This window comes from Manis pentadactyla, chromosome X (assembly GCF_030020395.1).
Source record: "Manis pentadactyla isolate mManPen7 chromosome X, mManPen7.hap1, whole genome shotgun sequence".
Taxonomy (NCBI): Eukaryota; Metazoa; Chordata; class Mammalia; order Pholidota; family Manidae; genus Manis; species Manis pentadactyla.
This window is the reverse complement of record NC_080038.1, coordinates 45,924,654-46,068,832: the sequence shown is the minus strand read 5'-3', so window position 1 is coordinate 46,068,832 and position 144,179 is coordinate 45,924,654. Positions and strand designations below refer to the sequence as shown.

The 144,179-nt window shown below is 41.2% G+C and overlaps 1 long non-coding RNA gene across 2 annotated transcripts; it reads right to left on the bottom strand.

The window, feature by feature from the left end:
* Window positions 1-50,518: 50,518 nt before the first annotated feature.
* On the bottom strand, window positions 50,519-103,060 carry LOC130682036 (uncharacterized). Of its 2 annotated transcripts, none has more exons than XR_008995342.1 (4): window positions 102,970-103,060; window positions 71,599-71,733; window positions 54,076-54,332; window positions 50,519-50,928 (listed from the first exon to the last, which is right to left on the bottom strand). It is a non-coding gene; the product is annotated as an uncharacterized LOC130682036 (long non-coding RNA). The 2 variants fall into 2 exon arrangements; XR_008995341.1 differs by having other exon boundaries at window positions 54,076-54,328.
* Between the last annotated feature and the right edge of the window lie 41,119 nt (window positions 103,061-144,179).

The following is a 144,179-nucleotide window of genomic DNA, read 5'->3' as shown; positions in this document are numbered from 1 at the left end:
TGGAAACAAATGACAACAACAACACTAAGCCCCAACTTCTGTGGGACACAGCAAAAGCAGTCTTAAGAGGAAAGTATATAGCAATCCAAGCATATTTAAAAAAGGAAGAGCAATCCCAAATGAATGGTCTAATGTCACAATTATCGAAATTGGAAAAAGAAGAACAGATGAGGCCTAAGGTCAGCAGAAGGAGGGACATAATAAAGATCAGAGAAGAAATAAATAAAATTGAGAAGAATAAAACAATAGCAAAAATCAATGAAACCAAGAGCTGGTTCTTCGAGAAAATAAACAAAATAGATAAGCCTCTAGCCAGACTTATTAAGAAGAAAAGAGAGTCAACACAAATCAACAGTATCAGAAACGAGAAAGGAAAAATCACGACGGACCCCACGGAAATGCAAAGAATTATTGGAGAATACTATGAAAACCTATATGCTAACAAGCTGGGAAACCTAGGAGAAATGGACAACTTCCTAGAAAAATATAACCTTCCAAGATTGACCCAGGAAGAAACAGAAAATCTAAACAGACCAATTACCAGCAACGAAATTGAAGAGGTAATCAAAAAACTACCAAAGAACAAAACCCCCGGGCCAGATGGATTTACCTCGGAATTTTATCAGACATACAGAGAAGACATAATACCCATTCTCCTTAAAGTTTTCCAAAAAATAGAGGAGGAGGGGATACTCCCAAACTCATTCTATGAAGCTAACATCACCCTAATACCAAAACCAGGCAAAGACCCCACCAAAAAAGAAAACTACAGACCAATATCCCTGATGAACGTAGATGCAAAAATACTCAACAAAATATTAGCAAACCGAATTCAAAAATACATCAAAAGGATCATACACCATGACCAAGTGGGATTCATCCCAGGGATGCAAGGATGGTACAACATTCGAAAATCCATCAACATCATCCACCACATCAACAAAAAGAAAGACAAAAACCACATGATCATCTCCATAGATGCTGAAAAAGCATTTGACAAAGTTCAACATCCATTCATGTTAAAAACTCTCAGCAAAATGGGAATAGAGGGCAAGTACCTCAACATAATAAAGGCCATCTATGATAAACCCACAGCCAACATTATATTGAACAGCGAGAAGCTGAAAGCATTTCCTCTGAGATCGGGAACTAGACAGGGATGCCCACTCTCTCCACTGTTATTTAACATAGTACTGGAGGTCCTAGCCACGGCAATCAGACAAAATAAAGAAATACAAGGAATCCAGATTGGTAAAGAAGAAGTTAAACTGTCACTATTTGCAGATGACATGATACTGTACATAAAAAACCCTAAAGACTCCACCCCAAAACTACTAGAACTGATATCGGAATACAGCAAAGTTGCAGGATACAAAATCAACACACAGAAATCTGTGGCTTTCCTATATACTAACAATGAACCAACAGAGAGAGAAATCAGGAAAACAACTCCATTCACAATTGCATCAAAAAAAATAAAATACCTAGGAATAAACCTAACCAAAGAAGTGAAAGACTTATACTCTGAAAACTACAAGTCACTCTTAAGAGAAATTAAAGGGGACACTAACAGATGGAAACTCATCCCATGCTCGTGGCTAGGAAGAATTAATATCGTTAAAATGGCCATCCTGCCCAAAGCAATATACAGATTTGATGCAATCCCTATGAAACTACCAGCAACATTCTTCAATGAACTGGAACAAATAATTCAAAAATTCATATGGAAACACCAAAGACCCCGAATAGCCAAAGCAATCCTGAGAAAGAAGAATAAAGTAGGGGGGATCTCACTCCCCAACTTCAAGCTCTACTATAAAGCCATAGTAATCAAGACAATTTGGTACTGGCACAAGAGCAGAGCCACAGACCAATGGAACAGACTAGAGAATCCAGACATTAACCCAGACATATATGGTCAATTAATATTTGATAAAGGAGCCATGGACATACAATGGCGAAATGACAGTCTCTTCAACAGGTGGTGCTGGCAAAACTGGACAGCTACATGTAGGAGAATGAAACTGGACCATTGTCTAACCCCATATACAAAAGTAAACTCAAAATGGATCAAAGACCTGAATGTAAGCCATGAAACCATTAAACTCCTGGAAGAAAACATAGGCGAAAACCTCTTAGACATAAACATGAGTGACCTCTTCTTGAACATATCTCCCCGGGCAAGGAAAACAACAGCAAAAATGAGTAAGTGGGACTATATTAAGCTGAAAAGCTTCTGTACAGCAAAAGACACCATCAATAGAACAAAAAGGATCCCTACAGTATGGGAGAATATATTTGAAAATGACACATCCGATAAAGGCTTGACGTCCAGAATATATAAGGAGCTCTCACGCCTCAACAAACAAAAAACAAATAACCCAATTAAAAAATGGGCAGAGGAACTGAACAGACAGTTCTCCAAAAAAGAAATACAGATGGCCAACAGACACATGAAAAGATGCTCCACATCGCTAATTATCAGAGAAATGCAAATTAAAACTACAATGAGGTATCAACTCACACCAGTAAGGATGGCTGCCATCCAAAAGACAAACAACAACAAATGTTGGCGAGGCTGTGGAGAAAGGGGAACCCTCCTACACTGCTGGTGGGAATGTAAGTTAGTTCAACCATTGTGGAAAGCAGTATGGAGGTACATCAAAATGCTCAAAACAGACTTACCATTTGACCCAGGAATTCCACTCCTAGGAATTTACCCTAAGAATGCAGCAATCAAGTTTGAGAAAGACAGATGCACCCCTATGTTTATTGCAGCACTATTTACAATAGCCAAGAATTGGAAGCAACCTAAATGTCCATCAATAGATGAATGGATAAAGAAGATGTGGTACATATACACAATGGAATACTACTCAGCTATAAGAAAAGGGCAAATCCAAGCATTTGCAGCAACATGGATGGAGCTGGAGGGTATTATGCTCAGTGAAACAAGCCAAGCGGAGAAAGAGAAATACCAAATGATTTCACTTATCTGTGGCATATAAGAACAAAGGAAAAACTGAAGGAACAAAACAGCAGCAGAATCACAGAACTCAAGAATGGACTAACAGGTACCAAAGGGAAAGGGACTGGGGAGGATGGGTGGGTAGGGAGGGATAAGGGGGGGAGAAGTAGGGGGGTATTAAGATTAACATGCATGGGGGGGTAGGAGAAAAGGGAGGGCTGTACAACACAGAGAAGGCAAGTAGTGATTCTACAACATTTTGCTATGCTGATGGACAGTGACTGTAAAGGGGTTTATAGGGGAGACCTGGTATAGGGGAGAGCCTAGTAAACATAATATTTGTCATGTAAGTGTAGATTAGTGATAGCAAAAAAAAAAAAAAAAAAAAAAAAAGGCAGTTCCTGTGTGGTAACCTCCAACGAGTTCTATACAAGGGTATAAAGGGCATATAAAAGTGTAGGCAAAGGGTCTGTTTGTGTTTATACAGAGGATCAAAGCCTAATTGGGCTACCCCGAAAATGAACTAAGATACGATATGAAAAAGAACTTCCAACATCTGCACCCTCTGGAAGACTCATGCCAGAAGATGATCATCAAAAAACCCCAACAAAGATCCACGCACTGCTACAGCTGTAGATGCACTCATCCCACCAGCTCCTGGACTTGCCATGGGAATGAGGAAGGAGATATCTAAGCTGGCCTGTGCAGACAGTAAAACAACAAAATTGGACTGGATCTATACTGTTGGAACTCAACCAAGAATTTGGAGAAGTGCAAATAGTAGCGCTCCAAAGTCTTACAACTACAAACTATTTATTGTTAAAAGAACATATGGCATGTGAACAGTCCCCAGGAATGGGTTGTTTTAATTTGTCTGATTTCTCTCAGACTGTTCAAGTTCATTTGGACAATATCCACCATATCATAGATAAGTTTTCACAAATGCCTAAGGTGCCTAACTGGTTTTCTTGGTTTCACTGCAGAGGGCTGGTAATTACAGATATGCTTTGGTTATGTAACTATACTCCTATTATGTTAATGTGTGTGTGCAATTTAAGTAGTAGCTTAAAACCTATACATGCTGAAGTTACTCTACAAGAAGATATATCAAAGAAATAATCAATCTTCCCATGTTTTCTTCCGCCTGCTACTTCTATAGCTTTTCTTCTTCCTTCCTAATTACAACCCTTAAATAGAATTTGTGCCTCATGTCAAATTTACCGAGTATCATAATTCTTCCAAGTGGTAAAGATACCTCAAGACAAATGCTGGGCATAGAAGCCACAGGGCATAAATATGCAAAGAAGTAAAAAGCTAACTTTTTCAAACAATAAGGCTTCTCTCTCACTTACCAACTTCACATTTCCCTGTATGGCCCCGGAAGATGACTGGTTAGCCAGAGACGGGTAAGATTCCTCAAGGGAGGAACAACCTAAGACAGGCAGTCGCAGGGGGGCCATCAGGTGAGAAATTGGGGATCAACAGAGGTGAGGCTTAGAACCTCACCCCTCCGTTCTGAGAGAAATCTTCTGCATACGTGGATGTTTTATTGCCCTGGTCTAGCTTGGATTAACACATAGTCTACAGGCACACACCTGATCATCTACATGTGCTCTCATACAACACTAAACTATGTTTTCTACCTTTATCTTGTATCTACCTACCACTTCAGCATTTTATTAAAAATAATAATAATAAAGAGAGAAATGTGGTATCCACATATAAATCAAGTATAAAAACCAAATGAGTATTCATATTTGAACTGACTGTTTATAGTTCATAATGCATGAGCAAAACCGAAAGTTTCTGTGATGACTGCCCTTGTACTGTTCACTATGTAACTTATTCATTATGTAAGAATTTGTTCTACATGTAAAAACTTGTTTGTTATGCCTCAGAAGATTGGAGACTGACAAAAGTTAGGCTTGGGGTGGAATAATGATTGTGCATTGAGCATTGACTCCCCTATACAGAATTTTATTGTCGTTAACAACCATTTGATCAATAAATATGAGAGATGCCCTCACAAAAAAAAAAAAAAAAAAAAAAAAAGAAGGACAGACTTCCAATGGTAAAATAAATTAGTAATCCGGATGTAATGTATAGCATAAGGAATATAGTCAAGATATTGTAACAGCCTGGTAGGGTGATAGCTGGAACCTAGAATTATGTATATAAATGTTCTACCACTGTGTTGTACACTTGAAACTCATGTAATGTAATACTGTGTGTCAACTACCCTTCAATAAAAAATAATTATTAAAAAAAAAAAAAAAAAAAAGTGAAGGAGAAATAAGGACTTTCTCAGACAAACAGAAACTGAATGAATTCATCAACAGTAGACCTACCCCGCAAAAAGTATTGAAAGATTTTCTTTAGGAAGAAGGAAAATTATGTATGGGAAGAAACTTGGAACTACATAAAGACAGAAAGAACATTGGAGAAGGAATAAATGAAGCTTCCCTTCAAAGAGGAAATCAAAACTACAATATAAATATTTGGGGATGCTTTAATGCAAAGGAAATTTATGCAATACATTTTTCCATTATTAAACAACTACATACAATTCACAAGAGAAATACCTCAAACACAAACATACATCAAGGATAAAAATAAAAGGATGACAATACTGTAATATTTTGGTATGGTCACACATGGTAACTACACTGATCATCGTTAACATTTTGTAATGTATGTAGTTGTCAAATCACTATGTTGTACACTGAAACCAATATAATATTGCATATTATCTATATTTCAATTAAAGAAGTGAATTGTAATTAAAATAAAAAATGAATAAAAGGATGGAATAAGTTATAGCATACAATAAACAGAAAAGATGTGTTAATATTGAACATACTACTTTAAGGCAAAACACTATTTTAAGTAAAAAGTTCACTGCATAACATAAATAACATACAAATGATCATTTAACAGATATGCAAAATGAAGTAATAAAACCAAAATCACAGCATGAGATTATAATACCCTTTCTAAGTAAATGACCGAATAATCATATGAAATAATGGGTCCTTCTTAAAACGACATACATACTTATACATTGAGGCCCAAACACAAAACTTGGTGCCTCAAAATGAGCATCACAGAATTCCTAAGTCCCTCTTCCATTTTTTCTGGGATGGAGCTAACTTGATTTTATCTCCTTTATTTACATGTGTGTAAGAATTTTAGAAAACATTTTAAAGTATGCCTACTGGATGCTATGTATTTTGATAAATGCTGGGGAGATAATGATGAGCAAGACACATGTATTACCTGCTTTCAAAGACTAATGGAGTTCAGTCTAATGTAAACAAAACTGAGTCCAGTCAGACTTGCACATTTATAAGGAACTATAGAATTTTTGATGCCAATTTGCATCATGATAGCAAGCAAAGTGATATCTCAAGATTATATCAAATGAATCTGGCAATAAGCTTAAATAGGTTTTACTTTCCTTCATACTTCATAATTCCCTTCCAGTGAATTCCTCACATCACATCACCAATTAATAATCTATTAATAAACAGAAGGCTATCAGAAGAGACAAGAGGAGGAAATCTGCCAAGCACAGCCTCCACGCACAGCTTGAGGATGTTTTGTATCTCACTGGATGACCTTATTCTATGGGCTCTCAGTATCTTGTGACTTAGAGGCCAGTGTCATGTGCGCTGGAAAATCCAGAAGCACATCTGAATGTTCTCAGATACCTAGGATATAATTTAGCTCCACATGGGTCCTCAATCTTTAATATCAACATAAAACTTATGAACCACCTAATTTGAGAATCATGAAGCATTAACAAGAACTCCAACAGACGGAGCTGCACTTAGACAAGTCATCACATACTTCAGCTTACGGCATTTTCTGATTTCATTGTATGAAACAAGAATCATCTGAAAAACATTGGGAAAATGGCCCATACCAACTCCTACACCACACACATACACCCACATGTACAATGGTAATTAATATGCTCCATTTGTGACTGTTTATAACATATAATATTATGTCATGACCATTTTGACATAACACTTTCCAGGACATTAAAAAGCCTTTGCAAACTTCTTTATAATAATTATACAATATCTATGATATAAATGTACTTACTTGACTAACAAAGGTGTTGTTTTCATTTATTTTGCTCATTGGATTATCAGTGTGGTGATTTTTTCCCCCACAAACCCCTGTGCATATCTCCAATGATTTCTTTATGGCACATTATTATAATTATCAGGTCAAAGGGGTGTGAACTATTTTAAGGTTGTGTTTCAATAATACCAAAATGCTGTCCAGAAAGATTTTTATCAACTTTAGTGCAGAAGAGTTCTCATATACCCTTGATAGCACTGAGCATTTAAACATCTTTTCCAATTTTATAACAAAATTATAGTTAATTGATTTAAGTTGTATTTCTTTTATGATTAATGAAGGGGAACATACTTTCAGGTCTTTTAGTAATATGCACTTTTACTGTGAGAGTTCTATAAATATTAAGGATATTAATAACCTTATGTCTATCACATTTGCTGCAAATATCTCTTTTTTGCTTATGGCTTACCTGTCAATTTTGTTTATGAATTCTGGATCTGGGAAAAAATTCAAACCACTACTTTCCTTTCCATTGTGATTTCCTCCATTTTAAAAAAATTCTAAGGAAGTCCTCCCCTATTCAAAATCCAAATAAATATTCATTTTTCTTGAATGTAATTAGAAAATGTGTATTCAGGGCCTAAAATTGATTTGTGCTTTCTCAGTAATTTACCTTTAATGACTATATTCTAAGTGGAGAATTATAAAAATCTGAATTTTGATGTTTTCTAATGACAGAAGCATGCGCCAATTGCAGTATTAAGAAAGCACAATACAAATTCAGCAGGATATTGAATGGGACTTTTACAGTGCCCCAGTATTTACTTAAAGCCACATAGCTAACAAAATAAAACAATAGACACCAAGTATCCCCATAAGTTAAAGAGAGCCACCAAGGAATTCAAAACACAATCCTATAGGGCTTATGAAGGGACAGCTGACAAGTCATGCTACTGATAACTATTCTATTATTCCTTCTCAGCCCAAATGTACTTAGAGACTAGAAAGAATTTGAGAAGATGTTATAATGTTGTGGGTTCTTGGCTTGAGAAAGAGTTTTTTCCCTTCCTCAGGAGCATGCAACTCCCCCTGCCAAAGCCAAGAGAATTACTTATAGAACTTGGGATAGCCTGCATGGGATAAGAAGAGAGGGAAGTATTTTATTACATTCTGTATATTCAAGTTTGTCTCCCGATTGAAGTTTCTGATGATTTCAAAGGTTTGATTTGCTCCTAAAGGCTTTTCTACATTGACTGCATTACTATGGCTTCTCTTTACTGTGTTCAACTACACTAAATAATGTTTGAACTCTGAAAGATCATCCATGATCACTACATTCATAGGGTTCACCTCTTCTGACGAATTTTCTGATGTTAACAAGATCTGAAGCCTGGCTAAAGGCTCTTCAATGCTCTTCATACATGTTTTCTTAACCATGATGACCTTCTTGGTGACTTATGATCTCTGACGTTAGACTGAAACTATGATCATGTGACCAACACCATGGGCTGCCTGTCCTATATTCGGTTCATCCTCATGTAGGACAGCATCTGAGACTACAACATAGTTACTAACAGTCTTAGAAGCTCCCTGGCTTAGTGCCAATCCTGTAAGTATCAATCCCAAGTCTTAAACATCTATCATCTGAGTGGAGGTTAATCTGTCTCTTTAACTTGTCTTTAACTCAGAAGTTTCTTAAGTTTGGAGTCATGAAAAGTTACCCTTGGAATATATGGTCCTGTTCCCTGTGATTCAAATTATTCCTCAAATCCCTGATTTTGAAAAAGTTTATTGTTCTTGTTCAGATTCTTTCTCCTCATCTGGTAACAAAAATTTTAAAAATACAACTGTCATTTATACTTGATTCTTGGCAGTAGTAAGGTAACCAACTAGCTCAGAGAAGAAAAGGAAAAGGAAATGGAAAGGATTATCTAACAAGTCTCCAACATATGGCTTCCCAAGAGGCAAGTCTGGGTCTGGATTTACCCTCCAACCTGACAAAAACACTAAAAAGGAGGGAAAGAAACATGAAATAATTGTTTTCAAGGCATTGGACATCAGGCAGTGAGAAAGTGATCTCTGAGAGATGAGGGGAAAAATGAGGTGAGCCTTCACAACTAGTAATAATTTCCAGTTCCTGGTGCAAGGAAGGAGAATGCAGTCAGAGCCCAAAAGAGTCCCTTAGTTGAGGTGACAGAGATGAGAAGACCAGAAAGACCAACGTGGTTAGAGTTCAGAGAACAGAATACCAAAACAGAAAAGGCAGCACTTAGGAAAAATGCTGGATATGTTTAAGTCATTGCCATTAAATATTCAGCAGAGTACTGATCAGTGAATGCATATAAGGGAATTACCTGAGGCTGGGGACAGAACCACCTGAAAAGATTAGAGGAAACAACTGTCAGAAGCTCAAATGGGTCTGGGTTCATGCCTGTTCCCACCATCCAGAGCAGAAAAATTAATAATTCATGAGGCACGGGGTATTCAGACAGGTCTTGTCTCAGTAGTCTGGGATAATTAACTTTATGCAAAACACTTCTGTGGTCTTGCCAAGCAAATCTTAAAAGCAAGACTCGAGGAGTCGGGCGGAAGATGGCGGCGTGAGTAGAGCAGCGGAAATCTCCTCCCAAAACAACATATATCTATGAAAATATAACAAAGACAAGCCTTCCTAGAATAAAGACCAGAGGACACAGGACAATATCCAGACCACATCCGCACCTGAGAGAACCCAGCAACTCGCGAAGCGGGTAAGATACAAGCCCCGGCCCGGCGGGAGCCGAGCGCCCCTCCCCCCAGCTCCCGGCGGGAGAAGAATAGGCAGAGCGGGAGGGAGACGGAGCACAGGGCTGCCGAACACCCAGCCCCAGCCATCCGGGCCAGAGTGCAGGGCCCTCGATACTAGGAAAACAGGGCAGCAAGAACAGTGAGCGGGCACTGGAGGTCGGGTGCCGGAGGACATAAGAAAAGCGCACGACCATTCTCTTTTTCTTTTTTGGCTTTTTTGCTGTTTTGTTTTGGCGAGCGCTTTTTGGAAGTCTTAAAGGGATAGGGACCCCAATACTAGGGAAACAGGGCAGCAAGACCGGTGAGCAGAGGCCCGACGTTGGCACCAGAGAATAAAGACAAATGAGCAACCACCTTTTTTTTTTTTTAATTAAAAAAAAAAAATTTTTTTTTTTTTAAATTTAAAATTTTTTTTCCTTTTTTTTTTTGGTGGTCGTTGTTTTGTTTTGGCGGGTGCTTTTTGGAAGTCTTAAAGGGGCAGGGCGGGACACTTAATCCAGAGGTAGGGAATCCGGGGATCTCTGGGCACCCTAACCCCTGGGCTGCAGGGAGCAGGGAGGACCGTTACAGAGATAAATAGCCTCCCAGCCACTCCTGCTCCAACAAGACTCCACCATTTTGGAGTAGCTGCCCGAGCCAGGCCACGCCCACAGCAACAGTGGAGATTAACTCCATAGCAGCCGGGCAGGAAGCACAAACCCTGTCTGTGCGCAGCTGCGCAGCACAAGCCAGTAGAGGTCGCTGTTCTCCCAGGAGAGGAGGGCCACAAACCAACAAGAAAGGAAGTCCTTCCAGCTGTCACTCATCCCAGCTCTGCAAACTATTCCTATCACCATGAAAAGGCAAAGCTACAGGCAGACAAAGATCACAGAGACAACACCAGAGAAGGAGACAGACCTAACCAGTCTTCCTGACAAAGAATTCAAAATAAGAATCATAAACATGCTGACAGAGATGCAGAGAAATACGCAAGAGAAATGGGATGAAGTCCGGAGGGAGATCACAGATGCCAGAAAGGAGATCGCAGAAATGAAACAAACTCTGGAAGGGTTTATAAGCAGAATGGATAGAATGCAAGAGGCCATTGATGGAATTGAAATCAGAGAACAGGAACGCATAGAAGCTGACAGAGAGAGAGACAAAAGGACCTCCAGGAATTAAACAATATTAAGAGAACTGTGTGACCAATCCAAAAGGAACAATATCCGTATTATAGGGGTCCCAGAAGAAGAAGAGAGAGGAAAAGAGATGGAAAGTATCTTAGAAGAAATAATTGCTGAAAACTTCCCCAAACTGGGGGAGGAAATAATCGAACAGACCACGGAAATACACAGAACCCCCAACAGAAAAGATCCAAGAAGGACAACACCAAGACACATAATAATTAAAATGGCAAAGATCAAGGACAAGGAAAGAGAGTTAAAGGCAGCTAGAGAGAAAAAGATCACCTATAAAGGGAAACCCATCAGGCTAACATCAGATTTCTCAACAGAAACCCTACAGGCCAGAAGAGAATGGCATGATATATTTAATACAATGAAACAGAAGGGCCTTGAACCAAGGATACTGTACCCAGCATGAATATCATTCAAATATGACGGTGGGATTAAACAATTCCCAGACAAACAAAAGCTGAGGGAATTTGCTTTCCACAAACCACCTCTACAGAACATCTTACAGGGACTGCTCTAGATGGGGGCACTCCTAGAAAGAGCACAGCACAAAACACCCAACATATGAAGAATCGAGGAGGAGGAACAAGAAGGGAGAGAAGAAAAGAATCTCCAGACAGTGTATATAACTGCTCAATAAGCGAGCTAAGTTAGGCAGTAAGATACTAAAGAGGCTAACCTTGAACCTTTGGTAACCACGAATTTAAAGCCTGCAATGGCAATAAGTACATATCTTTCAATAGTCACCCTAAATGTTAATGGATTGAATGCACCAATCAAAAGACACAGAGTAACAGAATGGATAAAAAAGCAAGACCCATCTATATGCTGCTTACAAGAAACTCACCACAAACCCAAAGACATGTACAGACTAAAAGTCAAGGGATGGAAAAACATATTTCAAGCAAACAACAGAGAGAAGAAAGCAGGGGTTGCAGTACTAATATCAGAGAAAATAGACTTCAAAACAAAGAAAGTAACAAGAGATAGAGAAGGACACTACATAATGATAAAGGGCTCAGTCAAACAAGAGGATATAACCATTCTAAATATACATGCACCCAACACAGGAGCACCAGCATATGTGAAACAAATACTAACAGAACTAAAGGGGGATATAGACTGCAATGCATTCATTCTAGGAGACATCAACACACCACTCACCCCAAAGGATAGATCCACTGGGCAGAAAATAAGAAAGGACACGGAAGCACTGAACAACACAGTAGAGCAGATGGACCTAATAGACATCTATAGAACTCTACATCCAAAAGCAACAGGATATACATTCTTCTCAAGTGCACATGGAACATTCTCCAGAATAGAACACATACTAGGACACAAAAAGAGCCTCAGAAAATTCCAAAAGATTGAAATCCTACCAACCAACTTTTCAGACCACAAAGGCATAAAACTAGAAATAAACTGTACAAAGAAAGCAAAGAGGCTCACGAACACATGGAGGCTTAACAACACGCTCCTAAATAATCAATGGATCAATGACCAAATCAAAATGGAGATCCAGCAATATATGGAAACAAATGACAACAACAACACTAAACCCCAACTTCTGTGGGAGACAGCAAAAGCAGTCTTAAGAGGAAAGTATATAGCAATCCAAGCATATTTAAAAAAGGAAGAACAATCCCAAATGAATGGTCTAATGTCACAATTATCGAAAGTAGAAAAAGAAGAACAAGTGAGGCCTAAGGTCAGCAGAAGGAGGGACATAATAAAGATCAGAGAAGAAATAAATAAAATTGAGAAGAATAAAACAATAGCAAAAATCAATGAAACCAAGAGCTGGTTCTTCGAGAAAATAAACAAAATAGATAAGCCTCTAGCCAGACTTATTAAGAAGAAAAGAGAGTCAACACAAATCAACAGTATCAGAAACGAGAAAGGAAAAATTACAACGGACCCCACAAAAATAAAAAGAATTATTAGAGAATACTATGAAAACCTATATGCTAACAAGCTGGGAAACCTAGGAGAAATGGACAACTTCCTAGAAAAATACAACCTTCCAAGATTGACCCAGGAAGAAACAGAAAATCTAAACAGACCAATTACCAGCAATGAAATTGAAGCGGTAATCAAAAAACTACCAAAGAACAAAACCCCCGGGCCAGATGGATTCACCTCGGAATTTTATCACACATACAGGGAAGACATAATACCAATTCTCCTTAAAGTTTTCCAAAAAATAGAGGAGGAGGGGATACTCCCAAACTCATTCTACGAAGCTAACATCACCCTAATACCAAAACCAGGCCAAGACCCCACCAAAAAAGAAAACTACAGACCAATATCCCTGATGAAAGTAGATGCAAAAATACTCAACAAAATATTAGCAAACCGAATTCAAATATACATCAAAAGGATCATACACCATGACCAAGTGGGATTCATCCCAGGGATGCAAGGATGGTATAACATTCGAAAGTCCATCAACATCATCCACCACATCAACAAAAAGAAAGACAAAAACCACATGATCATCTCCATAGATGCTGAAAAAGCATTTGACAAAGTTCAACATCCATTCATGATAAAAACTCTCAGCAAAATGGGAATAGAGGGCAAGTACCTCAACATAATAAAGACCATCTATGATAAACCCACAGCCAACATTATATTGAACAGTGAGAAGCTGAAAGCATTTCCTCTGAGATCGGGAACTAGACAGGGATGCCCACTCTCTCCACTGTTATTTAACATAGTACTGGAGGTCCTAGCCACGGCAATCAGACAAAACAAAAAAATACAAGGAATCCAGATTGGTAAAGAAGAAGTGAAACTGTCACTATTTGCAGATGACATGATACTGTACATAAAAAACCCTAAAGACTCCACCCCAGAACTACTAGAACTGATATCGGAATACAGCAAAGTTGCAGGATACAAAATCAACACACAGAAATCTGTGGCTTTCCTACAATGAACCAACAGAAAGAGAAATCAGGAAAAAAACTCCATTCACAATTGCATCAAAAAAAATAAAATACCTAGGAATAAACCTAACCAAAGAAGTGAAAGACTTATACTCTGAAAACTACAAGTCACTCTTAAGAGAAATTAAAGGGGACACTAACAGGTGGAAACTCATCCCATGCTCGTGGCTAGGAAGAATTAATATCATCAAAATGGCCATCCTGCCCAAAGCAATATACAGATTTGATGCAATCCCTATGAAACTACCAGCAACATTCTTCAATGAACTGGAACAAATAATTCAAAAATTCATATGGAAACACCAAAGACCCCGAATAGCCAAAGCAATCCTGAGAAAGAAGAATAAAGTAGGGGGCATCTCACTCCCCAACTTCAAGCTCTACTATAAAGCCATAGTAATCAAGACAATTTGGTACTGGCACAAGAGCAGAGCCACAGACCAATGGAACAGACTAGAGAATCTAGACATTAACCCAGACATATATGGTGAATTAATATTTGATAAAGGAGCCATGGACATACAATGGCAAAATGACAGCCTCTTCAACAGGTGGTGCTGGCAAAACTGGACAGCTGCATGTAGGAGAATGAAACTGGACCATTGTCTAACCCCATATACAAAAGTAAACTCAAAATGGATCAAAGACCTGAATGTAAGCCATGAAACCATTAAACTCCTGGAAGAAAACATAGGCGAAAACCTCTTAGACATAAACATGAGTGACCTCTTCTTGAACATATCTCCCCGGGCAAGGAAAACAACAGCAAAAATGAGTAAGTGGGACTATATTAAGCTGAAAACCTTCTGTACAGCAAAAGACACCATCAATAGAACAAAAAGGATCCCTACAGTATGGGAGAATATATTTGAAAATGACATATCTGATAAAGGCTTGACGTCCAGAATATATAAAGAGCTCACACGCCTCAACAAACAAAAAAGAAATAACCCAATTAAAAAATGGGCAGAGGAACTGAACAGTTCTCCAAAAAAGAAATACAGATGGCCAACAGACACATGAAAAGATGCTCCACATCGCTAATTATCAGAGAAATGCAAATTAAAACTACAATGAGGTATCAACTCACACCAGTAAGGATGGCTGCCATCCAAAAGACAAACAACAACAAATGTTGGCGAGGCTGTGGAGAAAGGGGAACCCTCCTACACTGCTGGTGGGAATGTAAGTTAGTTCAACCATTGTGGAAAGCAGTATGGAGGTACATCAAAATGCTCACAACAGACTTACCATTTGACACAGGAATTGCACTCCTAGGAATTTACCCTAAGAATGCAGCAATCAAGTATGAGAAAGATCAGTGCACCCCTATGTTTATCGCAGCACTATTTACAATAGCCAAGAATTGGAAGCACCCTAAATGTCCATCGATAGATGAATGGATAAAGAAGATGTGGTACATATACACAATGGAATACTACTCAGCCATAAGAAAAGGGCAAATCCAACCATTTGCAGCAACATGGATGGAGCTGGAGGGTATTATGCTCAGTGAAACAAGCCAAGCGGAGAAAGAGAAATACCAAATGATTTCACTCATCTGTGGAGTATAAGAACAAAGGAAAAACTGAAGGAACAAAACAGCAGCAGAATCACAGAACTCAAGAATGGACTAACAGGTACCAAAGGAAAAGGGACTGGGGAGGATGGGTGGGTAGGGAGTGAGAAGGGGGGGTAGAAGTAGGGGGGTATTAAGATTAGCATGCATGGGGGGTAGGAGAAAAGGGAGGGCTGTACAACACAGAGAAGGCAAGTAGTGATTCTACAACATTTTGCTATGCTGATGGACAGTGACTGTAAAGGGGTTTATAGGGGAGACCTGATACAGGGGAGAGCCTAGTAAACATAATATTCGTCATGTAAGTGTAGATTAGTGATACCAAAAACAAAACAAAACAAAACAAACAAACAAAAAAAAGGACAGTTCCTGTGTGGTAACCTCCAATGAGTTCTACACAAGGGTATAAAGGGCATATACAAGTGTAATCAAAGGGTCTGTTTGCGTTTATACAGAAATCAAAGCCTAATTGGGCTACCCTGAAAATGAACTAAGATACGATATGAAAGAGAACTTCCAACATCAGCACTCTCTGGAAGACTCAGGCCAGAAGATAGTCATCAAGAAACCCCAACAAAGATCAACGCACTGCTACAGCTGTAGATGCACTCATCCCACCAGCTCCTGGACTTGCCATGGGAATGAAGGAGATATCTAAGCTGGCCTGTGCATACAGTGAAAAAACAAATTTGACTGGATCTATTCTGTTGGAACTCAACCAAGAATTAGGAGAAGTGCAAATTGTAGCGCTCCAAAATCTTACAACTACAGACTATTTACTGTTAAAAGAACATAAGGGAAGTGAACATTCCCCAGGAATGGGTTGTTTTAATTTGTCTGATTTCTCTCAGACTGTTCAAGTTCAGTTGGACAATATCCACCATATCATAGATAAGTTTTCACAAATGCCTAAGGTGCCTAACTGGTTTTCTTGGTTTCACTGCAGATGGCTGGTAATTACAGATATGCTTTGGTTATGTAACTATACTCCTATTATGTTAATGTGTGTGTGCAATTTAAGTAGTAGCTTAAAACCTATACATGCTGAAGTTACTCTACAAGAAGATATGTCAAAGAAATAATCAATCTTCCCAGGTTTTCTGCCGCCTGCTACTTCTATAGTTTTTCTTCTTCCTTCCTAATTACAACCCTTAAATAGAATTCGTGCCTCATGTCAAATTTACCGAGTATCATAATTCTTCCAAGTGGTAAAGATACCTCAAGACAAATGCTGGGCATAGAAGCTACAGGGCATAAATATGCAAAGAAATAAAAAGCTAACCATTTCAAACAATAAGGCTTCTTTCTCACTTACCAACTTTACATTTCCCTGTATGGCCCCGGAAGATGACTGGTTAGCCAGAGACGGGTAAGATTCCTCAAGGGAGGAACAACCTAAGACAGACACAGTCGCAGAGGAGTCATCAGGTGAGAAATTGGGGATCAAGAGGTGAGGCTTAGAACCTCACCCCCCCATTCTGAGACAAATCTTCTGCATACGTGGATGTTTTATTGCCCTTGTCTAGCTTGGATTAACACATAGTCTACAGGCACACACCTGATCATCTACATTTGCTCTCTTACAACACTAAACTATGTTTTCTACCTTTATCTTGTATCTACCTACCACTTCAGCATTTTATTAAAAATAATAATAATAAAGAGAGAAATGTGGTATCCACATATAAATCAAGTATAAAAACCAAATGAGTATTCATATTTGAACTGACTGTTTATAGTTCATAATGCATGAGCAAAACTGAAAGTTTCTGTGATGACTGCCCTTGAACTGTTCACTATGTAACTTATTCATTATGTAAGTATTTGTTCTACATGTAAGAACTTGTTTGTTATGCCTCAGAAGATTGAAGACTGATGAAAATTAGGCTTGGGGTGGATTAATGACTGTGCATTGAGCATTGACTCCCCTATACAGAATTTTATTGTTGTTAACAACCATTTGATCAATAAATATGAGAGATGCCCTCACAAAAAAAAAAAGGACAGACTTCCAATGGTAAAATAAATAAGTAACCGAGATATAATGTATAGCATAAGGAATATAGTCAAGATATTGTAACAGCTTGGTATGGTGATAGCTGGAACCTAGAATTATGTATATAAATGTTCTACCACTGTGTTGTACACTTGAAACTAATGTAATGTAATACTGTGCGTCAACTACCCTTCAATAAAAAATAATTATCTAAAAAAAAAGCAAGACTCAAAAAAGATTTAACTGGTTCCAAATAATTGCATCTTATAACAAAGCTCAAGATGTATAGTAATACAAAAATATCTAGCACCAAAAGGTTAAGAGTTAGCAAAATTTCACTGAAAGGTAAAGTTCCTAATGACTGGCATCCAACAAAAATTACAAGGCAGGCAAAGAAACAGAAAACTCTTCATGAGAAGAAAACTCAAGTAGAGAAGTGAGATTTATTTACTAAGGTGCAAATCATACATTGAAATGAAAAATATACTGCACAGAATTAACTAGTAAAAAGATTAGTGAATGTGAAGAGAGCAACAGCAAATATTCTAAATGAAATAAAAATAAAATAAATTACAAAAACAGAGCATAAGTGCTTTTGTTCATTCTTTTTCTTCTTCTGGGAACACTTTTCCCTCATCCCAACCATCCATCCATCCTTTAACCAGTTAGTTAATTCTGAATCGGCCCCTCTGGTCTCAGTTCAATCAACACTTCCTCTTTCTTTGACCTCTCTGAGTATGTCAAATCCTCTTTAAACCTATTCACAGAACCATATACTTCCCTTCCACAGTATTTATAACAGTGTCAACGTCACAAATATTTGGGTCTGTGGTTAATGACTATGTTCTTTGCAAGATAGTTCCATGTGAGCAGGAAAAAACATGCCTATTTTTGCTCACCATGTCAAACTGTGTCAGCCACATAATGCCCCTGCACCCCAAATCCTGTCTGATCTGTCACCTCTGGGATTTTGATCTACTAATTATGACTTCTATCCTGTATCTTCAACCCAACATCCCTTCTTACTTACTAAATAAACCTTGGTTTTTATTATAGGCGATAATGTTCCCAGCTGTATATTTACATTTCCCAGGCACTTTTGCCTGGAGTTGTAACCATGGGTTACATGTAACCATGGGAGTTGTAACCATGGGTCACAGTTCTGTCCAATGGATGTAGGTGGCAATTATTGGGTAGGATTCTTTGAAAATCTCTAAATGAAGGAGACTATTTCATGACAAGGTATTTTGCCCTCTCCTCTTCCTCATCTTCCTACTTGGAACATAAAACTGCTGGCTAGAGTTGCAGCAAGCACCAAGCAACCATAAGGCACCTGAAAGGGGGGAGCCACATGCTAAAAAATATGTATGTAAGGGGCCTGAGGCATTGATGAAATCATAGAGGTCCTGGATTTTAGAACACTGGATGTGTTTTAGATAAGGTAAAGATAGCCCCTCATCATTTTAAGCAACTCATTTTTAAATATCTGTTACTCATATCCAAATGCAATTTCAAATGCCCATCACAAAACACGAAATCTCTGTCACATAGGGAATCTCTAAGATACTATGTCATTCATACATGATTCCCTCTATGACTTATACGATAATGACTATGGTTTATGACTTATGATTTCCACATGCTGTCCCAATTCTCCAAACTATCCCACTAACATATATGCTCTCTCTATTACTCCCATTTCAGCATGTACACTTTTCAATCCTGTACTATCATACACACAATGTCCATATGGTCCCATGGCACCTACTATCAAATACAACTAGCTTTAATCAGCCCCCAGTATCATACATACCATCTCCATCACTCACAATCCCACCTGTAATTACTCCCTATCCCTATCACACAGTGTCCAGCCACACCATCATACATGCAGTACATATCCCTGCTATAAAACCTTTACTCTCCTCCAAAACTCCTTTTGCACATGTGCGTGCCTCCTCCATATCACACACACTCACAACCAATATCCACATCATCTCCACTCACTCACACATACTCTTCTCATTCCTGACACTTGGGAACTCTCTGCATTTCCCCATCAAACACTTTATTCAGCCCCACTCAGACACACAATTTCCACTCCTAATTACCATATATTTTTCCATTCCCCATTATCACACATGCTCACTGTACCTATTTGCCCCCACAAATAGATACACCTCTCATTTCCCCCAGCATCACACACATACAAACACACTAACCCTATCACTTCTACCACTTACATATCTTCTACTATCACATTACTTTCCCCATTCCACCTACTGTCTACATCCTTCTATTCTCTCACACAATCACACGCACACACACTCAGTTCTCATCTTCCACAGTATGACCATACACTGTGTCTATAACCAGCATTATCACATACATTGTCCTGTCACTACCATTCACATTGTTCCTGCCTTCGTTTTCAGTGATTTCATGCCATCCTCCACCACTACTCAATGTCCCCACTGGCACCATTATCACATATAGTTTGCTCACACCAACCCAACTATCCCATTGTCACTCAATACTCTGTCCACCTCTACATCAAACACATGGTCCAGATCATCCCCAATTTTACTCATGGTGTCCATCCCTGCAATGTCCTTCTTACTTTCTTTTCTCCCTTTCCTTCTCTTACCCTCTTCCCTTCCCTTCCTTTTCTTCCTGTCTTATCCTCTTCTCTTCTCCCCACCAAATATCTGCACACTTTCCCAATATGTGGATATTACATGAACCCAGATATAATAGAGAAATTTCTTACTAAAAGCCTCATTTCAGAACTCTAGTGAGTGAAGGAATGTATCATACTCAAAAGGTACAATATTTAGTGTTTCCACTTGATAGATAGTTGCCAATGGATTCTTTTTGGTACTTTTGCCTTTAAGAAGCATTACTTCATGTTTTGTTACAGCATTTACGTGAGGTTTTTAAATATTCCAATGATATGTCTTTAACATGACACTATGCAGTTAAGCTATTTGTACTGAAGTCTTCCTAAAATATCCCAACAGCTTTTTTGTTACAGCAAAATTGTGGTATATTTGGTTCTGAAGAGATAGACAGGTTCAAGCAAATGGCAATACTGAATATATCACTGAGTTGTGTTAGAGGGAACACTTAATCTGTCCCTCTCATGTTTCCATGTGGGAGAACTTCAACTAGACTAACACTCCTGCTTTTCTGCTATGGGAGGAGGAATGAGTTACATGACCAGTATGTTTGGAAGAAATAATCTGTGCATGCTCAGCTCAGGCCCTTGCTCTCTGCTTTTCTCTCAGGGGTCTATATGCCTATAAGAGAACATGTATTCTGACTGGTTCCTTGCCATGCAATGAGCGACCTCCTTTTGGTCTGGAGTATCGTGGTTTTTCAGCATTGCTTGCAACTCTCTGGGTAAGTCTGCTTATTCTGGGATCCAGTATTAGGAAGTCTGCACTAAAACCATCTTCTCCAATCAGCTTTATTAGTAGTGAATATGATGTTTTGATCTCTATCTATCTGGTTCCTAACTATATTTTAATGGGTTCTGAACCTAGACAGGGAATACAAGTGTTATTTTTTGATCCCTTACACTTCTCATATGATGTGGACCACTGAAATCATAAACTCTCTTTACTGGCTTTATCCGTGTCTTAACACAGACAAGTTTCTAGGTGTTTATTTTTAATTAGCACTTAAGACAAACACTTGGCAGCAATTAAGACTGGGTCTAAATAGCGAAACTGTATGGCCACCACTCCTGATTCTTGTTTCCCCTGGATTAGGTCTAGATTAGGGAGTCCAATTTCTGAAGGAGTAGTGTTACCATAGTACAGTAGGTGCTACTTAATTAATCAGGATGGTGGATCTATCTTCGTTGGACATACTGATAAGTCCTAGGAGGATATAACCAAAAGAACTCTTTCATGGGATGGGGTGGCAAATCTTTATATGGAATATTAGAAAGGGGTTTAGATATTCATCCAGATGTATTGAAGCTTTATTAAAGAAAGATCATGGAACCATTTCTTAAGGGTTGAAGACCCTTTTAATAAAAAGCAGAATTTAGCCTGATAGGATGTCCTTGTTAACAAGTTATCTGGAAATTTAGACCTAAAAATCATATGAGCTCTCTCTTTCATTTTGCTAGTTTTGTGCTAGCTTTTAAGCCCTTGCATACAAACTTAAATATGTCCTATTCTGCTCTCAGTGAAGGTATACCATTTCAGTACGATTTGTGTCCATGGTAACTAGGCCCAAATATTAGAATATTTGATTTTACTCTAGGACAATCAGTGTTATAAAGAAATGCTAACTGCTCTTTATAAATAAAGCAGTGTAAGGACTGAAATTCACATAGGACCTCTTAAGCATAGGAACACTTTACGTACCTTCCCATAGTTGGTGTTCTAGAAATACTGACCCAAATATACATTTTCCAGTCTTCAACAGGGCTTGCAAAAAGTGATCATTCATAAAAACAAACATACATCTCATCAAACAAAAATAAAACAAAACTGTTGAACAAGAAATGTGAAAACCTGATTAAACAGTAAGAACACCACCAAAGGAAAGTCAAATACAGCACACACACACCAAAAACTTTCTGGAGCTCAAAGCCTAAAAAAAATTGCAATTAAGCAATATTAAAAAATGATGGTCATGGATGAGCCCTGAATTATGGGATTAAAAAATCAAATACAAGATTTATATCAAAGTACTGAAGAAGTACTAATAATAACAATAATGCAATACATTCACTGAGGGACAAGTTAAGATATTTATATAGTTCCGAGGTACCCTTCATGTGAATATAGGTGGATGCGTAGGGGAGTTAAAGGAGAAAACAGAGGGATCAGAGGTAATGATTAAATAAATGATAGAAGAAAATTTCCCCAAACTAAAGAAACTGCCGTCTGAATTCCAGGCTAGATAGATTTATTGACTGATTCATTTATCCATTCACCCATCCATTAATTAATTTATGCTTCTATACATTAATTTAATCAATATATTTAATAAAGATCTATTATGCATCTGGCACTGTTCGAAGCACTTGAGATTTATCAGTAACAAAACAGACAAAAATCCCTGCCTTCACAGAGCTTACATTCTTTTTTTGAGTAACATTATGTTTACTAGACTGCCCCCATCACCACGGCTCCCACAAACCCCATTACAGTCACTGTACATCAGCGTAGTAAGATGCTGTAGAATCACTACTTGTCTTCTCTCTGTTGCACAGCCTTCCCCGTGTGCCCCCCATTACACAAGCTAATCATAATGCCCCCTTTCTTCCCCTCCTCCCATATCTCTCCCTTCCCACCCATCCTCCCCAGTCCCTTTCCCTTTGGTAACTGCTACTCCATTCTTGGGTTCTGTGATTCTGCTAATGTTTTGTTCCTTCAGTTTTTCTTGTGTTCTTAAACTCCACAGATGAGTGAAATCATTTGGTATTTGTCTTTCTCCGCTTGGCTTATTTCACTGAGCATAATACCCTCTAACCCATCCATGTCGTTGCAAACGGTAGGATTTGTTTTCTTCTTATGGCTGAATAATATTCCATTGTATATATGTATCACATCTTCTTTATCCATTCATCTACGGCTGGACACTTGGGCTGCTTCCATTTCTTGGCTATTATAAACAGGGCTGTGATAACAACAGGGGTCCATATGTCTTTTTCAAACTGGGCTGCTGCATTCTTAGATTAAATTCCTAGAAGTGGGATTCCTGGGTCAAATGGTGTTTCTATATTAAGCTTTTGGAGGAACCTCCATACTGTTTTCCACAATGACTGAAATAATTTACATTCCCACCAGCAGTGTAGGAGGGTTCCCCTTTCTCCACAACCTCGCCAACATTTGTTGTTGTTTGTCTTTTGGATGGTAGCCATCCTTCCTGGTGTGAGATGATATCTCATTGTGGTTTTAATTTGCATTTCTCTGATGACAAGCGATGTGGAGCATCTTTTCATGTGTGTGTTGACCATCTGAATTTCTTCTTTAAAGAACTGTCTATTCAGCTCCTCTGCCCATTTTTTAATTGGGTTATTTGCTTTTTGTTTGTTGAGGTGTGTGAGCTCTTTATATATTTTGGATGTCAACCCTTTATCAGATCTGTCATTTACGAATATATTCTCCCATACTGTAGGATACCTTTTTGTTCTATTGATGGTGTCCTTTGCTGTACAGAAGTTTTTCATCTTGATATAGTCCCATTTGGTCATTTTTGCATTTGTTTCCCTTGCCCAGGGAGATATGTTCAAGAAGAGGTCACTCATGTTTATGTCTAAGAGATTTTTGCCTATGTTTTTTTCTAAGAGTTTTATGGTTTCATGACTTACTTTCAAGTCTTTGATCCATTTCGAATATACTTTTGTGTATGGGGTTAGACAGTGATCCAGTTTCATTCTCTTACATGTAGCTGTCCAGTTTTGCCAGACCATCTGTTGAAGAGACTGTCATTTCCCCATTGTATGTCCATTGCTACTTTATCGTATATTAATTGACCATATATGTTTGGGTTAATGTCTGGAGCCTCTGTTCTCTTCCACTGGTCTGTGGCTCTGTTCTTGTGCCAGTACCAAATTGTCTTGATTACTGTGGCTTTGTAGTAGAGCTTGAAGTTGGGGAGTGAGATCCCCCAACACTTTATTCTTTCTTCTCAGGGTTGCTTTGGCTATTCGGTGTCTTTGGTGGTACCATATGAATTTCAGAACTATTTGTTCCAGTTTATTGAAGAATGCTGTTGATATTTTGATAGGGATTGCATTGAATAAGTAGATTGCTTTAGGCAGGATGGCCATTTTGACAATATTAATTCTTCCTAGCAAAGAGCATGGGATGAGTTTCCATTTCTTAGTATCCTCTTCAATTTCTCTTAAGAGTGTCTAGTACTTTTCACGGTATAGTCTTTCACTTCCTTGGTTAGGTTTATTCCTAGGTATTTTATTCTTTATGATGCAATTGTGAATGGTATCGTTTTTCTGATTTCTCTTTCTGCTAGTTCATTTTTAGTGTATAGGAAAGCAACAGATTTCTGTGTATTAATTTTGTATCCTGCAACTTTGCTGAATTCAGATATTAGTTTTAGTAGTTTTGGAGTGGAGTGTTTAGGATTTTTTATGTACAATATCATGTCTTCTGCAAAAAGTGACAGTTTGACTTCTTCTTTACCAGTCTGGGTTCCTTCTATTTCTTTGTTTTGTGTGATTGCTGTGACTAGGACCTCCAGTACTATGTTAAATAACAGTGGGGAGAGTGAGCATCCCTATCTTGTTCCCAATCTTAGAGGAAAAGCTTTCAGCTTCTCGCTGTTAAGTGTGATCATGGCTGTGGGTTTATCATATATGGCCTTTATTATGTTGAGGTACTTGCCCTCTATACCCATTTTGTTGAGAGTTGTTATCATGAATGGATGTTGAATTTGGTCGAATGCTGTTTCAGCATCTATGGAGATGATCATGTGGTTTTTGTCCTTCTTATTGTTGATATGGTGGATGATGTTGATAGATTTTAGAGTGTTGTACCATCCTTGCATCCCTGAGATGAATCCCACTTGGTTATGGTGTATGATCCTCTTGATGTATTTTTGGATTCAGTTGGCTAATATTTTGTTGAGTATTTTTGCATGTATGTTCATCAGGGATATTGTTCTGTAATTTTCTTTTCTTGTGGGGTCTTTGCCTGGTTTTGGTATTAGAGTGATGCTGGCTTCATAGAATGAGTTTGGAAGTATTCCCTCCTCTTCTATTTTTTGGAAAACTTTAAGGAGAATGGGTATTATGCCTTCTCTGTATGTCTGATAAAATTACACTGTAAATCCATCTGCCCCAGGGGTTTTTCTCTTGGGTAGTTTTTTGATTACCGATTCAATTTCATTGCTGGTAATTGGTCTGTTTAGATTTTCTGTTTCTTCCTTGGTCAGTATTGGAAGGCTGTATTTTTCTAGGAAGTTGTCCATTTCTTCTAGGTTTTCCAGCTTGTTAGTATATAGATTCTCATAGTGTTCTCTAATGATTCTTTGTGTTTCTGTGGGGTCCGTCATGATTTTTCCTTTCTTGTTTCTGATTGTTTTGATGTGTGTAGATTCTCTTTTTCTCTTTATAAGTCTGGCTAGGGGCTTATCTGTTTAGTTTATTTTCTCAAAGAACCAGCTCTTCGTTTCATTGATTTTTTTCTATTTTTTTATTCTTCTCAATTTTATTTATTTCTTCTCTGATCTTTATTATGTCCCTCCTTCTGCTGACTTTGGGCCTCATTTGTTCTTTTTCCAATTTCAATAATTGTGACTTTAGACTATTCATTGGGGATTTTTTCTTCCTTACTTAAATAGGCCTGAATTGCTATATACTTTCCTCTTTGAACTGCCTTTGCTGCATCCCACAGAAGTTGGGGCTTTGTGCTGTTGTTTCCATTTGTCTCCATAAATTGCTTCATCTCTATTTTAATTTGGTCATTGATCCATTGGTTATTTAGGAGCATGTTGTTAAGCCTCCATGTGTTTGTGAGACTTTTTGTTTTCTTTGTACAATTTATTTCTAGTTTTATACCTTTGTGATCTGAGAAGTTGGTTGGTAGACTTTCAATCTTTTTCAATTTACTGAGGCTCTTTTTGTGGCCTAGTATGTGGTCTATTCTGGAAAATGTTCCATGTGTACTTGAGAAGAATGTGTATCCTGCTGCTTTTGGGTGTAGAGTTCTGTAGATGTCTATTAGGTCCATCTGTTCTAGTGTTTTGTTCAGTGCCTCTGTGTCCTTAGTTATTTTCTGTCTGGTGGATCTGTCCTTTTGGACTGAGTGGTGTGTTGAAGTCTCCTAAAATGAATGCATTGCATTCTATTTCCTCCTTTAATTCTGTTAGTATTTGTTTCACATACGTTGGTGCTCCTGTATTGGGTACATATATATTTATGAGTGTTATATCCTCTTGTTGGACTGACCCCTTTATCATTATGTAATGTTCTTCTTTATCTCGTTACTTTCTTTGTTTTGAAGTCTATTTTGTCTGATATTAGTACTGCAACTCTTGCTTTTTTCTCCCTATTGTTTGCATGAAATATATTCCATCCCTTGACTTTTAGTCTGTGTATGTCTTTGGGTTTGAGGTGAGTCACTTGTAAGCAGCATATAGGTGCGTCTTGCTTTTTAATCCATTCTGTTACTGTGTCTTTTGATTGGTGCATTCACTCCATTTACATTTATGGTGATTATTGAGAGATATGTACTCATTGACATTGCAGGCTTTAGATTCATGGTTACCAAAGGTTCAAGGGTAGCTTCTTTACTATCTAACTGTCTAACTTAACTTGCTTATTAAGCTATTATAAGCACAATTTGATGAGTCTTTATTTCTCTCCCTTCTTATTCCTCCTCCTCCATTCTTTATATGTTAGGTGTATTATTCTGTGATCTTTTGTGTTTCCTTTGCGTGCTTTTGTGAGTAGTTGATTCTATTTATTGCCTTTAGTTAGTATTTGGTTGGTCTGCTTTCTTTGCTGTGATTTTATTTTCTCTGGTGACATCTATTTAGCCTTAGAAGTGCTTCCATCTAGAGCAGTCCCTTTAAAATATCCTGTAGAGGTGGTTTGTGGGAGGCAAATTCTCTCAACTTTTGCTGGTCTGGGAATTGTTTATTCCCTCCTTCAAATTTAAATGATAACCTTGCTGGATACAGTATTCTTGGTTCAAGGCCCTTCTGTTTCATTGCATTAAATATATCATGCCATTCTGTTCTGGCTTGTAAAGTTTCTGTTGAGAAGTCTGATGATAGCCTGATGGGTTTTCCTTTGTAGGTGACGTTTTTTCTCTCTCTGGCTGCCTTTTATACTCTGTGTCCTTGATCTTTGCCATTTTAATTATTATGTGTCTTGGTATTGTCTTCCTTGGGTCCCTTGTGTTGGAAGTTCTGTGGGCTTCCATGGTCTGAGAGACTATTTCTCCCCCCATTTTGTGTAAGTTTTCAGCAATTATTTCTTCAAATACACTTTATATCCCTTTTTATCTCTCTTCTTCTTCTGTTACCCCTATAATACGAATATTGTTCTGTTTGGATTGGTCACACAGTTCTCTTAATATTCTTTCATTCCTGGAGATCCTTTTATCTCTCTCTGCCTCAGCTTCTCTGTGTTCCTGTTCTCTGATTTCTATTCTATTAATGGCCTCTCGCACCTCATCCAGTCTACTCTTCAGTCCTTCCAGAGTTTGTTTTATTTCTGTATTCTCCCTCCTAACTTGATCCTTTAGCTCTTGCATATTTGTCTGTAGGTCCATCAGCATGGTTATGACCTTTATTTTGAATTCTTTTTGAGGAAGATTGGTTAAATCTATCTCCTCAGTCTCCCTCTCAGGTGTTGTCTGGGTAATTCTGGACTGGATCGAATTCTTCTGCCTTTTCATGTTGATAGAGGTAGTCGTAGACATTTGGCGCATGTGTCAGCTGGGAGATCAACGTCCCTTCTTGCACCTTACCCTTCTCCACTGCCTGTGCCAGTTACCCGTGCACAGGGAGCAGCTTCCAGTTTTATTTCCTGAGCCACCGTGTGTGGGGCAGGCCAGAGCCCTGTAGTGAGAGGCAGGCACGCCGGGTGTGCTCTCCTGCGAGAATGGCAATGTTTCATGCCCTGTCCCGGCTTCCTCTGTCTGGGCTGTGCTCCCACACGCCAGCGGGGCCTCTGAGTCTGGCCCGGGTGGCTGCAGAGGAGGCTCTGGAGGGTTGCTGTGAGTGCAGCCAATCCCAGGCCACTCCCCTGCTATGGTGGGGCCGCGCCAGAGGGGAAATGGATGGGAGGCTGTTTATCACCATGAGGAACTTCAGAGCTGTGCTGTTGGCCAGTGGGTTAGGGCACCTGGAGTTCCCTGGGATTCCCAGCTGCTGGGTTGAGTGTGCCAGGATGCTTCCATCGAGCTCTCAGGCCCCTGTTTCTTTAACTTTCAAATGCACTCACTTTTCTTTTGTCTCAGAGGGCCCGGCTGCAGGGACCTGCTCGCAGATTTGACTATTCCATTTCTCTAATATCTAGCACACCATGCAATGTGTGTCTGTGCTCCCAGTGCGGATGACTAGGGCTGGGTATTTAGCAGTCCTGGACTTCCACACTTTCCCCACTCCAACTCCTCTCCTGCTGGTGAGCTGAGGTGGGGGGAGCACTCAGGTCCCACCGGGCTGCAGCTTGTACCTTACCCTTTTTGTGAGTTACTGAGTTCTCGCAGATGTAGATGTAGCCTGGTTGTTGTACTGTATCTTCTGGTATCTCTTTTAGGATTAGTTGTATTTGTTGTATTTTCAAAAATATATATGGTTTTGGGAGGAGATTTCCGCTACCCTACTCATGCCACCATCTTGGTTCCTCTGAGCTTACATTCTAAGACACATAGGCATACCCTAATCAAATTCCTGAACTCAAAGCATACAGAAAACATAAGCTTACAGATAGAAAGAAAAAATTACCTACAATAGAAAACTTAAATTAGACAGTTCTTCAGTAAATAAATTAGAAATTACTTAAGCAATATCACCAAACTTCATAATCTCATTCACTAATTTTCCCAGAAAAGGCTTTACTAAATTCTTAGGGAAGCTGAAGTCAGTCTTTGACCAGTACCTCTCTTTTCCTGGTAGATTTTAACAGGGGCAATACTACTCTTTTCTCACACAACTAGATTTGTGCTTGCTTTTCAATTTTTTCAAAAGAAAACAAGACATTGTTTAGGAACATTCATATATAGATGGTAAAACTATTCAGAAAACAACAGGAATGTTAACACAGAAGTCAGGGTAGTATTACTTCATGTGGAGGCAGACAGAAGATGTGATCGGAGAAGGGCATGCTTGGTGGGGCACTGAGGTACTGCTAACATTTCCTTTCTTGTCCTGGTTGGTGGGTTTACTGGCATTATTTTATTTACATTATCTTAAATGTAAATAGCAATTAATTGAACAAACAATACATGCCTATCACGTATCAGGCATTATTCTAGGCACAAGGACACAGGAATAAATGAAATAAACAAAAATATCTATCTTTATAGAGCTTTCAAATTATCAAAGAAATAATAAAATTTTCTGAAGCCCAAGTACAAGAACATGCAAATGGAGTCTACCATGTGTCCAGCACAAAACACACACAAATACTCACACATCACCATGAACATCAGTGATAAAGTAGTAATTGTAAAATATTCTAAGAGTTGGGTGTGGAAACAACATAGACTGGAGCAGGACAGAAAGTTCTAGAAAAGGAGTTTTCAGGAAATAAATTTCCTGGGTAATCTGATTTACTTGAGCATTACAAAAAAACAAACAAACCCCAGACAAACAATAGGTCTGATGGAAAAGTTAGTAATATATAAAAATATGCACATAAAAAGCAATTATTAACTCTAGATATGATAAAAATGTGTACAAGAAAAAAATGTAATCACAATTCACTACTTGTCTCTTTAGTGAACAATGCATGCACAATCACAATAATATAATTATCATTAAAATGTATGCAGAAAAGGGAGGTGGGAAAGAAAAAGGAAGAGTTTAATCTTTATCCACCATAATGGGAAATCAACAGCTAATGTCTAAAATAAGTAAATCAAGAAAATATATATATGTAGCCATATTGTTTAGAATTATTGAGATGAAAACCCAAAGAAATAGCTAATATATTTTAAAGATGGCTACTTCATGTATTTGGACCTGGTGGGTGGAAAGAGGTAAAACTAAATACTGTTATTTTTTGTTACTACAGTTGACCTCTGAAGAAGGTGGAAGTTAGTGGTACTGAGCCCCCTGCACAGTTGAAAATCCATGCATAACTTTTGACTCCCCAAAAACTTAGCCCACTGTTGTTGACTGAAAGTCTTACCAATTAACATAAAAGTCAATTAACACATATTTTGCACATTATGTGTATTATACACTGTGTCTTACAATAAATTAAGTTAAAAGGAAATGTTTTTTCAAATTTTTGCAAATCTCAAAAAAATTTTCCAATATATGTATTGAAAAAATCTTCATGTAAGTAGACCCTCGCAGTTCAAACACATGTTGTTCAAGGGTCAGCTGTATTTGGTTTTGAAGCCACTTGCTGGTCTTACTATAATACAGAATATATTACATTATGTGTATACATATATTATACTTATTATAGTAAAAATGTGAACTAAAATATATTTTAATTGTAAAGGGATTTATTTAATTATAAAGGAAAAGGATATGATGAGAACTGGTATTTGCCAAATTTAATATGACCAATAAAACAGATCAAAAGAGCTGAGGAGCACATAAATGTAGAAATTGAAGGGCCCCCATTGTTTGCTATCAATTTTGCAACTTTTTTGAGGGGTGGGGGTTGTTCCAAATTGCTCTTAAATTGTGGCAATAATCAAAGGGGAGTTTTACACTTGGGAAGTGAGCACCATGTAATCCTCAATCTTACAGGTAGAGTGTGATTGGAAATTATGGGTTCAAACAGTCAGGGACAGGGGAGACTGGAGACTGAAGACGGGAGAGGGCAAATTTACTTTGGGGAAGAAACTCAGACTGCCACAAGAGGGCACAATTAGAATGCAGTACTTTCTCTGGTTTTCCTCTTTCCTGTTGCTCATTCTCAGCTTTGTCCTCCCTTAGAATAGCTATGTTTCCGGTTCTGCCCTGAGCCCAGCCCATGCCCCGCCTTTTTTTTTTTTTTTTTTGCCCACTTTCCTGGAGCAATCTCATTCATACCTTAATTAAAAACACCACCTCTAAGTTTGATAATTTCCAAATCATCTGTAACCCTACTTGGTTCACAGCAGAATTCCTGACTGCCTACTGGATAATTCCTCTTGAACATTCCAAAGGTGTTTCAGATTTTACATGTTCAAAGTTGAACTCATCATTTTCCCCCCTCAAACCTGCTCCTCATCCTCAATTCTCCAGCTCATGGAATGGCTCTTATGTTTTTCCAACCATCTAAGGCAGAAAGAAAACTGAGCGTGATCCTAGATTTGTTCTTCTCCATCAGCTGCCCCCATATCTAGTCAGTAGCCAAGTTATGAATTTCTCACATATATAGTATTCTCATTTCATTCCCACTGCCTTAACTCAGGCATCAATGTCTCTCCTCATTTGTACCCAGTTCTGTTTTCTCCAGTCCACTGGATATATCTAAAATACAAGTCTGATCCTGCTAATCCCTTGATTAAAATCCCCAAATATCTCTCCACCATTCTAAGTATAGCATTCAAGGCTCTCCATGATCTGGACACCATCTCCTCATTATATCCTCTCTCTATGTTACAACTATACTAAACTTCTTAAACATACTGTAAACACTGAGTTATTTTATATAATGCTCAACACTGCTACTGCTCAGAATGACTCTCTTTTATCCCTCAGCCCCAACAGTTAACACTGAAAACATCTGCACACCTTTAAAGATGTAACTTCAGCATTATTTTCTTTCAGGACCCTCTCACCCAGCAAAATTAACCATTTCCTCCTTTGTGTCTCTAATATACTCTACACAGACTTATCAAGCATCTATAACATTTTGCTTTATTTGTTTATAGGTCTCTTCTACTAATATCAGCTCCTCTGAGACCAGGAGCATGTCTATTTCTTATCTCTATCCAAAATATCTATCACAGTGCCTGGCATAGAGAAGATGCTTAACAAACATTTCTAAATGAGTAAGAGAGTCATCATGAGCATATAACACATTGAGGCCAGCCTGAGGCCAATCTCCTATTTATGGCAGGCATCAATAATCACCTGTAGTATTGTGCCCTTGTGCCTCAGAATCACTCAGCATACTGTGAAAACTATTTCAAACAGTTGGAATTGGCACAAGATGTATTTCTTGAGTTGATCTAAAAGAATTAACATGGGATTAGGCACAGTATCTCCTAAACACTCTTTGCGACAGTATGACCACAGCAATGGCACATACAACAAGGGAATGTTGAAGCAAAAACTGGCATTGGGAGGTCAATTCTACCATGTGCATCCAGCACTGCCCACAGAAGAGACATCTTGTCACCAGAGAGAATAAAACACCATATATTGTCACTCTGATTTATAGTTCTATTTTGTCTCAACTCATTCAGAAAATACTCATCTCTGACTAAGGATCAGAAATCTGATAACAAGTGTAAAAATAAGACAAAACCAAGTGGGTTTGCACCCCTGTCAAAAAAAAATCCAGCTGTGCCAGAAAACAGGATGGATTCGATGAGTTCTACTGAGGCCCAAACCAAAAGGAGTTAACCAGCCATTCATTGACAGGAGACCACACAGGTATTCTGTGCCCTCAATAAAACCAGTTCCTACTGTGCTTCTGTGAAACAGCTGTGTTCCTAGAAAACAGATCCTGTCCTGTTCCTGCTGCTGCTGCAAAAACAGACCACAGCTACGGAGTTAACCAATCAGCTGCAACTTTCATCAACCAATCAGTACTGAACAAGCTTGCATCCTTCATTTCCACAAATGGACCTGAGCAGGGACTTGGGTGGTAACTTTAACTATAAAGAAACTATCACCTCCTTTTGTGTCTGGAGATTTATAGCCAGAGACTCCATTTTCCAGTTTGCAAACTGTTTTTCTCTTTTTCCTTTCTTTTTGCAATAAAGTTCTCCTCTATCAAATTTCCTATTTTACAGAGGAATTTATTGACACAAGCAAAGTGCTGAATCTGAGGAACCAGTTAACAGGCATATCACATTTGGAGAAACAATAGATCAAATTATCTTCATTCCTTCTGCATCCAGACAACCTGGGAAAGTAGAGAAGAAACTAAAAACTCCTTTCTCAAATGAAGCAACAATCTACTGGAGCATGGTTTCCAAATATTAACACAATAACACACAGATAAAATGATGATATATGTACAGCACATGAGGGTATGCTGGAAAAGACAGTTCATGGCCAGAAGTAACTGGTCTGGAGGTTTCAGGCAAACTGGGCTGCCTATGCCGTGTGCTAGTTTCCTACTGCCACAACAAATTATCACAAACTTAGTGTCTTAAAGCAACATTAATTTTATTCTCTTGTAGTTCTAAAGTCAGAAGTCTAAAACTGGTTCACAAGGCTGCATTCTTTCTGGAAGCTCTAGGAGAGAATCCACTTGTTTTCTCAAGCTTCTAGAAAGGGCCTACATTTATTGGTTCATAGCCCCTTTCTTTATATTAAAGCCAGCAACTTAGCTGTTGCTTTCCTTTCTGACCTCTGCATCTGTCCTCACATATTCTCTCTGTAACTCTGACCTTCTTGCCTCTCCCTTAAGATTACATTGTGATTACACTGGGTTTAGTATAATAATCCAGGATCATTGCCACATCTCAAAATCCTTAATCATATCTGCAAAGTCCCTTTTACCATTTTAGGTAACACATCAGGATTTTATTCAGGTTCTGGGAATTAAGATGCAGATATTTTTGGAGGCCCATTATCCAGGCTACCAAATACAGACTGGCAAGTTGTACACATGATTCTGCAGGATATCAATCACATTATGTATATCATAGATATTTGTATTTATTATGACAATTTTCTGAAAGATAGTAATGAAGTGTTTTGAGGAAGAGGTACCATTTTCCAATTCACACAAATGTACAACATGAGTTAGCAAAACCCCCATGGTCTAAAGTGATTAATATCTCAATACAACTACAAAACACTGGGGTGGGTGGGGGAGCTCGGTATTATAGAGGGTTGGGGCCTTAACAGAACAAAAATAACAGCAAACATTCATTAAGTGCATACTTAATGTGCCAGGCACTATACTAGACTCTTATATCCCTTATAATCCCTTGAATCTTTACAACTTGGTGTGGTATGAATATCATAAATTAAAATGTAAACAACATGAAACTCATAGGGATTTATAATATAACCAAGGTCACACAGCTACAATGTGGTTAAGCTGACAAATAAACCAAGTATAGCTGGTTCTAGAACCTCAATACTTTATGCTGTCTGCCTTCTTAAAGTTAAGGGCACAAAAATCAATTTATTAATACTTCTTATACTCTGAGTTTCTGGAAGTCACACTTTGAGTGCTACAACATTGAATATTCCTGTGGTAATTTCAAGTCATAGTTCCTCTGAACACTAGATAATAGACCAGTAACCTCTATACCCACCCAGGGAGAAAATCATACCATATACCCTAGCTTCTCCACTTATGGACTAGATTCTATTTACTTTGGCTTATCTAGTTATAATTCCTAAAATGATCTGGTTCTGTTCCTGAAGCTCACAGTACATCTGTCTGTCCTCCATTCCTACTCAGTCTTCTTTAGAAGTGGACAACTCTCCCTCAATGTCTTATTATGAAACGGTCATAGCCAATCCCAGAGCCTGTGCTCTCATATTAGATCAAACTGCCTACACCATAAGAAGTGGATAGGGTGAACATTTGAGAATAGAATTTTGTTATTAATGAAATCTTCAAAGGTTGGAGGTAATTGCTATTCAAAGGGAGTAATAGGATGAACTCATAATTACAACACTTCACTTTATGGAGCCTAATGTAGAGTTTCTGGGAGTATCTACCAGATTCCAAAACTGACTGAAGGCACCCAAAACTCACTCCACTGAAGAGCGAATTCTGATTTCTGGAATGGATTACTTAATGATGAGTAGGGCTAACACATCTCTGAAGATTTACACACTGCCACTATAAACCCTGAACAATCAAATTGTCTAGGATTCAAATCCTGCCTCTCCTAGTGATAGCTATGTGACCTTGGAAAATACTTCCATCTCATTCTTCATTTTTTTCACATGTAAAAATAAGGATGAGGAGACCGAGAGATTCAAGATGGCAGCATAACAGGTGAGACAGAGAAATCCTCCCAAAACCACAAATAGTATGAAAATACAGTTAATTAATACAACTAAGCCTAAAAGAGCAACAGGGAAGAAGGCAGCACCAGACTGCATACAGACCTCATGAACAGAGCAGACCTCACAAAACAGGATAACGTACCAAAGCCTTGATCCGGTGGAACCCAAGCCCTACCCCCACCCCACCTCACCAGCAGGAGGAAGACAAATGGAGCAGGGACGGGGTGGAAGCCTGGGACTGCTGAACACCCAGCCCTGGAGATGTGCTTTGTGAGCTGAAGCATAAATTGTGTGGTGCTCTGGATGTTGGGGAGCTCAGACAGGTGGAGTGCCTGATTAAATGAGATTCCAGTCATTTGTGGAGGACAGAATCCACACCTGGATGCTCTGTGACAGTGGAAAGGCAGGCAGGCAGACAGACAGGCTTCTAGCAGTGAGAGGGCTGCTGAAGAGGCGGGGTTTGCATGGAGCTTGCTGCACAAGAAGGAATAAGAGGACAAGGTTCTCCAGTGTGCTCTGTCCAGCTGGTTGGGAACGTTGAGGAGTTTCAGGTGCTCCATCCCCTAGGATCAGTACTCAGCTCTGAGGGCCCCCACTAAGACACACAGCCTGCCTAGCCTTACTCCTGGCCTGACAGCACTGGCTCGCAAACTGGCAATCACTGTGCTGGCATCAGGCCAGCCAGAGGGAGGCCCCGTCTACAACTGCTAGAGACGCCGAGCACAGAGGCTTACACCTGTGTGCTAGGCCCACTGGCTCTGATACTGGAGACAGGCACTGCAGAAGGGAATCAGGAAACAGATCTTTCCTTCTCCCAGGCACCAGCACCACTCCCCAACCAACCCCAACCTCACTCTAGAGGCTGAGCAGCTCCAGACACTGTAGCTTCTGGGCCCTAGAGTGCAACACACAGAAATATGAAATGTCAAAAGAACATAGTTCAGGGCAGAACCAAGATGGTGGCATGAGTAGGAGAGGAAAAATCTCCTCCCAAAATCATGTATATTTTTAAAAACACAACAAATACAACTATTCTTAAAAGAAAGACCAGAAGATTCAGGAAAACAACCAGGCTACATCAACATTTGTGAGAACCCAGTGACTCACAAGATACAAGCTGTGGCACGGTGGGACTCGAGCACCACCACTACCCAAGCACCCTGGTGGGAGGAGAGGAGTCAGAGTGGGAAGGGAAAGAGCCCAGGACTGCTAAATACCCAGCCCTAGTCACCCACACCAGGAGGGTAGACACACAGTGCATGGTGTGCCGGATACTAGGAGAACAGAACAGTAAAACCTGTGAGTGGGTTCCCACAGCTGGTGCACGTGGGACAAAAGAAAAGCAAGTACTTTTGGAAAGTATTAAAGAGACAGGAGCCTCACAGATGGACGGAAGCATCCTGGCACACTCAGCCCAGCAGCTGGGAATCCCGGGGAACTCTGGGTGCCCTAACCCCCTGGGCGACAGTACAGAACTGAGGCCCCTCACGGTGATAAACAGCCACCCACCCATTTCCCATTTGGAATAGCCCTGCCATACCAGAGCAGCAACCTGAGACCAGCCATGCCCACAGAAGCAGTGCAGAGCATCCTCCACAGGGGCCCAGGCAAAAAACAGAGACCCCATCTGCACGCAGCTGCCCAGCACAAGCTGCGAGGGGTAGCCGTTCTCACAGGAGAGGACTGTGAGGAGTAAGCAGGAAGGGATTTTGTTCTCCAGATGACACATGCACGATCTGCCCAACGCCAGGTAAAGGCAGAAAAATTTGATCCAGACCAGAATCACAAAGACATCCTCCCCTGAGAGGGAACCTGGGGAGATAGACTTAACCAATCTTCCAGAAAGAGAATTAAAAATAAAGTTCATAACCATGATGATGAACTTGCAGAGAAATATGCAACAGCTAAGGAGGGAGAAAACAGAAATAAAACAATCTATGGAAGGACTTAAAAGCAGAATGGATGAGGTGCAAGAGGCCGTTAATGGAATAGAAATCAGAGAAGAGGAACACAGAGAAGCTCACACAGAGAGATAAAAGGATCTCCAGGAATGAAAGACTACTAAGAGAACTGTGTGACCAATCCAAACAGAAAAATATTCACACTATAGGGGTACCAGAAGAAGAAGAGAGAGAAAAAGGGATAGAAAATGTACTTGAAATAATAGCTGTAAACTTTCTAAAACTGGGGGAAAATATAGTCGGTCAAACCATGGAAGACCACAGAAATCCCAACACAAGGTACCCAAGGAGGACAACACCAAGACTCATAATAATTAAAATGGCAAAGACCAAGGACAAGGACACAGTATTAAAGGCAGCCAGAGAGATAAAAAAGGTCATCTACAAAGGAAAACCCATCAGGCTATCATCAGACTTCTGAACAGAAACATTACAGGCCAGAAGAAAATGGCATGATATATTTAATGCAATGAAACAGAAGGGCCTTGACCCAAGAATACTTTATCCAGCACGATTATCATTTAAATATGAAGGAGGGATTAAACAATTCCCAGAAAAGCAAAAGTTGAGGGAATTTGCCTCACACAACCCAGTTCTACAGGGTATTTTAGAGGGACTCCTCTAGATAGAAGCACTCCCAAGGCCAAATAGATATCACCAGAAAAAATGAAATCACAGCAAAGAAAGTAGAACACTCAAATATTAATTAAAGGCAAAAAGTAAAATCAACTACTAACAAAAGAAGACAAACAAAACACAAAAGTGTACAAAATTAAACACCTACCTAACATATAAAGAAAGGAGGAGGAGGAATAAGAATGGAGAGAAATAAAGAATCATCAGACTGTGTTTATAATAGGTCAATAAGCAAGTTAAGTTAGACAGTAAGATATTAGGGAAGCTAAACTTAAACATTTGGTAACCATGAACCTAAAGCCTACAATGGCAATAAGTACATATCTTTCAATCAACACCCTAAATGTAAACAGACTGAATGCACCAATCAAAAGAAGCAGAGGAATAGAATAGATAAAAAAGTAAGACCCATCTATATGCTGCTTAGAAGAGACTCACATCAAACCCAAGGACAGGCACAGACGAAAAGTCAAGGGATGGAAAAAGACATTTCATGCAAACAATAAGCAGAAAAAAGCAGGTGTTGCAGTACTAGTAACAGACAAAATAGACTTCAAAATAAAGAAAGTAACAAGAGATAAAGAAGGACATTACCTAATGATAAAGGGGTCAGTCCAACAAGAGGATATAAACCTCATAAATATATATGCACTCAATACAGGAGCACTAAGATATGTGTAACAAATACTAAAAGAATTAAACTAGGAAATAGAAAGCAATGCAATTAGTTTAGTAGACTTCAACACACTACTCACTCCAAAGGACAGATTCCCCAGAGAGAAAATAAGTAAGGACACTGAGGCACTGAAAAACACACTAGGACAGATGGACCTAATAAAACACTATAGAACTCTGCACCCAAAAGCAACAGGATACACATTCTTCTCAAGTGCACATGGAAAGTAATCCAAAATAGATCACACAGTAGGCCACAAAAAGAGCCTCAGTAAATTCAAAAACATTGACATTCCAACAACCAACTTCTCAGACCACAAAGGTATAAAACTACAAATAAATTGTACAAAGAAAGCAAAAAGGCTCACAAACACATTGAGGCTTAACAACATGCTCTTAATAAACAATGGATCAGTGACCAAATCAAAATAAAGATCAAGCAATATATGGAAACAAATGACAACAACAACACAAAGCCCCATCTTCTGTGGGATGCAGCAAAAGCAGTCTTAAGAAAAAATTATATAGCAATTTATGCATATTTGAAGAAGGAAGAAAAAACACTAATGAATAGTCTAAAGTCACAATCATCAAAATTGGAAAAAGAAAAACAAATGAGGCCTAAAGTCAGCAGAAGGAGGGACATAATGAAGATCAGAGAAGAACTAAATAAAATTGAGAAGAATAAAACAGTAGAAAAAAATCAATGAAACCAAGAGATGATTCTTTGAGAAAATAAACAAAATAGATAAGCACCTAGCCAGACATATTAAGAGAAAAAGGTAATCTACACACATCAACAGAATCAGAAATGAGAAAGGAAAAATCATGACAGACCCCGCAGAAATACCAAGAATGATTAGAGAACACTACAAAAAAATATGTGCTAAGAATCTGGAAAACCTAGAAGAAATGAACAAATTCCTAGAAAAATACAACCTTCCAAGACTGACCAAGGAAGAAACAGAGAATCTAAACAGATCAATTATCAGCAATAAAACTGACACGGTAATCAAAAAATTACCCAAGATCAACACTCCTGGGCCAGATGGAATTACTGCAGAATTTTATCAGATATACACAGAAGACATAATGCCCACTCTCCTTAAAGTTTTACAAAAAATAGAAGACGAGGGAATACTTCCAAACTCATTCTATGAAGCCAGCATCACTCTAATACCAAAACCAGGCAAAGACCCCACAAGAAAAGAAAATTACAGAACAATATCCCTGATGAACATACATGTAAAAATACTCAACAAAATATTAGCAAACCAAATTCAAACATACATCAAGAGGATCATACACCACGACCAAGTGGGATTCATCCCAGGGATGCAAGGATGGTACAACATTCGAAAATCCATCAACATCATCCACCACATCAACAAAAAGAAAGACAAAAACCACATGATCATCTCCATAGATGATGAAAAAGCATTCAACAAAATTCAACATCCATTCATGATAAAAACTCTCAGCAAAATGGGTATAGAGGGCAAGTGCCTCAACATAATAATGGCCATATACGATAAACACACAGCCAACATCATACTGAACAGCGAGAAGCTGAAAGCTTTTCCTCTGAGATCGGGAACAAGACAGGGATGCCCACTCTCCCCACTATTATTTAACATAGTACTGGAGGTCCTAGCCATGGCAATTAGACAAAACAAAGAAATAGAAGGAATCCAGATTGGTAAAGAAGAAGTCAAACTGTCACTATTTGCAGACGACATGATATTGTACATAAAAAAACCCTAAAGACTCCACTCCAAAACTACAAGAACTGATATGGAATACAGCAAAGTTGCAGGATACAAAATTAACACACAGAAATCTGTGGCTTTCCTATACACTAAAAATGAGCCAATAGAAAGAGAAATCAGGAAAACAATTCCATTTACAATTGCATCGAAAAGAATAAAATACCTAGGAATAAACCTAAACAAAGAATTGAAAGACCTATAACCTGAAAACTATAAGACACTCTTAAGAGGAATTAAAGAGGACACTAACAAATGGAAACTCATCACATGCTCTTGTTTAGGAAGAATTAATATCATCAAAATGGCCATCCTGTCCAAAGCAATATATAGATTTGATGCAATCCCTATCAAATTACCAACAACATTCTTCAACGAACTGGAACAAATAGTTCAAAAATTCATATGGAACCACTAAAGACCCCGAATAGCCAATGCAATCCTAAGAAAGAAGAATAAAGTCATGGGGATCTCACTCCATAACTTCAACCTCTACTATAAAGCCATAGTAATCAGGACAATTTGGTACTGGCACAAGAACAGAGCCACAGACCAGGGAACAAATTAGAGACTCCAGACATTAACCCAAACATATATGGTCAATTAATATTCGATAAAGGAGCCATGGACATACAATGGGGAAATGACAGTCTCTTCAACAGACAGTGTTGGCAAAACTGGACAGCTACATGTAAGAGAATGAAACTGGACCACTGTCTAACCCCATACACAAAAGTAAATTCAAAATGGATCAAAGACATGAATGTAAGTCATGAAACCATAAAACTCTTAGAAAAAAATTATAGGAAAAAAGCTCATGGACATAAACATGAGTGACTTGTTCATGAACATACCTCCCCGGGCAAGGGAAACAAAAGCAAAAATGAACAAGTAGGACTATATCCAGCTAAAAAGCTTCTGTACAGCAAAGGACACCATCAATACAACAAACAGGTATCCGACAGTATGGGAGAATATATTCATAAATGACAGATCCGATAAAGGGTTGACATGCAAAATATATAAACAGCTCACACACCTCAACAAACAAAAAGCTAATAACCCAATTAGAAAATGGGCAGAGGAGCTGAACAGTTTTCGAAAGAAGAAATTCAGATGGCCAATAGACACATGAGAAGATGCTCCACATCGCTAGTTATCAGAGGAATGCAAATTAAAACCACAATGAGATATCACCTCACACCAGTAAGGATGGCTACAATCCAAAAGACAAACAACAACAAATGTTGGTGAGGTTGCTGAGAAAGGGGAACTCTCCTACACTGCTGGTGGGAATGTAAATTAGTTCAACCATTGTGGAAAGCAATATGGAGGTTCCTCAAAATGCTCAAAATAGACTTACCATTTGACCCAGGAATTCCACTTCTAGGAATTTACCCTAAGGATGCAGCACTCCAGTTTGAAAAAGACAGATGCACCCCTATGTTTATCACAGCACTATTTACAGTAGCCAAGAAATGGAAGCAACCTAAGTGTCCATCAGTACATGACTGGATAAAGAAGATGTGGTACATATACACAATGGAATATTATTCAGCCATAAGAAGAAAACAAATCCTACCATTTGCAACAACATGGATGGAGCTAGAGGGTATTATGCTCAGTTAAATAAGCCAGGTGGAGAAAGGCTAGTACCAAATGATTTACTCATATGTGGAATATGAGAACAAAGGAAAAACTGAAGAAACAAAACAGCAGCAGAATCACACAATCCACAAATGGACTAACAGTTACCAAAGGGAAAGGGACTGGGGAGGATGGGTGGGAAGGGAGGGAGAAGAGGTGAAGAGGAAAGGGGGCCTTACGATTAGTCTGTATAATGTGGGGGGGATACAGGGAGGGCTGTGCAGCACAGAGAAGACAATAAGTGATTTAACAGCATCTTAAAATGCTGATGGACAGTGACTAACGGGATATGTGGGGTGGACCTCGTGAAGGGGGAGTCTAGTAAAATAATGTTCCTCATGTAATTGTAGATTAATGATAACAAAATAACAAAATAAAAAAAGAACATGGTTGGGACCACGATCTCACAAAACCCAGAAAATGGACCAAATGAAACTGAACTCATAAATCTTCCTGAAAGACAGTTCAAAATAAAAATCATAAACATGCTTATGGAGGTACAGGAAAATATTCGAGAACTCAGGAATGAATTTAAGATGGAGATTCAGTCATCATGAAGAAATTCCATATCTGTAATGAAACATACAATGGAGGAATTGAAAAGCAGACTAGATGTAATAGAAGAGATGGTAAATGGACTACAAAATAGAAGAGGAATAAAAAGAAGCTGAGGAACAGAGAGAAAAAAGTATCTATAAGAATGAAAGAATATTGAGAGTACTGTGTGAATAATCCAAATGAACAATATTCACATTAAAGGGGTACCAGAAGAATAAGAAAGAGGAAAAGGGATAGGAACTGTCATTGAGGAGGTAATTGTTGAAAATTTGCCAAATCTGGGGAAGGTGATAGTCTCTCAAGCCATGGAGGTGCACAGATCTCTTAACACAAGGGACCCAAGGAAGACAATATCAAGACACATAATAATTAAAATGGCAAATATCAAGGATAAAGATAGGCTTTTAAAATCAGCTAGAGAGAAAAAAGAGCACATACAAAGGAAAACGCATTACGCTATCATCAGATTTCTCAACAGAAACCTTACAGGACAGAAGGGAGTGGCATGATATATTTAATGCAATGAAGCTGAAGGGCCTCGTACCAAGAATACTCTACCTGCCAAGGTTATCATTTAAATTTGAAGGAGGGAAGTAAACAATTTTCAGAGAAGCAAAAGCTAAGAGAATTTACCTCCCACAAACCACCTCTACAGTGCATTTCAGAGGGACTCCTACAGATGAAAGCATTCCTAAGGCTAAATAGACGTCACCAAAGGGATACACAAAGAGTACAGAATATGATTCGTAACATACAAAGAATGGAGGAGAAAGAAAAAGAAAAAGGAGAAAAAAAGCACTGTTAGATAGTAAGGGAATTACCCTTGAAACTTTGGTAACCACAAATCTAAAGCTTGCAATGGCAATAAGTACATACCTATCAAAAATCACCCTAAACATAAATGGTCTCAAGGCACCAATCAAAAGACAGAGTCACTGAATGGATAAAAAAACAAGACCCATCTATAGGCTGCCTACAAGAGACTCACTTCAAACCCAGAGACATACACAGACTGAAAGTAAAGGGATGGAAAAAGATATTTCATGCAACTAATAGGGAGAAAAAGCAGGAGTTGCAGTACTTGTATAAAACAGACTTCAAAACAAAGAAAGTAAGAACAAAGAACGACATTACATAATGATAAAAGGGTCAGTCCATCAAGAGGATATAACTATTATAAATGTCTATGCACCCAATACAGGAGTACCTACACATGTGAAACAAATACCAACAGAATTAAAGGGGTACATAGAATGCAACACATTCATTTTAGGAGAATTCAACACACCACTCACTCCAAAGGACAGATCAACCAGACAGAAAATAGGAAAAAATACAGAGGCACTGAGTAACATATTAGAACAGATGGACCAAACGGACATCTACAGAACACTCCAGCCAAAAGCAACAGGATATACAGCCTTCTCAAGTGCACATGGAACATTTCCAAGAATAGATCATATACTAGGCCACAAAAAGAACCTCAGTAAATTCTAAAAGAGTAAAATTGTACCAACCAGCTTCTCAGATCACAGATCACAAAGGCATGAAACTAGAAATTAATTATATAAAGAAAATGAAAAGGCCCAGGAACACATGGAGGCTTAATAACATGCTCCTAAATAATCAATGGATAAATGATAAAATAAAAACATAGATCAAGCAATATATGGAGACAAATGACAATAATAATTCAACAACACAAAATCGGTGAGATACAGTGGAAGCCATGCTAAGAGAGAAATATATTGCAATACAGGCCTACCTCAAGAAAGAAGAACAATCCCAAATGAAAAGTCTAAACTCACAATAATGAAACTAGAAAAGGAAGAACAAATGAGGCCCAAAGTCAGTAGAAGGAGTGACACAATAAAGATTAAAGGAGAAATGAATAAAATTGAAAAGAATAAAACAAAAGAAAGAATCAATGAAAGCAGGAGCTGGTTCTTTGAGAAAATTTACAAAATAGATAAGCCCCTAGTCAGACTTACCAAGAAAAAAGAGAGTCTACACACATAAACAGAATCTAAAATGAGAAAGGAAAAATTACTATGGAGACCACATAAATACAAAGAATTATGAGAGAAAACTATATGGTAACAAACTGGATAACCTAGAAGAAATGGACAACTTTCTAGAAAAATACAACATTCCAAGGTTGACCCAGGAAGAAACAGAAAATTCAAATAGATAAATTACCAGCAAAGAATTGAATTGGTAATAAAAAAAACTACCTAAGAAAAAAACTCCTGGACCAGATGGTTTCACTACTGTATTTTATCAAATATTTAGTGAAGATCTAATCACCATCCTCCTTAAAGTTTTCCAAAAAGTAGAAGAGGAGGGAATACTCCCAAACTCATTATATGAGGCCAATATCACTCTAATAACAAACATAGGCAAAGGCACCACAATAAAAGAAAATTACCGACCAATATCCCTGATGAGCATAGATGCAAAAATACTAAATAAAATTTTAACAAACCGAATTTAAAAATACATCAAAAAGATCATCCATCATAACCAAGTGGGATTCATCCCAGGGATGCAAGGATGGTACAACATTCGAAAATCCATCAACATCATCCACTACATCAACAAAAAGTAGGACAAAAACCACATGATCATCCGCATAGATACTGAAAAGCATTTGAAAAAATTCACCATCCATTCATGATAAAAACTCTCAACAAAACGGGTATAGAGGGCAAGTACCTCAAATAATAAAGGCCATGTATGACAAAACCACAGCCAACATCATACTTAACAGCAAGAAACTGAAAGCATTTTCTTTAAGAATGGGAACAAGACAAGGATTATCACTTTCCCCACAGTTATTTAACATAGTTCTGGAGTTCCTAACCACGGCAATCAGCAAATACAAAGAAATAAAAGGCATACAGATTGGCAAGGAAGAAGTAAAACTGTCCCTGTTTGCAGATGACATGATATTGTACATAAAAAATGCTAAACAATCCACTCCAAAACTACTATATCTAATATTTGAATTCAGCAAAGTTGTGGGATACAAAATTAATACACAGAAATCTGTTGCACTCCTATACACTAATGATGAACTAGCAGAAAGAGAAATCAGGAAAACAATTCCATTCACAATTGCATCAAAAAGAACAAAATACCTAGGAATAAACCTAACCAAGGAAGTGAAAGACTTATACTAAAAACTACAAGACAATCATGAGAGAAATTAAAGAAACCAATAAATGGAAACACATCCCATGCAAATGGATAGAAGAATTAATATTGTCAAATTGGCCATCTTGCCTAAAGCAATCTACAGGTTCAATGGAATCCCTATCAAAATATCAACAGCATTCTTCAATGAACTGGAACAAATAGTTCTAAAATTCATACGGAACCACAAAAGAACCCGAATGGCCAAAGCAACCCTGAGACACAAGAATAAAGCAGGGAGAATTAGATTCCCTGACTTCAAGCTCTACTACAAAGCTATAGTAATCAAGACAATTTAGTACTGGCACAAGAACAGACCCACAGACCAATGGAACAGACTAGAGAGCCCAGATATAAACCAAAGCATGGTCAATTAATATATGATAAAAGAGCCATGGATATACAATGTGGAAATGACAGCCTCTTCAACAGCCAGTGTTCACAAAATTGGACAGCTATATGTAAGAGAATGAAACTGGATTATTGTCTCACCCCATACACAAAAGTAAATGCAAAATGGATCAAACATAAGTCATGAAACCATAAAACTCTTTGGAAAAAACATAGGCAAAAATCTCTTGGACATAAACATGAGCAACTTCTTTATGAACATATCTCCCAGGCAAGGGAAACAAAAGCAAAAATGAACAAGTGGGACTATGTCAAGCTGGAAAGCTTCTGTACAGCAAAGGACACCATCAGTAGAACAAAAAGACATCTTATAGTATGGGTGAATATATTCATAAATGACATATCTGATAAGGGGTTGACATACAAATTATATAAAGCGATCATGCATCTCAACAAACAAAAAGGAAATAAGCCAAATAAAAAATGGGCAGAGGAGCTGAACAGACACTTCTCCAAAGAAGAAATTCAGATGGCCAACAGGCACAATGAATGATGGTGCACATCCCCAATCATCAGAGAAATGCAAATTAAAACCACAATGAGATATCACCTCACACCAGTTAGGATGGCCAACATCTAAAAGACAAACAACAACAAATGTTGGTGAGTATGTGGAGAAAGGGGACCTCTCCTACACTGCAGGTGGAAATGTAAACAAGTTCAACCATTGTGGAAAGCAGTATGGAAGTTCCACAAAAAACTCAAAATAGAAATACCATTTGACCCAGGAATTCCACTCCTAGGAATTTACCCTAAGAATGCAGGAGCCCAGTTTGAAAAAGACATATGCACCCCTATGTATACTGCAGCACTATTTACAATAGCCAAGAAATGGAAGCAACCTAAGTGTCCATCTGTAGATGAATGGATAATGATGTGGTACATATACACAATGGAAGATTATTCAGCCAAAAAAGAAAAAAAATCCTACCATTTGCAACATGGATGGAGCTAGAGGGTATTATGCTCAGTGAAATAAGGCAGGTGGAGAAAGACAAGTACCAAATGATTTCACTCATCTGTGCAGTACAATAACAAAGAAAAAACTGAAGGAACAAAACAGCAGCAGACTCACAGAACCCAAGAAGGGACTAACAGCTACCAAAGGGAAAGGGATTGGGGATGGGTGGGAAGGAAGAGATAAGGGGGAAAAAGGGGCATTATGATTAGCACATATAATGTAGGGGTGTGGGGACACAGGGAAGGCAGTATAACACAGAGAAGACAAACAGTGATTCTATACCATCTTATGCGGATGGACAGTGACTGTAATGGGGTATGCGGTGGGGACTTGATAATAGGTGGAGTCTAGTAACCATAATGTTGTTCATGTAACTGTACATTAATGATAGCAAAAAAATTAATAAAAATAAAATAAACAAGGATGAGAGTTCCTGTATTATATGATTGTTCCAAGAATAAAATGATTAAACAAACTATGCAAACTTACAATGCCTGGCACAAAATAGGTACATATCTGTATGCAATACAAAGAAGTATTTTAATTAACATTTACTATGAATCTTTTTTCATTTTTATCAAGATCTGATTTTCTCACAAAGACCTTCCCACATCATTACGTTAATAAGATTCCTGTACTGTCTAATGCTCAGTAAGATTACATTACAAATTGAAGGCTTTCCTACATTCATTTCACCTAACAGATTTTTCTCTGCTATGGACTCACTGTGTATATTTTTATATACACAGAGGGCCTTGCCTTTGTCAACCATTTGATATAAATAAGACTTAGCCTGTAATTGAAAGCTTATTCATTACAGTTTCTATCTCTCCTTTATGAATCTGCAGAGGATAAGCAGGGTTCTCTTTCCATTCCCACTGTGAATTTTCTGATGTTCTGTAAGGACTGATAAGACCAAACTCCCTTTCCCACATTCATTGCATGCAGAAAGGTTTCCCTGCACTGCAAATTCATGTTTACTAAGGATTGAGTTGGGCCTGAAAGCCTACCCACAAGGCATTACAAGCATATAGTTTTTCTCTCCTATGAACTCTCACACGTTCTAAAAATTGTCTGAGCTTGTCTGCAAGTCTTTCTCACAGTCAATGCATTCATGGAGTTTCTCTCCACTATACATTTTCATATGATTAAAAAATCTTGATGACACACCGCAGTTTTTCCCACTTGGGTGAGTTGTCCTACCCTGTGAAACCTCTGGTGTTGAAAGAGAACTGAATTGTGTGTGAAGTCCTTCCCACATTTCTGCAGCCATATGAACTAATAAATTCTCAGTTGTGAAATCTAAGATGTCAAATAAGACTGGCATCAGGACTAAAAATGTCTTTATATTCACTACCTACATAGGGTTTCTCTCTACTATGAGTACTCTGAGATATCAACCTTGAAGAGTGACAAAAGGCTTTTAGACATTAATCATACATGTAGTAGGGCTTCTCCTCACCAGAAACTTTCTAGTGTCTCACAAATTCTAAAACCTTTGCAGTTGTCCTATGAACTTTATCTCCATGCTCTTTCTCCTACAGGTTTTCCTTATATAACAGACATCAACCGAGCCTTTTCTCAGTCAATGCATTCAGACTTTCTCTTTAGCGGGATTGTTTTTATAAGTGGCAGTATTGTGCCTGAAACAGATTTCCCCAGAAAAAAGACTATGCTAGATTATTTCTTACCAAGCTTTCCTGCAACCTGTGGCATCAAATGTCAAGTGGTCTGAACTCAGAACCTATGACCAATTGGCCTTGGATTCTGGATCAACAAAATTCTTTGGGATTTGACTTTTTCTTTAACTTCCCTCTTTGAAATAGATCCTACTGTTAGTCATCTTATCATCTAAAATGATAGACCCACACACAGAAATGGGCAAAGAATAAGAGTAAACCATTCACAGAAAAAAGGAAATCCAAACAGACAATGAATACATGAAATATTCCACCTTTTTAGTCATCAATGCATGTAAACTGAAAGAATGATGAGAGGTAACTGTTCCTCTCTCGTTTTTGCCGGCAGTCTATGTGAGTGCCTTTGTGACTATTCTCCTTGCTGGTATGAATGCAAATTAGTACAAACTATCTGGAAAACAACTTTGCAATATGTAATTCGGATCCAGAGAATAGTCAATACCTTTTGAGCCAGCAATTACTCTTTAAGCAAACTATCCAACAAGATAGTCTGATATGCAAATATTCGTGTACAAAACTATTCATTGAATATTTATATTAGTGAAAAAATGGAAACATAAAATACTGAAAAACATAGAATTGGTTAAATAAACTGTGGTATACTCTTAAGTGGGCTGTTATGAATCCATAAAAAATGTTGGCAAAAAATTGTTATTGACAAGGAGATTCTCATAATTTTTAGAGAAGGAAGCAGGTGTTATGGGATGAATTGTCCCTCCAAAATTCAAATGATTAAGTCTTAATCCCCAGTATCTCAGCATGTGACTGTATTTAGAGATAGGTTCTTTAAAGAAGTTAGTTAAAATGAGGTCATTGTGGTAAGCCCTAATCCAACTATGACTGGTGTCCTTTTAAGAAGAGGTTAGGACTCAGAAACAGAGAGGAAAAAAAACCACATGAAGAAGCTAAAGATAGCCATTTACAAACCAAGGAGAGAGGCCTAAGAAAAAATCATCCAGTTAACATCTTGATGTCAGACTTCCAGTCTCCAAAATAGTATGAAAATTAATTTCTGTTGTCTAAGCAAACCAGTCTCTGGTACTTTGTTATAGCAGTCCTATCAAACTAATACAGCAGGATACAAAACTGTACATACTGGAAGGAAACATATTAAGTAGTTAACAGAATTTATATCTGGATAATGAAATGTATGATATATATTTCCTTCTTATAACCTTTGCTGCTCACTAAAATCTTCACGATGAGCATGGCTCTACCTTTGTAATACAAAATATGTAAAAAAGAAAAGTACCCATGAGCAAAGTTAAAAATAATAGAAAAAATGTATGACTTTTCCTTGATGAAATTAGAAGCTGCCAAAATGAGATAGAAAGAAAATTAGTCAGGAAATTAAGGCCTGCTAAGACCCAGTGATTTTATGGCTTGGTCTCATGTTTCTGTAGCCTCCCAACTCAAGAGAGGAACTTGGGGAAACAAGGTGACATGAGGATGGCTAATTTGTTTGGAGGGAAATGTAGAGAGAAGAAAAGAGTCAACTGAGTAGGAAAATGGGGAAATGATCTGAAAAAAGGTTGCACTGAATGTGTAGAACTAAGAGAGAAAAGCAAGGATTGGGAAGAAGGTACATGAAAGTGTATCTCACCACCACCCTCCTTAGCCCAGAATGACTCAGGAGATACGGGCCCATGCAAAAGATTTTATTATCTGAAGGAGAAAATGGCTGTCCCCAGAGAGAGGGAACAGCAGCTCGTGGGTGAGGAAGCATGTTTTTAAGGAGTAGGGGTAGGGTGTGTTCTGCACCGGTGATTGGATATTAAGGGGTGGGCGACGATCTGGTCAGTGGTGATTGGATCTTAAGAGGTGGGCGTCTTAGCATGAAAGAATTTGCCTTCATTCCCATCTTTTTCTTTTCTTAATTGGGCCTCTGGGGAACTGGGCATAGAATCTCATTCTCTAGATACTTCCTGCTGGAAGGGGGCACACATTCTGGGATTAGCAAGGCCCTTGCTGTAGAGTTGGGGAAGGGCAGGCATCCTGAGATGATTCGTGATGTCATCTAGCTGGTTTCGTTATTCTTCGTGAGAAGGCCTTGATAGCCCTGGAGGAGTAACACATTAACAGTATGGTTAGAAATTTTCAAAATTTGATTTTGAATGAATTTTTGGAATAGGTTAATGAAGCAGGGAAGGAAAAGGAGAAAAAGAATAATAAAGGTAATAGGGGCTAGGAGGGGCAGGAGCCAATTGAAGGGGTAAGGGAACAGATTGTTAGGGCAGTTTCTAGGAGCTTGGAGGCTTGTTCACGGAGGTGTTTTAAACCATCCTGGACAAGACCGGATTTGTTGGTGTAGAAGCAGCATTGTTGGGCACATATGCTGCCTTATGCAGTTGTAAGGAGGTCCTGTTTGGGTTGTATAGTAGATTACTGGAGGATTTGTAGTCTGTGGAGTTGAAGGTGTAAGTGGTCCCACTGGGATAGAGGAGAATCGTGCAGAATGCATTTTTGAGGTCAAGGATGGAGAAGTAAGTAGAAGAGGTGGGGATAGTGGATAATGAAGTATAGGGGTTAGGGACTACTGGATGGATTGGAATACCAGCAGCACTGATAATTATTAAATTTTGAACTGTCCTATTAAGAGCCATTATGTTTTTTGATAGCCAGTATCAGGGTGTTTTAAGGGGGAATTGGCTGGTCGTGGTAGCCATTTGTATAAAAGTTCCTGGATAATTGGCTGCAGGCCCAGTAAACTCCTGATGGGCAACGGGTACTGAGCTTGAGAGGGAAAAGGGGCAGGGTCTTTAAGTCTGATAATTACTGGGGGGCAGGTGGTGATACAGGGGGTGAGGGTATCCCAGACCACAGGGTTGACTAGATGGGGTGGCAGAGGAAAAGGAGAACGAAGTGGGTTTGCAGCGGGTTGGAGGGTGAGTAAAAGTGGGATTGAAGGTGAGTCAGGGTTGAGGCACAGACCGGGAGTGAAAGTAATGGAAGCTCCAACCTTGTGTAATAGATCTCTTCCCATAGGGGGAGGGGACAATGGGGAATCACCAAAAAGGAGTGAGAGAGGGCAATGCCTCTAAAGATGCAGTGAAGCATGGGAGTTTGTAAAGGTTGATAAGCTGTGCCCTCTACCCCGACTATAGAGGACTGTGAGAGGGAGGTAGGTCCCCAAAACTCCTTCAGGACTGAGTAGGTGGCCCCGGTGTCCAAAAGGAAAGAGATGGGTCTACCCGCTACCACAATGGTTACCCTGGGTTCCCGTACATTGATGGTAGGGGTCGGGTGGAGGAGTCCCGGGCCCCCTCAATCATCAGTTGCCAGACCCAGAAGGTCTATCTGTGGAGTGTTAGAGCTGGATGGCCTGGCACCTCTCGGTGTGCGAGGACAGTCAACAGCCCAGTGTCCCTCCTGATGGCACTTAGAGCATGGACCGGGGGGCTTCCGGGGATTTGGGCAGGCTCTAGTCCAATGACTCATCTAACCACATTTGAAGCCTGGACCAGGAGGTCCTCCTGGCTGCTGCTTAGGAAGTGAGGATACCCAAGCACCAGTGGTTGGGATAGGTTGAAAGGCCTTAGCCAGCATTAGACATTTTTGTTTATGGGACTTTTCATCTCTTCCATAATATACTTTGAAGGCCACTGTGAGGACTTCTGCCTGAGGATTTAAGCATCCCTTCTCTAGATGTTTAAGTTTGGCCTTAATGTCAGGGAAACTCTGGGTGAAGAAGTAGGTCGTTAATAATTGCCTCCCATGTGGGGTCTCAGGGTCTAGGTTTGTGTATTGTAAAAGAGCTTTAGTGAGGCGGTCTAGGAACATAGAGGGATTCTCATTTTTATCCTGAATAACCTCTTGGAGTTTTTCATAGTTAATGGCTTTATTGGCTGACTTCCTGAGACTCGCAACGAGGTGGGTGATGAATTGATCTCGACTGGTGACTCCCCTTGCCATATTATAGTCCCAGTTAGGGTCTCGGACAGGAACTGCCTCAGCACCAATTGGATGAGCTGGAGTAGTTTGGTGAACCTCATCGGCATGAGTTCTAGCCTGTTCCCAGACTCACCTACGCTCTTCGGGCAAAAGTGTGTTGGATAGGATCATGTGAATATCATGAAAAGTAAGATCATATGACTGAGTTAGGTACTGGAACTCTTTTATGTAAGGAGCTGGGTTGGAGGTGAAAGAGCCTAATCTTTTCTCAATTTGAGATGGGTCAGTGAGCGAGAAAGGGACATGGACCCAGACGACGCCCTCTGTACCAGCTACTTCCCGTAGTGGGGCTAGGATCTGGGTTCAAGAGCGAGTGACTAGAGGGCTTGGCATGGGACTGGGTGAGGGAAGGGGAACTGGTTCTGGAGTGCTGTGGCTCCTGCAACGGCACTAGGGGAGCAGGGAGGGTTGGGATTTTGATCTTGCAGAGAAGGAGGTTGGGGCGGGAGAGGAACTGGTGGTTGATGGGGAGCTGTAGGGGTTTGAGATCGGTAGGGAGGAGGTTCATCAGCAGGGTCAAAGTCAGAGGATGTGGTGGGAATTGGTGGGTGGTGGGGTGAAGTTTTTTAGAGTGAGGAGATCTTGAGGATTACAAGGGAGACAGAGAGCGGGCTTGGTTCAGAGGTAGGAGAAAGCCTAAATATATGGGATCTCTTTCCATTTGCCTGTGCACTCACAGAAGTTGTATAAGTTGTGGAGAATTTTAGGATCTAAAGAGCCATTGGGAGGTCATTTAGATTGAATGTCCAAGGAATACTGTGGCCAGATCTCATTACAGTAGCGAATGAGCTTAAAAGGTTTGAAGTCTGGAGTGAGGTGGAGGGGTTTAAATTATTGAGTATGCACCCTAGCAGTGAATCTGCGGGAATGGAGGGACCAGATCCCATGGTGAGAATGAGACAGTTCACAAGTCACTGAGGCATCACAGAGCTATTGAGAAGATCATGGAGAAGACCAGAGACAGTTAGGGAGTCATCACCACCTCTAACCGAGCAGTCCAGGTGAAAACGCTGGGGAGGCTCAGTACCTCGTACCAGGACTTTACAAGTAGATAAAGGGAGACCGGGCCTCAGTGAATGAGGATTCTCACCATGGGGAGGCAAAGAAGGGTCGACTATGGGGATCAACCGTGACTCTGAAAGTCCTGGTTGGGGGTGCCCCTGTTCCAGAGGAGCCCTTGGGAATGCCAGACACTCAGTGGTCACTTCCCAGTTTCCAAAGGGACATTTAAGTTGACCATGAAGGGGAGACTTACCAAATTGCATGTCGGTGTTGGGCGAGAAGACGAGTGACCGGGGAAATGGATGGTGAGCCCGTGGAGGAGGACTGGCCAGTGAGGGTTCCCAAAGCAGCTCAGATTCCCAGGAGAAGAGCAAAGTCAATGGGAGAACCTCACCTGAAGTCACCGCACCAATGAAAGGGTATATTGCCGTGATCTTCCTTACCCCAGAACAACTCAGGAGACATGGGCCCACGCAAGAGATTTTGTTATCTGAAAGAGAAAATGGCTGCCTCCAGAGAGAGGGAGCAGCAGCTCGTGGGTAAGGAAGCACGTTTTAAAGGAGTAGGAGTAGGGTGTGTTCTGCATTGGTGATTGTATTTTAAGGGGTGGGCGACCATCTGGTCATTGGTGATTGGATCTTATGGGGTGGGGGTCTTAGTGCACCATAATTTGCCTTGAAAGCTCACACTAATTCTACAGGGTATAGATACTAGACTAGGAATGTAGACATCTTTATTGAGATCAGATTAAGGTCTAAAGGCCAGGAGCAACTTGGCCTGGAATGTTTGAGTGTTCCACAAGGGTATCTCAGCATGACCTGGGACTTCACTGTAAATAGCCAAAGCAAACAGACAATAACCCAGTCCACCTTGAGGGCAAAGCAGGTGATACAAGTCCACATCCTAAGCCCTCAATTCCCAAAAATCCTCAACTGCCTATAAATCCCCTAGACCAACCACCACCCTTGGCTCTCTTCTCCCCTCCTGGCATGATCCAGAGGCTCTGTCCTCTCACTTTATCTCTAAATAAAAGCCTCTCACTGGCTCTCCTAACTTGGATACTTGCTAAGTTCATTCTTTGACTCCGCGAACAAGAACCCTGGCATCACCTTTGGGGGCTCGTCTGGGATAACTTCGGAGGTGAGTATTGGCATCCAAGCCTGCCTTTTGCTTTCACTGTCCTTATAGAAGTAAGCAGTCAATGGCACACAACATCGAGCACTGTCAGCCACTTAAATGGGACTAGCCCAGCTGCCATTCTCAAAGTCTCGAACAACAGGTTCCCCTGCATTTCCCTCAGTGGATCCCCAGTCTTCCTTGGGAGCTAAGAATTTCATCTGAGTGGAGGCCAGAATTCCCTTTCAGAGGCATCTCCTCGGATGCGAGGGACTGAGGAAAGCCATGGGCAACTGCGAGAGGCTAGGCTGAGGCTACACTTCAGTGGCTTCTCAAAGGTCCGCGTGTCTGGAACCAGATCCTGACAGCCCAACTGGGTATCCGTGAGGAGTGTCTCTCTCTCTGTCTCTGACTTCCAGCCTACTTCTTCTGGCTGCCCTGGCAACTGAGTGAGGCAGGGGGCAACCCTAACTTTCTTCTAACTTCATCAATTTGACCTGATGCTCACTGCCACAAGGTAGGAGACCTATCCTTCCCTGTTATTCCTGAGTGAATGCAGTACTTTTTATCTCACAAAAATGTGTCTGGGCACCCATTAGCCACTTAAAAGACAATTAGTGTTGGCTACCAGTCTTAAGTCTCGGGTGAAAGGTTTCCCGATGTCTGTCGCTCCTTGATCCCCCACCTCCGGATGGACTGGAATGTTGGGGAGTGGCTGAGCCTATTTCCTACTTTCCTATACTAATCTGTGGACTCAGACGGCAGACTGGACTGCTAGACAGTGGTACTTGGATCTTGTCTCCAGCCCACTGGTCTGACAGTGGTGAGTGAATGTGCGGCTAGGCTGCTGCCTATGCAAGAGTCGCAGATGACACCTGACCTCTTATCTCATAGATCAGATTTCTTATAGTGGGTGACTAGCGGGATAATTTCCAGGCAGTGGCAGAAACTGGTGTTTGAGAGTATAGGCTCCCCGCCCCGTAAATGTCCGTGGCAGCCCCTGAATTTTATTTCTGGCCTTAGCAAAAAGTTCCCTTGCCCCCCATTCAAAGCAGTCTTCTTAGGCCTGCACAACTTTCTCCTGTGTAATGTAGAAGTCTGTAATCAAGCTGAAGCCTGAGACCAACATGTAAATGGCTCTATTCTGTTCATCCCCTTTCCTTAGAGGCAGTCGTCCTGGGGCTAGGCTTTCCTTTTCTGCAGCCCCAAGAAAGCAAAACAGGCTTGTGACTTAGATCAGGGCTCTCGCAGCAAGAAGTCACACAGTCCCTGCACTTATCAGACAGGCAGGGGGCGCTCAAGGAAAGCTCGTGCAGAGAAAACTAGGGACTCCCAAAAGGCATGAAGTAGGAACACACTGGTAAGGTCTCACTAAATCCAGAGCTCCGAAGTGACTCTTGCTTAGTGGAAACACAAGAGGGGAATCAAGGCAAGGTGCAGGCTACGCTGGTAAGGAGTGGTTAAATCCAGTAGGCCTGGCAGAGGCCTACTCCAGGCGAGTAGCTCCAAGGCGAGGGGATGCCCTCACAGAGAAAGAGGCTGATCAGGTGCTGGACACCTGTCTTTCTCTCTCTCTTGCAGATGGGAGCATCCTCTTCAAGGTTAAAGCCAGACATGCCTCTGGCATGCATTCTGAGGAACTGGGAGCAATTCGATCCCCAAACCCTGAGAAAGAGGTGCCTTATCTTCTTCTGCACACAAGGCTGGCCTCAATACAAACTCTGATGGAGAGGCTTGGCCCTCTGAGGAAAGTATACTATATAATACAGTTATGCAGCTAGATTTATTTTGCCACAAAGAAGGAAAATGGTCAGAAGTCCCATATGGACAAGATTTCTTTGCTTTTAGAGAAAGTAAAAGACTATGCAAAGAAAGTGGATTAATTCCAGACCCTACTCCAAACCTTAATTGTCCCCCATTGGCTCTGCCATGCCCACCTTATCAAGCTCTAAGTCCACTTTCTGAGAACCCTAAAAGTCAGACCATGAGAGAACTACCATCCCAAGCATTCTGGCCCAATCATCCCACCAGGCTTCGCAGGGGGTGAAGAAAAGACAGTTATACCCATCCATATTGCCCTTACAGGAAGTACCCACTGGAGAGTGGGGACCAACTCGGGTCCATGTCCCCTTCTCCCTTCAAGATCTGAGGCAAATTAAACAAGACATGGGTAAATTTTCAGATGACCCAGACAAATACATAGAAGCCTTCCAAGGGCTTACTTTAACTTTTGAGCAGGCCTGGAAGGATGTTATGCTTCTATTAAACCAAACTCTTACTGGAGGGGAGAAAGAAAAAGTAATCAGGGGAGCCTTAGAGTTTGGAGATGAATGGTACACTATAAATGCAGGTGGCAAATCTCCAGAGGAACTAACCCGAGTCCCCACTGGCTGTCAGGTAGTGCCATTCACTGACCCAGAGTGGGGCCAAGATACAGATGATGCTGATAACTGGTGCAGGAACCACATTATAACTTGTTTTTTAGAAGGGCTGAAAAGAGCATGAGTAAAACCTATAAATTACTCTAAATTATCAGCCGTGATGCAAGAAGAAAAAGAAAGCCCCTCAGCCTTTCTCGAACAGCTCAGGGAGGCACTAGTGAAGCACACTTGTATGTCCACAGAGTTCCCAGAGGGCCAAGTCATTCTCAAAGATAAATTTATCACCGAATCGGCCCCAGATATCAGGAGGAAGTTACAAAAATTGGCATATGAGCCAGAACAAAATCTGGAAAGCCTCCTGAAGGTCGCCACATCAGTTTTCTAAAATAGAGACAAGGAGGAAAAGAGGGACCAGGACAGGAGAGACCATCGAAAGGCAGAGACATTAACGACAGCCTTACAGATAGTCAACTTTGGGCCTCCAAGGTTGGAGAAAAGGAGACCAGCCCCAGGGACTCAGCCCCGGGCAACTTGTTTCGTCTGTGGCAGAGAGGGGCATTTTAAGCGAGAGTGCCCTATGGGTTGGTGCTCCAAACCCTCAACGCCCTGCCCACACTGTCAAGGAGACCACTGGAAGCAGGAATGCCCTCAGAGGCGTAGGCAACTGGGGTCGGACTTGCAACAATGTGGTCAGGACTGAAGGGGCACAGGGCTACCCATGCTGGCTCATGTCACCATCATAACTCAACAGGAGCCCTGAGTGATTCTCTCTGTAGGAGGCCACACCATCTATTTCCTGCTCAATACAGGAGCCGCCTATTGAGACCTCCTCCATAATCCTGGTCCTCCTTCATTCCAGTCAGTTACTATAAGAGGCATATATATCTGGGAATTCAATAACCAAATATTTTAATCAGTCTTAAGTTGTGAATGGGACTCAGTGCTATTTTCATATGCCTTCCTAGTAATCCCAGAAAGTCTGATGCTGCTTCTAGGCCATGATATACTTTCTGAAGTACAAGCCTCTGTACATATGAATGTAGAAAAAGATAAGCAAAATCTTCCCCTAGTGGAAGTAAACATTAATCCTGAAGTCTGGGCAACTAATGCAATCATTCAAAAAGCAAAATCAGCCCAACCAGTGCAAGTCCGTCTTAAAGAACCGAATTATTTCCCTCATAAAAGGCAGTATCCCTTAAAACCAGAAGCTCGTGAAGGTTTAAAGACAATTATTAATAACTTAAAGGATCAAGGCTTCTTAAAAACCTGTAACAGCGCTTGCAATATGACCATATTAGGAGTACAAAAGCCAGATGGAAGCTGGCGCCTTGTACAAGATGTGCGAGCCATTAATGAGGTAGTTGTGCCCCTACATCACGTAGTACCTAATCCCTATTCCCTGTTATCAAGGATTCCTGAGAGAGCAGCATGGTTTACTGTGCTAGACCTAAAAGATGCTTTCTTTCGTATCCTGCTTGCACCTGAGTCCCAGTTTCTCTTTGCTTTTGAAGATCCTGTAAAGCCCTCCACTCAATTAACCTGGACAGTCTTGCCCCAAGGATTTAGAGATAGCCCACATCTATTTGGGCAAGTCTTAACTAAAGACCTAGCTTCCTTTAATTCAGGGGAAGCGGAAATCATCCAATATGTGGATGACATACTGCTCTGTGCCACCACTGAGGCAGAGTGTCAGGAAGGTACTCAGAAATTACTAAAATTTCTAGCTGCCTGTGGCTATAAAGTTTCCCGACAATAAGAACAAATCTGTCAGCAGCAAGTAAAATATTTGGGCCTTAACATCTCTCAGGGAACCAGAGCCCTGGGAGAAGAGAGAATATGACCCATTCTCTGCCACCTATTTCCCTCTACTATCAGGCAACTGACGGGAATTTTGGGCATCACTGGGTATTGCAGAATTTGGGTCCCCAGACATGGAGAGTTAGCGAAACCCCTCTACCAACTCCTTAAAGAAGCCCAAAAAGAAGGCACCATAAAACTCCAGTGGGAACCTGATGCCATTAAAGCTTATGAGGCTTTGAAGAAAGCCCTACTCCAGGCCCCCGCCTTAAGCCTTCCCACTGGAAACTGGTTTAACCTATTTGTTACTGAGAGATCAGGAGTGGCACTGGGAGTACTAACTCAACCTCAAGGAGAAATGCAGCAGCCCGTAGCCTATCTAAGCAAAGAGCTGGACCCAGTAGCTAAGGGCTGGCCACACTGTCTAAAATCTGTGGCAGCTGTAGCCCTGCTAGTACCTGAAGCCACGAAGCTGACCCTGGGAAAAGATTTAATACTGCATGCACCCCATAACATCACCAGCTTATTAAACACCCAGGGAGACCTGTGGCTGTCAGACAGCAGGCTACTAAAATATCAATCACTCCTCCTTGAGGACCCTGTCACCCAGCTGCAGACATGCTCCACCCTAAACCCAGCCACTTTTCTACCTGAATCCATGAGTGAAGGACCTGAACATAACTGCCAACAGGTCCTTGCCCTAAACTATTCTGCCAGAGAAGACCTAAAAGACACCCCACTAAAGAACCCAGAGCTTGTCTTCTTCACGGATGGCAGCTCCTTGATTGAGCAAGGCCATCAGAAATCTCGCTATGCAGTTGTCACTCTGTGGGATACTATCGAGTGCCAACCACTTCCACCGGGCACGAGTGCCCAGCTGGCAGAATTAATAGCCCTCACTAGGGCCCTTGAAATAGGGAAAGGAAAAAGAGTCAATATATATACTGACTCTAAGTATGCCTACCTAGTGCAGCATGCCCATGCAGCCATATGGAAACAAACTTTTAAATTCCAAAAGTTCTCCTTTCAAACACCATAGTGAAATTAACCAGCTAATTCAAGCTGTGCATAAGCCTAAAGTAGCAGTTATTCACTGCAGAGGCCACCAGAAAGGAATAGATGAAATAGAAGGAAACAGACGAGCTGACACAAAAGCCAAAGAGGCAGCTCAAGAAACTTATAAGGCACATATCCAACCCCCTCTCTTATGGACAGGTGTGCCAGCTGATATTACCAGCTATAGAAAAAGAGCTGCAAGACGGCCTCTCCAAAGGCGGTTCTCTCCTTCCCTCTGGTTGGCTTCAGATAGAAGATGAAAAAATTTATTTACCTCAAAGTACAGAATGGAAAGTTCTTAAAACTTTACACCAGACTTTCCATTTAGGTATAGAAAATACCTATCAGATGGCCAAAAAGTATTTTGCAGGCAGTAATCTGTTAAAGACTATAGAGCAAATCACTAAAGTCTGTGAGATTTGTCAAAGAAATAACCCATTAAATAATAAAGCCGCTACTCCTTATATGCTTGGGACCATGGGGTAAATGGAGGATAAATTACTATATTCTTACATTCTGGTTTACCGAAAACAGGCAGATACCCAGGAGAAGACTGGCAAATAGATTTCACACATAAGCCAAAGGCAAAAGGACTCCAGTATCTCCTTGTGTGGATAGATACATTCACAGAATGGGTCGAAGCCTTCCCCTGGAAAACTGAACAAGCAAAAGAAGTAGTAATAGTACTCTTACATGAAATTATTCCCCGATTTGGGATGCCCCAATGATTACAAAGTGACAATGACCCGGCATTTAAAGCAGCCATCACTCAAGGAGTGTCCCAGGCCCTTGGTATTCAGTATAATTTACACTGCGCCTGGAGGCTAAAATCCTCAGGCAAAATAGGAAGGACTAATGACATCATGAAGCAACATTTAAGGAAACTGTCACAAGAAACTCACTTGCCCTGGCCTGACCTACTACCATTAGCCATAGTAAGAGTAAGAAATGCTCCCAAAATTTTGGGGTTAAGCACCTTTGAAATGCTCTATGAAGACCTTTCTTAAAGAATAATTTAATCATGAACAGAGAAGTCACAGAAATAATCCAGTATGTGACACACCTTGCTAAATTCCAGGCACTCCTTCAAAATTTAACTGAAGGACAAAATAGAACCCCTGGGGTACCCCTCTTTGAACCAGGAGATCAAGTCCTAATTAAGTCAATTCCTTCTAATTATGCAACTCTGAATCCAGTCTGGGAAGGGCCCCACACTGATATACTCTTTTTTCCTACTGCTGTCAAAGTCACAGGTGTAAGGCTGGAGGTACCAGATGGAGAAGGGCAAGGACAATGCAGGCAGAACAGAGACAGCACCAAGTAGCTCTGTGCATATGGGGAAGGAACGAAAAGCTCTTCCTGGATTCCAGTCCCATGACGTTCCGACAAACTCTGGATGCAGAACCTCTCCATCCGGAAGGAGACCTCTGGCTGTCCATCACTCGACCCTGAGCCAATAAAAATTCCCCACCTACCCCTAGTGTGGCCCACTTCCCCCTCCCTTCTCTGTTCTCTTAAAAACTCCCCGCCACCCCTCCTGGGCACGACTTCCCCAGCCTGCGTCCCTGCAGACTGGTGAACCTCGCCCGGGAATTGTGCTCAAATAAACTGCCTGGCCCTTTGTTACCTCTTGTCGCCTGCTTATTTCGGTTAGAATTTATCTTACAACAGGTATCGAAGTCTGGAATCACCACTCCATAGTAAAGGCCTGGAAAAACTCTTCCCAAGAACTCCCAGACAACACAGATAAAGAAGAACCCATAGCACAGAGCACCAAAGCTCAAGAACTTGAATATGCCTGCGAACCATTAAAAAACTTGAAACTACAATTCAAAAAGAAAAACACCCCAACTAAAGACACTTAAGATAAGTACCCCATGACTTCTTAATACTGCATAGTTTTTCTGTACTCATAAATACAGCATGCTCATCTCTTTATGTTATTATAAATCTCCTCCTATAAAATCAATAAGGGAGAGGGGCCGAAGATGGCGGCGTGAGTAGAGCAGCGGAAATCTCCTCCCAAAACAACATATATCTATGAAAATATAACAAAGACAACCGTTCCTAAAATAAAGACCAGAGGACACAGGACAATATCCAGACCACATCCACACCTGAGAGAACCCAGCGCATCGCGAAGGGGGTAAGATACAAGACCCGGCCCCACGGGAGTCGAGCGCCCCTCCCCCCAGCTCCCGGCGGGAGAAGAATAGGCAGAGCAGGAGGGAGACGGAGCACAGGACTGCGGAACACCCAGCCCCAGCCATCCGGGCCAGAGTGCAGGGCCCTCGATACTGGGAAAACAGGGCAGGAAGAACAGTGAGCGGGTACTGGAGGCCGGGTGTCGGAGGACATAAGAAAAGTGCGCGACCATTTTTTTTTTTGCTTTTTTGCTGTTTTGTTTTGGCGAGCGCTTTTTTGAAGTCTTAAAGGGATAGGGACCCCAATACTAGGAAAACAGGGCAGAAAGACCGGTGAGCAGAGGCCTGAGGCTGGCACCGGAGAATAAAGAAAAATCAACGACCACCTTTTGTTTTTTATAATTTAAAAATTTTTTTTTTTTTTTTTTTTTTTGGTGGTCGTTGTTTTGTTTTGGCGGGTGCTTTTTGGAAGTCTTAAAAGGGCAAGGCGGGTCACTTAATCCAGAGGTAGGGAATCCGGGGATCTCTGGGCACCCTAACCCCTGGGCTGCAGGGAGCAGGGAGGCCCCTTACAGAGATAAATAGCCTCCCAGCAGCTCCTGCTCCAACGCGACTCCACCATTTTGGAGTAGCTGCCCGAGCCAGGCCACACCAACAGCAACAGCGGAGATTAACTCCATAGCAACCGGGCAGGAAGCAGAAACCCTGTCTGCGCGCAGTTGCGCAGCACAAGCCACTAGAGTTCGCTGTTCTCCCAGGAGAGGAGGGCCACAAACCAACAAGAAAGGAAGTCCTTCCAGCCGTCACTTATCCCAGCTCTGCAAACTATTCCTATCACCATGAAAAGGCAAAGCTACAGGCAGACAAAGATCACAGAGACAACACCAGAGAAGGAGACAGACCTAACCAGTCTTCCTGACAAAGAATTCAAAATAAGAATCATAAACATGCTGACAGAGATGCAGAGAAATACGCAAGAGAAATGGGATGAAGTCCGGAGGGAGATCACAGATGCCAGAAAGGAGATCGCAGAAATGAAACAAACTCTGGAAAGGTTTATAAGCAGAATGGATAGAATGCAAGAGGCCATTGATGGAATTGAAATCAGAGAACAGGAACGCATAGAAGCTGACATAGAGAGAGACAAAAGGATCTCCAGGAATGAAACAATATTAAGAGAACTGTGTGACCAATCCAAAAGGAACAATATCCGTATTATAGGAGTCCCAGAAGAAGAAGAGAGATGAAAAGAGATGGAAAGTATCTTAGAAGAAATAATTGCTGAAAACTTCCCCACACTGGGGGAGGAAGTAATCGAACAGACCACAGAAATACACAGAACCCACAACACAAGGATCCAAGAAGGACAACACCAAGACACATAATAATTAAAATGGCAAAGATCAAGGACAAGGAAAGAGTGTTAAAGGCAGCTAGAGAGAAAAAGGTCACCTATAAAGGGAACCCATCAGGCTAACATCAGATTTCTCAACAGAAACCCTACAGGCCAGAAGAGAATGGCATGATATATTTAATACAATGAAACAGAAGGGCCTTGAACCAAGGATACTGTATCCAGCACGACTATCATTCAAATATGACGGTGGGATTAAACACTTCCCAGACAAACAAAAGCTGAGGGAATTTGCTTTCCACAAACCACCTCTACAGAACATCTTACAGGGACTGCTCTAGATGGGGGCACTCCTAGAAAGAGCACAGCACAAAACACCCAACATATGAAGAATCGAGGAGGAGGAACAACAAGGGAGAGAAGAAAAGAATCTCCAGACAGTGTATATAACAGCTCAATAAGTGAGCTAAGTTAGGCAGTAAGATACTAAAGAGGCTAACCTTGAACCTATGGTAACCACGAATTTAAAAACTGCAATGGCAATAAGTACATACCTTTCAATAGTCACCCTAAATGTTAATGGGTTGAAAGCACCAATCAAAAGACACAGAGTAACAGAATGGATAAAAAAGCCAAACCCATCTATATGCTGCTTACAAGAAACTCACCTCAAACGCAAAGACATGTACAGACTAAAAGTCAAGGGATGGAAAAACATATTTCAAGCAAACAACAGTGAGAAGAAAGCAGGGGTTGCAGTACTAATATCAGACAAAATAGACTTCAAAACAAAGAAAGTAACAAGAGATAAAGAAGGACACTACATAATGATAAAGGGCTCAGTCAAACAAGAGGATATAACCATTCTAAATATATATGCACCCAACACAGGAGCACCAGCATATGTGAAACAAATACTAACAGAACTAAAGGGGGATATAGACTGCAATGCATTCATTCTAGGAGACTTCAACACACCACTCACCCCAAAGGATAGATCCACTGGGCAGAAAATAAGTAAGGACACGGAAGCACTGAACAACACAGTCGAGCAGATGGACCTAATAGACATCTACAGAACTCTACATCCAAAAGCAACAGGATACACATTCTTCTCAAGTGCACATGGAACATTCTCCAGAATAGACCACATACTAGGACACAAAAAGAGCCTCAGTAAATTCCAAAAGATTGAAACCCGACCAACCAACTTTTCAGACCACAAAGGCATTAAACTAGAAATAAACTGTTCAAAGAAAGCAAAAAGGCTCACAAACACATGGAGGCTAAACAACACGCTCCTAAATAATCAATGGATCAATGACCAAATCAAAATGGAGATCCAGCAATATATGGAAACAAATGACAACAACAACACTAAGCCCCAACTTCTGTGGGACACAGCAAAAGCAGTCTTAAGAGGAAAGTATATAGCAATCCAAGCATATTTAAAAAAGGAAGAGCAATCCCAAATGAACGGTCTAATGTCACAACTATCGAAATTGGAAAAAGAAGAACAAATGAGGACTGAGGTCAGCAGAAGGAGGGACATAATAAAGATCAGAGAAGAAATAAATAAAATTGAGAAGAATAAAACAATAGCAAAAGTCAATGAAACCAAGAGCTGGTTCTTCGAGAAAATAAACAAAATAGATAAGCCTCTAGCCAGACTTATTAAGAAGAAAAGAGAGTCAACACAAATCAACAGTATCAGAAAAGAGTAAGGAAAAATCACGACGGACCCCACGGAAATGCAACGAATTATTGGAGACTACTATGAAAACCTATATGCTAACAAGCTGGGAAACCTAGGAGAAATGGACAACTTCCTAGAAAAATACAACCTTCCAAGATTGACCCAGGAAGAAACAGAAAATCTAAACAGACCAATTACCAGCAACGAAATTGAAGCGGTAATCAAAAAACTACCAAAGAACAAAACCCCCGGGCCAGATGGATTTGCCTCAGAATTTTATCACACATACAGGGAAGACATAATACCCATTCTCCTTAAAGTTTTCCAAAAAACAGAGGAGGAGGGGATACTCCCAAACTCATTCTATGAAGCTAACATCACCCTAATACCAAAACCAGGCAAAGACCCCACCAAAAAAGAAAACTACAGACCAATATCCCTGATGAACGTAGATGCAAAAATACTGAACAAAATATTAGCAAATCGAAATCAAAAATACATCAAAAGGAACATACACCATGACCAAGTGGGATTCATCCCACGGATGCAAGGATGGTACAACATTCGAAAGTCCATCAACATCATCCACCACATCAACAAAAAGAAAGACAAAAACCACATGATCATCTCCATAGATGCTGAAAAAGCATTTGACAAAGTTCAACATCCATTCATGTTAAAAACTCTCAGCAAAATGGGAATAGAGGGCAAGTACCTCAACACAATAAAGGACATCTATGATAAACCCACAGCCAACATTATATTGAACAGCGAGAAGCTGAAAGCATTTCCTCTGAGATGGGGAACTAGACAGGGATGCCCACTCTCTCCACTGTTATTTAACATAGTACTGGAGGTCCTAGCCACGGCAATCAGACAAAATAAAGAAATACAAGGAATCCAGATTGGTAAAGAAGAAGTTAAACTGTCACTATTTGCAGATGACATGATACTGTACATAAAAAACCCTAAAGACTCCACCCCAAAACTACTAGAACTGATATCGGAATACAGCAAAGTTGCAGGATACTAAATCAACACACAGAAATCTGTGGCTATCCTATATACTAACAATGAACCAACAGAAAGAGAAATCAGGAAAACAACTCCATTCACAATTGCATCAAAAAAAATAAAATACCTAGGAATAAACCTAGCCAAAGAAGTGAAAGACTTATACTCTGAAAACTACAAGTCCCTCTTAAGAGAAATTAAAGGGGACACTAACAGATGGAAACTCATCCCATGCTCGTGCCTAGGAAGAATTAATATCGTCAAAATGGCCATTCTGCCCAAAGCAATATACAGATTTGATGCAATCCCTATGAAACTACCAGCAACATTCTTCAATGAACTGGAACAAATAATTCAAAAATTCATATGGAAACAACAAAGACCCCGAATAGCCAAAGCAATCCTGAGAAAGAAGAATAAAGTAGGGGCGATCTCACTCCCCAACTTCAAGCTCTACTATAAAGCCATAGTAATCAAGACAATTTGGTACTGGCACAAAAGCAGAGCCACAGACCAATGGAACTGACTAGAGAATCCAGACATTAACCCAGACATATATGGTGAATTAATATTTGATAAAGGAGCCATGGACATACAATGGCAAAATGACAGCCTCTTCAACAGGTGGTGCGGGCAAAACTGGACAGCGACATGTAGGAGAATGAAACTGGACCATTGTCTAACCCCATATACAAAAGTAAACTCAAAATGGATCAAAGACCTGAATGTCAATCACGAAACCATTAAACTCTTGGAAGAAAACATAGGCAAAAACCTCTTAGACATAAACATGAGTGACCTCTTCTTGAACATATCTCCCCGGGCAAGGAAAACAACAGCAAAAATGAGTAAGTGGGACTATATTAAGCTGAAAACCTTCTGTACAGCAAAAGACACCATCAATAGAACAAAAAGGATCCCTACAGTATGGGAGAATATATTTGAAAATGACACATCCGATAAAGGCTTGACATCCAGAATATATAAAGAGCTCACACGCCTCAACAAACAAAAAACAAATAACCCAATTAAAAAATGGGCAGAGGAACTGAACAGACATTTCTCCAAAAAAGAAATACAGATGGCCAACAGACACATGAAAAGATGCTCCACATCGCTAATTATCAGAGAAATGCAAATTAAAACTACAATGAGGTATCACCTCCCACCAGTAAGGATGGCTGCCAACCAAAAGACAAACAACAAATGTTGGCGAGGCTGTGGAGAAAGGGGAACCCTCCTACACTGCTGGTGGGAATGTAAGTTAGTTCAACCATTGTGGAAAGCAGTATGGAGGTACATCAAAATGCTCAAAACAGACTTACCATTTGACCCAGGAATTCCACTCCTAGGAATTTACCCTAAGAACACAGCAATCAAGTTTGAGAAAGACAGATGCACCCCTATGTTTATCGCAGCACTATTTACAATAGCGAAGAATTGGAAGCAACCTAAATGTCCATCGATAGATGAATGGATAAAGAAGATGTGGTAAATATACACAATGGAATACTACTCAGCCATAAGAAAAGGGCAAATCCAATCATTTGCACCAACATGGATGGAGCTGGAGGGTATTATGCTCAGTGAAACAAGCCTAGCGGAGAAAGAGAAATACCAAATGATTTCACTTATCTGTGGAATATAAGAACAAAGGAAAAACTGAAGGAACAAAACAGCACCAGAATCACAGAACTCAAGAATGGACTAACAGGTACCAAAGGGAAAGGGACTGGGGAGGATGGGTGGGTAGGGAGGGATAAGGGGGGGCAGAAGAAGGATGGTATTAAGATTAACATGCATGGGGGTTAGGAGAAAAGGGAGGGCTGTACAACACAGAGAAGGCAAGTAGTGAGTCTACAACATTTTGCTATGCTGATGGACAGTGACTGTAAAGGGGCTTATAGGGGAGACCTGGTATAGGGGAGAGCCTAGTAAACATAATATTCGTCATGTAAGTATAGATTAGTGATACCAAAAAAAAAAAAAAGGGCAGTTCCTGTGTGGTAACCTCCAATGAGTTCTACACAAGGGTATAAAGGGCATATAAAAGTGTAGGCAAAGGGTCTGTTTGCGTCTATACAGAAGATCAAAGCCTAATTGGGCTACCCCGAAAATGAACTAAGATACAATATGAAAGAGAACTTCCAACATCAGCACTCTCTGGAAGACTTATGCCAGAAGATGATCATCAAAAAACCCCAACAACGATCCACGCCCCGCTACAGCTGTAGATGTACTCATCCCACCAGTTCCTGGACTTGCCATGGGAATGAGGAAGGAGATATCTAAGCTGGCCTGTGCATACAGTAAAACAACAAATTTGACTGGATCTATAGTGTTAGAACTCAACCAAGAATTAGGAGAAGTGCAAATTGTAGCGCTCCAAAATCTTACAACTACAGACTATTTACTGTTAAAAGAACATAAGGGATGTGAATATTCCCCAGGAATGGGTTGTTTTAATTTGTCTGATTTCTCTCAGACTGTTCAAGTTCAGTTGGACAATATCCACCACATCATAGATAAGTTTTCACAAATGCCTAAGGTGCCTAACTGGATTTCTTGGTTTCACTGGAGATGGCTGGTTATTACAGGTATGCTTTGGTTATGTAACTATACTCTTATTATGTTAATGTGTGTGCGCAATTTAATTAGTAGTTTAAAACCTATACATGCTGAAGTTACTCTACAAGAAGATATGTCAAAGAAATAATCAATCTTCCCATGTTTTCTTCCGCCTGCTACTTCTATAGCTTTTCTTCTTCCTTCCTAATTACAACCCTTAAATAGAATTCGTGCCTCATATCAAATTTACCGAGTATCATAATTCTTCCAAGTGGTAAAGATACCTCAAGACAAATGCTGGGCATAGAAGCCACAGGGCATAAATATGCAAAGAAGTAAAAAGCTAACCTTTTCAAAGAGTAAGGCTTCTCTCTCACTTACCAACTTTACATTTCCCTGTATGGCCCCGGAAGATGACTGGTTAGCCAGAGACGGGTAAGATTCCTCAAGGGAGGAACAACCTAAGACAGGCACAGTCGCAGGGGGGCCATCAGGTGAGAAATTGGGGATCAACAGAGGTGAGGCTTAGAACCTCACCCCCCCTGTTCTGAGAGAAATCTTCTGCATACGTGGATGTTTTATTGCCCTTGTCTAGCTTGGATTAACACATAGTCTACAGGCACACACCTGATCATCTACATTTGCTCTCTTACAACACTAAACTATGTTTTCTACCTTTATCTTGTATCTACCTACCACTTCAGCATTTTATTAAAAATAATAATAATAAAGAGAGAAATGTGGTATCCACATATAAATCAAGTATAAAAACCAAATGAGTATTCATATTTGAACTGACTGTTTAGAGTTCATAATGCATGAGCAAAACCGAAAGTTTCTGTGATGACGGCCCTTGTACTGTTCACTATGTAACTTATTCATTATGTAAGAATTTGTTCTACATGTAAGAACTTGTTTGTTATGCATCAGAAGATTGGAGACTGACAAAAATTAGGCTTGGGGTGTATTAATGATTGTGCATTGAGCATTGACTTCCCTATACAGAATTTTATTGTCGTTAACAACCATTTGATCAATAAATATGAGAGATGCCCTCCATACATACATACATACATACATACATACATACATAAATAAATAAATAAATAAAGACAGACAGACAGACAGACAGACAGACTTCCAATGGTAAAATAAATAAGTAACTGGGATGTAATGTATAGCATAAGAAATATAGTCAAGATATTGTAACAGCTTGGTAGGGTGATAGCTGGAACCTAGAATTATGTATATAAATGTTTTATCACTGTGTTGTACACTTGAAACTAATGTAATGTAATACTGTGCGTCAACTACCCTTCAATAAAAAATAGTTGTTTAAAAAAAAAAAATGTATGCAAAAGTAAAAAAAAAAAAAATCAATATGAATTCTACATTCTTCTATTTGCTACTCTCTAATATTCCTTTTGTAATAAATCAAACTCCTTTTTAACTTGAGCTGAAAATTTAGCTAAAGTAAATAAAAGTTCATCCTGTTAGATATGCAGATTACTTCCTGTTTCTAGTACCTCAAGAATCCCTTAGTGGGTGTCTCCAGAGACATAACTTGTTACAATTATAAATTCTTAAAAATGATGTGTACACTGCCCACAAAGTATTAAGTGTTGAAATAACTAACTGGAATGTAAAATTCTGGCCCATTAATAATACGTTACAAGGCAAAAGGCCTTAAATGATACTATCTAAAGAACAGCATTAGACATTTTAACAGCAGCACAAAGAGGGACCTGTGCCATAATCAAAAGTGATTGTTGTGTGTATATTCCAAATTATTCAAAAAAATGTCTCTGATTTACTCCAGGTCCTCCAAAAGCAAGTCCAAGTTATGTCAGACCCAGAGGTCCCATGGACTACTACAATATGGAGCTGGGTTTCTAAATCCTTTTGGTGCAAATCTATTCTACTTACTGAACTCATCATTCTCCTTATATTAATATTTAGCCCCTGTTTGCTTAATCTAATAACATGATTTATTCTATCTCACCTAAAAGCCATAAAACTACAGATGGTGATGGCAATAGAACCCAGGATGGAAACTCCCATCTTCTGAGGACCTCCCTAGCGACCACTGATGGAGACCTAGCTGCACCCCTTACTGCACCCCCTCTTAGCTTGAAGCAGCCAGAGCGGTCATCGCCCCCTCTCCCTAGCAGCAGCTAGGTCCTCTATATGTAGAGGGGGGAATGAGACAGGGACCATGGATGTAGTCAAAGTAGGGTGAGGGCCTCCGGAGGGGGCAGGGCGGGATATTTGCAGTCAGAGCAATGTAACTACAGGCAAGGAAAACCCTCTACTAAAACTCTGTTAAATATTAAGCTCTAGAATCATTCTTCAGTGAGATCAGTTAATATTCCCCAGATAAAGAACAGTAGCACATGTTTTATTATGCTAATCATTTGTAACCATGTGTAAGATTCACTTTAGCATACTAAAAGGCTCAGGCCTATGTGCTGTCTTTCCTCCTTCATATCTGAAGAGGTGATTTTGCAAACTGAGCAACTAACTTAGCATGCAGACCCAGCTGTAGACATGGTAAAAGGGAGGAAGAATTCCATTTTAAAAGATTGCATTTTAACACCCAGGAAGTTTAAGAGGCAAGATTCTTTAGCAAAGAGACAATACTTCAGCTCACCTTAGGGGCTGGGCAGGCAGCCTATTGATGTGCTCCCGGACCAAGGTGCTGATGTCCCAGAGAGAAATCAAGGCAGGAAATTCCTTATTGTCAGTCAGGTGAGAGGAAATCCTGAGGCAAAATACTTCTAAAAAACTAAAATCAAAGGGAGAAATAAAGTTTAAAACCCGTTTATTGCTCACAAACTGCAGTCTGGCCTTCTTTCTTCTCTGCTTCAGCAGCAACCACACCACACACCCTCCCCCTAACCTCTCAGGTACAGATAAGCCCTGGGTTGCCCAGGTACTCACCCATTGACATGGAGATAAATTTCTCCACCCCTTAAGAAAGATGCAAATGCACTAAAGCCAAACTTCTTTCCATCCCTGAATGCCTATTGATACGCAGATATACTAAGTCCAGGGGAGATATTCTGGAAATGTTACAATTTTACCCACAATCCACCCTTACAGAAATCTTGCCTTACAATTTCCTTGATCCCCCTGTCCGAACAATCTAGTAACATGCAATAGCAACAGCAATAAAATCTTGATAATCCTCAAGCCAGAGGATTCAGCCTATGCAGATTAAGCAAATGTACTTCAGCACAATCTCTCACTAAGCACAAAATACGTTTCTACGCTTGTTTACTCATTCTTAACAATCATGCTAGATTGCTTACAAAACTTTTACCAAACGTTAGACAAAGTCAAGCCTCTCTTTAAACATTATTTTCTTAACTACAGCAACACAATCAAAATTCTCAAGCCAAAGGATTCATCTAGGTTCAAAGTCCCATGCAGATTAAGTCCAAAGCTCGTCTATTCCAGCCATCACGGGGCAGCTGCAGCCAGCAGGCGCATCCAGGACAAAAAGAATATAGAAGCAAATAACTGTGATTGTCGGAGGCCAATTTACACAGAAGGCCAGCTTCCAGGCCTTCTCCCCAAGGTGCCAAAAGAGCCAGCCATCGCTGGTCCATGTGTTGAAATGTCCAGGGCCACGTCCATTTTACTCCTAATTGCTGCACCCATCCTTGCAACACATGTCCAATAAAGTGGGTACCTCGATCACTCTCAGTAACCGGCGACCGACCATAGGCTGCAGAGAGATGCTCTAGGCCCCTCTTGGTGGTTTGCTGATCTGCACAACGTGCAGGGCACTCCTTCCAGGCTTGGCTGATTTCTTCAAAGATGAAAGATAAGTCACACCGATGGGCCCATATTGTCCTTTGAGGTGTCTGTGCCACACCACTCCGTGGCATTTGGGTCCAGTCTCGCACCCACCCCACGATGGGATAGGAGGTTACTACCTTGGTCGGAGCTGTTCCGGCGATGGGCTCTGTAGCCAGCAAGGCATGGTACACAGCAGCCAATTGCTTCTCTATAAAGGTGACCCGGACCTCTGCTCCTTTCCATGGTTATGGTCAGGCTCTGCCCGGCAGCAAGAGCAGCAGCAGTGGCAGAAGCAGTAGCCTTAGTCTCGGGCCACAGGCCAGGGTCAGCGTGGCCAGCATGGAGGTGGTGCCTCCATGACCACATGAGTGTAGACACATGTCCCTCAGTGCGAGCGCCGCTTCTCCCCATCATTTCTAGCGGTGGCCCTCCCAAAGGTCGCACCCATTATAACAGATTTCTGGTTCAGAGGAATCTTGCCAATACTATGCCAATTGTGTCAGGGGAGAGGAAATCCCAGGGCAAAATACTTCTAAAAAACTAAAATCAGCCAAAGGGAGAAATAAAGTTTAAAACCCATTTATTGCTCACAAACTGCAGTCTGGCCTTCTTTCTTTTCTGCTTCAGCAGCAACCACACTTGCCCTCCCCCTCACCTCTCAGGTACAGATAAGCCCTAGGTCCCACAGGTACTCACCCATTGATATGGAGATAAACTTCTCCACCCATGAGGAAAGATGCAAATGCACTAAAGCCATACTTCTTTCCACCTCTGAACGCCTATTGATATGAAGATATACTAAAGCCAGGCGAGTTATTTTGAAAATGTTACAATTTTACAAACACTTATGTTAATTTTTAATATTCAGGGACCACTTAACAAGTCCACACTGTAAAGGAATGCAGGAAACACCCTAGAGTGAGAGCCACCCAGTTTCCATACCCTAAGGGGGACAAAACTCGTGACAAGACGTTAAGGAATGCTCGTGCAAAGGTCAGGCAAGCAGCGGGTCCCCGTTTCAACTTTATTGGTTAAAGTATGGGATGTGTTTTAAATTCATTGGTTGTGGTAATGTGTGGGCTTTGGTGCAATGGCTGTGGAAATCCTATATAATCTATACCTACAGTTGCTTGGGGGTCGACAGCTCGAACTCGACCTGCGTGTCAGGGGAGGTGCTGTCGGCCCCAGCTAGCTGGCTGAATAAAGACTTTGCTTGGATTTACATCTCCGTGCCTGTGTGGTTTGTTCTCTGGAGAAGCCCCGGAGTCCCGAAACCTAACATTTTGGGGGCTCGTCCAGGATCCGAGCGACTTCCCGGAGAACAAGGGACGGCTGGAGGCAAGGTCTGATTGTCCGGACGGGGCAGTGTAATTCGAGGTTCGCCCCCTCGTGTCTGCATAAATCCAGTATAAAGCGGGAGTCGCCATCCCGTGTCTGGTCTCGGGTTAGTGATCCCGAGTAAGGAAGTCCGGGTTGGTAGTCCCGGTCCCCAGGTTAGTGACCCTGGGTGAAGCCCAGGTAACCAGTTCTGGCCCTAAGGTCCGAGTGATTTGGCCTTAGGAAGGGAAGTCCGATCGGCAGGAACCTGGCGCCCGAGGAGGAAAGGATCGAGCTCGTCACCCTGTGGCAGTCCGAGTGGACGCCTTTTGGGAGAATCACGAGAGTTTTTGAGGATCCTGAAAGTGGTGAGTGTGGTGCGCACCAGAGTGAGAGAAGGACCGGTCCGAGCGAGTGCGATCAAATGTGGTGTGTGTGTTTGGTGTTATTGTTGATTGTTTTATTGGGTATTGGTTAATATTTCTTTTTGCGCTTTTCCCTTTAAGTTTCTCTTACTCTGAGGCTCTCCTGTTCCTGTTCTCTCTGTTCCTCCTTTCTGCCACTAAATCATTCCCCTGTGGGCACGGGTCGGGCAATTAAGAGCCATTAGGGCCCCCGCCGCTGGAAGACTCCCGTGACAGGATAAGGGGGTCACAGCCGTGAATCCCAGATAAATTCGCGTCCCCTGCAGAAGAAAAACTGTGCAACAACAGGCACCTGTCCACAAGCACATACACCAGTCATCATCTTGTTTAAAGTGGCACTTCTACTTTTCGCCTTTTGTCTTCCTTGCATTATTCACCATGGGCCAGACTCAGGCTACTCCTAAAGGTCTGATCCTTTCCCACTTTCCGAAGGTCAAGGAACAGGCCCTAAATATGAGTCTTAGTATCAAGAAAAGTAAGCTTGATACCTTTTGTTCAGCCGAGGGGCCCTCCTTTGGAGTAGGCTGGCCGAACCAGGGGTGTCTTTCCCTGGACCTTATTGGCAAGGTCAAAGCCATCATCTCCTGGCCAGACCCTGAGGGCCACCCTGACCAGCTTCCCTATATGCTTGTCTGGGAAAATTTGGCCAAGAATCCCCCTTCCTGGCTGAGGCCTTTTTTGGTGGGAAATTTCACACTGACACACTAAAAACCTCCGTCTTAGTTGCCCAAGAAGATCTAAAACCCCCTGATCATAGGGCCAGAAACCCTGTGTGCCCAAGTGCGCCACCTGTTCTCCCTGACAGTTCCCTCCTCTACCCCCCTCTGCCAATTGAGCAGCCACCCCCGTATGCAGGAGAAGTGGGTGAAGCTGCAGGAGGGGTAGAGAACGAGGTTGGAGAGCCCAGCAGGGATCTGGAGGCCACAGCTTCCCAAGACTCCTCAGCAGGAGAAGGCAGGAGGCTGGAAAGACCTTCCTCACGCTCTCCCGCCCTGGCTCCACGCTGGGCGCCAGGTAGAACGGGAGGAATGCAGTTGAGGCCTCGAGGGGTGAGGGAGCTAGAAGGGGAGGCCCCCTCCTCCACCTCAGAAGAAGCAGTGCCGGTTCTGCCTGTGCGTGCCATCGGTGCAGGCGGTCCGGGCAGAGCTCAGCAATATCAGTATTGGCCCTTTTCATCTAGTGACCTTTATAATTGGAGGACTCAGAACCCTCCCTTCTTGGAAGACCCCAAGTGTCTTGTAGGACTGGTAGAGTCCATTATGTTCACCCATTGTCCCACATGGGACAACTGCCAGCAGTTGCTCCACATCCTCTTCACAACGGAAGAGCGAGAGCGCGTCCTCAATGAAGCCAGGAAAAATGTCCTCGGAGAAAATGGAAGACCTACTACCCTCCAGCCCATCATTGACGAGGCATTTCCACTTACACGCCCAAACTGGGACTTCGGGACGGCAGAAGGTAGGGAGCGTCTCCGGGTCTACCGCCAGACTCTGATGATTGGTCTCCAGGCGGCCGCCAGATGGCCCACTAACCTAGCTAAGGTAAAAACTATTGTTCAGAGAGAAAAGGAAAGCCTGGCCGCATATCTGGAGAGGCTGTTTGATGCTTACAGGCAATATACCCCCATAAACCCAGAGGCAGAGGAACACAGATCAGCTGTAGTCCTCTCATTCATCAACCAGGCAGCCCCCGATATCCGGAGGAAACTCCACAAGCGGGATGACTTAGGAGAGATCTCTGTTAGAGAAATGCTGCAGCAAGCGGAGAAAGTCTTCAATGCTAGAGAGACTCTGGAAGATAGGGAAGAAAGGCTGAAGAAAGAGAAATGGGAAGTGCAGGAGAAAAATAGGAAAGAAGACAGAGAATTTCAGAAGAGGGAGAACAAGAAGCAGAGAGGAGATGGCTAGGATATTCTTAGCTGGAGTAGAGGGGAGCCCTAGATCTCCTTGAAGAAAGGGACCCCGCCCATCCCGGCTAGGACAAGATCAGTGCGCCCTGTGCAAGGGATATGGGCACTGGAAAAGAGAGTGTCCCAAAAGGAAGGAACAAGGAGGAGGGAACCCCGTTAAGACCCTGCACCTAGAGGAGAATTGACGGGGATGGGACTTGGCACCCCTCCCCAAGTCCTGGGTAACCGTGTGTGTGGAGGGGACTCCTATTGGGTTCATGGTAGATACGGGGGCACAGTATTCAGTTCTCAACCAAACCCATGGTCCCCTAAACCCAAGAAGCACAAGTGTAGTCCAGGTAGTAACAGGGTCCAAGAAATGTGCCTGGACTACTAATAGAAAAGTGGACCTAGGAAGACATCAGGTCTCTCACTCATTCCTGGTTGTACCCGAAAGCCCCCCACCATTACTGGGCAGAGACTTATTGACCAAGGTCGGGGCGTGCATTCATTTTGAACCCGAAGGGATAAAGATCATGGACAAAGAAGGGCAGTCCCTACAACCGGTGCATGTGCTAACCCTATCCCTAGCCGACGAGCATCGCCTGTTTCAGGCAGATCAAGAAGAGGGGGGCCAGGGAGAAACAGACTCTTGGTTGCAGAAGTTCCCTTCTGCATGGGCCGAAACCGGAGGAATTGGTCTCACCAAACATCTGCCCCCAGTTGTTGTTCAGCTCAAAGCCGCGGCCCTGCCCATCCGAGTCCGGCAGTATCCAATACCGGAAGAGGCTAGGAAAGGGATAGCACCCCATATCCACAGACTGTTAGAGGCTGGAGTCCTTAAATCCTGCCAATCTGCATGGAATACGCCCCTGCTTCCAGTAAGGAAGCCTGGTGGCAGAGAATACCGACCGGTGCAAGACTTGCGAAGAGTTAATGAAAGGATCGAGGACATCCACCCCACAGTGCCCAACCCTTACACCTTGCTCAGCCACCTGCCACCCTCACATGTGTGGTATACTACTCTGGACTTGAAAGATGCCTTCTTCAGTATCCCCCTTTCTGAAGTTAGTCAGCCTTTGTTTGCCTTTGAGTGGCAGGAACCAGGGGGAGGAAGAAAAGGGCAGCTTACCTGGACTAGACTGCCACAGGGTTTCAAAAACTCTCCCACTTTATTCAATGAAGCCCTAAGCCAGGACCTGGAGCCCTTTCGCAGGAGCCACCCCCGCGTGACATTGCTGCAGTATGTAGATGACTTGTTGCTGGCCACAGAAACCCGTGAGGAGTGGGAAGAAGCCACAGGGAACTTGTTGGCTGAACTAGGTGAACTGGGATATGGAGCCAGTGCCAAGAAAGCCCACATCCGTCAAAGGTTAGTGATCTACCTGGGGTACAAAATATCTAATGGAGCCAGGTGGCTAACGCAGGCCATGAAACGAACTATTCTGACTATCCCTGTCCCTTTCTCACCCCGGGGAGTGAGGGAATTTCTTGGCTCAGCCGGGTTCTGCAGGCTCTGGATTCCAGGGTATGCAGAAATAGCCCGACCGCTATATGAGGCAACCAAAGAGGGCGGGGCTGGCAATGGACTCAAGAACAACAAGAGGCTTTTGACAGACTAAAAGAAGCTCTCCTCCAGGCCCCCGCCTTATCTTTGTCAGACCCAGAAAAACCCTTCATCCTGTTTGTAGATGAAAAGAAAGGAGTGGCTAAAGGAGTTTTGGCTCAGCAGCTAGGCCCATGGAAAAGACCTGTGGCCTATTTGTCCAAGCGACTAGACCACGTGGCCTCCGGATGGCCACCTTGTCTGCGTATCCTAGCAGCCATTGCTCTACTGGTAAAAGAGGCAGACAAGCTCACTTTTGGCCAGAACTTGAGGGTAACAGCCCCACATACTGTGGAGGGGATCCTCAGGCATCCTCCAGGAAAATGGATGACGAATACAAGACTCACCCACTACCAAGGGCTCCTACTAGATTCTCCTCGAATTGCCTTCTCCGACCCTGTGACCTTAAATCCTGCCACCATTCTGCCGGACCCAGATCTGTGGACCCCCATCCATGAATGTAGAGACATCCTCTCCGGAATTATCCTGATGCGAGCAGACTTGAAGGACACACCATTACCGAACTGTGAGCTAAATTGGTACACAGATGGGAGCAGCTTTGTGCAGGAGGGAGTCAGGAGAGCAGGGGCAGCGGTGGTGACCCACGAGGGGGGTTAGTCTGGAGCGCAGCCCTGCCCCCTGGCACCTCAGCACAGAAGGCGGAACTTATTGCTCTTGCTGAGGCCCTGGAGAGAGCAGAAGGCAAGCGGACCAACATCTACACAGATAGCAGATATGCCTTTGGCACTGTCCATGTCCACGGTGCCATCTAACGGGAAAGAGGATTCTGCTCCACAGAAGGAAAGGAGCTGAGGAATCTACAAGAAGTCCAAAGATTACTGGCTGCTATCGAAAAACCGAAGGCAGTAGCAGTTATACATGTACCGGGCCACCAATCAAAGAAGATGCCTGAGGCCATTGGCAACAAACATGCTGATGCAGAAGCTAGGAGGGCGGCCCTCTCGGACTCTCTTGTACTTGCAGCCCTCAAGGTACCCATACCTGAACTGCCCGCCTTGCCACCCAAACCTGAGTATTCCCCTCAGGATCTTGAGTGGATTAGGAAACAAGTCTCGGGTAGAGTGTTTGAGGAGAGAAATTGGAGTAGGGACCAAGAAGGTAGATTGATCCTGCCAGAAGCATTAGGACAGTACATGCTTGCTAATCTGCATAAGTCCACCCATCTAGGCTGGAAAAACCTGCTCAGCCTTTTCCAGTCTGCACAGTTGGTGTTTCCCCACGAGAATGAAGCAGCTCGTCAGATCACGAGAGAATGCAGCAGCTGTGCAATGCTGAAACCAGCCCCAAGAGGGCCCCACCCGACAGGTACTCGGGAAAGGGGGAGGACTCCCGGGAGGAGCTGGGAAATAGACTTCACCAAAGTAAAACCAGGGAAGTATGGGTACAAGTATTTGCTAGTTATGGTAGATACCTTCTCAGGGTGGGTGGAGGCTTTTCCAACCAAGCATGAGACAAGATAGGTAGTAGCAAAAAGATTAATTGAAGAAATTATCCCCCGATATGGGGTCCCTGAAGCCATAGGTTCAGATAACGGCCCGGCTTTCATTAGCAAGATCCTGCAGGGACTGGCCCAGGCTTTGGGGGTAGATTGGAAGTTACATTGTGCTTATAACCCACAAAGCTCCGGGCAGGTAGAGAGAATGAATTGGACCTTGAAGGAGACCCTTTCTAAATTGGTATTAGAGACTGGCAGGGACTGGGTGACCCTCCTTCCCTCAGCCATCTTCCGTGCTCGAAACTCCCCCTATGCACATGGTTTAACTCTATTTGAGATAATGTATGGAGCTCCTCCACCCATAACTCGGCGAGTACAGCTTTCCGGGGCAGGGGACCCCGCCCCTGACTACCTGAATGTGTTGTAAGCTCTGGCTAAAGTGCAACAGGAAATCTGGCCCCTGATTAGAGCATATTATGAGGGCGGGAAGATTCCGAGCCCGGAACATGGCATAGTCCCAGGGGACATGGTGTGGGTCAAGAGACACCAAGTGAGGACACTCGAGCCCAGGTGGAAGGGACCTTACGTTGTATTGTTTACCACCCCCACTGCCCTCAAGGTAGATGGTATCGCTCCCTGGGTGCATCACACCCACGTTCAGAAGGTCCTGCCTCATAAGGATCCAGGAGCCCGTGAGGAAGAGTGGAAGGTGCAGCAGCAGCCTGCGAATCCTCTAAAACTACACCTAAGCCGAAGATGAAGGGGATCCTGCTGATAAGCGCCTTAATATGGACTTTTCAGGGAACCACATCTGTGAAGCTGATTCCAGAACCCGCAGGAAGACCGGGTTTGCATCCGTCCGGGTTAGATAACCCCTTGTGGGAGATGGTACGGGCAGTAGCATAAACTCTGAACCACACCACTCCCTCCTTCACTGATCCCTGTTGGTTATGCTACCCAGGTTCACCCCCCCTTCTATGAGGCAGTCGGGATAAATGGCTCCTACACTATCAACGACTCCTATCCCACTCCTTGGGACAGGGGACCGAGGGGACTTACGATCACTCAGGTCTCAATCACTGGTACATGTGTGGGTACAGTCCCTACGGCCCAGAGTCAGTTATGCTCCTCCTATAATAACACCACGTGGGAGCCAGGAAAGTGGGTTATACCCTCCTCGGGTTGGTGGCTCTGTTCAAAGACAGGCCTCACCCCGGCCCTGTCCACCCTTGTGTTCAATGCTAGCAGTGAGTTTTGTGTGCTCGTGGCCATTCTACCTCGCCTTATATATCGTTCTCATGAATCCCTCCTTTCTTTTTGGGAAGAAGTGCCGAGCCCCCACCGGAGAAAGAGGGAGCCTGTTACTGCCCTGACAAGTGGGGCCCTCTTCTCCCTAGGGATAGCAGGGGCAGGCACTGGGGTCGCAGCCCTTGTAACTCGGGAACAGGGGCTCACAGCCCTGAGGCTGGCAATTGATAGGGACCTAGAACAACTCCGACAATGTCAGACCTGGAGCAATCCCTCACTTCCTTGTCGGAGGTGGTTCTACAGAACCGAAGAGGCCTGGACCTCCTGTTTTTAAGAGAAGGTGGGCTGTGTGCAGCCTTAAAGGAAGAATGTTGTTTCTATGTAGACAAAACAGGTGCAGTAAGAGACTCCCTGGCCAAACTGAAGAAAGATCTAGAGAAGAGACGTAGAGAATATGAAAGTAGCGAAGGATGGCTTGAGTCTTGGTTCAAATACAAACCTTGGTTCGCTACCCTCCTCTTGGCCATTGCAGGGCCACTGGTCATCCTGCTGTTGCTGCTTACGATTGGCCCATGCATAATTAACAGGCTTGTTAAGTTTGTGCGGGAAAGGATTGACACTGTCCAACTTTTAGTCCTTCGTCAAAGGTATCAGGCCCTAGATGCCGCTGTGGAAGATTCCTCAGTTTAGTCAAGAAAAGGAGGGAATGTAAAGGAATGCAGGAAACACCCTAGAGCGAGAGCCACCCAGTTTCCATACCCTAAGGGGGACAAAACTCGTGACAAGACGTTAAGGAATGCTCATGCAAAGGTCAGGCAAGCAGCGGGTCCCCGTTTCAACTTTATTGGTTAAAGTATGGGATGTGTTTTAAATTCATTGGTTGTGGTAATGTGTGGGCTTTGGTGCAACGGCTGTGGAAATCCTATATAATCTATACCTAAAGTTGCTTGGGGGTCGACAGCTCGAACTCGACCTGCGTGTCAGGGGAGGTGCTGTCGGCCCCAGCTAGCTGGCTGAATAAAGACTTTGCTTGGATTTACATCTCTGTGCCTGTGTGGTTTGTTCTATGGAGAAGCCCTGGAGTCCAGAACCCTAACACACACCGCTAAACTTTTTTTCACATTCCCAAATATCCTCAACTGCCTATAAAACCCCTAGACAATGCACCACCACGGACTCTCTTGTCCCCTCCTGATGTGATCCAGGAGCCCTGTCCTCTCACTTTATCTCTAAATAAAAGCCTGTACCTTGCTCTCCTACCTTGACTGTTTGTGAAGCTCATTCTTCGGCTTTATGAAGAAGAACCCCGGCATCAACACCCTACCCCTACTCCTTAAAAATGTGCTTCCTCACTGTTAGGGAAGAGTATAAAACCTAAATGTGATTTATTCCCAGTAGGATGTTTAAACATTTTAACAGTAAGGTATTAACAAAGGGCCACGTGGTGGAACCTGCTCGGGCTGAGAGTGGGGGTGGGGGAATTGATAAGGGCCTGGCTATACCTGTTTGAAGTTTTTTAAACCTACTAATAAGAATAAGACAAATGTAAAGGAAAGATATAATGGGCTTAGGCGACGTCCAGGGAAGACTGTGAACACTGTAGTACTCAGCCAATGAAGAACCAGGGGAGGGACTCGTGCACTAGGAGATAAATTATTGGCGCCAAACTCCCCAGGTGTGCCTGCCCACCAGACACATGATCTTGCAAGACTGTCATTAAAGCCTTGCTCCACTGTTCTCTTTGTCTCTGTGTCCACTTATTGAATTTGGACCAGTGAGTGTGTTTCTCACACTTACCCACGAGCTGCTGCTCCCTCTCTCTGGGGGCAGTCATTTTCTCTTTCAGATAATAAAATATATTGTGTGGGCCCATGTCTCCTGAGCCATTTTGGGGTAAGGAGGGTCACAGCAAGATACCCTTTCAACCTTGACTTTGCGTAATGCTGAACACAGAGTTTTGATAGGGACTTTACATTGTTACATTGCTTTGACTGTAAATATCTTGCCTTGCTTTTTCGGGAGGCCCTCACCCTACTCTGCCTAAGCCCATGGTCACTGTCTCACAATGTGTTGCTTTCTTAGTTTGACTTCCCAAGTGGCCCAGTACCAGAAATGACATGCCCTGGAGAGAGGAACTGAGTATTCTGGTCATTGAGAAGAATATATTAATATAGAATGTGGGTTGTTTTTCTCTCTACATCTATCTTAGTCTCACTGAATTAATCTGTATTTGTTTATCATCAAATTTCATTTCAGCAGTTCACAAATGCTGAACACCAAATCCTGGACTGTGGTGAGTTAACTGAAATACCACTGAGACAGGGACCATAGGCTTAGACAGAATAGGGTGAGGTCATCTGGAAAAAGCGAGGCAGGATATTTGTAGTCAGAGCAATGTAACTACATGCAAGGAAACCGCCTATGAAAATTCCGTGTTAAACACTAAGCTCTAGGGTCATTCTTCAGTGAGATCAGTTAATATTCCCCAGAAAGACTATAGCACATGTTTTTATTATGCTAATCATTTGTAATCATAACGTAAATTCACTTTAGCATGCAAAACCCCCAGGCCTATGTGCTGTCTTTCCTCCTTCAGATCTGATGAGGTGATTTTGCAAACTGGGCAACTAATTTAGCATGCAGACCCAGCTTTAACAACATAGTAAAAGTAAAAGGCAGGAAGGATACCCCCTTAAAGATTGCATTTTAACACCCAGTAAGTTTAAGAAGTAAGATTCTTAACTTTTTAGCAAACAGACAATACCTCAGCCCACCTTGGGGGCTGGGCAGGCAGCCTTTTGATATGCTCCTAGACCGAGAAGCAGGTATCCCAGAGAGAAATAAAGGCAGGAAATTTCTTCTGTTAATTTTTAATATTCAGGGAACACTTAAAAAGTCCACACCACTAATCCTTTTATCCATTACCCCCAAATCCTCAACTGCCTATAAAACCCCTAGACAACATACCACTACGGGCTCTCTTGTCCCCTCCTGGCTCATTCCAGGAGCTCTGTTGGTCCTCTCACTGTATCTCTCAATAAAAGTCTCCCTGGCTCTCATACCTTGACTGTTAAGTTCATTCTTTGACTCTAGAAACAATAACCCCGGCATCACCACCACCCTGCAGGCTCTTTTATTAAGTTCTGTTGGAATTTCCAAATAAAGGTAACTTACTTTTTTAGGTAATTTCAACAGTATTTACGAATCAAACACAGCTAATTAGAGCATGACGCCTCAGAGATGCTTAAGTGAAATTGTTTCAAACAAGAAATTCTACTTTATACAGAAGACATCAGTTTATAGAGGTATAAGGACTAAGAAGGAAAAAAATTATAACTGTTCACAAATTTCATTAACAAACTAAAAACTCTGTGATAATTTATTGTGCTGGATAGTAATGATTCACCCACTTTTAAGTATGTTTTATATAAAGTTTATATAAAAACTCAACAAAATCTACAAACAATTGGACGTAGGGAATGAGGTCAGCAAAGAAATGGTCTACAAACAATACACCAGAATCAAGCACTCCCACTCAGCAGTCACAGTCAATTGCAAAACGTAATTTTAAAATATCAGTGAAAATACAACCAAAAAGCAAATAACCTGATTAAAAAATGGGCAGAGGGAGTGGAGGAGCCAACATGGCGGCGTGAGTAGGACAGTGGGAATCTCCTACTAAAAACATATGTACTTTTGAAAATACAACAAACACAACTAGCCCTAAAAGAGAGACCAGAAGACGCAGGACAGTGGCCAGACTGCAGCTACACCAGCGAGAACCCAGCGACTGGTGAAAGGGGTAAGACACAAACCCCGGCCCTGCGGGACCCGAGCGCCCCTCCACCCAGCTCCCGGCGGGAGAAGAATAGGCAGAGCGGGAGGGAGACGGAGCCCAGGACTGCTGAATACCCAGCCCCCGCCATCCGGGCCAGAGCGCAGACACAGTACGTGCCCAGGGGGCCGTGGATACTGGGGGAACAGGGAGTAAGACCTCTGAGCGGGTGCCGAAGCTGATGCCCCTGTGAGAAAGAAAAGCGGGGGCTTTTTGAAAGTCTTAAAGGGACAGGGACTTAACAGCTTGACGGAAACAACCCAGGTCACAGTACAGCAGCTGGAAATTACAGGGAAAACCAGGTGCACTAACCCCCTGGGCAAGAGCTCTGAGAACCCTCACGGAGGTAAACAGTCAAGCAGCCCCCCCATCCATTACCCCACCGGGCGCTGCGAAAGCAGAGAAGCAGCCTGAGACAAATTCCGCCCACAGAAAGGGAAATTTCTCCCTTCCGGCCAGGCAAGACACAAAGACCCACACTACACGCAATTACCTAACACATGCCACTAGGGGGCGCAGTTGTCCCAGTAAAGAAAGGCCAGTAGCAAGTGAAAATTTTGGCCCTCCCAGCTGACAGTCAATAGCACCTGTCAACATGAAAAGGCAAAAAAATATGATCCAGACAAGACTAACCCAGACAGCTTCGGCATCTGCTACATCTTCCCCTGAGAAAGAACCTGGGGAGATAGATTTAACCAGTCTTCCTGAAAAAGACTTCAAAACAAAAGTCATAACCATGCTGATGGACTTGCAGAGAAATATGCAAGAACTAAGGAAGGAGAATTCAGAAATAAAACAAGCTCTGGAAGGACTTCAAAACAGAATGGACGAGATGCAAGAGACCATTAATGTACTAGAAAACAGAGAACAGGAATGCAGAGAAGCTGATGCAGAGAGAGATAAAAGGATCTCCAGGAATGAAAGAATTTTAAGAGAGCTGAGTGACCAAACGAAAAGGAACAATATAAGAATTATAGGTATCCCAGAAGAAGTAGAGAGAGAAAAGGGGATAGAAAATGTCTTTGAAGAAATAATTGATGAAAATTTCCCCAAACTAGGGGAAGAAATGGTCTCTCAGACCACAGAGGTACACAGAACTCCCATGACAAGGGATCCAAGGAAGGCAACACCAAGACACATAATAATTAAAATGGCAAAGATCAAAGACAAGGACAAAGTATTACAGGCAGCCAGAGAGAAAAAAAAGGTTACCTACAAAGGAAAACCCATCAGGCTATCATCAGACTTCTCAACAGAAACCCTACAGGCCAGAAGAGAATGGCATGATATACTTAATGCAATGAAACAGAAGGGCCTCGAACCAAGACTACTGTATCCAGCACAAATATCATTTAAATATGAAGGAGGGATTAAACAATTCCCAGACAAGCAAAAGTTGAAGGAATTTGCCTCCCACAAACCACCTCTACAGGGCATCCTACAGGGACTGCTCTAGATGGGAGCACACCTAAAAAGAGCACACAACAAAACACCCAACATATGAAGAAGGGAGGAGGAGGAATAAGAAGGGAGAGAAATAAAGAATCATCAGACTGTGTTTATAATAGCTCAACAAGCGAGTTAACTTAGACAGTAAGATAGTAAAGAAGCTAACCCTAAACCTTTGGTAACAACAAACTTAAAGCCTGCAATGGCAATAAAATCATAGCTTTCAATAATCACCCTAAATGTAAATGGACTGAATGCACCAATCAAAAGACACAGAGTAATAGAATGGATAAAAAAGCAAGATCCATCCATATGCTGCTTACAAGAGACTCACCTCAAACCCAAAGACGCGCACAGACTTAAAGTCAAGGGATGGAAAAAGATATTTCAAGCAAACAACAGAGAGAAGAAAGCAGGTGTTGCAATTCTGGTATTAGACAAAACAGACTTCAAAATAAAGAAAGTAACAAAAGACAAAGAAGGACATTACATAATGATAAAGGGCTCAGTCCATCAAGAGGATATAACCATTATAAATATATATGCACCCAATACAGGAGCACCAACATACCTGAAACAAATATTAACAGAACTAAAGGAGGAAATAGAATGCAATGCATTCATTCTAGGAGACTTCAACACACCACTCACTCCAAAGGACAGATCCACCAGACAGAAAATAAGTAAGGACACAGAGGCACTGAACAACACACTAGAACAGATGGACCTAATAGAAATCTACAGAACTCTACATCCAAAAGCAACAGGATACACATTCTTCTCAAGTGCACATGGAACATTCTCCAGAATAGACCACATACTAGGACACAAAAAGAGCCTCAGTAAATTCCAAAAGATTGAAACCCTACCAACCAACTTTTCAGACCACAAAGGCATTAAACTAGAAATAAACTGTTCAAAGAAAGCAAAAAGGCTCACAAACACATGGAGGCTAAACAACACGCTCCTAAATAATCAATGGATCAATGACCAAATCAAAATGGAGATCCAGCAATATATGGAAACAAATGACAACAACAACACTAAGCCCCAACTTCTGTGGGACACAGCAAAAGCAGTCTTAAGAGGAAAGTATATAGCAATCCAAGCATATTTAAAAAAGGAAGAGCAATCCCAAATGAACGGTCTAATGTCACAACTATCGAAATTGGAAAAAGAAGAACAAATGAGGACTGAGGTCAGCAGAAGGAGGGACATAATAAAGATCAGAGAATAAATAAATAAAATTGAGAAGAATAAAACAACAGCAAAAATCAATGAAACCAAGAGCTGGTTCTTCGAGAAAATAAACAAACTAGATAAGCCTCTAGCCAGACTTATTAAGAGGAAAAGAGAGTCAACACAAATCAACAGTATCAGAAACGAGAAAGGAAAAATCACGACGGACCCCGCAGAAATATAAAGAATTATTAGAGACTACTATGAAAACCTATATGTTAACAAGCTGCGAAACCTAGGAGAAATGGACAACTTCCTAGAAAAATACAACCTTCCAAGACTGACCCAAAAAGAAACAGAAAATCTAAACAGACCAATTACAAGCAACGAAATTGAAGCGGTAATCAAAAAACTACCAAAGAACAAAACCCCCGGGCCAGATGGATTCACCTCGGAATTTTATCAGACATACAGGGAAGACATAATACCCATTCTCCTTAAAGTTTTCCAAGAAAAAGAAGAGGAGGGGATACTCCCAAACTCATTCTATGAAGCTAACATCACCCTAATACCAAAACCAGGCAAAGACACCACCAAAAAAGAAAACTACAGACCAATATCCCTGATGAACGTAGACGCAAAAATGCTCAACAAAATTTTAGCAAACCGAATTCAAAAATACATCAAAACCATCGTACACCATGACCAAGTGGGATTCATCCCAGGGATGCAAGGATGGCACAACATTCGAAAGTCCATCAACATCATCCACCACATCAATAGAAAGGAAGACAAAAAGCTCATGATCATCTCCATAGATGCTGAAAAAGCATTTGACAACGTTCAACATCCATTCATGATAAAAACTCTCAGCAAAATGGGAATAGAGGGCAAGTACCTCAACATAATAAAGGCCATCTATGAAAAACCCACAGCCAACATTATATTGAACAGCAAGAAGCTGAAAGCATTTCCGCTGAGATCGGGAACTAGACAGGGATGCCCACTCTCCCCACTGCTATTTAACATAGTAATGGAGGTCCTAGCCACGGCAATCAGACAAAACAAAAAAATTCAAGGAATCCAGATTGGCAAAGAAGAAGTTAAACTGTCACTATTTGCAGATGACATGATACTGTACATAAAAAACCCTAAAGACTCCACCCCAGAACTACTAGAACTGATATCGGAATACAGCAAAGTTGAAGGATACAAAATCAACACACAGAAATCTGTGGCTTTCCTATATACTAACAATGAACCAACAGAAAGAGAAATCAGGAAAACAATTCCATTCACAATTGCATCAAAAAAAATAAAATACCTAGGAATAAACCTAACCAAAGAAGTGAAAGACTTATATTCTGAGAACTACAAGTCACTCTTAAAAGAAATTAAAGGGGACACTAACAGACGGAAACGCATCCCATGCTCATGGCTAGGAAGAATTAATATCGTCAAAATGGCCATCCTGCTCAAAGCAATACACAGATTTGATGCAATCCCTATGAAACTACCAGCAACATTCTTCAATGAACTGGAACAAATAATTCAAAAATTCATATGGAACCACCAAAGACCCCGAATAGCCAAAGCAATCCTGAGAAAGAAGAATAAAGTAGGGGGGATCTCACTCCCCAACTTCAAGCTCTATTATAAAGCCATAGTAATCAAGACAATTTGGTACTGGCACAAGAACAGAGCCACAGACCAATAGAACTGACTAGAGAATCCAGACACTAACCCAGACATATATGGTCAATTAATATTTGATAAAGGAGCCATGGACATACAATGGCGAAATGACAGTCTCTTCAACAGATGGTGCTGGCAAAACTGGACAGCTACATGTAGGAGAATGAAACTGGACCATTGTCTAACCCCATATACAAATGTAAACTCAAAATGGATCAAAGACCTGAATGTCAATCACGAAACCATTAAACTCTTGGAAGAAAACATAGGCAAAAACCTCTTAGACATAAACATGAGTGACCTCTTCTTGAACATATCTCCCCGGGCAAGGAAAACAACAGCAAAAATGAACAAGTGGGACTATATTAAGCTGAAAAGCTTCTGCACAGCAAAAGACACCATCAATAGAACAAAAAGGAACCCTACAGTATGGGAGAATATATTTGAAAATGACACATCCGATAAAGGCTTGACGTCCAGAATATATAAAGAGCTCACACGCCTCAACAAACAAAAAACAAATAACCCAATTAAAAAATGGGCAAAGGAACTGAACAGACGGTTCTCCAAAAAAGAAATACAGATGGCCAACAGACACATGAAAAGATGCTCCACATCGCTAATTATCAGAGAAATGCAAATTAAAACTACAATGAGGTATCACCTCACACCAGTAAGGATGGCTGCCATCCAAAAGACAAACAACAACAAATGTTGGAGAGGCTGTGGAGAAAGGGGAACCCTCCTACACTGCTGGTGGGAATTTAAACTTGTTCAACCATTGTGGAAAGCAGTATGGAGGTACATCAAAATGCTCAAAACAGACATACCATTTGACCCAGGAATTGCACTCCTAGGAATTTACCCTAAGAATGCAGCAATCAAGTATGAGAAAGACCAATGTACCCCTATGTTTATCGCAGCACTATTTACAATAGCCAAGAATTGGAAGCAACCTAAATGTCCATCGACAGATGAATGGATAAAGAAGATGTGGTACATATACACAATGGAATACTACTCAGCCATAAGAAAAGGGCAAATCCAACCATTTGCAGCAACATGGATGGAGCTGGAGGGTATTATGCTCAGTGAAACAAGCCAAGCAGAGAAAGAGAAATACCAAATGATTTCACTCATCTGTGGAATATAACAACAAAGGAAAAACTGAAGGAACAAAACAGCAACAGAATCACAGAACTCAAGAATGGACTAACAGGTACCAAAGCGAAAGGGACTGGGGAGGATGGGTGGGTAGGGAGGGATAAGGGGGGGCAGTAAAAGAGGGGTATTAAGATTAGCATCCATAGCGGGGTGGGAGAAAGGGTAGGGCTGTACAACACAGAGAAGACAAGTAGTGATTCTACAACAGTTTGCTACGCTGATGGACAGTGACTGTAAAGGAGTATATAGGGGGGACCTGGTATAGGGGAGAGCCTAGTAAACAAAGTATTCGTCATGTAAGTGTAGATTAATGATTAAAAAAAAAAAAAGCAGTTCCTATGGGGTGACCTCTAATGAGTTCTACACAATGATATAAAGGGCATATAAAAGTGTAGGCAAAGGGTCTGTTTGTGTTTATACAGAGGATCAAAGCCTAATTTGGCTACCCCGAAAATGAACTAAGATACGATATGAAAAAGAACTTCCAGCATCAGCACTGTCGGGAAGACTCATGACAGAAGATGATCAGCAAAAAAAAAAAATACAACAAAGATCCACACACTGCCACAGATGTAGATGCACTCATCCCACCAGTTCCTGGACTTGCCATGGGAATGATGAAGGAGATATCTAAGCTGGCCTGTGCATGCAGTAAAACAAAAATTGGACTGGATCTATACTGTTGGAACTAAACTAAGAATTAGGAGAAGTGCAAATTGTAGCACTCCAAAATCTTACAACCACAGACTATTTATTGTTAAAAGAACATATGGGATATGAACAGTCCCCAGGAATGGGGTGTTCTAGTTTATCTGAATTCTCTCAGACTGTTTAAGTTCAGTCGGACAATATCCACCATATCATAGATAAGTTTTCACAAATGCCTAAGGTGCCTAACTGGTTTTCTTGGTTTCACTGGAGATGGCTGGTAATTACAGGTATGCTTTGGTTATGTAACTATACTCCTATTATGTTAATGTGTGTGCATAATTTAATTAGTAGTTTAAAACCTATCCATGCTGATGTTACTCTACAAGAAGATATGTCAAAGAAATAATCAATCTTCCCAGGTTTTCTTCGGCCTGCTACCTCTATAGCTTTTCTTCTTCCTACCTAATCACAACCTTTAAATAGAACTCGTGCCACATGTCCAATTTACCGAGTAACATAATTCTTCCAAGTGGTAAAGACACCTCAAGACAAATGCTGGCCATAGAAGCCACAGGGCATAAATATGCAAAGAAGTAAAAAGCTAACCTTTTCAAACAATAAGGCTTCTCTCTCACTTACCAACTTAACATTTCCCTGTATGGCCCCGGAAGATGACTGGTTAGCCAGAGACGGGTAAGATTCCTCAAGGGAGGAACAACCTAAGACAGGCACAGTCGCAGGGGGCCATCTGGTGAGAAAATGGGGAGCAGCAGAGGTGAAGCTTAGAACCTCCCCCCTCATGTTCTGAGAGAAATCTTCTGCACACATGGATGTTTATTGCCCTCGTCTAGCTCGGATTAACACATAGTCTACAGGCACACACCTGATCATCTACATTTGCTCTCTTACAACACTAAACTCTGTTTTCTACCTTTATCTCGTATCTACCTACCACTTCAGCATTTTATTAAAAATAATAATAATAGAGAAATGTGGTATCCACATATAAATCAAGTTTAAAAATCAAATGAATATTCATATTTGAACTGTTTATAGTTCATAATGCATGAACAAAACTGAAAGCTTCTGTGATGACTGCCCTTGCACTGTTCACCATGTAACTTATTCACTTATTAAGAATTTGTACTCCATGTAAGAATTTGTTCATTATGCATCAGAAGATTGGAGACTGATGAAAATTAGGCTTGGGGTGGATTAATGATTGTGCATTGAGTATTGACCCCCCTATACAGAAATTTATTGTTGTTAACAACTATTTGATCAATAAATATGAGAGATGCCCTCACAAAAAAAATATATATATATAAACACACTTCCAATTTAAAAAAAAAAAATGGGCAGAGGATATGTGTAAGATAAATTCTAACCTAACGAGAGGCAATGAGAGGCAACAAAGGGCCAGGCAGTTTATTTGAGCGCAATCCTGGGCGAGGTTCACCAGTCTGCACAGACACAGGCCAGAGAAGTCACACCTAACTAGACAGGCGGGGAGTTTTTATAAGCACAGGGAAGGGAGGGGGAAGTCGGCCATGCCAGAGGTATGTGGGGAATTTTTATTGGCTCAGGGTCAGGTGATGGACAGCCAGAGGTCTCCTCCTTCTGGATGGAGGGGGTCTGCATCTGGGGTTTGTCGGCATGACACGGGACTGGAATCCAGGAAGAGCTGTCCGTTCCTTCCTTATACGGCACAGAGCTATTTGGTGCTGTCTTTGTTCCACTTGCACTATCCTCACTTTCCTCCCTCCGGTACCTCCAACCTTACATTCCAGCCTTTTGGTCATAATGGGTGACGACTCAATCTGGCTACTTCCGGTGGACAAGGGGCATCATAGGGGATTTTAAGGCTGGTTGACGGCCAGAGAAGGCTCAATTGGGAGGGGTGAGTACTTGTGCAGCAACAGTTGATTGACCTTTATGTGTGATATTTCTGCTATGTGCTGTTGAAGGAACCTGAAAACACATGGGCCAATAAGGAGTATAAAACAGATCGCTGTAACAGGGCCCAGGAGAGGCACCAACCAGGCCATAAAAGGGGATTGAAACAAGCTGTATGGATTACTATCTGATATGCTGGTTCCCTGGAGTTCCTTTTTTAGTTCTTGTAGTTTTTGAACATTTTACTCCACGAGTCCTGACTCATTGACATAGTAACATTGTTCCCAGAGGAATATACAGGTTCCTCCCTTCTCTGCAGTAAAAAGGTCTAAAGCCCAGCGGTTTTGGAGAGTTACCTGGGCAAAGGAAATGACTTGCCTCTGGAGGGATGCCAGAGAGGCCACAGATGCCTGGATGGCTGCCTCAAGCCACCATTCCCGTTTTTCTAGGGCCATTATACTGTAACCCAGGGCACCAGTGCTCACTCCCATGGCCAGAATGGAGGAAGTGAGGGAGATCCCTGCCACTAAAGGCAGGAGGACTGCTCTCTTCTGATGGGAATTCAAGGCACAGGAGTTGGTGAACTCAGCTCTCCCATACAGAGTCAACCTAGGGACCAGGATGACAAGCAGGCAAGTAGCATTTGCAAAGTTGGTTTTGTATAAGGTCCCATTGCACCACAGGAAGGTGCCTGGTGGGGAGCAGAGAAGGGAAGGCCGCCTATAGTGATTTCCTCAAGGTCACATTTGCTTCAGGTGTCTCAAATAATGCTACTTCCCTGATAAGTTTGGGCTTTGAGGGAGGGCCTGGAGGGCAAGATAGGTTTTCTCTTGGTGGTGCCTGAACTGCTACCACAGGAGCTTCTATAAGGGAAGTGCAGAGGAAGCACTGAGTTAAGGAAATATTGGGGAGGATGTGCCGGAATAAATCTAGCCCTTCCTGTTAAAGAGACTTAAGCAAGAAAAGGGAAGGGTCTTAGCGTTTTGTTGTATGTGAGACTGTAGGTGGGTTTCCTGGGTTTTAATGGCCCATTGTACTTCTTCAAGAAGATTGGGGGCGTTTACCTCCAGGTATCATCTAATTGTGATGGTTTTGCAGGGGTATGCTTGAAAATTATTTAAGTAGACACCCCCTGTAATGCCCTCATTCCAACGATTATGTAAGGGTTCCTTGATGTTTAAATACCTCTTTGCCCAGGGAGCCCAGCGTTGAAAACTAAGCATATGGCGGCTATCGCCCGGGCGGCCCTCTACCATCCAGTTCATGACACACGAGGCCCAGGGGCACCCAAAATTTTCCTTGACCCACTGCGTTTTGCACTTTCCTGATTGTTGAAAGGTGAAGCAGAGGGTCATGTGGGTAGGTGTCTCCCCATCAGGGGACCAAACTCAGTTAAGAGGGAGGGCAATTACGGACTGACAATTGTTAACCTCACAGAAGGCTGTCCCAATCGTCTCCTCCAACTGTCCATTTTTTATGATGTATCTTTGGGTGGCCTCAAATTGATAATAGATGGGAGGAGGTGAGGCCACTCCACTATGTAGGAGGACATCAATAGGGAGAAAAAAGCAGGTGTTGCAGTACTAGTATCAGAAAAAATAGACTTCAAAACAAAGAAAGAAACAAGACATAAAGAAGGACATTACATAATGATAAAGGGTTCAGTCCAACAAGAGGATATAAGCACCTAACACAGGAGCACCAGCATATGTGAAACAAATACTAACAGAACTAAAGGAGGAAATAGAATGTAATGCATTCATTTTAGGAGATTTCAACACACCATTCACTCCAAAGGACAGATCCACCAGACAGAAAATAAGTAAGGGCACAGAGGCACTGAATAACACACTAGAACAGATGGACCTCATAGATATCTATAGAACTCTACAGCCAAAAGCAATAGGATACACATTCTTCTCAAGTGCACATGGAAAGTAATCCAAAATAGATCACACACTAGGCCACAAAAAGAGCCTCAGTAAATTCAAAAACATTGACATTCCAACAACCAACTTTTCAGACCACAAAGTTATAAAACTAGAAATAAATTGTACAAAGAAAGCAAAAAGGCTCACAAACACATGGAGGCTTAACAACATGCTCTTAATAATCAATGGATCAATGACCAAATCAAAATAAAGATCAAGCAACATATGGAAATAAATGACAGCAACAACACAAAGCCCCAACTTCTGTGGGAGGCAGCGAAAGCAGTCTTAAGAGGAAAGTATACAGCAATCCAGGCATATTTAAGAAGGAAGAACAAACCCAAATGAATAGTCTAACATCACAATTACCAAAATTGGAAAAAGAAGAACAAATGAGGCCTAAGGTCAGCAGAAGGAGGGACATAACAAAGATCAGAGAAGAAATAAACAAAATTGAGAAGAATAAACAATAGAAAAAAATCAATGAAACCAAGAGCTGGTTCTTTGAGAAAATAAACAAAATAGATAAGCCTCTAGCCAGACTTATTAAGAGAAAAAGAGAATCAACACACATCAACAGAATCAGAAACGAGAAAGGAAAAAGCACGATGGTCCCAACAGAATTACAGAGAATGATTAGAGAATACTATGGAAACCTATATGCTAATAAGCTGGAAAAACTAGAAGAAATGGGCAAATTCCTAGAAAAATACAAACTTCCAAGACTAACCAAGGAAGAAACACAAAATCAAAACAAACCAATTATCAGCAAAGAAATTGAAGCGGTAATCAAAAAACTAGCCAAGAAAAAAAAACCCAGGCCAGATGGATTTACCTCGGAATTTTATCAGACATACAGAGGAGATATAATAGCCATTCTCCTTAAAGTTTTCCAAAAAATAGAAGAGGAGGGAATACTCCCAAACTCATTCTATGAAGCCAACATCACCCTAATACCAAAACCAGGCAAACACCCCACCACAATAGAAAATGCCAGATCAATATTCCTGATGAAAGTAGATGCAAAAATACTCAAGAAAATATTGGCAAACCGAATTCAAAAATATATCAAAAGGATCATACACCACAACCAAGCGGGATTCATCCCAGGGATGCAAGGATGGTACAACATTTGAAAATCCATCAACATCATCTACCACATAAACAAAAAGAAAGACAAAAACCACATGATCATCTCCATAGATGCTGAAAAAGCATTCGACAATATTCAACATCCATTCATGATAAAAACTCTCAGCAAAATGGGCATAGAGGGCAAGTACCTCAACATAATAAAGGCCATATATGATAAACCCACAGCCAATATCATACTGAACAGCGAGAAGCTGAAAGCTTTTCCTCTGAGATCGGGAACAAGACAGAGATGCACACTCTCCCCACTGTTATTTAACATAGTACTGGAGGTCCTAGTCATGGCAATTAGACAAAACAAAGAAATACAAGGAATCCAGATTGGTAAAGAAGAAGTCAAACTGTCACTATTTGCAGATGACATGATATTGTACATAAAAAACCCTAAAGACTCCACTCCAAAACTACTAGAACTGACATTGTAATACAGCAAAGTTGCAGGATAGAAAATTAACACAGAAATCTGTGGCTTTCCTATACACTAACAATGAACTAACAGAAAGAGAAATCAGGAAAACAATTACATTCACAACTGCATTAAAAAGAATAAAATACCTAGGACTAAACCTAACCAAAGAAGTGAAAGACCTATATCCTGAAAACTATGACACTCTTAAGAGAAATTAAAGAGGACACTAACAAATGGGAACTCATCCCATCCTCTTGGCTAGGAAGAATTAATATTGCCAAAATGGCCTTTCTGCCCAAAGCAATATACAGATTTGATGCAATCCCTATCAAATTACCAACAACATTCTTCAATGAACTGGAACAAATAGTTCAAAAATTCATATGGAAACACCAAAGACCCTGAATAGCCAAAGCAATCCTGAGAAAGAAGAATAAACTGGGGGCATGTCACTCCCCAACTTCAAGCTCTACTACAAAGCCACAGTAATCAAGACAATTTGGTACTAGCACAAGAACAAAGCCACAGACCAGTGGAACAGATTAGAGACTCCAGACATTAACCCAAACATATATGGTCAATTAATATATGATAAAGGAGCCATGGACAGACAATGGGGAAATGACAGTCTCTTCAATAGATGGTGCTGGCAAAACTGGACAGCTACATGTAAGAGAATGAAACTGGATCACTGTCTAACCCCATACACAAAAGTAAATTCAAAATGTATCAAAGACCTGAATGTAAGTCATGAAACCATAAAACTCTTAGAAAAAAACACAGGCAAAAATCTCTTGGACATAAACATTAGAGACTTCTTCATGAACATATCTCCCTGGGCAAGGAAAACAAAAGCAAAAATGAACCAGCGGGACGATATCAAGCTGAAAAGCTTCTGTACAGCAAAGAACACCATCAATAGAACAAAAAGGTACCTTACAGTATGGGAGAATATATTCGTAAATGACAGGTCCGATAAAGGCTTGACATCCAAAATATACAAAGAGCTCATGCATCTCAACAAACAAAAAGCAAATAATCCAATTAAAAAATGGGCAGAGAAGCTGAACAGACAGTTCTCCAAAGAAGATATTCAGATGACCAACAGACACATGAAAAGATGCTCCACATCGCTAGTTATCAGAGAAATGCAAATTAAAACCACAATGAGATATCACCTCACACCAGTAAGGATGGCTACCATTCAAAAGACAAACAACAAATGTTGGCACAGATGTGGAGAAAGGGAACCCTCCTACACTGCTGGTGGGAATGTAAATTAGTTCAACCATTGTGGAAAGCAGTATGGAGGTTCCTCAAAATGCTCAAATTAGACTTACCATTTGACCCAGGAATTCCACTTCTAGGAATTTACCCTAAGAATGCAGCACTCCAGTTTGAAATACACAGATGCACCTCTATGTTTATTGCAGCACTATTTACAGTAGCCAATAAATGGAAACAACCTAAATGTCCGTCAGTATATGAATGGATAAAGAAGATGTGGTACATATACACAATGCAATATTATTCAACCATAAGAAAAGAACAAATCCTACCATTTGCAACAGCATGGATGGAGCTAGAGGGTATTATGCTCAGTGAAATAAGCCAAGTGGAGAAAGACAAATACCAAATGATTTCACTCATCTGTGGAGTGTAAGAACAAAGGAGAAACTGAAGGAACAAAACAGCAGCAGAGCCCCGGAAGATGACTGGTTAGCCAGAGATGGGTAAGATTCCTCAAGGGAGGAACAACCTTAAGACAGGCACAGTCGCAGGGGGGCCATCAGGTTAGAAATTGGGGATCAACAGAGGTGAGGCTTAGAACCTCACCCCCCCTGTTCTGAGAGAAATCTTCTGCATCCGTGGATGTTTTATTGCCCTTGTCTAGCTTGGATTAACACACAGTCTACAGGCACACACCTGATCATCTACATTTGCTCTCTTACAACACTAAACTATGTTTTCTACCTTTATCTTGCATCTACCTACCACTTCAGCATTTTGTTAAAAATAATAATAATAATAATAATAATAAAAGGAGAAATGCGGGATCCACACATAAATCAAGTATAAAAATCAAACGAATATTCATATTTGACCTGATTGTTTATAGTTCATAATGCGTGATCAAAACCAAAAGTTTCTGTGATGACTGCCCTTGTACTGTTCACCATGTAAGAACTTATTCACTATGTAAGAATTTGTTCACCATGTAAGAACTTGCTCATTATGCTTCAGAAGATTGGAGACTGACGAGAATTAGACTTGGTGGATTAATGATTGTGCATTGAGCATTGACTCCCCTATACAGAATTTTATTGTTGTTAACAACCATTTGATCAATAAATATGAGAGATACAAAAAAAAAAAAGCAGCAGAATCACAGAACCCAAGAATGGACTAACAGTTACCAAAGGGAAAGAGACTGCGGAGAATGGGAGGGTAGGGAGGGATAAGGACAGGGAAGGAGAAAGGGGGTATTATGATTAGCATGTATAATGTGGGGGGTGGGGGAAAGGGCTGTGCAACACAGAGAAGACAAGTAGTGATTCTACATCTTACTATGCTGATGTACAGTGACTGTAATGAAGTTTGTCGGGGGGGACTTGGGGTAGGGGAGAACATAATGTTCTTCATGTAATTGTATATTAATGATAACAAAATAAAAAATTTTTAAAAAGGCAATGACAAGTGTTGACAATATTCTAGAGCAACTTAAAACTTAAAATTTTCTGTTAGGAATTTTTTATTACAATCAAACTGGAAAGCTGGTTGGCAATATCTAGTAAAACTAATCACATACATAATCTATGATTAAGCAAATCTACTCTTAGGCATATGCCTAACAGAAATGTGTGTATGTATCACCAAAAGACATGTACTAGAAGGTTCACAGCAATATTTGCAGGCCAAAAAGGGAAACAACCAAAATGCTTCTCTATTGCATATTCACAGAATAGAATATATAGCAATGAGAATGAATTAGTACTACACTTAATAACAAGGGTGAATCTCAAAAACAAAACTTAAACCAAAGATGTCAGGCACAAAAAAACTACCCACCATATTTTTATAAAATCCCAAATAGGCAAAATATTCGTACAGTGATAGAAGTCAGGATTGTGATTAATTTGGAGTTTGGTTGTGACTGGTAGGTGATATATTCAAGGGCTTTTCAGATGCTGATCATGTTCTATTTCTTAACCTTGATGCTGGTTACACAGGTATGTTTGTTGTGAAAATGCTTTTGGCTGTAAACTTATATGTGCACCTTTCTGTGCATATTTAAGTTTAGTTAAAAATAACACCTGCGAGATTCACAGAACCAAAGAATGGACTAAACAGTTACCAAAGGGAAAGGGACTGGGGAGGATGGGTGGGAAGGGAGGGATAAGGGGAAAAAAGGCGGCATTACTATTAGCAGACATAATGTAGGGGGAGCACAGGAAGGGCGGTACAACACAGAGAAGACAAGTGGTGATTCTATAGCATCTTACTATGCTGATGGACAGTGACTGTAATGGGTATGTTGGGGGGACTTGATGATGGAGGGAGGCTAGTAAACATAATGTTGCCCATGTAATTGTAGATTAAAGTACCAAGAAAAAAAAAAGCAGGGGTACTGATATTATTATCAGACAAACTTGAAGTCAAGGTGAAAAGAAATGAACAGGAAACATTTTATATTGATAAAAGAACTACAATAAGAAGATAAAATAATCAGGAGCTTTTTGACATGTAACAACATAGAATCAAAATATGTAAAGTATAAGGAGACATTGACCAACATTTATAGTGGGAGATTTCAACATACTTCTCTCAGAAACTAAAATATTAAAGTTAAAAAAGAAAAAAATAATAACACCTGAAAATCTCAAATGGGTCGGCCAGAATAGGTAAATCAAAAAAATTGTAAAAAATTATACCTCAATTTAAAAAAATGGGTGAATGGATGGATGGATGGATGGATGGATGGATAGTGAGCAAGTGAATGAACAAGTGAACTACTACAGTAAAAATTAACAACTGTTGAATTTCGGTTCACACGATAGAAGTGTTCACTGTATTCTTCTTTCAACTTAACGCTTGTTTAAATTTTGTATTAAAAAATGTTCAAGCAAGAAGTCATTATGTCTCTCAATTCTCAATATTTATAACTAGGAAGTAATTAAAGCATCTGAATAACCTGACTTATAAAAGGAAATTTTAGAAAATTTCTACACCCAGATTGGTTCTTATAATGAAATATAATATTCTATATATTTTCCATTTATTAATAAAAAGAGAGAGACAGATTGACTCACAGACATAGAGAAGAGGAAACCAGGCCAGGATTGACTGACAAACTAACTCCATGAACTCCACCACCATTAGCAAGTTACTATCCACCTCTGAGTCTCAGTTTTATCATTAGTAAAATAATACTGACCTTAGAGGGTGGTTTTGAAAAGGGAGCCAATTTAAAAGCTTGTCTGTTACAAACACTGAATTCATTCCAATTTACTATCCCAAACATTTTGTGGGCAACGTAGTATTAATGAGCAGTGAAAGACATAAGCAAATACATTGTAGGATAGGACACAATCCACAACAAATAATACACTGAGCAAGAGGTGAGGATGGGGAGAAAGATATGTCTTCCTAGAGAGGCCGATAAGCAGTAATTCACCTAAGTGACAGCAAGAAGCTAGTCAGGAGACAGAGAATATGGGGAATTTATGTGAGCAGATTAAATTATTTGAGTACACTGAGTGCTGCATTATGCTATGTAGAAAAGTGAGGGGGAGGCCAGTATAGAAAGCCGAGCAAACAATAAATGTAGAGACACTGACATATATATATCCTGTTTTCCCACTAATAGCTGTATAATTTGTGCCCTCACTTCCTTTAGGTTTCTGCTCAAATGCCACCTTACCAGGGAGACCTTCCTGACCAACCTATCTAAAATAGCACAGACCTTCCCCATCACCACCTTTATTTATTATATATTCATTTATTGTCTGCCTCTCAACTATAGTTTTAAAGACTTTTTGTTTTTATTTTCCACTGTTGTACTCTCAGAGCTTAGGACACTGTCTGGCACATAGAAATTATTCAATAAAAAATTATTGAATAAATAGATGGATGAATGTGCAATGGGTTGAAGCTAGTGCGATATTTAAATGCTTTGTAATTATACTTGAATAGAGAACAAAGAGTGATCAGTAATACCCTCTGAAAAAGTTCCTAAGTGTTTTAGTAACATGAAATCTCTGCCTCACTGTTTATTCTAAAAGAACTGAAAATTATACCTGGCCTAGAAAAAACAATCACCTATTTTGGCAAGCATAACACACTAGTTACAGGAGAAGGGAATGAATTGTTTATTCAAGGAGATCCTTGGTTAAATTCCTTTTCAGAGCCTGAAAATCCCTGACTCTCATAAATTTAATTATCATTTCCCCTTTCTTGGGTAAAGAACTGAAATAATACATTGTGATAACTAACTAATGTTCTCACAAAACAAATTAAACATGAGTAATGGAACAGAAATACACAGTTCACATAGCAACAAATTTCTAAAAAAAGACAAAATTCACACCTCACCAAATACACAATACAGTTAACCCTTGAACAATGTAGGGGTTAGGGGCTCCCACCCTGACACATGTATGAAAATCCACGTGTAACTTTTGACTCCCCAAAACTTTAATAGCCTGCTGGACTGGAAGCCTTACTGATAACATAAGCAGTCGATTAACACATGCTCTGCACATCATATATGTCTCACACTGTATTCTTACGATAAAGTAAGCAAGAGAAAAAAATTTTTCCAAATAGTCTCAAATCTTTAAAAATAATTTCCAATATATTTACTGAAAAAAAATCTGTGTATGTGGACCTGTACAGTTGAAACCCGTGTTGTTCAAGGGTCAACTGTACTTGCAAAGCTCCTAGGAAAAATCTTTGAAAAATTTTTCAGCTTGTTCAATGTTGCTACCAGAGACCAGAATTCATATAAAGTAATATATGGACGTCGTACCTGTCAACCATTTCTATTCTACGAAATATTCTAAAGAGGATAGGAAAGCTTCCACCCTCTAAAATTGACACCAGGCTATAGGCAAAACCCACTATATTTGCCTCTCTAAAAATTTGGGGATTCAGTTGTATACCATTTTTTTAAATGTACCATGGGTAGAGGACTGAAACCAGTGCAATATCTGATGTATAATTTTGTTGAGAGTAAAAACAAAATTTGAAAGGACATAATAATTTGAACAAGACCTTATTCCTCTTGATTTCTGGGCTTTGTTTTTGTTTTTTGTTTTTTTTATAAGAGCAGTGAAAGACATAAGCAAATACGTTGTGGGATAGGACACAATCCACAACAAATAATACACTGAGCAAATAATACACTAAGAACTTGAAATTAAAGTCACACCTTAATTTGTAAAGTATATAATCCATTTGCCTTTGCATGAGGGGGCAGGAGAGAGCAGAAACCTTCAGGCGGAGAAAATACTGGGGTCGGAAGAAAAAAGGACGAAAGGGGGTTGCAAAAGTTCTAAGGCTAAAAGGGAGAGGGATGGAAGGTGGGTGTAAGAGGTAGGAAAGAAATCTGTGGTAGAGGGAATGATCCAAGCTCAGAAAAATAAGGAAAAGGATCAGGGATAAAGAGGAGAGGTGAAGATGACGAGGGGCGAAAGAGCCATAAGAGTCCGAACAGTGAGGGAATGACAGCCAACTACCTCAAGAGGAGTAAAGAGGAGGAGATAGGCGGTCGAAACCAGAAGCGTCGGAAATACCCTTCATACACTGACTTTCCGAATGAATTCTCCTTTACACCCCAAGCTGAAGCAAGCAATACTTCCCCGGGGTGTCTGCGGATTCACTTGTGATAATCACCAGTCCCTTTCTTTACACTCACCTTCGCGAAGAAGGCGGCTACGCGACGATGGTGTGACCGGAAGTGCTTTTTTCTCTGGTTCGACGGAAGTTTTATCTTCGGCCGCTCCCCAGCCCGCTTCTCTCCGGGCAACTTCCTGTGCCTCTCTAGCAAGCTCACCAACATTAGTGATGTAAAACGGATGGGATTGGGAATCAGTAACTACCAATCCTAGCTCTTGTCTTCCCCGGAACTGCAGTATCTCTGTCAAACTCCGCGTATCCAATTTGTCACCTCACTTTGTTGATTCAGCCTTTGAAATATTTCCTTTATCCCTAGTCCCTTAACTCTTTGGATGTCTACAGTTACATATTTACTATTCTGGTTTACTGTTTTCCGGCATACCATTTGAAAATAAAAAGTTCATTTTTATTAGTGGTATACTTCTATTTCAACATTTTTGAAAAATCTTAAATTGGAGCCATTTTTATCTTGTATTATCTTGTATTAAGATTGAGTTACATGCCATACTCAGATTTCCAAATAAAAGCGAACTCATTTAGAAAGTATTCTTGTGTGGGTAAAATTGTAACATTTCCAGATTATCTCGCCTGGCTTTAGGGCCTTTGCATACCCTCATGGGTGGAAAGAAGTTCATCTCCATGTCAATAGGTAATTACCTGGGCAACCGAGGGCGTGTCTGAACTTGAGCGTTTAAAGGGAGGGGCTTGCGTGCTTCCAGAGCACGGAGAGAGAGACAGCGCTGGACTGCAGTGGGTAAGCAATAAACAGGTTTTAAACTTTATTTCTCCCTTTGACTGATTTCGGTTTTTAGAGGTATTTTGCCCCGGGATTTCCTTTCCCCGGACTTACACCTGGCGGAAGTCGGTAGGGTTCCTCTGAACCCGAAATCTGTCATAATGGGTGCTACCTTTGGGAGGGCTCCTCCTGTGGATGGTGGGGAGGCTCAAGTGGATGCAGCGCCAGAGGGTGCCGCTTGACTTGTTAATATCCCCCCAGCTGTGGGGCTTCCAATTTGGGAACCCCTACTGGGGAATTGGTCTAGGGTAAAGTACCTCCTAGAGGAGTGGGGCATTCTTCAGAACTGAGGAAGGGTGGAAACACTGGAAGCTGCAGAATTAGCCCTCCGTGAGTTGGAAGACTGCTTGGAGACCTTAGGGGGCTGTGTAGCGGCTGGCATTGTAGGGTCTCTTTCCATCCAGATAGTGGAAAATGTTATAAAAGAGAAAGAGAGGATTATCATGGGGGTTAGCAAGGAGAGAGAGGAACTTAGGCATGAGAGAGACACACTTCAGCATCACTTGGAGGAGCTGGGCGATAACCTGTGGGATGCTGTTAAAGAAGATAGACAATTACTGAAAAGACAGGTCATGCTCCTAGAAGACTCCTTAGCGGCAAAGGGGGAGGCGGCAGGAAAAGCCACGTTGCAGGAGCCCCGGAAATGGTGGAGGAGGAGCCGTTCGTGAAGCCCGAGAGAGAAGAGAAGGCAGGGCCATTGGTGAATCTGCTACCCAGGCCACAGCCATAGGTACCATCTTCTCCTGTTTTAAAGGCCCGTCGGGTACTGAGATGAGTAGAATGGCTTACCTAATGACTCACCCTTCCCTCTGGCATGGTTGCAAAATGCCCATCACACTTCAGGGAATCAGACACTCAAGGACTTGCTGACAGCTGCCATCAGGATAGTTTGGCCTAATCAGGGTGACGTACCATATTTTCCCAGTAGTTGGAAAACATATGCAGAGCTCCAACAGTTGCTGTGGGAATTGGGTATGAAAAATATCATCTATAATATGGACCCCCAGGGCCCTGATGAGGTGTTCACTATAGGAATGAGAATATTGGTGCTGCATACAGCTCCCACATCTCTCTTGGATCCTGAGTGAATACTCTTACACCCTACCTAGGGCAACCCATAAGTGAGGATACTCATATTTTAGCAGATCTGAGGGAGGTTGAAACAATAGGGCACGGAGGGAAGTATGGGCCACGACTGAAAGAAGTGCAAAAGGCCCTGTGAAGGTCTCAAGGACCCAGATATGGGTTGATTTCATAAAGGTCGGGGTGGTGAAAGGAAAACTCGATGGGCAGCCCAATGGGATCTTGTTAGAACTGTGGCACCAATTAAAGCCAGAGCAGCAGTTCCAGCCCCTGAGGTCCAGGACACGGAAACCAGAGTCAAGGCCTCATGCCTGGCCTGTGTCCCTGCAAAACTTCGTGGGAGACAGTACTCAGGCTCTACCTAGGCCATCACCCCCACAGGAGGATGATTGGGCATTGCCGTTCAACTGAGGGGGGCTTCAAAGTCCCCACCTTGGGGGGACATGATGGGGACCAGAGGTCACATGTAGAATTAGCAATTCATTGGTCTCCCATGAATGTACAACGTGTCCCGGCACTGCTGGACACAGGAGCTGAGTGTTCTTTGATTCATGGCAACCCTGAGCATTTTCCCAGGCCCCCTGCTGTGATAGATGGCTATGGGGGTAAGGCTGAGTGAAGAAAGCCCAAATCTCATTGGGGATAGGGCGTTTACCCCCAAAGGAGTATACAGTCTGTGGTTACAGACCACTGCCGGTGAGTTCAGACTGAGGGTACGTGTGGTAAAGGCAGTTCTGAGGGGACATGCTAAGCACCCACCTGTAGCTCTGCCTGGACCTTGGCTGGTGACAACTATTAAGCAGTATAAATTGCCTGGGGGGCACAAGGAAATAGGAGAAACTCAAAAGGAGTTGGAGAGGGTGGGCATCATAAAGCCCACTCATAGTCCATTTAATTCCCCAGTGTGGCCAGTGAGAAAGCCAGACAGCTCCTGGCATATAACTGTGGACTACAGGGAATTGAATAAAGTGTCACACCCTCTTTGCATGCTGCTGTTCCCTCTATAGCAGACATTCTGGACACCCTCAGCCATGAACTGGGAACATATCATTATGAAGTAAACCTTGCTAATACTTTCTTCTCTATTGATATAGCACAGGAAAGTCAGGAACAGTTTGCCCTTATGTGGGAAGGCCAGCAGTGGACATTCACTGTCCTTCCACAGGGATATCTCCACAGTCCCACCATCTATCATGGACTTGTAGCCCAGGACTTGGCCACATGGAAGAAACCACAAACAGTGCGGTTGTATCACTACATTGATGATATTATGCTCACATCTGACTCTCAGATTTAGAAGGGGCAGTTCCTAGACTGTTGCAACATCTACAGGAAAAAGGATGGGCTGTGAACAGCACCAAGGTTCAGGAACCTGGTTTGTCTGTGAAATTCTTGGGGGCCATCTGTTCAGGTAAAACTAAAGTTGTTCCTGAAGCATTTATAGACAAGGTCCGGGCTTTCCCCACCCCTACCACTGTGGCAGTATTACAAGAGTTTTGGGGTCTTTGGGGCTACTGGAGTGTGTTTATCCCACACTTGGCACAAATTGTGAAGCCCTTATACTGGTTAGTATGAAAGGGCATCAGGTGGGACTGGGATGAGACATGTGCAGCTGCTTTTACTGCTCCCAAGCAGGCAGTCAAGGCTGTACAGGCCTTGAATGTAATGGACTCATCATGGCCCTGTGAACTAGGTGTTCATGTAACCAAAGATGGTTATGGATGGGGTCTTTGGCAGCTGCTTGAATGGACATGCCAACCTATTGGATTCTGGTCACAACTATGGAAAGGAGCAGAGGTCTGGTACACCTTGATAGAGAAGCAACTGGCTGCTGTGTACCACACCTTGCTGGCTATGGAGCCCATCGCCAGAACAGTTCTAACCAAGGTAATAACCACCTATCCCATTGCGGAGTGGGTACGAGACTGGATCCAAAGGCCGTGGAGTAGTGTGGCACAGACACCTACACTGGCCAAATGGGGTGCATATTGCAGCAGTGCAGCACCCTCTCTACTAGTCCCTTAAGTGGAGAACTCCAATGCTTATTGGGGCCAGTGACCTATAACAGTGGAAAGCAGGAAGAACTTGTTTTTGAGCCATTGGTAGCCGAGACTCCTTATCAGGAGGGAAAAGTCCATATAACTGAAGATGCTTGGTACAGATGGCTCTAGTTGTGGGCAGCCCCAAAGTGGAGGGCTGTGGCTTTCCATCCTAAGACTGAGACAATATGGATGGAGGATGGAGAGGGGAAGAGCAGTCAATGGGCTGAGTTGCGGACAGTATGGCTCATGATCACCAAAGAGCCTTCCCCCATAGTTGTCTGCACTGACAGCTGAGCCATCTTTTGGGGCTTGACCCTGTGGCTACCAGCATGGTATCATGCCAACTGGATGGTTGGTCAACAGCCCCATTGGGGGCAAGAGTTTTGGCAAGACCTATGGACCTCTGGCCAGACTAAGACTGTTACTGTGTATCATGTGCTGGCAAGTTGCCTTTGGCATCTCCAGGGAATGATGACGCAGATACATTGGCCCAGGTACACTGGCTAGAAGGAAAGCCTTCCTCTGATGTGGCCCAATGGCTACACCAGCGTTTGTTGCACGTGGGGCAAAAGACAATGTGGGCTACAGCCCATAGGTGGGACTTGCCATTGACCTTTGAAGAAGTCAGCAGAGCCCAAAAGGAGTGCCTTGTGTGCCCTAAGAGGGACTTACACCATGTCCCACAGCAACATGGGACAATAGCTAAGGGACCAATACCCCTTGTCAGGTGACAAATAGACTATATTTGGCCTCTGCCCATATCAGAAGGATGTCAGTATGCCATGACTTGTGTGCACACAGCTACTGGACTTTTGGTTGCTTTTCCTGCATGTCATGCAGATCAGCAAACCATCAAGAGGGGCCTGGAGCAGCTCTTTTCAGCCTATGGCTGGCTGCAGGTGATTGAGAGTGATCAAGGCACCCACTTTACTGGACATGTGTTACAAGAATGGGTGCAGCAATTAGGAATAAAGTGCAAATTTCATGTACCATATAATCCTACCGGGGTAGGCATGATAGAGAGGTACAACGGTTTGTTGAAATCTGGCCTGAAGTCAGACACTAATAGTCTACGGGGTTGGACAGTTAGCCTATGGACAGTGCTGCGGAATTTGAATGAGAAGCCACGTAAAGGAGCTTGCTTTGAGCCCTGTGGATATGTTCACACATCTTGCTGCCTCTCCTATACAACTGTATGTTCAAACCAAAGAAGAGTTGTTGAACCCAGGATATGGCCAGCTGAGCGACCTCCTGCTGCCAGCCCCTACTGCATTAAGCCCTGGAGACACTGTTGAATGGACCTGGCCATGGACATTTTGACACATGGACCAGCGATGGATGGCCCTTCTGGCACCTTGCGGGAAAGGCCTGGAATCTGGCCTCCTGTGTATTCCTGGAATAGCAGCTGAATGGTCCCCAAAGGTCACAGTAGTGTACCCAAAACGTCCAGGAGGTAAGAGCATCTTGCGGGGAAGTTTTGTTTTATCTTTATGGTCAGTGCATGTGCCTCCTGTAGCCTTATATATTGATCCATCTGTAACTCCCACAGGTGGGAGGAGGGTGAAAGTCTGGTATATTAGACGAAATCCCATTCCTGCCACTGTTTTATCACAAGACCACTCTCTTGCATGTATCCTACCTGATGGACAAGATTTCCCTATGCTGGTATCATTAAACATGTATCTTATCGCCCTTAAGGTTATGTTCTCCTACAGTCCTTGTGGCCTGAATGCGCCCCCTGGCTGCAGTTGTCACATGATGATTGCTCTGAACCTTTAGCTACTGCCTGCCTATGGAATTGATGAGCTGTGGGCTTAATCTGCATAAGACTGAACCTAGCTGAATTCTCCAGCCTGAGGATTATCATAATTTTATTGCTGTTGCTATTGTTACGTCATTAGTCTGGTCACATTGCTCCAGTTTTCTCGCCCAAGGACCATTGTAGAAGAAGGGGAATGAATAGATTGTAAAGTGAGATTTCTGGAGGTGTGGCCTGTGTGTAAAATTGTAACGTTTCCAGATTATCTCGCCTGGCTTTAGTGTATTTGCATATCCTCAAGGGTAGAAAAAAGTTCATCTCTATGTCAGTGGGTAATTACCTGGGCAACTGAGGGCATGTCTGAATCTGAGAGTTTAAAGGGAAGGGCTGGCTGGCTTGCTTGCTTGCTTCCTCAGGAGCAGGGGGAGAGAGATGGCACTGGACTGCAGTTTGTAAGCAATAAAGGGGTTTTAAACTTTATTTCTCCCTTTGACTGATTTCAGTTTTTAGAGGTATTTTGCACTGGGATTTCCTTTCCCCAGACTTACATCTTGTATACTTAAATACCCAAGAAACAAAGAAAATGACAACTGACAAAAAGTTTCAATAAGAATAATAATCTTTTTGTGGTTATATACAAATTTTAGGATTGTTTGCTCTAGTTCAGCAAAAGGGGGTAATTAGTTAACTACTCGTACAGTAGTGAACATTTAATAATGTATATAATTATCAAATTACTATGTTTATCTGAAACTACTATAATGTTGTATATCAGCTATATTCTAATACAAATTTCAAAAAGAATAATCCTTACTCTGGTTAAAAGTTCAATATTGGATTAACTATTGCCACTGCCTTCAGAAAGCTCTTCTGGGCCCCAAATCTGTACCCTAGTTGTCCTCTTTTGTGGTTATTTTCAGTCAATGCACAAGTATATACTGAGCATCTACTATATCTCAAACACTATGCTACACCCAGAAGCATTGCACTAGGAACCCACAGCCTATGGGCTAAAGGTGACATCTAAATGCGTAAGAGCCTAGCATTAAAAAAAGTGATTATCAAATGTTTGTTAAATGAGTAAATGATCAAAAAGTAGTCAGGGCAATGACAGGGACTAGCAGAAAGTCTTTACTTTTGCTGTTTTTTTTCTTTTTTTACAGTTTATTTCAGTATTTTGACTCATTTTGTCATTCAACAGATTTTGAACAACCACTCAGTGTATGGTTCTGTTCCTGATATTGCTCCTATAAAGAAGAGTAAGACACAGTCTCAGATTTCAAGACTGAGACAGTGGGAGAAATGAACACACAAAGAACAAGCAACACTCTAATGTGACAATAATAACTGGTAAAAAGGACACAACGTAGGAACTATGACTATTCCACTGACTGGTGAATACTAAAAACCTAACATAGACCTTACCTCCCAGAGGGTGCTCAATAAAGACTTGCTTAATGTTGAATGAATGATTGAATGGATAAATAAAAGGAAAGAGTGGCAGTGAAGTTGAAGTATAGTGTGAAAGGAGCAGTGATGAGAGCTGAAGCTGGATGTAAGAAGAGACCAGAGAAACAAGGACCTTGCATGCCATGTTATGGAGTGTGAGCTTAATTACTAGGAAAACAGAAAGTTAGAGAAGGATTTTTAAGCAAGAAAGTATATGGTCATGTTTCAAACCAGGATATAGAAAATGGGTTGTACTGTGGCAATATGGAGGCAGAGAGATTGGTCTAAAGGATATTGTGGTAGTCAATGAATACAGAAAATTAGAGGCTTATGCTATTAAGAATTAATTGTATTTGGCAATTGAGCTGGAAAAAGTAGCCAATGGATTATCAGAAATCCAGAGGCATTAACACCTGAGCATTTTCCTTAACTCCCTCCACATTCAAAATTTTGATTAACTCATGCAACAAATATTCATGGAACAGTTAATATGCATCTGGCTCTGAAGATAGAATCATAACCAAAATGGATAAAAATTTCTGCCCTCACTGGAGTTAAACTCTTGTGTCAGGTAATAAAATACTTAAGAAAATACATGTTAAAAGAGGACAGTTGCTATAAAGAAATAAAATAGATAATTAGGATAGTAATGTACATGGGTGAGGGGAAGGGGGTTGCCCTTATAAAAGGGTTCGCTGTAAGGGTGATGTATGAACAGTATTTATAGACTTCAAACACTTCTCTCAGTCACCAGTACCATTGTTTTAGTTCAGACCCTCCATATTTCTTCTCAAATGACAACTTCTTACCATGGTATACAAAAGCCTTGGTAGTCTATCTCTGTCTCTCTCTCTAGCTTCATCTTTTGCCACTCAACCTCTCCCACCCTAGTTTAATTTTCACACAACTGCTTATAATTTGGAAAGTGCACCAAGATCTCAAATCTCTGCGTTTTCACACTCTGCTAATATTCACCTTTCAAAGATCAGCTAACATTTTCTTTCATGAAAGTTTGCTGACGCTTCCTTCTATTCTTTAACCAAACCCAGACAGCTGCTCCTTTTCTCAGTTTCTGCCATGTATCCTCTTCTTGTCACTTTCTTTCATTCGCTCAACGAACATTTGTTGGTCAACTCCTGTGTGGTTGTCACTGCTCAAGGCAGTAAAGATGCATGGAGAAATAAAGGAGTGAAAAAAATCCTTGCACTTTTGGAACTTGCATTTTAGTGAGGAAGACTAGCAGTAAACAAAATAATATAGTAAATATGGAATATATAAAGTAGTAGTTCTCAACTCTGTGTGCCCCTCAGAATCACCAGGAGAGCTTTTGTTCTTTGTTTTTCAATATCTGATCTCTAACCCAACCAAAATTAATCTAAAGTTTAGGGGTGAGGTCAAGTATTTGGATATATCCTTAAATCTCCTTAGACTGTTTTTGATGTGATAGGGAAAATTTACAAGGACAGCAACCTAGCTGTTAAAAGACAGCTCCACTCTGTCTCGCACCCCTCCCTCCTCAACATAAACAACACTACAAGGACAGTAATTTACGAGGTGGCTCCCCTCCACCTCACCTCCCTCCTCAACACAAACAAAAAAAACACTGCCTTGGCTTCCCACTCCACCGAGCACCGGTTCCCAAGGTTCACTCCCTAAACTCCCACCCCCTTGCCTGCTCGCTTGCTGTGCACGTAGGAATGTTACAGATAAGGAAGCAGAAAGATATAAATTGCTCCCTTTTCCTTTGTTCGGGGCTCAGACTTTTTGGGCGATTACTCTCCTCTTAGACCACTAGTGTGAAATAAAGCCTCAACACTCTAAAACCTCTGAGTGCCTCTTGGTTTTTCCATTGGTGATACAGTCCAGGCTTTTTTTCAGTATTTTCCGTAACATTTGGTTCCCTGACCAGGAAACACAACCGCGCTGGCTCTTTTTGCCCCCAGTTTGGCGCAATGGTGGGGAGGTGATGGAACAGGAGATCGCAATGGAGAAAGCGCACCCTGCCTGATCTTTTGGCAGTCTCCCACCCTGTTGCCCTGGGCCAGCCCTGCTCCGCTGTTCCCGGCGGACTCAAGGAAGCTTGGCATGTGAGGACCTGGTTCCGACGTCGAATCCGGTAAAGCCCCGGGGCACCTGACCCAGCCAGTCCCACCCATTGGGGTGGAAGGGGAGCCTGATCACCTCCCAGAGACTTATTAGAAGTCTCACAGGTGGACATTCCCAGGGGGGGAATGTTTAAACTCTGGTCTGCCTGTGTGTGTGTGTGTGTGTGTGTGTGTGTGTGTGTGTGTGTGTGTCTGGTCTGCGTGTGTGTGTGTGTGTGTGTGTGTGTGTGTGTGTGTGTGTGTGTGTGCAGGGCTGCTGAAGTCATTCAGTCTGCACTGAATCTGTGATTCCATGGCCTGCGCTATGGAATCTGCGTGGGCCTGCATCCGCTTTCGCGGTCAGCCGTCACGGCATATTGATGATTCAGCTTTGGCTGACCTGGCCTGGGACTTATACAGGTGCACCTTAGCCAAGGCTGGCTAAAGTCTCTGTGAGGAGGTGAACAGACGGGCATCTGGACTGGTTTCCTCTCTAGATGAGGCACCCCTCCTTTGTCTCTTGTTGCGGCACCGTCCACAGACACATCATGGGGTCAGGGCATAGTAAACCCACAGTCCTTGACACTATGATCAAGAATTTCAGAAAGGGATTTTCAGGAAACAACAGAGTAAAATTAACCCCTGGCAGGTTGAGAACCCTGTGTGAATCTGTATTGCCCACCTTTAGTGTAGGGTGGCCTCCAGAAGGAACCGTAGATGTCCAACAATCCACTGAGCCTGGTGGGTCATCCCTAGAGATCCAGGTCATCCTAATCAGTTCCCATACTTCAACTCCTGGTTAGAAACTGCCCAGACTCTTCCCCTTTGGGTGTGATTCGCTTGCAACAGGCAAGGACAGAGTAGGGTCTTAGTTGCCTCAACAAAGAAACCTGCAAAGAATCAACAGAAGCCTGAGCCTCCACAAATTCTTGCTGGTGACCCGGAGGAAGAGCTAATATTTCCCCCGCCTTATGTGCCTCCAAGGCCATCAGCACCCAGCCCCTGGTCCCTGATACCACGCAGCCATCAGCCTCCCTGCCAACTCCAGAACCAGTGAACCCACTCTCCCCTGGATCAGCAGCCAGACTTCACCCTCAGCTGAGAGCAGGTGCCTTTCAGATGCCAGTGCAAGAGATGCAGGAGCCTGAAAGACATAATAAGTATGGAACCATCCAGCCCAGCTAATCCACGTTTTACTATCAGCCCTTCCCCACATCTGACACCCCATCAGAAAAGCCACAAGCCCTGGTTGATCTTATATAATCTCTCTTCCAAATCCACTAGTCAAACTAAAAAAAAACTGTCAACAGCTTCGCTGCACCCTGTTCACAATGGAAGAGAGGAGGCAGCCGGGGTCCTTGGTCGGGGTGTACAGGCTGAAATTGCTGTTCCCCGAGGAGCACCCCAAGAGGGACTTCACCACCCCTGAGGGACAGCCTCAGATCCACCAATACCAGGACACCCTCCTCCAGGGGATCAAAGCTGGGTCCGAAAAGCCTATGAACATGACTAAAGTTTTTTCAGTCACTCAACAACCAGGAGAGTTTCCTGGGAACTATTATGAAAGACTGTGTGAAACTTACCACATGTATACCCCTTTCCATCCTGAGTCACCAGGGAGCCAACAGATAGTAAACACCTCATTTGTAGCCCAAGCTGCCCCAGACATCAGACTAAAGCTCCAAAAGCTTGAGGGCTTTACTGGGATGAATATCACTAAGCTGATTGAAATTGCCAACAAAGTATACATGAACAGAGTTGAGGCTGACAGAGAGGCAGAAAGAAAAATAAGGAAAAAGGCTAGTCTCCTGGCAGCTGTCCTGAAAGAGAGAGGTGGGCAGAAGGCAGAGAGAAGCCAGCCAACTAGAGAGGGAAAGCCCAGGACCCCTTTAGCCAAAGACCAGTTGGCTTACTGTGAAGAAAAAGGGCATTGGAAGAATGAATGCCCCAACCAAGGCAAAGCCCCAAGGCCCAGTCGCTGCCTGGAGGAGCCCCACAGGGAAAGGCTCACTGGCCTGGCAGGAACAGACTCAGATTGACAAGGACTGGGCTCTCTTACTCTTGGCCCCCATGAGCGCATGGTCAGAATGAAAGTGGGGGGCCAAAACATGAATTTTATAGTTAACACAGATGTGTTCAATCTCCCTGCAGCCCCCTTCAGTGAAATAGACTGCAACTATTCTCAGAGCCACAAAGACAGCAGCAGTACCCCCTCTCACAAGAGGCGAGAGCAAGCATCCAGGAACACCTGATCAGACTGAGAGAGGCAGGCATTCTAACCGAGTGTCAGTCACCCTGGAACACCCCGCTTCTACCAGTCAAAAGGCCAGGAGGAGAGTACCAGCCTGTTCAAGACCTGCGAGCCATTAAATAGAGTGACTGTTTCTTTACACCCGGTGGTCCCAAACCCATACACCGTCCTCAGCCAGATCCCAGAGTCTTCCAAATGTTCACTCGCACAGACATAGATGCCTTTTCTGCCTCTGGGTGGCCCCACAAAGCCAGCTCTTATTTGCCTTTGAATGGACTGAACTGGGTACGGGGTGGCAGATGCAGTTAACATGGATGCGGCTTCCACAAGATTTCAAGAACTCACCCACTCTCTTTGGAGAAGCATTGGCTGCAGACCCTGCCAGCTTTCTGAGAGATGTCTCATGCTGTGCCCTCCTGCGGTACATCGTAGATGACCTCCTCTTTGCCAGTGACACCCAGGAAAATTGTGCAAAAGGCACAAAGGCCTTCCTGAAACTCCAGTCAGACTCAGGATACCAAGCCTCATAAAAAAAGAGGGCACAAATCTGCCAACAGCAAGTCTGGTACTTAGGCTTCCTCCTCACCCAGGGAGAAAGGGCACTAAGGTCAGAGAATAAAAAGGTCGTTAACTCCTTGCCCCAGCCCAGGATGAGGGAGGGCATGTGAGAATTCCTAGGGGCCGCCGGGTTCTGCAAAAAGCTGGATTCCCTGGTTCTCAGTCCCTCTGCAACCTCCTGGGGAGGCCAGACCAAAAGCCCCTGTCTGGACAAGAGACAAGAGCCACCTTCCTGGAAATAAAAACTGCTACAGAACAGGCATCAGCCCTAGGCCTGCCAGATATAAAAAGGCCCTTCAATCTCTTTGTACATAATGAAGGTAGCAATTCTGCATTGCAAAGAACATCAAAAGGAAAACAACCCTATAGCACAGGGTAATCAGATAGCAGATGAAGCTGCCAAAGCAGCAGCCAGTAAGGATTCAGGGAGAACTTCCCTCACTATGGCCCTAACACCCCTGGTAGAGGTGCCTCCACCCAGGTACACTGAAAAGGAGAAAGACTGGGCCATAAATGAAGGAGCCACTTTAACTAAAAACGGGTGGTGGATGTTGCCAGACAGACGTATCTTTGTCCCAACTGCAACCGGGAGGCAACTAGTCAGCAAATACTACCAGCTCACCCACCTAGGAAAAACTTCATTGGAGGCCCTCCTCAAAAAGCAATACTACATCAGCCAGTTGCCAGCACTATGCCGAGCAGTGAGTGAACAGTGTGTAACTTGTGCCAGAAATAATGCTCGATCTGTGCCACGACTCCCACCTGGTGTCCAAAGAATGGGAGTTGCACCCTTTGAAGATGTTGAGATATAGACTTCACGGATATCCAGCCAAGCTGGGGACTCAGATACCTTCTAGTAATAGTGTGTACACACTCTGGCTGGGTCGAAGCCTTCCCAACCAGAACAAAATGGAGCCGGGAGGTAGCCAAAGTCCTCCTGAGAGAAATTGTGCCCAGGTTTGGCCTACAGTCCACAATCCACAGTTACAATGGGCCTGCCTTTGTAGCAGATATAGTGCAAATGTTAACTAAATCCCTCAATATTACCTGGAAACTTCACACTGCATTCAGGCTACAGAGTTCAGGAAAAGTAGAGCGAATGAATTGCACCGTCAAAGGAACCCTAGCTAACTTTTGCCAAGAAACGGGCCTCCCGTGGCCAGATTCACTGCCCCTGGCTCTCCTGCATGCTCGCTGCACACCTGGAACTCAAGGTTTTCTCCTTTTTGAATTAGTATATAAACACCCTCCCCCATGTCTAGGAAGCCTCCCAGGGAACCGACACCAAATAAGGGATTACGAGAACAGCTCCAAGCCTTGGAAGTTACCCTAAATAAACTATAGCAATACACCATAGAGCCCAGATCTCTCTAGGAATCACAGTACATTACTTCCAGGCTGGGGACTCAGTCTGGGTTAAAGATTGGAAAAAGGACCCTGTAAGTCTGGGGAAAGGAAGTCCCGGGGCAAAATACCTCTAAAAAAACCAAAATCAGTCAAAGGGAGAAACAAAGTTTATAACCTGTTTATTTCACACAAACTCAGTCCCAGTCCGTCTTTCTTCTCTGCTCCAGCAGCAACCACACTGGCCTTCCCTTACCTCTCAGGTACTGATAAGCCCTTGGTTGCCCAGGTAATCATCCATTGATATGAAGATGAACTTCTCCACCCCTGAGGAAAGATGCAAATGCACTAAAGCCACACTTCTTTCCACCTCTGAACGCCTATTGATATGCAGATGACTACAGCCAGGCGAGATATTCTGGCAGTTTCAATTTTACCCACAATCCACCCATACAGAAATCTCGCCTTACAATCTACTTGATTCCCCTCTTCCAACCAGTCTAGTAACATACAACAGCAACAGCAATAAAATCTTGATAAACCTCAAGCCAGAGGATTCAGCCTACGCATATTAAGCAAATATACTTTACAGCACAATCTCTCACTAAGCACAAAATAGGTTTCTACACTTGTTTACTCATTCCTAACAATCATGCTAGATTCCTCACAAAACTTTTACCAAACATTAGACAAAGTCAAGCCTCTCGTTAAACATTATTTTCTTGACAACAGCAACACAATCATACTTCTCAAGGCAGAGGATTCAGCTAGATTCAAAGTCCCGTGCAGATTAAGTCACGCGGCAGCTGCAGCCAGGGGGGGCATCCAGGACACAAAGACCGTAGAAGCAAATAACCGTGATTGTCCTGGGCCAATTTGCTGTTATTACAGAAATATACATAAAGCCAGCTTCCAGGCCTTTTCCCCAAGGTGCCAGAAGAGTCGGCCATTGTTGGTCCATATGTTGAAATGTCCAGGGCCACGTCCATTTTACTGCTAATTGCTGCACCCATCCTTGCAACACATGTCCGATAAAGTGGGTGCCTCGATCGCTCTCAGCAACCAGCAACCGACCATAGGCTGCAGAGAGATGCTCTAGGCCCCTCTTGGTGGTTTGCTGATCTGCACAACGTGCAGGGCACTCCTTCCAGGCTCGACTGACTTCTTCAAAGGTGAAAGGCAAGCCCCACTGACAAACCAAAATCAATGGGGCCCACATTGTCTTTTGCCCCATGTGCAACAAACACTGATGTAGCCATTGGGCCAGATCAGAGGCAGGCTTTCCTTCTAGCCAGCGCATATGGGCCAATGTGTCTGCTTCATCATTCCCTGGGGATGCCAAAGGCAAGTGGCCAGTCACATGATATACTGTAGGTATCTGTGCCACACCACTCTGTGGCCTTTGGGTCCAGTCTCCCACCCACCCCACAATGGGATAAGAGGTTATTACCATGGTCGTAGCTGTTCTGGCGATGGCTTCTGTAGCCAGCAAGGCATGGTACACAGCAGCCAGTTGCTTCAAGGTGACCCGGACCTCTGCTCCTTTCCATGGTTGAGGCCAGGCTCTGGCTGGCAGCAAGAGAAGCGTCAGTGTCAGAAGCAGTAGCCTTAGGCTCAGGCCATGGGCCGGGGTCTGCATGGCCAGCAGCGGTGGTGGCGCTTCCACGACCACACGAGTGTAGACACATGTCCCTTGGCGCGAGTGCCACTTCTCCCCATCATTTCTAGGGGCGGCCCTCCCAAAGGTCGCACCCATTATAACAGATTTCGGGTTCAGAAGAATCCTGTCAACTTATGCCAATTGTAAGTCCAGGGAAAGGAAATCGGGGGGAAAATACCTCTAAAAACCAAAATCAGTCAAAGGGAGAAATAAAGTTTAAAACCCGTTTATTTCTCACAAACTGCAGTCCCAGTCCGTCTTTCTTCTCTGCTCCAGCAGCAACCACACTGGCCTTCCCTCACCTCTCAGGTACAGATAAGCCCTCTGTTGCCCAGGTAATCATCCATTGATATGAAGATGAACTTCTCCACCCCTGAGGAAAGATGCAAATGCACTAAAGCCACACTTCTTTCCACCTCTGAATGCCTATTGATATGCAGATATACTAAAGCCAGGCGAGATATTATGGAAATGTTTCAATTTTACCCACAGACCCCCTCAAACCTCAGTGGACTGGCCCCCACATTGTTGTTCTAACTACTCCTACTGCCCTTAAGGTTGCAAGCATCACTCCGGGGGTCCGTCATTCCAGAGTGAGCAGGGCCCATCATCCTGATGAAGAAGCACATCAGTGGGAGGCCCAGCCAGACCTCCAGATCCTGTCTGCCTCTGCATCCGACGATTGCCCTCTGACTAATGGACACTTGCGCACCGTGGATCATGGCTCTCGTCGGAGTGGTGTCTTTTATTCTGGGCATTGGACTCTTTGCTGTTGCACCCATGGACTGGACTATTCCTCAAAAAAAAAAGTTGCCCTTTCTATTATCTACTGGGTAATCGTTAAGTTGTTTTGCTGTGCTTACCTGTCTCTCCTAGCTGAATTCAAGTCTCAGCCTGCATTTCCAAAGTACCTCTCTGTAATGATTAACTGTGCAAAAGTTATAAAGTGCATAGTAGGCCTGAAGGGAGCTACGTCCTTTCCCCCTGTAAGATTTCCTAGGGGAAGAGTGCTGTTATTATGTAAATCAATCAGGAATAGTGACCACAAAAATCAAAGAACTGAAGGAAAGAATATTAAAAAGGGGAAAGGAATTAGAGACAGGGGGGATCTGGGGACTCCGCCAGTGGTCCTCCTAGTTACTTCCACTGGCTGGGCCCCTCATATCCATCCTCCTCATCGTCACTATTGGCCCCTGTGTACTAAATGCCCTCATAAAGTTCATAGAAAACACTGTTATGAATTGAGCCACTACCCATATACTGGCTCTGCAAGGCTATCAGTCTGTCATAAATCAGGATGATACCCCCTGAAAATGAAGTGTTTGAAAGGGCATCAGAGAGGGGACTGATAGGGAAAATTTACAAGGACAGCAACCTAGCGGGTGGTTCCACTCTGTCTCGCACCCCTCCCTCCTCAACATAAACAACACTACAAGGACAGTAATTTACGAGGTGGCTCCCCTCCACCTCACCCCCCTCCTCAACACAAAGAAACACTGCCTTGGCTTCCCGCTCTGCCGAGCACCAGTTCCCAAGGTTCACTCCCTAAACTCCCACCCCCTTGCCTGCTCCCTTGCTGTGCACGTAGGGATGTTACAGATAAGGAATCAGAAAAATATAAATTGCTCCCTTTTCCTTTGTTCGGGGCTCAGACTTTTTTGGGAGATTACTCTCCTCTGAGCCCACCGGTGTGAAATAAAGCCTCAACACCCCAAGACCTCTGAGTGCCGCTTGGTTTTTCCATCTGTTTTCAGTCTTTTCGGTAACAGATGCACAGAGGGGATTGAAAACCACTGCTCTATAGGCTACACCTCAGGAAAAAGGACGCGATCCTAGAAGGATGGTCTGAAAAACTAGAAGGAATGGAGAGCAAATAAAATGGTAAACATGTATGTCAATCTTAAAAACAAACACGATATGTATAAAAACATAATAATCAAGAATGAGTTACAGGGTTGAAGAAAATTGTGATTCAAAGATTCTGAACAGAAGTATCATATAACTCAAGAAGAGATGGAGATCAGAATTAAACTGGGAGAGAGTTTAATATATTTTTTAAGTTCAGACATTGTTGAGTTAAATAATTGTTATAAGAATAGAATATAGTAATTTATCATCCATTTACCCCATAGTCCCAAGCACATAAACTGGAGAGAATTATACCTGGACTCGTCTGGACTTTCCCCACCTTATTTCTAAACATTCCTACCCTCCCCCAAGGCAACAGGACAAGCGGTACTCCGCCACAATAAAAGGCACAACTCTCTGCACCATGCTGCTCTCTCCCTCTCTCTGGGGGCAGCCGCTTTCTCTTTCAGATAATAAAATCTCTTGCTTGGGCCCGTGTCTCCTGAGTCATTCTGGGTAAGGAGGGTTGCAGCAAGATACCCTTTCAATTGTAATATTCAAAAGGTACCACTAAAAGGCTGAGACATAGTGAGATTTAAAAACAGAATAAAAATGCATAAATTTAAAACCACAAAGAAATAAAATGGAATAGGAAAAAATATTTTTCAGTCATTAAAAAAAAGGATGCACATACCTATATAAACACAAAGACATATGGATTGATGGATAGTGCTTACCTCCAAGGTAGTGATGAGAAGTAGATGAGGATCTCATAGCCAGAGGAAATTTATTAATAGTTATCTCTCTGTTGGGTTGACAGATGGTTCAGAAATGTTCATTACACCATTGTTATTTATAATTTACAAATGTATTACATGCATTATTTTGTATATATCATATAGTTTTAGAAAGTTATAAAGAATAATTTCAAAAACAATTACCAAAAAATAAGACAATATGATATACAATGAAAACTTTAAAAAAATGTTTTAACCAAAGATTTTTTAATTGAAATATCGTAGATATACAGTATTATAGTGGTTTCAGATATGCAACATGGTGATTTGACAATTATATGCATTACTAAATGCTCACCAAGATAAGTGCATTTACCATCTGTCAACAGCCAAAGAAGTTAAAATATTATTGACCATATTCCCTATACTGTACTTTCATCCCTGTGATTAATTTATTTTGTAATTGGAATTTTTTCCATCTTTATCCCCTTTACCTATTTCACTTATCCCCCCACACCCCACCTCTATGGCAACTACCAGCCTATTCTCTTCATTTATGAGCTTATTTTTGCTTTGTTTATTTGTTTATTTGTATTATTTTTTAGATTTCACATATAAAAGAGATCTTATGGTATTTTTATATCTCTGACTTATTGTCACTTAGCATAATAAACTCTAAGTCCATCTATGTTGCTATAAATGGCAAGGTTTCATTCTTTTTAATGGTTGAGTAATATTCCATTGTTTATATGTTCCACGTCTTTTTTATTCATTCATCTATCAATGGTCACTTAGGTTATTTCCATATCTTACCTATGTAAGTGATGTTGCAATAAACATAAGAGTGGAATGGTGATTTTGTTTTCTTCAGGTAAGTTCCCAGAAGTGGAATTACTGGGTCACATGGTATTTCTATTTTCAGTTTGAGAACCTCCATACTGCTTTCCATAGTGGCTGCACCAATTTACATTCCCACCAACAGTGTATGAGTGTTCTCTTTTCTCCACATCCTCACCAAAAGTTATTTACAATAAAAACATTTCACCTTCTGCTTGGCCCCTAGCTACCTAGTGAGTTTCTTACTTCTTCTTTCAAAGTATATTTATGGCTATGAATATACATATGCAAGCAAACACATGATTTTTCTTTTTTACATTTTTACCAAACAACAGCAAATGATGCAAACTATTTTGCACCATGATTTTTTCACTTAAACTTTATATATATGCTTCATTCACTTTTGTAGTTAGAGATTTATGATTTTTTAAAAATTACATAAGTAAATTACTTTTTTGGTATTACAGCACTATTAGTATTAACACATGCATAGATTCATGCAACCACATCACAATCAGGATACAGAAAAATCCCATCATCCCCAAGAGTCCTTATTATATCCTGTTTTGTCACATAGTCTTCCCTGCCCCTAAACCCTGGCAAAGACTCATCTGTTCTCTTTCAATCTAATTTCTTCTTCTCTAAAATGTCATAAATGGAAGTTAGAGTATGTAACCTTTTGACACAGGCTTCTTTTACTCAGGATAACACTTTTGATATTCATCCAAGTTGTTGCATGTTTCGATAGTTCATTAGTTTTTATTTCTGAATAGTTTATTTTTGCATGCATGTATCACAAATTGTCCATTCACCAGTTGAATGACATTTGGGTGTTGTTCACTTTTGGAGATGATGAAATAAATGGTTATAATGTTCCTATTCACGCTTTTGTATAAACATTAGTTTTAATTTCTCAAAAGAAATGCCTAGTAGTAGGACTGTTAAGAAATGGTTATGATGTGTGGATGTTTAAATTTATAAGACACTGCTAAAATATTTTCCAAAGTGGATATACCATTTTGCATTTCTACAAGAAATGTGTGAGTTCTAATTGTAAGTTCCACATCCTTGCAGTACTTGGTATTCTTCACATACATTTTTTGTGTGTGTTAGCCATTCTAACAGGTATGTAGTGAAATCTTTTTGTGGTTTTACTAGGCACACCATTTGTTAAAGGGACTGTTATTTCCTCCATTGAAACTGCAACTTTGTAAAAAAATCAATCCATATTTGTATTGGTCTATTTCTGAACACTTGACACTTTTCCACTGATTCTATATGTTGCTCCTTCACCAATACTACACTGTCTTGATAAGTAGTATTAAAGCAAATCTTATTCTCAATCCAAATTTATTGTTCTTTTTCAGAATTGACTTAGCTATTCTAATTTTATTGATTTTTCCTATAAATTATGAAATCAGCTTTTCTATAACTACAAAAAAAATCCTGCTGTGATTTTGAATGAATTTGTGTTAAATCTATAGATTAATTTGGGGATAATTGCCATCTTACCAAGTAGACTCTACAAATCCATAAACACTAGATATGTCTCCATTTCTTTAGCTGTTCTTAGATTTTTTAAATTAGTGTTTTACAGTTTTCAATATGTAGACCCATATTTTTTGTTAAATTCACACTTAATTCTTCCCTTTTTAACTATCATAAATTGTACTGATTTGTTCACTTTTGTTTAATTGCTGAAGCTATTGTAAATGTTTTTAAATTTCATTACTACTTTCTAGATATTTGATTAATTTTATGTGTTGAGTTATATCCTGAGTTTTTGTTATAAACTCACTTGCTATTTCTGCAGGGTTTTGTTTTGTAGATTCCTTGGGAATTTTTTCTAGATAATTATGTTGTCTGCAAATATGGAAAGTATTTCTTACCCTTTCCAATTAGTTTCATGCCTAATTGCACTGTTTAGGACTTCCAATATGATGCTGAATATTAGTGATGAGAAGTACTTCTTAGTTTTGTTCCAGAAATTAGGGGAAAGCTTTCAGTTTTTCACTATTAAGTATGAAAGCTGGAGTGGCTATAATAAAATTAGCAAAAATAGACTTTAAGACAAAAAGTTTATTGACAATAAAGAAAAACCATTTATAATGATGAAAGAATATATCCACTAAAATTGTAAATATAAGGCACCTGAAAACAGAGCCTCAAATGAAAGAAGCAGAAAGTTACAGAATTGAAAAGAGTTATGAAGAGTTCAACTGTAATAGTTGGAACCTTTAATATTCCACTTTCAGGAATGTATAGAAAACCAAAGCAGAAGAACAACAACAAAACAGAAGATTGAATAACACTGTAAAAAAGGGCTTAATAGACATCTAAAGAATACTCCACCCAAAAAAAGGCAGAATACATATTCTTCGTAAGTACACATGGAACATTCTCCAGGACAGACCATATGGTAGGCCATAAAACAAGACTCAATAAATTGAAAATCAAAAAAAGAAAAACTGGTTCTCTGAAGACAAGGGAAAGTCACAAATCATTACCTAGACTGACCAAGAAAAAAAGAGAGAAGGCTCAAATTACTAAATGAGGAATGAGAGAGTGGGCATTACTACTAGCATTAAAGAAGCAGAAAGTATGTAATAGAATGCTATGACCAACTGTTTGCCAATAAATTAGACAACTTAGGTGAAATGGACAAATTCCTAGAAAGAAATAAACTACTGAAACTAACTCGATAAGAAGTAGAAAATCAAAATAGGTCTATAACAACAGTAGAGATTGAATTTATGACTTAAAATACTTCCCACAAGAAAAAGTCTGGGTCCAGATTCACTTATAAATAATTTTAAATAATTAATTTGAATCAATACCAATTCCTTACAAATTGTTATAGAAAATAGAAGAAGAGAAATATTTCCCAAATTCTACAAGGCCAGTATTTTCCTATTAACAAAAGCAGACAAAGGTATGACAAGAAAAGAAAAACTACAGACCTTTATGCAAAAGTCAATAAATATTACCAAACCAAATCCTCCAACATATATAAAGGATTATATTCCATGACCAAGTAGAATGTATCCTAGAAATGTAAAGTTGGTATAAGATCTGAAAATTTATTAAAGTAAGATGCCATATCAATAGAATAAAAGACAAAACTACTTACATCTGAACAGACACAGAAAAAAAGACATTTAACAATATCCAATGTGGCTTAATGATTTAAAAAATATCAAACTAGGAATAGAACAGAATTTCCTCAAAGGTCTTGTATAAAAAACCCACAGCTATTATCATGCTTAATGATTAAAAGCTGAATTTTTTCTCCATAAGGTAAACAATAGGATGAGGATGTATACTCTCTCCACTTCTATTCAACATTGTACTAGAGGTTCTAGTGAGGGCAATTATGCAAGAAGAGTAAAATAAAAGACATCCAGATTGGAAAGGAAGAGGCTGTTAACCTTAAAAATAAAAGTCAGTTAATTTACCAGCAAAAACAGGTTTATTCAGGACTGGCAGAGAGCTGCAATTTGGAAAATGCAAGGTATAGTAAAACCATAGGCATGTCCAGAGAACAAAAAAGACCTCTCTTTTATAGAGGAAGAGGCCCGAGTTGTGCGGGCTATTCTAAGCAAAAAGTCCATTGGAGGAAACTGGGAGTTGCATGTATATCATGGCTTTTCACTGGCTGAGTTGTGACAGTCTCCCACTGGCTGGGCTGTTGCTGGGCCCTCCTGCTGGGTAGTAAAGTAGGCTTCCTCAAGTGGGACCTGCAATTGACAAGAAGTGGTGGAACAGGAGATATTTCCTTGCGCACCTCCAGATGCCATGTCAGTGTTTTCCTTTTATTAGTTTTACAAGGTAAAACTATCTCTATTTTCAGAAGACATTATTTGGTTTATAGAAAATGGTAGGAATTTACAAAAAAAAACCTATTAGAAATGATACATGAGCTTAGCAAGTTTGTAAAGTACAAGATCAATATACAAAAATCAATTGTATTTTTAAACATTAGCACTGAACACTCTGAAAATGAAATCAAGGAAACAATTCCATTTACTAACAATCAAAAAACATAATTAGGAGTAAATTTAATAAAAGTTTAAAAACTATACTCATGCTACAAAACATTATTAAAAGTAATTCAGAAAGAACTAAATAAAAGAAACGAAATTACATTTCATTCATCAGAAGAATTTTTATTGTTCAGATGGCAATACACTCCATATTGGTCTACAGATTCCATGCAATCCCTATCAAATACGAACTGGATTTTTTTTGTAGAAACTGACAAGGTAGCCCTAAAATTCGTATGGAAATTCATGGGACTCACAGCAGCTTAAACAATCATTTAAATAAGAGAAAGTTGAAGGACATAAAATTCCTGACTTCAAAACTTTCTACAAAGCTAGAGCAAAGCATTATGGTATTGGCATAAAATTAAACATACAGATAAATGGAATAGAATGGAGAGTCCAGAAATAAACCCTTGCAGTTATAGTCTATTGATTTTTATCAAGAGTGTGAAGGCAATTCAGTGGGTGAAAGAATAGTCTTCTCAGTGGTCCTGAGCAACTGAATATTCACATGCAAAAGAATGAATTTGGATCCTTACTTTGTACTATACACAAAAATTGGCAAAAAAAAATTATCATAGGCCCAAACATAAGGGCTGAAGGTATACAAATCTTAGAAGAAAATATTGCAGTAAATCATTGTGACTTTGAAGCAAAACTCCCTTGGATATGAATCAAATAATAAAAAGTAATAAATAAAATTAAACTAATTAAAATTGAAACATCTAATGTTTCAATTAATGCTATCAAAAAAAGTGAAAAGAAAACATTGAAAATGGGAAAAAATGTTTGCAAAGCATGTATCTGATAAGGAACTTGTATGTGTAATGTATAGAGAATTTATACAGCTTGAAGATAAAAAGACATAAAATCCAAGTTAAAAAATGGTCAATGGACCTAAATGGACATTACTCTGAAGGAGAAATACAAATGGCCAGTAAGTACATGAAAAGGATGCTTAACATCATTACATCAAGACAATGCACATCAAAACCATGAAGAAAGGAATTATGAGGACAACCCAGCCAGTCATTCAGACTGTCCACCAGCCTAGCTCCAGAGATCCATACACAGACTTTTAGGGAAACACTATGGTAATAAAAGGATGAAAAAAGAAAAGGAGCCATCATGCCTTCCTCAGTATTGGGCCTGAGATAATTCTGATGATGAGCAGGGCAAGAAAACCTATGGACAAAAGAAACTTCTTTGAGTTCACTCAAAGCCATTTTAGGTGAAATTTGGCAGGGACTTAAGTTTCTGAAGACTAGGTGGGATGAGAATCAAAAAAATATTTCTCTTAAAATGTTATTTTATTTCTTGGCTGCTTAAGTCTGGAAACATGAAAAATTGGTAATTGGCAGACAAGAAAAAACAAACTCAGGAAAAAATACCACTGATTTAAAAATAAAGTTTTTGAATCGCTATCTAGACAAGACACTGAAAAAGAAGAAGTCATTACTTTTTCTACCACATGATGATGCTTTCTTGATCAGAGTTATGGCCATAATTCCATTAGCATCACTCATTTTTGTACCATCTATTGATATTCTACTATGTGAATGGTAAATAATTGGACAAAAGGAGATTTGGGTGGGTTTTAGTGTCAAACAAGGAAAATCTGAATACTGAGGCCCAGTATTGTTGAATAAAAAGTGTTTTTCAAAGATGTGGAGAGTAAGAAACACTGTGCACTATAGGTGGGAATATAAAGCAGTATAGCTACTGTGGAAAGCAGTATGGGGTTCCTCAAAAAATTAGTAATAGAACTACCATATGATCCATGAATTTGACTTCTGGGTATTTATCTGAAGAAAACGAAACACTAACTTGAAATGAAACCTGCACCTCTATGTTCATTGCAGCATTACTTACAAATAGCCATGATGTGGAAACAACTTAAGTGTCCACTGACAGATGAATGGATAAAGAAAGTGTGGTACACACACACACACACACACACACACACACACACACACACACACACAGAGGAATATTATTCTTCCATAAAAAAGGAAATCTTTCCATTTGCAACAACATGGATGGACTTTGAGGGCCTTATGCTGAATGAAGTAAGTCAGGCAGACAAAAACAAGTACTATATGATCTCACTTATATGTGGAATTGAAAACATCAAATCAAATCAAAACAAAGAGAACATGGATAAAGAGAACAGACTGGTGGTTGCCAGAGGCAGGTAGGAAAAATAGGTGAAAGGGATCAAAAGGTCCAAACTTGTAGTTACACAGTAAACGACTTCTGGGGATGTATGCACTATGATGACCCTAGCTAACAATACTGTGCTGCATGTTTGAAAGTTGCTAAGAGAGTAAATGTTAAAAGTGCTCATCAAAGAAAAAGTTTTGTGACTATATGTGGTGACAGTTGTTAACTAGGCTTATTGAGGTGACCATTTTGCAATATGTGCAGATGTCAATCACTATGTCGTACACCTGAAACTTATATGAAATTGCATCTCAATAAAAATAATAATAAACTTTTAAAAAGGGAAAAAGAATGGCAGGAAGTGAACTAAGCATCCATTTTGAGAAGTTAAAAAACAACAAAGGAAACTCAAATAAATACAAAGAATCATTAAAGATAAAAAAAACAGTCATACAACAGAGCATTCTAACAAAGCATTTCACGGGTCCTTTGAACAGCCAGTAAAATGGATAAACCTCTGGTAGCATTGTGAAGAAAAAGGAGTAGAGGCACAGATTACTAATACCAGGAATGAAAAGGAGGTGACATCACTAGAAACCTTTATGCCAATAAATCTGAAAACCTAGAGGAAGTGGACACACAGTAAAATACAACTTAATGAAACTGAGAGAAGACGACTTTTAAAAAAACATGCTTGAATTAAAAATACAAAATAAATGGAATCAATAATTTCCACAAAGGAATCTCTAGGTCCAGATAGCTGCACAAATGAATCTGTTGATATTTAAATATGAGATAATTCCAATATTACACAAAATTTTCAGAGAATAGAGGATACCCTACCCTCTTTCATTTCATAAGCATACCATGGGTACCAAAACTAGACAGGACAACTTAGAAGGTTAAATTACAAACCAATTTGTCCCAGCAACATAGATGAAAATATCCTAAGTGACATACTTGATGAAAAAGCCCAGCAACATGTATAAATGATACTGTACCCTGACCAAGTTGGGTTTATCCCAGGAAAGCAAGATTGGTTTAGCAATAGAAAACAAGTCAATGTAATTCACCATCTTAACAGACTAAAGGGAAAAAGAAAATTAAATATGATCACCTCAATAGATGCCGACACGTATTTTGTTAAAAGTCATCGTTCATTCACAATGAAACATCTGGTAGAAAAAGAGGAATCGAAGAGGCTCTGCAAAGACTATTAGGTATAATTTTGCAGGGAAAGGGACTTTCTAGGTATGTCACAAAACCAGAATTCATAAAAGAAGAAGGTGATAAATTTGAATATGACAAAACTGAAAAGAGCTTTGGCTAGCAAGCTCAGTCTGTCTGGGTTTAAAAGTTAGAACTCAAAAGACAAAAAAAACTCAAAAAGTATTTCCCACCCATATCATAGACAAAGGGCTAATTTTCCTCATAAAGGAATAGTCTCTTATTGACCCACTTTTGAAAAAAGGAACAAAGACTACTGTATTGTTTGTGATAACACTAGCTACTGTTAACAGATGAACTCCCCAATTTCAGTGGCCTAACACTCGAGAAATGTCTCTTGCCCACGTAAATTCCAAATGGAAGCAGGGTGAGGCTTGGCTCTGCTTTCTGAGATAATTCAGGCACCAGGCTGACAGAAGCTCTGCCACCTTCATCATCTGGCTTCACTGGCCACTCTGGTGTCAACATTTTGCCAACAGTTGAGGGAAGAAAGGGAATAGGAGGATCTCACATGTGGCTTCTAGGAGTCATGCTGGTCAGGGTTGTACATCACTTAGGCCCACATCCCCTTGACCAGGACTCATTCCACCAGCCACCGTCATCTGCTGGAGGGCTGGAAAACTCCATGAGGAAAAGGAAATGAGTTTTGAGAGCAGCCAGTCAGTCTCTGCTAGTGGTATGACAAATATGTTCATGGGAGCAATAGTACAAGTGCCTCTATGTGTTTTTAAAATGCCAGCCTCACAGGTAATAAGAGAAATGTGTATTTTAATAGCATAACATACCATCCATTCTCTATCTATCTTATCACCAAATATACAAACATGTGAGACACACTGTTTTGGTGAGGATGTGGGGGAACAGAAATGTCCCTGCATTGTTAGTGTGGATGTAAATCCATATAGCATCTAGAGAGGGCAGCTAGGCAATATCTGTCAAAAGTATGTGTGCCTTTACCCTTTGATTCAGAAATCCTATTTCCATGACTTTATCCACTGGGTGTACTTGCGTATGTGTGGAATGAAATTACGTGTAAGATTATTCAATGCAGCATTGTCTGTAATAACTTAAGTTTGTAATAATGCAAGTTTTGTAGTAACATAAGTGTCCATCAGAAGCAGGCTGGCAAAATAATAAAATAATAAATATAGATAAACAAATAATAAAGTAAAAGAATAAAAGGATACATCCATACAAAAGGGTACCATACAACTATTTTGAGAAGAGGAGAATGTTATTTGGCTTAGTGGGTAAGTGTTCCTCCTAAAACTACATTGCATGGGTCCAATCCTGATCCTTCCCACTTTTAGCCATATTACTTTGGGCAAGTTATTTAAATTTCTATATGCTGTTGTTTCTTCACCAATAAATAAGGATAATATTTATTTGACTGGGTATGATGGGGGTTAAATTAATCCATAGGTTTAAAGCACTTATAACAATGGCATGACCAGCACTTTCAACTTTTGCCCTCGTTATGATCACACAGAAAAGATCTCCAAGATACATTAGAAATGAAAGAACACAGGCCGAGAATGCTGTTTGGTATTTAACCATTTGTATAAAGAGGGGAGTGGTTGAAAAATACGTAAACATGTGTATATGCCTAATGAACTTCTGGAAGGAAGGGTATGCGAGAATCTGGTGGAAAGAAGAGGTTGCCTTTGGGGAGGAGAAATGGATGCTTCCACAACTGGGGTGAGAGACATAGTTCTGACTGCGTGCTTTGAAACTTTTGAATTTCATGCCATGAGTTCATGTGTCATCCATTCAATTTTTTTTCTCTTCGTTAAAGGCAAGAACATCTAAGAAAAGAAAGTAACACAGGCTTTGAAGCTATACAATCCAAATTTGTGATTTTCTCTACCACACAGTTCCAGTTGTATAATGAGGCACCTCGTGCAAATTGAAAACGTGGGGTTTCTCATCCAAAAAGTAGGGAAAAGGTCCCCCCCGCTTTTTCCTTCCACAGTTTCTCTTTGGACCTGTACATTGTGTTTTGTATTTGCTGTTTAATGTCATGAAAATCCTCCCAGGTGCCTAGGCACCCCACCTGATGACCTGGCACCCTCACCTTGACCCTCCCTCCACCTACACCCTGGCCCCCCACACACACAGAGGGTGGAGTGCAGCAGCAGTCCTGTGCACAGGCTGTGGGGGGAGTCTGGGTGGGAGGCTGAGTGAGTAAGCAGCAGAAAACCTGTCTCAGCAAGGCTGGTGGCTGGTGGGACTGCAGGGCAGGAGAGTCAAGATTCCAGATCCCCAGCATATACTGCATTGTCCCCTCAGACATCACTTACAAAACACAAATTCAAAGAAAAACATTTAAGAATTTCAAGAAGGCAGCATTAACCCACAAGCCCAGGGACCCTCCCAGCATGGGTCCTGTGGGACTTATTACACTGGTTACAGGTCCTTACAGCTGGCCCTGTCACCATGTCTTACCTGTGTGCCATTAGTTAACTTCACAGGGGCCTCAGTCTCTTCATCAGTAAAGTGGAGATTTAAAAATATCGTAGATTTCTTTGTGAGATTTCTGTGAGATTTTATATGATATGTGCTTTAGCATAATATTCGGCGAAGTGTAACAAATCACTACATGTTGAATATAATAATTATATTATTAATGATACTATAATCTCTGTTATGTTATCAATTAACAATGAGTTAACATTACATCAGAATTATCAATTATTTAACATTTTATTAAAATACTGTAAAGGTGATATAATGAGCACATGTAAAGATCACAACAGATAGAACCACAGGCCACAGCAGATTAAACAGTGGTATTCCTCCTTCAGTTCTGGATGAGGAATGTGTCCAGTGCATCCGTAAGGCCCAAATACATCAGCTGTTCACCTGTCTGCAGATAATACCAGCAAGTTCAGGACAAAGCCTCTGACCACTAGGAATCCATCTTGGGAAATGTTGGTCCTGGTGAGACACGTGCTGTTCACAGAAGCTGGGACAAGTGCCTGAGTTCCTATGGCAACCAAGTATATCAGGGAGATCCATTTCCCACAGAAAATGCAGGGTGAAGCTTTTTTTAAGAGGTAGGCCTGGAAGTTGGTGGAAAGAGTTTTTGCCTCTCTTCTAGGTACTTTCCTTCTGCTTTACCCCAGTCCCACACTGTCTACATATAAAAACCACCCTCTTAGGGTGCCATTTTCATGCTTCCATGGAGCACCAGGGTCCGTAGGTTCAGGCATCTCCTGTGTTAACAGCCCAGAACACCATCCTCCTTGCCTCCACCTGTGCTTCCTTCCTCATGGGGTTGGCTATCTCTTCTTTTCACTCATCAAAGTGCCACCATCCTTGTACATACGCTTTCCATCAGAGTTATCGGAGGGCGTGTTACATTTCCTCTCCTGGTTAATAGGGTGATGGAGCAGGGGACCAGTAGCTGCAGGTGGGTCAACACATCTGAAATTATAGCATGTTTGTAGGCTAATGGGACTCACTCAGGTATGGTGTGAGGCAATGATTCGGAGATAGATTTCTCCATGTGACCAGCCAGTTCTCCAAATGTTGATCTCTGCAAAAACACAGTATTGGCAGAAGAATTCCACTTTGGGCCTTAGTGTTCCTTCATGTTTTGGCTGGGTATGCCAAGAATTCAAAGCCCTTGCCACTCTTTACCCATGAGATTTCTCCTGGTAGGTACCAATAGCAAGTCCACATAGTTACCTGTGCTTCTGACCTACTGACCATAAATTGGAGGTTCCCTCGAACCTTTCTCAGGTTCAATTCATTTGTTAGGGCAGCTGACAAAATTGTGAAAACATTTACTTAGTAGATTACTGATTTATTATAAAAGGATATAATTTAGGAACAGCAAGATGGAAGAGATGCATAAGGCAAGGTATGTGGGAAGGAGCACAGTTTCATCTTTTCTTCTGTAATATTCTGCTTTCTGTGGGTGTACCACTCTCCTTGCATATGTAGTTATTCATCAACCTGAAAGCTTTCTGAATCCCATACATTTGGGTTTGCACAGAGGCTTTATTACATAGGCAAGTTGGATTAAATCATTGACCTTTGGTGACTGACTCAATATCCACCCCTTTACCTTTGGGGGTGTGAGTAGTACTGAAAGATTCAACCCTCTAATCAGTATTGGTTCCCCTTGTAATCCATCCTAAGGGGCCTTCCAAAAGCCACCTTGTAAACATAATCTTAGGTATGGTTGAAAGCGGTTTGTTATGAATAACAACAGACAAGGCTCTGAAGCTATTTCAGGAACTGAGGATAAAAGACCAGATATTATAACAAAACTTGTCCCTATGGCTCTTATATAGGAAATTTCAAGGATTTTAGGAGCTGTGTGCCAAGAAGAGTGGAAAAAACCAAATACGTATTTATTACAAATAACAATATTGCACCATTTCTGGCCCTCTTCCTTCCTTTCTGTAGATGAATATTTCCATTTGGTATTATTTACTTCTGCATAAATCATTTTACTTAAAATTTTTTGCAGTACAAGTCTGCCAGTAATTATTTCAGCTTTTCTTATGTCTGAAAATGTCTCCATTTTACCTTATTTTTGAAAGATATTCTTGCCAGGAATAGAATTTTACCATGATATTTTTTTCCTTTCCATACATTAAAGGTGTTTTTCTACTGTCTTCTTGCTTGCATTGTTTCCAATGAGAAATCTGCTTTCATCATTATCTTTGTTCCTCCCTACATAACTTGTCTTTTATCTCCTGGTGCTTTTAAAATTATCTCTTTTTCACTGGTTTTAGGCAAATTGGTCATAATGTGCATAGATGTAGGGTTTTTTTTTCCATTTTTCTCAGGCTTGGAATTCATTTGTATTCTTGGTTCTACGGATTAACAGTTTATATCAAATTTAGAAACTTTCAGCAATTATTTCTCCATTTTTCCTGTCTCCTTCTCCTCTTCTATCTTCTCTTGCATACACTCCAATTATCCATCCATTAGTCACTTGAGTTGTCCCACAGCTCAGTGATACTCTGCCCATTTCTTAGAATTTGATTCTTTCCCTGTGTTCCATATTAGATAGTTTCTACCATCAAACACATTAATCTTTTCTTCTGCACTATGTAATCTGCCATTAATATCATCCATCACATTTTTCATCATACGAACTTTAGTTTTCATCTGCAGAATGTCTGTTGGGATCTTTTTTATATATCCTATGTCTCTACATCACTTTTTGAACATATGGAATAGAGCTGTAATTCCCATTTTTTAATTTTGCTATCTTTAATGTACAATTACACAAGCAACATGGTTACTAGACTCCCCAATCATCAAGTCCCCCCCACATGCCCCATTACAGTCACTGTCCATCAGTGTAGTAAGATGCTATAGAAGCACTACTTGTATTCTCTGTGTTATACAGCCACACCCCACATTATGTGTGCTAATCATAATGCCCCTTATTCCTCTTATCCCTCCCTTCCCACCCACCCTCCTCAGTCCCTTTCCCTTTGGAAACTGTTAGTCCGTTCTTGGGTTCTGTGAGCCTGCAGATGTTTTGTTTCTTCAGTTTTTGCTTTGTTCTTATACTCCACAGATGAGTGAAATCATTTGCTACTTGTCTTTCTCTGCCTGGCTTATTTCACTGAGCATAATACCCTCTAGCTCCATCCACGTTGTTGCAAATGGTAGGATTTGTTTTCTTCTAGTGGATGAATAATATTCCATTGTGTAAATGTACTGCATCTTCTTAATCCATTCATTTACTGATGGACACTTAGACTGATTCCATTTCTTGGCTGTTGTAAGTAGTGCTGTGATAAACATAGGGATGCATATGTCTTTTCAAACAGGGCTCCTGCATTCTTAGGGTAAATTCCTAGAAGTGGAATTCCCAGATCAATGGTATTTCTATTTTAAGTTTTTGAGGAACTTCCATTACTGCTTTCCACAATGGTTGAACTAATTTACATTCCCACCAGCAGTGTAGGAGGGTTCCCCTTTCTCCACATCCACACCAACATTTGTTGTTGTATGTCTTTTAGATGTTGGCCATCCTAACTGGTGTGAGGTGATATCTCATTGTGGTTTTAATTTGCATTTCTCTGATGATTGGGGATGTGCACCATCATTCATTGTGCCTGTTGGCCATCTGAATTTCTTCTTTGGAGAAGTGTCTGTTCAGCTCCTCTGCCCATTTTTTATTTGGCTTATTTCCTTTTTGTTTGTTGAGATGCATGATCGCTTTATATAATTTGTATGTCAACCCCTTATCAGATATGTCATTTATGAATATATTCACCCATACTGTAAGATGTCTTTTTGTTCTACTGATGGTGTCCTTTGCTGTACAGAAGCTTTCCAGCTTGACATAGTCCCACTTGTTCATTTTTGCTTTTGTTTCCCTTGCCTGGGAGATATGTTCATGAAGAAGTTGCTCATGTTTATGTCCAAGAGATTTTTGCCTATGTTTGTCCTAAGAATTTTATGGTCTCATGACTTACATTCAGGTCTTTGATCCATTTTGAGTTTACCTTTGTGTATGGGGTTAGACAATAATCCAGTTTCATTCTCTTACATGTAACTGTCCAGTTTTGCCAACACCAGCTGTTGAAGAGGCTGTCATTTCCCCCATTGTATATTCATTGCTCTTTTATCATATATTAATTGACCATATATAATTTGGTTTATATCTGTGCTCTCTAGTCTGTTCCATTGGTCTATGGTTCTGCTCTTGTGCCAGTACCAAATTGTCTTGATTACTGTGGCTTTGCAGTAGAGCTTGAAGTTAGGGAGCATAATTCAGCATGCTTTATTCTTCCATCTCAGGGTTGCTTTGGCTATTTGGGGTCTTTTGTCATTCCATATGAATTTTAGAACTATTTGCTCTAGTTCATTGAATAATGCTGTTGTTATTTTGATAGGGATTGCATTGAATCTGTAGATTGCTTTAGGCAGGATGGCCATTTTGACAATATTAATTCGTCCTGTCCATGAGTACATGATGTGTTTCCATTTATTGGTATCTTCGTTAATTTATCTCATGTGTGTCTTGTAGTTTTCAGAGTCTTTCACTTCCTTGCTTATGTTTATTCCTAGGTATTATGTTCTTTTTGATGCAATTGTGAATGGAATTGTTTTCCTGATTTCTCTTTCTGATAGTTCATCATTAGTATATAGGAATGCAACAGATTTCTGTGTATTAATTTTGTATCCTGCAACTTTGCTGAATTCAGATACTAGATCTAGTAGTTTTGGAGTGGATCCTTTAAGGTATTTTGTATACAATATCATGTTATCTGCAAACAGGGACAGTGTTTCTTCTTCCTTACCAGTCTGGATGCGTTTTTTTTTCTTTGTGTTGGCTGTTTGCCATGGCTAGGACCTCCAGAACTATGTTGAATAAAAGTGGGGAGAGTGGGCATCCTTGTCTTGTTCCCAATCTTAAAGGAAAAGCTTTCAGCTTCTTGCTGTTAAGTCTAATGTTGGCTGTGGGTTTGTCATATATGGCCTTTATTATGTTGAGGTACTTGCCCTCTCTACCCATTTTGTTGAGAGTTTTTATCATGAATGGATGCTGAATTTTGTCGAATGCTTTTTCGGCATCTATGGAGATGATCATGTGGATTTGTCCTTCTTTTTGTTGATGTGGTGGATGATGTTGATGGATATTCAAATATTTTACCATCCTTGCATCCCTGGGATGAATCCCACTTGATCATGATGGATGATCTTTTTGATGTATATTTGAATTTGGTTTGCTAATATTTTGTTGAGTATTTTTGCATCTACATTCATCAGGGATATTGGTGTATAATTTTCTTTTTTTGTGGTGTCCTTGACTGGTTTTGGTATTAGAGTGATGTTAGCCTAGTAGAATGAGTTTGAGAGTATTCCCTCTTCTACTTTGTGGAAGACTTTCGGGAGGATGGGTATTAGGTCTTCACTAAATGTTTGGTATAATTCAGCAGTGAAACCATGTGGTCCAGGAGTTTTGTTCTTAGGTAGTTTTCTGATTACCAATTCAATTTCCTTGCTGGTAAATTGGTCTGTTTAGATTTTCTGTTCCTTCCTGGGTCAGCCTGGCAAGGTTATATTTTTCTAGAAAGTTGTCCATTTCTTCTAGGTTATCCGGTTTGTTACCATGTAATTTTTTCATGGTATTCTCTCATAATTCTTTGTATTTCTGTGATGTCCATAGTGATTTTTCCTTTATCATTTCTGATTATGTTTATGTGTGTAGATTCTCTGTTTTTCTTGATAAGTCTGGCTAAGGGTTTATCTATTTTGTTTATTTTCTCAAGGAACCAGCTCCTGCTTTCATTTATTCTTTCTGTTGTTTTATTCTTCTCAATTTTATTTATTTCTGCTTTAATCTTTATTATGTCCCTCCTTCTACTGACTTTGTGTCTCATTGTTCTTTGTTTTCTAGTTTCATTAATTGTGAGTTTAGACTTTTCATTTGTGATTGTTCTTCTTTCCTGAGGTATGCCTGTATTACAATGTACTTCCCACCTGTAATGCCTATTTAAATGTCTATGTCTACTAATTATAATATCTCTATCAGACTTGATTCAGTTCCTTTTGTTTGAATTATCTCCTCAGTGTACTGTTGGGGAGGAAATTTCCTCTTACCCTTAAGTTTCTTCTACCTGGCCTTAGAATCAAACTGAAATGAGCCTGATTAACCGGAGAAAAAAGCCAAAGATTAATTATGTACATATGCTGGTCTAATAATATAACTGAGAACCAAATAAATGACCCAAGACATGCAGCTTTTACGCATTTTAGACCCAAAAAACCACATAAATCTGAAGGATTGACAGGACAAATAAAATTTAGGTTTGGGAGATTCAATTAGTAAGGAATTCTAAACAGCATTTGGTCTAGGGTAGTAAATTATTAAGAAGTAACAAGATTTGTTTATCCAGCTCTCCCCACTCTAAATCCTCTATCTCTGGTGATAAGGATGTCTTCTTTGTCCCAGGTGCAGGGAGGATACCTTTCACTGAGGAGATTTATTTCCTGGTTTCAAGGTGAGGGAGATACAGTGGGGGCCAGAGAATACCTCCTGTATTTCTTTTTCGTGTTTCTGAAGTTGCTTCAATTCAAAGTAATCAATATGCCAAAGTGGCACATTTTGGGGCAGCCTGCCCTTTATCCCTACAATAGTTTGTATTTTTATGCTTTTTACGTTCTTTGTAATGTTTAATTGGATACTAACTAGACATTGTAGATTTTACCTTTTTCAATGTTGAATATATCTATATTCCTATAAATATTCTTGACATAGTTCTGGGACATAGTTAAGATTCCTGGAAATCGTGTAATCATTTTTGGATCATGCTTTTACATTTTGTTACAAGCCAGTGTAGTGTTCATCCTAGGCTCAGTTATGCCCTACTACTGAAGCTACCTTTCTACTACTCTAACCAATGCCTCATGAATTTTGCAGTTTTCTAGTGTGGCTACTGGGAAAGGAAATTTCTGGCCCTACATTTGTCCCAGAAACTAATAGCTCTAGTCCTTTTGGCAGTGCTCTACCTGGCCTTGGGTACTTTTTTCACATGCATGTTCTGGTCAGTCTTTAGCTGAATGCTAAAGAGGACTTTTAGTATCTGTAGGTATCTGGAGTTTTACCTCTGTGCAGTTTCTCCTCTTTAATGTTTTTTCCTGAAAATTCTAGCTACCTACATCTCTCTGGACACTCAGCTCTATCTTCTCAATGTAGGAAGTTCCACTAGACTTCTCCTTAATTCTCCCTCCCTGCACCATAACCCAGAAAATCTCTCAAGGCAATAAACTAAGGCAATTTTTGAACTCATCTCATTTGTTTCTCTTGCCGGATCTCTGAATATCCAGTGTCTTGAAAAATGATATTTCATATTGTTTGAAACATCATTTGGTAGTATCAGCTATGAGAGTAAATCTGATGGCCTTTCTACTCTATATTGTCCATAAGCAAAATAATCTGTTCTTTTCTACTTACTGTCTTTTAAATAAAGGTATATAACCTTTGGATTGTCAGATCATAGAACAGTGACTGGCATGTATAGGCATATGTATGGAAAATGGAAGTTCCTATGGCCAGGATCCTCACCTGACCCTAATCTACTTGCCCACAGTGTATGTGCAATGATGTGATTGGCTTACTGCATAGGTGCATGCTTATACACCTGTTTTGTATTAGCCATTAATGACTGTGTTGCTATATAAAAAGCTCTACCCAGTGCTCTCTCCTGATGTTGGCTGGTGGAGATGAAGTTTGAGGGGAACTGCAGACTTACTGGATGAAGATGTGATTCTAGTGCTCTACCTGCCACAATGAGAATAAAGCTTGGTATAAGACCTTTTACTCTTAATGTTCTGTTGTTGTTATTCAGTCTCAGCAGATCCAGAGTGAACTTGCCCAGAGCTGAAATCCCCTCCAGTGAGACCTATGGCATAGTTGACAAGATTTGCTGCAGAAATAAGCTGCCGTCATGGGAGAAGTACTTCAGTGGACTGCCCCTATGGATGAAGAGATACCTGGGTATCTCACAATGGGCATGCGGTCCAAGGTGGAGATCAACCTAGAGGAGTGGACCCCTCCCCAGAACTGGGGGGAGGTAGAGGTGATGCCTGAGGTAGTGGAAGGGGCCCTCTACAAAATAAAGAAATCCTTGGAGAAACAGTGCCTGTGGGAAGCAGGAGCTGTGGGTTGGATATTTCTCACAGTGTTAAAAACGACCATGAAGAAGTACGTACTTCTGCAAGAAGCAAGATAGGAGGCAGCACCAGAATGTGAGATGTGAGGCGCTATGGAGAAGGTAAAAGATATATTGGTAACTGAGATGGCAGTGCTCTGCGGAGAGGTGACAGAACTGCCATCAGCCCCAGAAATGGTGGAGGATACATCAGAAGAGGATGAGGAGGTGACGTGGTGCCAGAGGTACCAACTCCTCCTCTATTGAAATCTGACCTGGCTGTAGTCAAGAAAATAAAGACACAGCAACCACAGGTTCTTCTGGGAGAGGTGCAGACCTCTCTCCAGGTTGTGGAGCACTCTATGCTCTGCCCCTTTACACAGGCAGAGCTGATGGATTTGGGCTCCCAGTTTTGGCAGAAACTCTTAAGAGTCCTTATCAGCCTGGCTTCTGCATCTTTGGGATGTAAAGGTGGATAGGATCATTTTGCCTAGATCAGAGATGGGAAAGCTGGCTTCCCTGAAAACTCATTCTGCCTTGCAGCATTGACTGCAGAATGCACACCAGACCCCAGGGAACCATTCCCTTCTCGAATGGCTGCTTGCCAGCATTTGCACTGTATGGCCTAATCAGAGTGGCTTCACATCTTCCCCCTCTAGATAGCAGATGTATGCCAAGCTCCAACAGGTGTTACAGGAGTTGGACATGATAAAGGCCATTTATAACACAATAAATCATGCCCTGGATGAGGAGTTGTTAACTGCAGGGATGAGGAATGTGGTGCTGCAAATGGCTCCCTCATCCCTCTTTGAGCCTTTAGTGGCCATTATTGCCCCTCACTTAGGGCAGCCCATAAGTGATTTCACCCATACTGTGGCAGATTTGTAGTACCATACTGAAGCTGAAGTGATGCAGGCAAAGGAGTGTAGTTCACTACTGAGAGGAAGTGCTTAAAGGACCCCATGAAGGTCACAAGGACCCAGATGTGGGTTGATTTGATAAGGGCAGGAGCAGATGAACAGAAATTGGATTGGAAGTCAAATAAAACCTTACTGGAGCTGTGGCAACAATTGAAGCCAGAGCAGTGGTTTGGGCCATTGGCTAAGGCAAGAACCAGGAACCAGAAGTTGGAGACAAAGCCAATAGTCTGGGCTGTGCATCTGTGAGACTTCCTGTTCAAGACTGAGCCGACCTCACCTGGACCTTATAGGAAGCCAACTGGGCTATACAGTTTGACTGAGGGGAGGGTTAAGACATCTGCTTGAAGGATGAGGTGGTGACCGGAGGCCACATGTTGAAATACCAATTCATTGGTCCCAAGTGAATGCACAATGTATCCTAGCTCTGGTAGACACAGGAGCTGAATGCTCACTGACTTATGGCAACCCTGAGCAGCTCCCTGGGACCCCAACTGTTATATAGATGGATATAGGGATAAGGCTATCAGAGTGAAGTGAGCCTGAATCCCATTGGGAATAGGGCATCTACTGCCAAAGGAGTATACAGTGTAAATCTCTCTCATTCCCAAATATATTTGGGGGATAGATATCTTGCAGGGCCTATGGTTAGAGACCACTGCAGGTAAGTTCAGACTGAGGATATGTGTGGTGGAGGCAGTTCTGAGGGGACATGTTAAGCATCTGCCTGTAGCTTTGCCTGTGCCTCAGCAGATGACTAATACCAACCAATACAAATTGCATGGAGGGCATAAAGAAATTGGAGAAACCCTCCAGGAACTGGAGAAAGTGGGTGTTGTAAAACCCATGCATAGACATTTTAATTCCCTGGTGTGACCAGTAAAAAAGCTGGATGGCTCCTGGAATGACTGTGAACTACAGAGAACTCAATAAAGTCATACCCCCTATGCATACTGCTGTCCCCTCTATTGCAGGCCTTATGGACACCCTCAGTCACGAAGTAGGGGTCATTATGTTGTGGATCTTGCTAATGCCTTTTTTTCCATTGACACAATACAGGAAAGTCAGGAACAGTTTTCCTTCACAGGAGAAGGATGGCAATAGACTTTCACTATCCTTCCACAAGGATACATCCACAGCCCCACAATCTGTCACAGACTTGTAGCCCAGGACTTGGCAGCATGGGAGAAACCACCAGTGGTGTTGCTGTACCATTATATTGATGATATCATGCTCATATCTGATTCTCTTTCAGATCTAGAAGGTGTAGCATCTAGAATGTTGCAACATCTACAGGAGAAAGGAAGGGCTGTGAACAGCACCAAGTTTCAGAGACCTAGTTTGTCAGTCAAATTCTTGGGGGTCATCTGGTCATGTAAAACTAAACTTATCCTAGAAGCAGTCATAGGTAAAGTCCAGGCCTTCCCTACCCCTACAACTGTAGCATTATTACAAGAGTTTTGGGTCTTTTAGGCTACTGAAAAGTGTTTATCTCACACTTGGCACAAGTTATGAAGTCCTTATACAATTTGGTACAAACGGATGTTAGGTGGGGCTGGGATGAAACATGTGCATTTGCTTTTGCCACTACAAAGCAGGTAGTCAAGGCTGTGCAGGCCTTGAGTGTGATAAACCTGTCAAGGCCCTGGTGAGCTGTATGTCCATGAGAATGAAGATGGTTATGGCTGGGGTCTCTAACAGTGGCTTGAACGAACTTGCCAACCTATTGAATTCTCATCACAATTCTAGAAAGGAGCAGAGGTACAGTACATGTTAATAGAGAAACAATTGGCTGCTGTGTACCATGACTTGCTGGCTATGGAGCCCATTATTGGGGCTTGATTCTATGGCTACCGACATGGTACCATGCCAACTGGTTGGTTGGTCACCAATCCCTTTGGGGGCAAGAGTGTGGCAAGAATTATGGACCTCTGGTCAGACTAAAACAGTTACAGTATATCATGTGACAGGCCATTTGCCACTGGCATCTCCAAGCATGATAGAGAGGTGCAATGGTTTTCTAAATCTGGCCTGAAGTCAGATACTAATAATCTACAACGATGGTCTGTCCACTTATGGACAGTGCTATGGCCTTTGAATGAGAAGCCCTGGAAGGGAGCATTGACCCCCATAGACAAGCTAACACACATTGCTGCCTCCCCTATACAGCTGCAAAGTGAGAACTAAGAGGGAATTGTTGAAGCCGAAGTTTGGCCATCAGAATAATATATCTTGCTGCCAGCACTTACTGCAATAAACCCCAGATACTCAATTCAGAGGACATTTTGACACATAGACCAGCAATGACTGGCCCTCCTGGCACCTTGGAGACAAAGCCGGGAGGCTGGCCTCCTGTGTATTCCTGGAGTAATGGCAGAGTGGCACCCAAAGATCACAGTGGTTTTCCCTAAATGGCCAGAAGATAAGAGCATCTTACCAGGGCATTTTGTTTTATCTTTATGGCCAGTGTATGCACCTCCAGTAGCACTATACATATACCCCTTGGTAACCCCCACAGGGAGAGGGGTAAAAGTATGGTATACTAGACACAGGTGGGACCCCTTCCTGCCATGGTCCTATCACAGGGTCACTCTCTTGCATGCATCATACCTGATGGACAAGATTTGCCTATGGTGTTGTCATTAAAACATATGTCTTATCACCCTTAAGGTTTACGTCCTCTAAAATTGTGGATTGGGCACATACCCTAGCAAAAAGTCTACTCAGGGGGTATATGGAGCTCCCTATCAGTTCTAATACAGGCCTCTAGTAGGAAGTGTGAACTGCGAACTGGAACTGGATTGAATGCAGCTGGAATGACCACTTGATGGCAATAGATCTCCTCATGCTTGTGGAAGACTATTATTATAATTTTTGTTGTTATCCTCTTTTGCTGTTAAAGAATCTGGTTAAATGTTTCAGCTTTCTCAACAGGGACTATTGTGGAAGACTGAGGGTGCACAGACTGTGAGGCAAGAATCTGAGAGTGGTGGACTGTAGGGAAAATGGAAGTTCCCATAACCATGATGCCCACCTGACCCTAATCTACTTGTCCATTGGACATGTGCAATGAAGTAAATGGCCTACTGCATAGGTGCATGCTTGTACACTTTTTGACAATGAGCCATTATTGTCTGTATTGTTATGTAAAGAGCTCCGCCCAGTGCTCTGCCCAGCTGAAGGGAACTGTAGACTTGCTAGAAGCAAATGTGATTCTAGCATTTGACCTGACACCATGAGAAAAATCTTGGTATAAGACCTTTTTTCCCCAATGTTCCATTGTTGTGATGTGGTCTCATCAAATACAGAGTGAACTTGCCTGGAGCAGAAGTCCCCGTCCAGCGAGAAAGCATAAAAATCATTTTTAGAATGAAAAAATGATGACGAATGTGTCCTCATAAAGTATGAGACCTACAGAAGGATACTGGGAAATAGTAATAAGAAAGCAAGCTGTGATACCTACCTCTACAAATAAATAAATAAAGAGTAACAAAGGAATTTGTATTATAAATTGTGAAACGCGTATATAATGAAAAAATGCATGATATAACAACAAATTTTGTCCAGAGGGTCAGGAAAACATTCTAAAGAGAGTGATATTTATTTATTTATTTACTTTTATTTTATCATTAATCTACAATTACATGAAGAACATTATGCTTACTAGGATCTCCCCTACCCCATGGCCCCCCCCACAAACCCCATTACAGTCACTGTCCATCAGCATAGTAAGATGTTGTAGAATCACTACTTGACTTTTCTGTGTTGCACAACCCTCCCCTTTCCCCTACACCCTA